Here is a 109,478-nt window from a genome sequence, read left to right as displayed (position 1 = left end):
ATCCCTCAAAGTGCTGAACACTGAATGTTTCACACAGCTACTGGTATCCCTCAAACCAACCTCCCACCTTAAAACTGTATGTGTAGGACGCTAGAGTCTGGATCTGACCTTTAGAAAACAAATTTATTTTCCACCGAGGCTTTGTTTCGGGATGTATTTCCAAGCCATGCATCCCCACAAGAACTGTGAAGCAAAAGTAAATCAGCCAATGTCAATGGAGGAAAAAAATACTGAAGAAAAGCAGATATTTGCAATGATGTATTTCTTAATAAAATGGGCATTAGTTGGCTGGTTCTTGGCCAAACCAAGCCAGCTGTTCTGAGGATTCAGAGAGATGCAGGCAGGTGTCAAGTGGCAGACCTGAGTGAACAGGATGGTGCAGGCACTGCCCGGGCACAGATGGGACACAGCAGTGGGACATGGAGCCAGCCTGTTGCTGGGTGAGCATGCTGCACTCCCTTGTCTGGACCTGGCTCCGCTGCCTGCAGAAGCCCTCTCCTGAGGAATACAGATAATGTTTATTTTCAGAGTTGTGGAAAAGAGCCATTCCTGTGCAAGTGGCAGGGCAGGGATAAACGCCATCCTTTTCCCCGGGTGCCGTGACCAGGTGGGCGCACTCAGGGAGTGAGTCCGGGCTGGGAGCTGCGGCGGAGCCGCCCCGTGTGCGCTCCTCACGGAGCCCCTCAGGGCGCGCCCGCTGGGCACCGAGAGGGGCGCCGAGGCTGCGTACGGAGAGAGCCAGACCCCGGAGACAGCGGAGCGCCGTGCCGTGCCGTACAGGACCGGACCGCGGGGTCCGCTGCCGGCAGGTGACCGAGCCGCGAGGAGCCGGTGCGGGCTGCACGGGACGCGGCCCCAGCGGCAGCCCCGGCGGCGGGTCGCTGTCCCGGGACCCGCCGCCTCTGCGCGTCGCGTCGCCGGCCCCGCCGTGCGGGGGCGTCCCCGGCGCGCTGCGGTTCTCACATAAATCAGGACCGAACTCCTGGGAAAGGGCCATCCTTCACCGGGCGCTGCTGACAGAGAACGAGAACCAGACGGGCCCTGAGATAAACCACGGCGCGCAGCGTTTACACAAGGGCAGGCTCTGTGTAAATAGAGCCGGGCGCGGGGGGCAGCTCCCGGCGGCGCGGGTCCGCTCCGGCTACGGCCCCAGCCCGCGGGCCGCCGGGCTCCCGGGGCGGCGGGCAGGTGGGTGCCGCCCGCCCAGCGCCTCCCGCCGCCGTGCCCCGCTGGCTCCCCGAGCACGGGGCCTGGAGACAGGGCCGGATTAGCGTGTTTGTTTGTTTACGGCCATTAGCGCGGGGCCGGCTCCAGCACTCCGCACCCGCAAGACTAATGGAGCAATTAGCAGCCCCGGTGCTGATAGCATCGCCCCGAGCGAGACCCCCGGCCGCGGCCGCTGCTACCGGGCTGCCTGCGGCCGGGGCCCTCGGGCGGGAGCGGGCTGCTCGCTCCCGCGCCCGCCCGCCGCGATGTGCGCGGCCGCAGCGGGGCTGCTGTTCGCTCCCCGGGCCTGGGAGGGAGGCTCTTGGCTCTCTTGGCTCCGCTGCAGCATCCGCACGGCGAGCTCCATCCATTACAATAATCCCCTGTCTAAACAGAGCGCAGGAGCGGCCGGGACAACAAGGCCCTGCTGTAAACAGAGCTCAGGGGACGCCGCTAATGATATAAATAAAATAACCATTAATAGCCCGGTGACCCCAGCCCAGCCAGCTTGGGAAAGCCCTGCAGCCGCAACCCGGGCTGAGACCCGCCGGCAGGTACTGGGCTGCCCTGCTCCTTCCTCCCCCTGGATTCTGTAACTCCGCACCGCTCGCCCCGGTCCGGCCGTGCTCCTCGGCGCCAGCCGCCTCGGTACGGGCACGGTCGGGCCCGACCATCTCCCAGCTTGCCCGGCTTTTCCAGCCGGGAACTCACCACCGATCCGCCTACACTAAAGGGGGCATGCTGGCATGGGGGGAAAGCGCGGGCCCAGTTACCGCACTGGGAGACTGGCGGAGGGTGAGGCGGCCCAGAGAAGGCCGGGCCGCGGCTTGCTCCCTCCGTCGGGCGTGGGCTCCCCGAGCATTACGCGTGGCCGGCAGCAGCACAAATAAGTGGGTCCCAGCGGGAGAACCACTCGTACCACCGGGGAGAAATCCCAATGTGCCTTTTTCGGTCCGACCCAGGTTCCTAGAGCTCGCAGGCCGCGCCCGGCGATCGGCCCGTCTGGGATCCCTGAGCGCGATGGCGCCATACGAGTCAGACGGTGCCGGGGTGCGGCCCCGGCCCTCGGCACGGCGGCTGCTGCTCCCGCACACGGACGGGCAGGCGGACATCGGCAGTGGCCCGGCAGTTCTTATGCCCGCCACCACCGAGGGCAGCGGCCCTCGACGCTGCTCTCCCCGCCGGGAAGCTCGGCCGCAGGGGAGCTCCCGGGGAGCGCGGCGCTGTGCAGAGCCCGGCCGCTCGCCGCGCTGCCACCGGGCCCCGGGAAGGTCGGGGCCCCGAGGCGGGCGGGAGTGGCCCGGGACGGTGGCGGATGTGTAACACGGATAAGGAGCTAATTGTTACTAATTATTTTCCGAGTCCCGGCAGCCACGCAGTGCCGAGCTTCTCTGCGCACCGGCGGCACGGGGCAGAGTCGGGCCCCGGTAAGGCCTGCTTACTGCCGCTGCCCTTCCCCTGCCACCGTCAGGACCGCAGGAAGGCGTCTCCCACGGGGAGCGGCGAGAAGAGACCGAATCGTCATATTTTTATGGCGAGGGGTTTGAAGCTGCGTGGTGGTAGCGGTCCGGTGCGCCGGGGGAACGGGAACCGGCCCCGCCGCGGGACCGGCAGCACATGAGCTGCGGCGAAGTGCGCGGGACTCGGGCTCCTGTCCCGGGCTGCGCCCTAGTAAATACGTCTCTGGGACGTGCAGAAAGATGTAGATACGAGGGCACCGACAGAGCCGCTAAACGGTGGAGCCGCCGGACGCTAACAACACGAGAGAAACTCCCGGCAAGGCCCCGCCAAGCCCCGGCGCCGGGACACTCACCTGCCCGGCGTACGCGCCCGGCTCCGGTGGCCTCCCCTCGTCGCCGATCCAAGCCCTGCAGGGCAGCAGGATTTTAATCACAACGAAAAATCTCATCAAAGACCCCCTGCCCCTCCCTCGGTGCGCCCGCTCCCCGTGCCGCGGCAGCCCGGAGCCCGTGCAAAAGTCCGGGAGCCGCGGGGAGCGCCGAGGGGCCGCGGCTCCCCCCGCATCACCGCGGCGCTCGGCCGGTGCCCGGCGAAGTCCTGTGCCCGGGGACTTCTCAGTGCGGAAGAGCTCGGCAGGCTCATTCGGTGCGTCACCCTCCGGCACGGCGGAGAGGTGGCTCCGCGGAGCTGCTGGCCGCCCGTTACCAGCGGGAGAAACGAAAGAAAACGAAACGAAACGAAAGAAAACGAAAAACAACGAAAGGAAACACAGACGATCGCGGTATGGCACTCCCCACCTAGCCCCGCGTTACCGCGGTCCCGGGCTGCCCACCCGGCCCGGCCCGGTCCCGCCCCGACTGGGCCCGGCGGTCGCGGGCTGCGGGGCCCGATCCGGCGGGGCGAAGCCCTGTGCGAACGAGTGCCGCACCGGCAGCGGCGAGCTGGGCCGGCCTGCAGACTGGCCGATCGCGGGGGTATTTGCGGGGACACCGGCGAAGGGACCGGAGGTGCAGGGGGTGAGCAGTGGGTCGGCTACGTGTACGTCGCATGGCTACGGCCCGTCCGGGACAGCGGGATCTCCGTCGGCTGCGGGAAGGGTGTGGGGTGGCGGAGGCGCCTGAACCTCCCCTCCGCTACGCGCCCTGGGCCGCGGGAGGCACTTGCGGGGCCGTGCTGGTGGGGCGGGAGGCCGGGCTGGCGGGGCCGCACATGTCGGCCCCTGCCGGGGCCGGACCGAGCCGTGTGCGGGCGGGCAGGGGCCAGCGGGGCGCGCCCGGGCGGGGGTCCCTACCTACCTACACGTGCTTAGCACTGGGGGGCGCGGCGGCGGCCGCCGCGGCTCTCTGCGGGCACCCCGACCCCGGCGCACCGTCCCCGCGCCCGCCGGGCGGGTGCCGGGCCGGCGGGGCGCTCTGCGGGAAAGCAGCCTCCCCGAGTGCAGCCTTAATACATTGCTATTTCTGGCCGGGCGGCCGGAGCCGGGCAGGGGGCCGGCTCTGCCTCCCCCTCTCTCCAATGGCGAGGCCGCCCCCGGCCCCTCCTTGCCGTGACGTGCCGGCCCGGGGCAGAGGAGGCTCCCGAGCCTTTGGCTGTCCCTGCAGAAGCTGTAACAAAACGCAGACCCCCAGCGCCGAGCTAATGGAGGCAACTTAGACAGAAGCAGGCTCGGCCCCTCGTCTCTCGGCGCTGCCTGCTCCCCCCGCACCGGGCGCGGCGCTCCCCGCCGAGCAGCCGCCCGAGCGCCGCCGGGCCTGCGGGACTGCCTGGCCGCTTGCGCTGCCCCGATGATGTTACCGAGCCCCGTCACCTCCACACCCTTCTCTGTCAAAGACATCCTCAACCTGGAGCAGCAGCAGGACCCGCACTATGGGGCTCAGCTCCCGCACCACCTGGAGCACCACTTCCACCCCGCTGCCTGCCTGCTGGCGGCTGCCGACGGCGCCCGCTTCTCCGACGGCGAGGAGGAAGAGGAGGAGGAAAAGCTCTCCTACCTGAGCCCCATGGCAGCGCCCGGCAGCCAGGCGGACGCGCGGATCTCCGCCGACAGCTACGTTCACGCCGTGCTGCGTAGCTCCTGCGAGGCTCCCGGCCCGGGAGAAGAGCTGGACCCGGCGGTCCGAGACCCAAGTGAGTATCAGCTCCGCCGCGCTCCCCGCACTGCACCGCCCCGCCGGGACGGGCCAGGCGCTGGCTTCCCATGGTGCGTTCCCAGCCCTCGGGCATCGCCTCGCGAAGCCCAGGTCCCTGTAGCCTGCCCCACGTCCCTTGGCCATGTCGAGCTGGGACAGGCACGTCGCGGGGCTGCCACCGCCCTCCTCCGCGCCTCGCTCGCCTCCTCCCTGGGTAGTGCCTCCGCATGGCCCCAGTCCGGAGGTGCCGGATCAGGCCCAGGCTCTGCAATTTCGGTAGCGGATGGGAAGGAACGGGTCGGGTTAGGCCCAATCCGCACCCGCTGCGGCGGAGCCCGGCGGCGGAGCAGGTGCCCGGCGCTGTGCGCGGCGCGGCCCGGAGCTCTCCTCGCTGTGCCGCAGCGGTAACGCCGCAGCCGGCCCGCAGGTGCGGAAACATGCCCGGCCCCGCCGCCCGAATAGGGCCCTCGCAAACACAGGCGGTGCCGGAGACGGCCGGTCCCAGCGCTGCCTCCCCGCCCGCACCGCGGTGCCCCGACGGGCGCGTAGCGGCGCGGGGCCGGCCGGGCGCGGAGCCCTCGTCCGCCGGTGGGGCCCGCCGGGAGCAGCGAGCGCCCGGCGTCGGCCAGGCGCACCCGTGACCTGTGTTCCCCCGTACAGAGAGCTGCGTCCTGAAGAAGCCGCTGGACGCAGCGGAGAAGGCGGAGGAGACGGAGAGGCCGAAGCAGCGGAGCCGGAGGAAGCCCCGCGTACTCTTCTCCCAGGCGCAGGTCTTCGAGCTGGAGCGTCGGTTCAAGCAGCAGCGTTACCTGTCGGCGCCCGAGCGGGAGCACCTGGCCAGCAGCCTCAAGCTCACCTCCACGCAGGTGAAGATCTGGTTCCAGAACCGGCGCTACAAGTGCAAGCGGCAGCGGCAGGACAAGTCGCTGGAGCTGGGCGGCCCCGCGGCCCCGCCGCCGCCGCGCAGGGTGGCCGTGCCCGTGCTGGTCCGTGACGGCAAGCCGTGCCTCGGCGGGTCGCAGGGCTACAGCTCGGCGTACAACGGGCCCTACTCCTACAATGGCTTCCCCGCCTACGGCTACGGCAACGCAGCCTCCTACAACCCCGGCTACGGCTGCACCTACCCGGCGGGCACCGGCGGCGCGTCCATGCAAGCCGCCTGCAGCCCAGCGGCGGCCGCCAGCCCCTTCGTGAACGTGGGCGGCCTCGGGGGTTTCAGCGGCGGCGGCCAGCCGCTGCACCAGCCGGCGGCGGGGCCTTCCTGCGGCCAGGGCGCACTGCAGGGCATTCGGGCCTGGTAGCCCGCACGCACTGAGGGTCGGGAGCGGACCGACAGGACGGCCCGGCGGCTCCACGGCCCTTTTAGCACCCGCACCGCAGCCCGGCTGCGCGCCACGCGCCCTGGACCGGAGGCGGCGGCGGCGGCGGGACGGCGCGGCGGGACCCCGGCGCTCCCGCGAGCATCGGTGCGGGGCCGGCGACGGACGGAGCGGAGCGGCGGCAGGACGGGGCCTCGCGAACCCGCAGCGAAGCGCCGCCGCCCCGCGGAGCCGCCGCGACGGCCGGGCGGGCCGGGCGGGCCGGAGCCGATCGCGCCGCGCCAGCGGAGCAGCTTTGCTTGTAAAAAGCCGACGGCGGGGCCCGCTAGTGCCGCGGCCCCTCTATCTACTCTGTATCGGTCACTGCCAGCGCCAGCTCGCCCAGTCAGTCAATAAACCAGGTGCAATACTCGCCGCCCGATCCTCCTTCGTCCAGCGGCCGGTGCCCGGCGGAGGGGCCGGGGCCCGTGCCCGGCGGCGGGGCGGTCGCCGCGTCGTGCCCGCGGGGCAGGGCGGCCCGGCCGGCTTGTGAGCGTGCCAAGGGCGCTGAATGGGGCCGCGTAGCTCAGAGCCGGGCCCATTGTGGCCGACGGGCCGGCGCTGAAAGGAGCCGCCGAGGAAGGTAGCGGGAATAGGCGCTTATTGGATTCGGGAACAAAAGGTGTGGCAGGGAGGCGAGGGACAAAGGGGCCCCGGCGCCGAGATTGACGGGCCGCTTTGCCCCCCACTGAGGCCCAGGCCCGGCGCTTTATGCGCGGGGGCTGCAGAAACGTGCTGGGTTTTGTTCCCCATTCTGGGAGCGCAGGGGAAGAGGAGGGGGGTCCGCGGGCCGCTGATTAGGGCCGGCCGGGCCGGGCAGCCTGAATGCCGGGTCATTATTGCTACATGTTCAGCCATTTCTCTCGATCGCAGGGGGAGGGGGCGGCCGAGGCCCCCGAGCCCCACGGGACCGGCCGCGGCGTCGCCTGCCGCCTGCCCCGTCCCGGGCCGCCCGGTCCCGCTGTCGCCACCGAGGCGCTCTCGGGGCGGTGGCGGCCGCGCTGCCGCTGCCGTGCGGGTCCCGCCGAGCCCCGCCGCCGGGGCCGGAGCCGCGCCGGGGAGGGCCGGACACCCGCGGAGCAGTGCGGCAGCAGCGGCCGTCCGGGGCACCGCGGGCGGCAGGGGGACCAAAGGCGCCGGGAGCTCTCCCGTGCCATCCCGCACATCTGCCCGGCCGCGACCCTGGCTCTCCGATGTTGTTTCCAGCGGAGCCTTCTTGGAGCCGGCGCGACGGACGCAGACCAGGGCCTGGCTGTGCCACCCCCCTGACCCAGCGCTGCCCACCGTGTCCTCCCCATGAGCTCCCCATGTGTGTTGCGTGACAGTCCCTGTGTCCCGAGCAGAGGACCAGGCTCTGCCCTCGCAGAAGCAGCAGGTAACACCGCTGACGTTACTAACCCCGGGTTTAAGCTGCACATTCCCACCATTCAAGCTGAACGTGCACCTTCGGGGTTTGCTGTTTGAAAGGAACCGGAGAAATTCTTTCCACTGCGGAGAGTGGGAACCCGCAAGCCCCGGCTGCCAGCCTGGCTCGGCACGGCACCCCGCTGTCCCGCGAGCCGCCCGAGGCCAGCAGGCTTCACGGGGCCGGCGCTGGGAGAGGATGCGGCACGCCCCGCTGATTGTTTGCTGGATGGCAGTAAGGTGTCGCAGGAGAGGAAGCCCAGGCCCTGCTCTTGGCTTTCAGAGATGAGTGGTTAAGGCCCTGTGGTCTCGTGGGTAGAAACAGGATAGCCAAGAACAAAGGTAATGCGCTTTCTTCACAGCAGCAGTCAGGCTGGAGAGATTTGTCTCTGCCATAGGAAGGAGTTGCATTTTCCTCCATGTTCTGCCAGACTGTTGTCTGCAAAAATAGGGGACTCGTGTGAGTTCATACTTCAGCATGCAAGCCAGAGGAACCGTAACCACAATAGAAGCTCCTCCAAAATCAGGGTGTGTGAGAGGAGTTCCCAGCTTAACACATCCCTTCAAAGTACGTGGCAGTTGATGAGAAATCCACTGCATCTCAGCAGCACCCAGAGCCTCTGGCTTAGGCCAGAGCCCCAGCATGGGACATGCTGCCCAGGTCTATAGTCACAGTCTCTGGAGCACAGACTGTTCTGTAAAGCAAAAGGACACGCAGGGACCTCACAGCTGTGTTGCAAGAGGTGAGGCAGTACCAGCATGATCCAGCACCGACAGTACCCCGCCACAGCACAGCACTCTCTGCTTGTGCCTGGTCACAGCCCTGACCCCTCTGTCCCTGCACGGAGCTGGAACAGCTCCCAGTCGGGGGATTCCGAGAGGCCTGACCGCAGGCTGATGTCTCATGGCGCTGGAAGGTTCTAGATGTCCACCATAGCAAGCCCCATTCCTGGGACAGATCCCAGCTGTCCCACCAGCTCAGCCTGGAGGAAGGGCAAGGGGTTAGTGGGAGGGACCCCTCTTCAGAGCCTCGCCCAAAGCTCCTGAGCTGATGGGGAGGACAGACCAGTACAAAGAGACGGCGGTAATGGAGGGCCCAGGGTGGCGGAAGTGGAACGCTCCAAAGAGGAGGAACAGCCGGCAGAGGCCAGTGGGAGGGAGATGGTGGGAGATTGCAGATTGGACCGGCTGCCCAGGGAGGGGAGACACAATGGAGGGAAGTTGCTGCATGGCTGTGCTGGAGGCAGCACCCGCCCCTGATGCGCCCTGTCCCCCAGAGCCCAGGCTGGAGCAGGGTGCCTCCAGCAGGGTGAGAGGCACAGGGAAATCTCTGGAGGGAATTCCTGTGGCGTGGTCCTGCTGCACCATGGTGGTGCCATGGCCAGAGGGACATCAGGGAGGGAGGGACAAGAATGGCCATGGACAAGGGGCAGAGGGTGTGTGTTTCTTCCTGGTTGATTGAGGGATTTACTGCTATTTGGGAATCAAGCTGTGAAGGTGCTGATTGATTTCAAACAGGAATGAGATGAGATTCTCTAAGTGCACTGATTTAAAGGAAAGGAGGGATTTTTGGGGCAGCTAGATTTTAACCTCCAGGCCTCAGACCCATTCTGTGTGCAGGCTCCAGCTGTGTTTTTTATTCAAGTTTCCTGTTCAAGGAGGAGCTCATCAGCAGAACTTGTCTCATGCAGTGGCTCCTAGGGAGGCTCCATCCAAAGCCCAGTTATTGCTGGTTTTCTGTGGCCTTTCCATTATGCTCAGGATCACACAGAAGCAGTGCTGTTCCTTCTGCAGCACCACAGACATGCTCTGGTTTCCTCTCTTTCCTGACATCTTTTTTCTCTTCCTCTCTCCCCCCCTATTGCTGAGCTCATCCCTCCCCCTCTAATCCCTCATCCTTCTGTCTCCACCATCTACCTGCAGCCATCAGCAAGGAGCTCACCTGAGTGAAGAGGGAGATGCCTGCTCCCAGTGAGGCTGCTCAGGCTGCTGGTGGATCTGGGCAGGCATCACTGAGTCCTGGTCCCAACTACTCCAGCCTGGTCAGAGCCACCTCCTGCTGCGTGCATTGGGAGCATGGGGACCCAGCTGTTTGCTAGTGTGGTGCCCAGCTCTTGCTCCTCTATTTGAGTGCCAGCTCCTGCTCTGCTGAGCTTCCCACCGCAGCCACCCCAGCCCGAGCTGGGAGCTGCCGAGGCTGCTTGGCCACTGGGGCTCTGTGGAGCCCTCAGGTGCTGGAGATGCTGGAAGCTCCTCCTGGCAACGGCAATATGGGGTTGTCACATAAGAACTCTCCAGTGCCAAGAAAACTGTTGCCAGCCATGGATCAGGTAATTAAAACATTGTTAGTTGTGCTCTGGAGCCTCCAGAAAGGGAGGCTTTCTCCCACCACATGACTGCAGCACGAGGGGCAGGGACCCGCCTCCCCTGCGTGCATGAGTCACTGCATCACAAGATGACTACACCTGGCTGAGCAGAGCGACTGGCACCTGCATGTTTCAGCTGATGCCTCTTCCTGCAGTGGTGAGATCAGGCACAGTGCTGCCAACAGGGATCCAGGTGACCCGCGAAGGATTCACTCTGATTCAACCAAGGATCCAGCTGACCTGTCCACAGAGGGGGCTGAATCTTTGTCCCCTCCAGAACAGAGTGCTGCTGGAGGTCAAAGCTGCCCCTGTGTCCTGCCAGAGCCCTTCCCGGTGACATCATGCCACTGTCTCCCGCCTAGGCAATAAATAAAACCCACAGACGCTTCCCCGGGACGAGCTTTCTCCGCGCCCGGCGCTGCTGCAGGCGGGCAGTGCCGGGGCCAGCGGGGTCCCGGGTGCTGCCCGGGATGCTCCGGTCCCCCCGGGCTGCCAGGAGGGCCAGGGACACTTGCTCCCGGGGCCTGTCCCCAAGCGAGATACGCCACCGCCATCTATCGGCCAGCGCCCGGGGACAGGCAGTGACAGACCCCGTCCTGTCCCCGCCGTCCCGCGGAGCTCCCGCAGCGGGGCTGGGCTCGCTTTGGGGTGCCCGGGTCCCCCCTACAAGGCTCGGAGAGCCTCGGGTCGGGGGCAGAGGGACACAGCGGACAAGGGAAGGCTGGGCCGGGTTCGTGGGCTCCGGGCAGGCGGTTCGTGCCCACGGCACGGCCCTGCGGGAGCTGCGGGATCCCGAGCCCCGCGGGAGCCTTGCTGCACCGGGCAGCATCACCGGGGCTGTGCGCGCTGCAAGGGCACCCACCCGTGCCCGCCGCGAGGGGAGCTGGGGACAAGGCCAGTGTCCCTTCCCTTCTCTAGGCACCGTGCGGCTCCCTTGCTAGTGAGCAATGCTTTGCTGTGTTCTTTAGGTAAGCAGGAGCACCCAGTCTCTGTGAGACCCAGCAGATTTTCAGCTCTGATTTTTTTTTTTTTTGCCCCAAAATAATGCAATTCACCTAATTACAGGAGCCCCCCTAAAATTCCTGATGCCCTGACACTGCTTGGTGACTCCTCCCTGCAAGTTCCTGCCCAAGGACGCAGGAGGGCTGGAGGTGTCCAGCGCCCGGTGCCTGTCGCAGCTGCATCCTCACCAGAGGGAGCTGTGTCCCACACTGAGGCACAGCCCAGTTTTGGCCCAGTTCCCCACCTTTTTTATAGCCCTTGGCAATGCTCCAGGTGACACTGCTCAGGTCTACGCACATCCAAAGGTGCTTGGATTTCCATTCCTCCTGGCACCCACCTAGCCGTGCCAGGAGTTTCCTACGTCAGTCCCAAAGCTGTATTGCCCCGGGGTGCATTGCAGGCTTTCTCTGGGGCTGACTCTGGCTACCAGTGCAATATCTGCAGACATGCTGGGCCAGGGAGATTAGGGCTGAAGCCTCCAGCAATCCCCTGGAACAGCCATTGCTTCAGCTGCTTTTGAGGATGATCCCAGACCAAGCTCCAGTGTCACAGCGTGGCTGAGCTGACCTCACCCATGTGAGGATGCTTGCAAGAGTGACTCCTGCTGCCACCCCTGTGCCACTCCCATCCAGCCCAGGAACAGTTCCTTCCCCACTTCTGTCACCTCCCCAGTGCAACAGGCCATCTGCCCACACCCCAGTTCCAGCCAGGATGCCACGTTGCTGTCCTTTGTTGGGGGAATTTGACACAGAAGCCTGCACTAAGTATGGGTGTTCACCCAGAATCTTCCCATCAGAGCAAACATGCCCAGAGCTGTCCCAGCCCAGCCTAGGGGATTGCTTCTTCTCTGTAGACAGCAAAGAAGGTTTCCAGCCTCAGCTCTACCTTTCAGGGTATATTCCCTGCCTAGAAAGGGAGATAGCCTTTCAGGCTATTCCCTGTCCATGCTTGGACAGAGCCAGGCAGGCTGGGACCAACCCAGCCCGGAGATGCCTCTGCCAGGCAGTGATGTGGGTCAGGAGGGGCTTTCCCAGCCCACCAGAGGCAATGTCTGCTCTGTGTCCAGGAGCCCCAGTGCTTGTGTTCAGCACTGCTGCGAGGCCGGGAGGTCATGAGAACTCGTACAGCTTTATTGGGGTCTGACACAGCCCTGAGGAATCCCAGAGCCAGGGTAGGCTGGGGCTGCAGGGAGGCTGGGAGCCCATCTCTGTGCTCCCCATGGGCTCCAGCCACCTCCTCCCACCGGGCAGGGCTGTCAGGCACCCACTGCAGAGGGGCTGTGGGGCAGGAAAGCCCAGGGGCAGCCCAGGGTGCTGGCAGAGCACAGGGATGTGGTTTCCAGGGCAGTGCTCCTGCCCCCCTGCCTGCCCCTGAGCTGGGCTGACAAAACCCTCTGAGCACTGGGACCCCGGTGCCTGTGTGGGGTCACCAAGGCAGGAGCAGCTCTTGCCCACTGACCCCAGCTGAAGGTACAGGACAGACACGGGAGAGATCTCCCCGCTTCTTTCTCTGAGTAAGATGAACCCTCAGCCCCCAGCTTCCCTCACGCCAGCTCTGCCCTTAACCTGCAGGGGTGCAGCCATCTCCAGTTACCCCAGGAAGGCAGCTGGGGGCTCCTGAGCTGCTCCTGGCACAGCAACCTCAAGGCTGCCTGAAATAGTTTGGGCTTGTGCCATAGCACAGCCCCAGACCTGTCACCTGGAGCAGGGCCAGGCCAGTGGTGCTTGGTCTGCCTGGTCAGGGGCTGCAGGGCTCTCCCCACCCAGAACACACCAGGACAGGGCTCAAGGGGCAGCTGGACACAGGAAGGCAAGGCAGCAAACCCCTGCCCGTGCTGGATGTGGCTGGGGATCCTGCACGGAGGGAAAGGAAAAGGGATTGTCTCCAAAACTCTGCTGGGCTGGGCATTGCTTCCTTGCTGGAAAGCCAAAAATAGTCTCTTTACTCAGAAGAGGCTGTAGGAGGAGAGATCTCCCTCGAAGCACAGCCAAATACCTAGGAGGCCATAGGACAGACCCAGAGCAGTGTGGCTGCACTGAGAGGCATTATCAGACTTTGGAAAGACAGCAGCCACAGCTGAACCAGCCAATAACTCCATTGCCTCCAGGCACCTCATCATGCCAAAGGTGCCAGAGGAACCAGTCTGTCTGGCAAGAGAACACCCCCACCCTGGCAGAGCTGGGCAGCAAACTGCCACAGCCAGCCCTTAGCTTGTGTCAGGCATTCAGCTCAGACATGGCAGCAGGAGGACATTTCTCCTGTCCACTGTGGCCTGGCCCAAGGGATATCTGGGAATCCCCACGGCAGCTCTACTGTCCCTGCAGTGCCAAGCCCAGAGCAGGCAGTGCCATTCCCTGCAGGGCTGCTGCTGCCTGCCCTGTGAAACACCCAGCTGCTGCTGGGCAGGCTGGCACAGCGCCCTGTGTGAGAGCAGAAAGGCTGTGCCCTTGCCAGGGGAATGCTTTAGGCCAAGTGCTCACACAGCAGGCATTTCTGGGCTGTACTGACTTATCATCTCCCTGTTCCTGGGGGTCTCACTCCCTCCCCAGCACTTCTGTGGGCTGTTACTCTTGGAAAACATCCTAGAGACACTTTCAATCATGCCTTCATCCACTGACATTTATAGAGCTTCTTCCAGCAGCTGATGGATTTAACAGTGTGAATCTTACCCCAGCCCCAGTCTGTTTATGCCTTTCCCTCCACAGGCTTTGTCATTACCCCAGTGCATGGCTAAGGGCAAAGCTGCAGCTCTGCTGCCAACAGCTTTCAGCTTCTGGGCACAGACCTGTCTTGGCAAAGCCCAGTTGTACCCATCTTCTGCACACTCCTGTCTAATGCCCTGCCCTCCAACCCAATCCTGCTCTGGTCTCTCCCAGCCATCTCTGCTTCTCCCCCTTGGGTGGAGGAGCTGCAGGGCTGCCAAATCTTGCAATACTCAGACTATTTCTTGAAGTCTCAGCTCCTGAAATAGTGGGAAAACTTCAATTTCCTGATCTCCTGCAGCTTTTGTGTCTTTAAGGAGTTTCTCATCCTTCTGCTTGTGCAGAAAAAGCAGGGACCAGGAGCTTGCAGCCCATGCCAGGGAGCAGAGGGCGGGCACAGCACACAACCAGGAGGACCCAGGCTGCAGAGCAGTGGCTGTGGCTGCTCTGTGCCAGGGACACCCAGACCTGCCAGGCAGACATCAAAAATCCGACAGGTGGTCATTCAGCTTCCCTCACCACCTCGAGGAACCAGGGCAAGAGAGATGTGTAAGGGAAAGGTGGATGCAGGGCTGGGCAGGGCCTTGGGCAGGGTGTCAAGCACCCAGCCCTGGAGTGCAGGCGTCCCTTTCATCAAGCTCTGGTGGAGCCCAAAGCCACTGAGGGCAGCATATCCTCCCTGCTCACCCAGCAGCTTTTCCAGCCACAGGAAATCCCCTCTGTCCTCACCACAGCCCACTCCAGCAGTCTTCTGGGCAGGTCAGGCCAGCAGATCCTCTGGAGCAGCTCTGATCTGACCCAGATACCCACTGGCAGCACATACCACAGCAGTGAATGCATTTCCTCCAGGGAATTATTTTTTGGGCATGCTTCCGTGGGACACATGCCACACCTGAAAGCACTGGGAGAGTTCACCCATGAGCACCTTGTTCAAGAAACCCAGAGATCTGCTCTGGGCAGGTCAGCACTATGAGGCAATACTTTAGTGCTCAGCTCACAGCTCCACAGTTGGGTGGGACCCTAAAATAAACTGGTATCAAGACAACTAACATGCTAAAAAAAAATTATTCTACTAATTACCACTAGATTGGAAAAGACATTAGCACTCTGAGCAATTTTGAGACACTCATCAAGCATCAAACCAGTCTAATTACTCAAACTCACAGGGCAAAAGCTCTGCCAAGCCCCAAATCTCCTATACGAGGTGCACAAAGCCTACCAGCTTCACTCAGCACCAAATTCCTGTGCTGTTCCTGACACACAACCCCTCCTGCCAGCATCTCCCATTTGGAGCAATTTGGAAGCATCCTGAGGACCACCAGTCAGACTGAGGGTGTGGGACTACTTTGCCACGGAACATAAATCTCAGTGATGGACCATGAGGCAGAGGGGATGGGGGCACCCTCATCCCTGCAGCTGCCAGGGTGACTGGGCCAGACAGGCCCCCTTCTCCCACCACCACCCCCAGACTGCTCCCCCCTCCCCTGCTCTGGCATCCATCAGAAGAGCTCAGCACCAGGCACAGTCAGAAAGGCACAGTGCTGGCAGCTGGGCCATGCTGGAGGTAAGAATGGGACATGAGGATAGAGCAGAACTGTTTTTATTGGAGGTGTCAAGAGCAGGAACAAGAACAAACCTAGAGGCTCCCTCCTCAAGTGCCATCCTCCCCTCGCCCACCACCACCACCACCACCACCACCACGGGGGCAGCCAGCATCACATGTGCGTGCTACAAGACAACGGCCAGACTTACACTGTGCTTCAGCCAAAAGCCAGGCAAAGCCCCCAGCACCCCGCTGCCACCCCCTCCTCGGTGACTGCGAGCTCAGCTTGGCCCCGCCAGGGGAAGGGCAGCACATTCACCTTCCCTCTGAGCAGGGCTGAGTTTTGCGTGAGATGCTGTGGTTAAGGGAAGTCAGGAGCACAGCTCCACCAAAGTGCCAGGGCAGGTGACCTGGGCTGCAGCTCCCATGGGATCTTGGAGGAGCCCAGCAGAGAGCAAGCTGTGCAGCCTGGGCAGGGCTGCCACAGCCACAGGCAAAAACGGCATCGCTAAACCCCAAAGGGCTTCGCTGCCCCCTCTCTTCAACACAAACCAAACCAAAGGGGAGAGGGGTCAGAAGACACACCAGGAGGGGATGTGAGACGGGTCTGGAACGGCGTTTGGCTCTGCATCACTTGCCAGCCCGACGCTCCTCCTGGCGCTTGGTGAGGATGTATTTGAAGAACTCGTACACGGACCAGGCAATTGCTGTCGAGGGCATCTGAAAGATGACTCTGGCCTGGACCCCTCTGAAGTAGGCGGGCACACCGCCCACCTGGTACACCGTCCTGAAGGCATTAGCCATGCCTGTGATGTGTCCGCTGATGTTGGAGCTCAAGGCCAGGGACTCCTGGGTGTTGAGCAGCGTTTTGCAAACGTCCAAAGGCGTCGTGGCGGCAGCAGCGACGGCCCCCGCGCAGGCTCCAGAGACCACATGGGAGCCCGGGTTGTACTGTCTGTGGGGGTTGAGCTGCTCTTGCAGGAACTCATAGGTCATGAAGTGAATGGCTTGGAAGGGGATGTTCATGGTGAGCTGGGTGGTGTAGCTGCGGTAGAAAGCCCCGGCCCCTTCGTTGCGCCACACAGCCCGCACACAGTCCATCACGTGCTGGTAAGGCGAGTTGTACATCTGCATCCTCTGCTTCACCACTTGGGACAGGCAGCAGCAACCAGCACCCAGGCACGGAGGGGGAGAGGAGAGAGAAGGGTAAACACAAAGCCAGGCTTCCTCCAACTGCTTGGAGTTTGGTGACACTGGCCTAAGAGCTGAAGAGAGACAACTCGAACCACTGGTGCCCACAGGTCTCCAGACAGGACACCAGCTGTTTAAATCTGCTGAGGCATCACTGCCACAGAGACATCACCATTCACATGCCACAGCCTCAGGGAATATCCTGATATCCCATTGCTTACAGTCCAGATCCACCCTTGCTCCTGAGCAACCAGTGTTTCCCCATCCACTGCTGCAGAGCTATCAGTCAGTCAGAAGAACCCCCTGGCATCCAGTCTCTTATTTCCCAGAGAACTCTCGATCTGGATAAGACTGTCCCCCCCCCTGCCACCCCCACTGCAGCCCAGAATAACCACAGCTCATTGCAGAGCCCACTAGCCAGGAACTGTTAGCAGCCACTGCCAAAATGCAGCCACTCTGGGCAAGGTTCAGAGCCAAACCCCCCTAAACCATCCAAGAGTGGGACAGGGAAGTCCAGAGCACAGCCTGCCACTGTTCTACCTCCCCCTATCTCAATGTGACCATAAGGAGCTGAAAACTGCTGAACTACTACAGTCATGACAAGAGGAGCTCCATGACAATGGTCTGGCAGCTGCCTGCTCCTCAGGGTCCCTGTCATGCAGTGGGGAGGCAGGATCTGTGCCCACACCAGCTGGAGCCTGCACTATCACAAGCCCTCCAGTTTAAAAGGGAAAAATACCTTCATGACTGGCCTTTGCTCATTGCTTCTCCTTCTCCCACCACTTCCATGGACTCAGTAAAATTACTAACTCCCTATACCTTTTTCATATATACCAGGCTCATCGAAATCAGCATCTTCCAGACATTTCAGAAGATCTCCCTTCTCCCAACTTGTCTAGCACGTTTTTATACCCCACTCTTTTAATCTTTCTCTTGAACACAGGCCCACAACTGTACCACCTCTTCCCTAGATCTCAATACAGCAGTGCCCAGCTTCCACACACTCAGAATGACTTTGGCAGTGCCCATCACATCTCTCTTCCCTTCTCTCCTGCTCCAGGTTACAGTCCCCAGCCAAACTCCTGGATGAAAAGCCCATGCCCTCCCTCCCAGCTCCTCCTGAACCGTGGTTTGCTGTGGTCCCAAGTTAATCTCTTCTACCCACTCTGCCCACAACAGGCAGCCACCAGGGTCCCTAACTGGAGGCACAGGCCCCCAAAGAACCCCTGCAGTCAGGCAAGAACAAGAGCACTCTCTGTGCTACAGAGGGGACCCAAGAAGCTCGGGCAGACCCTGACTGTCCCTTCCCAGCAGGCCGGGACCATCATTACCTTCAGCAGGGTTCATGGCTGCATCGTGGAGCAACGTTGCTACACACCCGGCTGCACCTGCAAAACAAGAACTGCCACATGTGAGGGGGGGAAAGGTGAGGGACCCTGGGACTCCAGCACAGCCCCAAGTCCCTGGCCAAGGCACAGGAGGAGGCCCATGAAAAAGGTGAGATCTGAAGGCAGCCTCCATGTCCCTTCCAAAAGGCACGCTGGTCCTCAGGGGTTCCCACCCAGAGTGAGATAGAGAGGGGGAAGATTGTGACAGGCTTCCATGTCCCATGGGCTGACCAGGACTCATTTGTGCCCATTCTTTGGGGGACAGGGCAATGCCCCAGCTGGCAGGGAGGCTCATGGTGAGTGTCCCCATGTCCCGCTGGCACTCCACTGCATGCCTGCCAGGGGCGGAACGTGCCCTGCTCTCCCCTCAGCCCCATGCTCCCCCTACTGTGGCGGATCCTGGAGAAGGGTAACGGGCACCATGGCGAGACGGGCTCCGAAACCACATGGCACTCCTGGGGCGAGCTCTGGCACTGCCGACCCACGGGGCCACGGCCAGTCCCAGCTTGTCTGCAGGCAGCTCCCGTCCACCGGCATCCTCCCGAGCCAGGGCCACCGACCTGCTTCAGGCCAGACCTGGCAGCAGCTCTGGCAGGCGCGGCGCGGAGCGTCCCCGTGCCCGGCACCGTGCGGCTGGCTCATGGCTGGAGAGAGCACAGGGCTTTAGGACATCCGCGGCACCCCGAACCCGCGGCGGGACCTCCGTACCGCCACATGGGCCGCTCCCACCCCGCTCCCCCCCGGGCCTGGCGGGGCCGGTACCGTTGGCCACATGGCTATTGCCCCCCGCGTGGATAACGTCGCTCAGCGTCTTTTTTAACTTTTCGTAGCAGGCGAAGTAGAGGGCGTGCGCCGGCCCGGCGCCGGTGGCCGTGATGTTCAGGCCGCGCATGGGCCGCCAGACGCCCTCGGTGCGGGCGATGCGCCACAGGGCCTCCAGCACGTTCCGGTAGCGAGCAGCGGGCTCCGGCTGCAGGCTCTGCATCCGCGTCTGCAAAACAGAGCGGGCCCGGCCGTGCGGCTCGTCAGACCGTGCCCGGGGCTCCCGGTGGGACGCGCCGGCCCCCCCCCCCTCCCCGCGCCCGCGCGCCGCCGGCACCTTGACGCAGTCGATGGGGTACATCACGCAGTGCTCCATGACGCCGGCCACGGCGCCCGCCAGCATGTGCGTGGACACGGCGGCGCCCTGCGGCAGCGCCTCGTAGTCGGGGGCGGGCGGGGAGCGCGGCTCGGGGCCCCCCGGGCCGGGACCGGGACCCGGCGCCACCTCCGTCTCCGCGCCGCCCCGCCGCGCCCGGCCCGCGCCGCCGCCGCCCATCAGCAGCAGCAGGACGCGGCCCGACTCCGCGCCGCCCCGCGCGCCGGGGCCCGCGCCCGCCCCCGCTCCCGCCCCCAGCTCCATCGCGCCGCCGCCGCCGCCGCCGCCCCGGCCCGCGCCCGCCGCGCCCCGCGCCGCCCCGCCCCTCCCCGATGCCCATTGGCCGCCGCCGGCCGCCACCCGCCCCTGAAGCGCGCCCATTGGCTAGGCGGGCCGCGCACCGCCCACACACACCGCGCTAATTGGCCGCCGGCGCCGCGGCTCGGGCGCCGCCACTGGCCGGCCGCTTCCTCTGGCGCGTTCGGGCGCGCTGCCCATTGGCCGCCGAGACTGCTCGCCCTGCCAGCCCTCACAGCCCATTGGCTGTCTCAACTTCGCGCCCCGCCCTACCGCGCAGTGCATTGGCCGGCGCGCCCGCGACCTTTGGCCCTCTCGGCCCGCCTCTCCGGGGGACTGAAGAGCCACAATTGGCGGGCGAGTCCGCCACTCCGGACGTCGGAGCGCGCTGTGTATTTGGGCGCCCGCGATTGGCTGGCAGCCTGCGCGCGCCGCCTCCCGGCGAAGGTCGGACGCGGGAGCAAGGGCGAAGCCGGGCACCGCCCCCGCCCGCGCGAGTGGGGGCGCGTTCCGCTCACTACGATTGGCCGTCGGGCAGCATGGGCGTGGCTCCAGCAGGGCGGGCAGAGCCGATTGGCCGCCGTGGCGCGGGGGGCGGGGCTCCGCCGGCGGGGCGCGGCGGCGGCGGCGGCCGGTGACGTGTCCGCCGGTGCCGGCGGCGGTGCCCGCAGCGGCGATGCGCTGGCGGGCGGCAGCGGGCGCACATGGCCAGGTGAGTGCGGCCGCGCCGGGGTTCGGGGCCGGGGCCGGGGCCGGCGCGGTGCCGGTGCTCAACAGTGGTCTCTTCCCTCAGGGTCGGCGTTTTCTGCCTGTCGTGGCGCTCGGTGGGACCGTGCCCGGGGCCGCGGCAGCGGCCGGCTGTGCTGGGGCTCGCTCTCCTTTTGGGGCTGCTGCTGCTGCTGGCGGCCGCCGTGCCCCGCCGCTGGGCCGCGCCGCCCCGCGCCTCCCGGCGGGACGAGAGGTGAGCGGGGACCGGGCTGCCGGGAGCGGGGTCACGGCCGCCGCCGGTGCTGAGCCGCCGGTGCTGAGCAGCCGTGCCGCCGTGCCGCAGGTACCTGGCGCGGGCGGAGGAGCTGACGGCCACGGACACCGAGGACTCGTCCCTTAATTACGGGGTGGTAGTGGACTGCGGGAGTAGCGGGTCCCGCGTTTTCGTCTACTTCTGGCCCCCGCACAACGGGAACCCCCACGACCTGCTGGACATCCGGCAGATGAGGGACCGCAGCAGCCGCCCCGTCGTCAAGAAAATTAAGCCTGGTGCGTGCTGCCCCTCTCCGGCCCCGAACCCCCCGGCACAGACGGGGCGGGCTGGCTCACGGTGCTTTCCCCGCCAGGCATCTCGGTGACCGCGGCAGCCCCCGAGCAGGCCACGCCGTACCTGCGGCCCCTGCTGCGGTTCGCGGCCGCGCACGTCCCGCCGCGGAAGCACAAGGAGACGCCGCTGTACATCCTGTGCACGGCCGGCATGCGGCTGCTGCCCGAGCGGTGAGTTCGCCGCCCTTGTCAGGAGAGCCGGGGGTGCCCTGGGATCCCTCAGCCCCGGGAGGAGCAGGACAGCTGCCTGCTCTTGGAGCTTGCGGGAGAATCGACAATCCTCTGGAAGGGATTGGAAAAGGAAAGGGCGAGATGTAGGGGCGAGTGGCAAGGGATGCAGAAGGAGGGTTTGAGCGTGCTGGGAAGACATGCTTTTGACTGAGGATCTCAAACAAATAGACCTGTTTTTCATCTCCAAAACATGCTGGCTGCAGCAGCAGGACTTGTGGGGTTGAACAGGGATGTAGTGCGGTGTGATTCCTGGTGTCTCCACCAGCATCAGCATCTGTCCCTCTCCTGCAACCTTGCAGGCAGCAAGCTGCAATCCTGGAAGACTTGGTGACAAATGTGCCCCTGGAGTTTGATTTCCTCTTCTCCAAATCACACGCAGAAGTGATCTCAGGGAAGCAGGAAGGTAGGAGCAGCCACAAAGCACTGCTTGTTCCTCTTTGGTATGTTGTTGTAATGACCTTTTCTGTCTTGCGCAGGTGTCTACGCATGGATTGGCATCAACTTTGTCCTGGGACGGTTTGATCACGAGGATGGTGAGTCTGGCTGCTTGTAGAACAGCTGGAGGGTCTAAGCAGAGCGTACTGGAGTTTGTACCAGTGCTGTAGCTAAGATCAACCTCTGGAGTAGGCAGCAGTGCCCGACTCCTGTCATAAGTGTGAAACTTTCCTGGAGCTGGAAGCTGATCCTTGCAGGTGGCCCTTGGGATCTGCCTGCAGTGGGGGAGGAGCCCTATGAGGCAGCTGTGGGGTGATGGTGGAAGGGAGAAGATGCTGCCCCAGGCCCTGCCTCTTGTTGACATGCTGCTGTGGGTTGCAGAGGAGGATGCAGTGGTCACCGTAGAACTTGGGGACCAGGGGAAGCCCCTGGTTCGGAAACGAACAGTTGGGATCTCGACATGGGAGGCGCCTCCCTGCAGATTGCCTACGAGGTGCCTGACTCTGGAGCCATCTCCTCCCCACAGCAGGTGTGTGTCTGGTCCCCGAGAGCAGCTCCTGCCTTCCCTGGACTGCTGCTGATCATGGACCTATCTGTGTCAGCAGGACGAGGCTGCTAAGAGCTTGCTGGCAGAATTCAACCTGGGCTGTGACGTGCAGCACACTGGCCACATGTACCGTGTCTACGTCAACACTTTCCTGGGCTTCGGGGGCAATTTTGCCCGGCAGCGCTATGAGGAGCACGTGCTGAACCAAACCTATGTGCACAACCGGTATTGCTGCCTCACCTAGTGGTGCCCCCACTAGAGCCTTGTGAAACGGGGTGCTGATTCTCCATGCTGTGCTCTCCCCCTTGGATTTGCCTCACGAGCTGCCTGTGGTGATAACAGCTCCCACAGCCACGCTGGCAGCAGCTGGTGCCTGGGCTGGCACAGAGGGCTTGGCTGCTGCTGTTCTCCAAGCCTGGCAGGCCGTTATCAGTGCCACAGCTCCCTGCCTTCCTCCTTCTCTCCTTGTGACAGGCTACAGGGAGGCCCCTCCTAGTGGCTTTTGGCTTTTCCTGCTCTGACTTCCCCTCCTCCAGCACCGATTCACTCAGCACATCTTTCCATTGCATCCCCACCTTGAGCTCTCCTGTCTCCTGTCTCTCCTTTCCTTCCAAGAGCACTACATGAAGCTGTCGCCAGAGGTGGAGGCTTGGTGCCCAGGTACTCCTGTGCCAGGAGCAGCCCCTGCCTCCAGATCCCCCGGGGCTGTGCAGAGGCACAGATGCCCATGAGCTGGGTGGGGTGGGCCGTGCCTTGTTGCACCCTACAGGTGCTCAGAGTATGTAGCTGCAGGCCAGTGTGACAGATCTGGTGATTTCAGCCTTAGCAGGAGGTGGCAGGGCAGGCACCAGCTCTGCAGGGTACAAGAGGACAAAGCCTGGTCTGGTGCAGAGGGTATCTGGATGAGGGACAGGGCTAGATTAGGCTTTTAGGAGGTGGTATAGGACCCCCTGTGCAATTGCCATTTTTTCCTGGACTGTTTTCCAGCCTGCACAACCAGCAGACAGGGCTGAGCCCCAAGATGCCCTTCTTGGACCCCTGCCTGCCTGTGGGGCTGGAGGACACGGTGGTGAGGGGTGGCCAAACCCTGTACATCAGGGGACGAGGGGACTGGCAGGCCTGTGCAAAGCTGCTGCAGCCCCTCCTAGCAGGGTCCAATGGCAGCCATGTCTCCCTGGTGGAGACCTACAAAGCGCCCATCGACTTCAGCAACAGCGAGTTTTACGGCTTCTCAGAGTTCTTCTACTGCACCGAGGACGTGCTGCGCCTGGGGGGCCAGTACAGTGCCCTCACTTTCACCTCTGCTGCCCAGGTGGGTGCTGCCTCAACCCAGAGCAGCTGGGCTGCTCCTGGGGCTGGGAGTGAGGGCGGTTTCTGTGCTCTGAACCCCAATTTCTCCTTCCCACAGGAGTACTGCAGCCAGCGATGGGAGGTGCTGACTCAGCGTTTCCGTGGTGGCCTCTACTCGGCGCACGCTGACCAGCACCGGCTGAAGTAAATGGGCTGGCTGGGAGGGGCCATGGCTGGCCCTCCTGGGGGCCTTTTGCTGGAGTGGGGCACTGCTGCAGCTGTTAGTGTCCGGCTGATGCTCCTGTGCGCTGTGTCCGCAGGTATCAGTGCTTCAAATCAGCCTGGATGTACAAAGTCCTTCATGAGGGCTTCCAGTTCCCAGTGGACTACCCCAGCCTGCGCACAGCCCAGCTGGTGTACGACCGGGAGGTGCAGTGGACCCTGGGAGCCATCCTCTACAAGACGCGATTTCTGCCGCTCAGGTACCATCGGCTGGTGTCACACAGGGGAGGGTGGCTGGGGAGGAGCAGCACTAACTGGCACTGGGTGAGGGCTCTGCACGGACCCTGGCGGTACCTCACTGCATCTTGTGGCCAGTCGTGATGTTCCTCTCCACAGGGATCTCCGTCAGGAGAGCATCCGGCAAGCACACCCCTCCTGGCTGCGCCTCTCTTTCGTCTACAACCACTATCTGTTCTTTGCCTGCATCCTGGTCGTGGCGCTGGCCATCGTCCTCTACCTCCTGCGGCTGCGCCGCATCCACCGCCGGCAGCTGCGCTCGGCCCAGCACACCCTGCTCTGGCTGGACAAGGTGGTGGTGCCGCTGGGCCAGGGAAGCGTGCCGTGATGCCAGAGGTGCCCAGCATCCAGTTGCACCAGCAGAACTAGGACTGGCTGACAGCCTGGGCTCTGAGAGCTTGGACTCCTCCTTAAGGACCATCTCAAAGTCTGCGCTCCGTCGTCTCTGCGTCAGAACCGGAGTCCGTGGCCTGAGGCAGCTATGGACACGAGAGCTTTCCTCTCCACCTTACTCCAGTCCTAATCTTTGCATTCCTTGGCCTCTGGCCTTTGCCTCACTACAGGGTGTAGAGCAAAGTCCTCAGCTACCAGCAGGCTCAAGGCTGCAGCCCTGGCAGATCCCTCAGATAACAGGACACTATTACTGAGGCAGCCAACCCAGGGCTATGGCCTGAAGTACTGAGCCACCCCGTGACTCAGCTACCAGTTTGTAGAGCAACCTGGTGAGGTGCTGTGGTTCATCACCTGGGGTGGCCTTCTGCAGGCCCTGACAAGCCCAGGGGTGGGAGAGCAGCAGGCACCAGCTGGAGGAACTGCAGGAACAAGGTAAACCATGAGTTCCACCAGGCTGCTCTGCCCAGCCTGGCTCCTCTTTGAGTATTCCTGAAGGGCTGTCCTGCTCTTTGCTATGTCTTCCCTCTGAGGACAATCCTACAGTCCTACCCATCATCCCAGATTGAGCCCTGAGGGCTCACTGATTGATTCTTGAGGCACCACCAAAGTGGGCTGTCTTTCACTCATTCATTCCCTCCTGGGCACAGCTGCCCTGTGCTGTCCCAGGCACCAGTGTCAGGACCTGTGGTTCTTTCCTCCATGAGGGTGGGCTGGGCCTGCCCCTGGGAGAGCCCCCTCAGCCCAGCCCAGCTCAGCTCTCAGCCCCAGGACAGGCCAGGGCTGAGCTGTGCACAGCACAGGCACAAACCTTCCCGGGGCTGGAGCCCCACCGGTGGTCCAATGAAGTTTGTCACTTTACAGAACTCAGCTGTTCCCATTCCTGTAGCAATAAACAAACCCCTTGAGCCATCCAGCACTGTCTCATTTCCTAGTGAGCAGCTCCCAGCAGCAATGGCCCCTGGCTGGTGGCATGGCAGGGTGGCTGCATGGCTGCACAGCTCTGCTGCTGCTTCCTGCTGCCACAGTGGGATGATGGAGCTCCTTTCTTTCCTGCCAGTGTTGTTCTGATTCCAGCAGGACTGAGCTTAACTGAGCTGGTAGCAGCAAGGGGAGCTTGATCCAAACCAAACTGCTGGGATCCTTGGAAACAGCATCCTTTGCTGCCCTCTTCCTAAGAGGAAAATCCTGCCCACTCAGAGGCACTCAGAGCCTCTCCAAGATGTTGGGCTCTGCTTTTTACCTCGTTCCCCACCTGACTCTTAGCTGCCTGGCAAAGAGGCTGCTGAGCTGCTCCAGCACCATGGAAATGCTCCCAGCACAGCTGCAAGAGGCCGGGCAAGTACCCAGTTCTCTCTCTAGCACACACAGTTCCCTCCCTGTGACCCTGGTCTCACAGCATGAGCACACAGGTGCCATCAAGGATAAAACTTTCCATGCATCAGTGTGCTGCTGATCTCCTGCTCAACAGCTGAGGATCCCAGCCTTGTTCTCATGGTGCAGAACAGTGTTGGGGAAAGGAAAGGCATCTGAATAAGGCCAAGACTTGTTCAGCCTCAAAGCAGCAAGTGACTCAGTCTCCAGCATGACTTCCTAGAAAAAGGATTTATTTCCACAACACAAGTTAAACGACACAGACAAATAAATAAATAGATAAATTATCTAATAAATAAGGGGAAACCTGAAACACAGTGCCCTACTTGGCTCTCCTCAGAACCTGGACCCATCTTGTTGTGGTGGAATACCTAAACACTACTGCAGCTGCCTCCCTGCTCAGCTGGGAGACAGCCCTCTCTTCATCCCTGCCAGCAGACCCCAACACCTCCCTTACCACACCCACGGGGGTCTGCATGCTCCTCCAGGGTCAACCCTTTGTTCTTCCACCCACAGCCAGAATCTGCCTTAGCAGGGACCACCCCCACCACAGGGCACTGCTCACTCCACAGGGATGCAATGGCTCCTGTGTTCTCATGCAGACAGGCAGCCAGTGGATGTGATGATCAGGGACAGGGCAACTAGTGGGGCAGCTTGGGCTACGAGCAGGGGTTTCATGTGGGGACTAGGGCTGAACACACCAAGAGGGCAGGACAAGCACTGCTGGAGCAGGATCTGCTTGCACCACACACAGATCCCTCACAGGATGGGGTCCCAGTCACTGCAGCACTGGGCCAGCTGAGGGGATCTCTCCATGGTAGCGTGGCTGCTCCTAGGGCCAGATCAGCAGGCTCTCATCCAGGGATGCTGCCTGCTGGGCTTGGTTCAGGCTGCAGTGCTCCAGGTATGCTTGGGCAGTGGGTCCAGCCTCTGTCCAGCACCTCTGGGAGCTGTTTGGTACAGGAGGGTGGAGGCTGGAACAGCTACAAGAGCTGGGGGAGGGAGAAAAGAAGAGAAGTTAGCACCAAACTGCATTCATGAGGGAGCTCCCACAAATTTGAGAACTACAGTGCTGGATGTGCTCAGGCCCAGCGCACAGCCAGCAGCCCCACACTGGGACCAGCTCAGCACAGCCACAAGGCACTGAAGCCAAAGCATTTCCCCCAGCCCAGCCAGGGCTGGCTGCAGCTCCCTCCCCAGGCAGATACAGGCAGGTGAGCAGGGATATCTGCCATCCCAGCTCCCTGGCCACTCACGGTGATGGATTTGATGGGGGTCTCTGTTGAGGCGCCAACTCCCAGGAACTGCTCACTCCCAGAGGAAGCGCACGTACCAGATGGTCTCGTTCTTCAGCTGCGGCCCGAACAGGGGGTTGGCCTGGGCCAGGATGGCGATGAGCCAGCTGCAAAGGGACGCAATCCGCTGTCAGGCCCCCGGCAGGACCAGAGCGCCAGGAGCGGCCCCTGCCCCGGGAGTGATGGGCCCGGGAGGGAGGCGGGCCGCAGCCCGGGGACCAGCCTCCATCCATGGAGGACGCTGGGCAGCAGCCACCGGTCTCGGTGAAGCCAGGGGAGGTGGGGGAAAGGCTACCGGGCCCGGCCCGCGGTACTCACAACAGGTAGCAGCACACGGCGGTGGTGACCAGCATCGTGATGATCACCCTGCGGAGACACCGGCGTTAGCACGGGAAGGCCCAGCTCCAGAACCCCCGACCGCGGCACCCCCCGAGGAGCCCCGACTCACCCGCGGTTCGGCCCCTTGGGCACGAACCAGGGCGCGGCGATGCCCACGAGGCCCCAGAAGGCGGAGAAGAGGACGAGCGGCAGCGCGAAGCTGTGCGCCGTCATGGCCGCTCCGCACCGGACTGCGCCCGCCCGCCGCCGCCGCGCCCCGCCCGCCGCCGCCGCGCCGCGCCGCCAGCCCGCGCCTCCCATTGGCGGATCCGCTCGGCCCGGCCCCCGCGTCGCTCCGCAGCTCGCTCCGCGCAGGAGCACCCAGCCAGACACAGCCGCTTCACAAAACTCCTTTATGTTACAAAGCTCGCACTCGCCGCCTCCCGCGCCAGCCCGGCTGGGCGCACACCGCCCTGCGCACCCGCGGCTCGGGGCTCGGCCGCCCCTGCGTTCGGCGGAGCGGCTCCAGGAAGGGCTCCCCCGCCGGTGCGCTACTTGGGAACTCTCCGGAGCTCGCTCATGAGCCATAGTGCCATGCTGAGCAGGGCCAGGGAGCCCGACTGGTGCGTAGCAGCCAGAGGCGTAGGGACATACAGCAGCAGGGTGCTGATGCCCAGGCCCACCTGCCAAGAAGGGAGAAGAGGTAAGAGCAGTTGTGGGTGCACCAGGGATCCCATGCGGTGTTAGAAAGGGTCACGGCCACACCATAAGCCACCTCAAATTCAGAGTGTGCATGCAGTATAGTGAGGTCTGGGGTCTAGGCAGCTCCACCTCTCAGCTCTGGACTCTCGGAGCCAGCACAGATCCAAGTGGGGTCAGGTCTGCCTTGTGAATGTGCTACAAAGGAGTAGGAAAAAAATAAGGGCAGTACCTGCATGCAAGCTACAGCCAGTAAGGAAGTCACAGCCATCCTGGTCCTTTGAGGCAGTGGGATCTTCCTCGAGAAGAAGTACAGCGCTGTGACAGCTGTGATGGAGGCAATTCCCTACAGAAGGGAAGGGAAACAACCACCCTTCAATGAAAGTTCAAGGGAAATGGGTGCAGTGCGCCTTCCATGCAGTAAAAGAAATTGTGTGAACAGTATTTAACTAAAGAAATGTATTAATGGCCATGACCAAATCCTAGAGCTTCCACACCATCAGGTTAACAACCCTGAAATTTAAGTGAAGTTACAGAGACTTTTAATTTCCTCCAAATGAATGCTTTACTTTTCAACAGCTTCTCATTAATTCAAGTCATTAGAGATTGTGTCTGCCCCTTCCCCAGCTGCCACCTTGACAACTGAAGGTGGAAGCTGTCATCTGGAAAGCTGATCTCACTTCCACCACTCAGCTGTAGCTCACCAGCATAATCTTGCTGTGCAGGTCACCCAAGGTGATCCAGCTTAATCTTTCTTTTTTTAGTCTTAGCCACAGCTTAGTTCACAGCAGTGCTGCCAGTGGCATTTAATATCCAGATTGCTCTAACTAGCTGAGATATACCCACAGGGCACTCCTGTGCAAAACAAGTTCAGAAATGCTGCAGGAAGCATTCAATATCAGGATTTCCAAGTTTGATTTCACACAGCTTTCCCAGACATTTCAATAGCAAGGGCCACCCCAGATTGTAGCTCATGTTATGGAAAAGGAGAATCAGAGAAACAAAGTGTGTTACTTGCGCAGGAGGAAGAGCTCCTTAAGGAAGAAGGCCACACTGAAAATAAAAAACAATGCTAAACTTCCTCTTCCTGCAGAAGCAAACTGGTAAGACGCTCTCAGGCCCTTTGGACACCCTGGAAATCACTCAAGCTGACAGAACCACAGCCCAAAGAAGACAGCTTGGCTGCAGGAGGCAACCAAGAAGCAGCCCAGACATATCAGGAAGACAGCACTTACCAAGATCCTGTGATCAAACTGGACAGTTGTAGGATTCTCAAAGATATTTCTCAGCACGGGGGAGAAGGCAAGGAGATCATCTGGGATCCAGCGCTCCCCCATTTTGGGGAAGGAATTGTACACAAGGCCAGCATCCAGCCCTGCCACAAAGGCACCTGTAATTCCAGAGCAGAAAATGAGACTACCAGAGTAGACAAAGGTGTCACTCCAGGTTGCACAGCTCTCATTCAAGAGCTCAGCTTGATCCTGAATTTTTTTTAGCAAGATATACAGAGATGACACAGCACAGGAAGGCTGGAAGGTGCCTCTCCACCTGGCCAGGAAAGACCAGTGAGGAGGTTCTTGACTGTAGGATCCCTGACAGCAGCAGTTTTCCCAGAGCATGGATGGGGTTGCTCACAGAACAGAAGAAAAAAACAAACCAGCAGAGAGGAATGAGTCACAAAGTGGACAGCAGAAAGAGCTTTACCTGAAAGAGCAGTAAGAAAAATGAGAGCTGTAGTGCCGTGAGCATATTGTCTCAAGCGAAGGAGCTGTTTGGTTTCTGGCAACTGTAAAATAAAAAGAAAAGAAGAAATAATCAAGGCATTTCCAGTGTTGTTGGCAGCAGCTAAGAAAAGCCTTCACAAAACACACAGGCCAAGGAGTTGGCTTGTATTTTAGAGGGGGATTTTACAGACCACCACACAGCAGCCATGCTTCAGTTAATCAAGTCCAGCTCTGTGCAGAAACTGAAGTGGCCCCTAGACAGTTACTGGCATAAATAATTTACCCCAGCCAGGCACACCCCTGGCTGAGCTTCCACAAATTCTGAGACTCATCAATTTGATCCAAACAGCACGAGCCAAAGCAAGTGTCCCATAACCATAAGTTTACAGAATGGGTGTTTGTAACACTGTAAGTATTAGATCAGAGTCAGGAACAGAGACTACAAGAGAGGCACCATCAGCCTTCACATCCTTTCCTTACGTTCACATCACACCCCAGCCCTGTGAACTGACGCTGCCCTGACACACCACTGCATACCTTGTGTTGTGGAAGCAGCAGAGACAGCCCTGTCCACAGGCTGGCAGAGTACAGGACCAGTGCCGAGCCCAGGTGTGCTGCCAGACGGTACTGACTGACCCGGGGGATGTCGTACGAGTCTGGCTTCTCTTCCAGACCACTCTTCACCATGTACCATCCCAGCAGCCCCTAACAAAACAGGAGAGGGCTCAGGGCCAGACAGGACAGCAGCAACCACTAAAATGGGATAAACATTAGGGGCAAAGCAACTTGTTTCCTCTACTTTCAACTAGCTACCAGCACTGACACACTGTCATGGTGTGTCACTGACACCAAGCCATCATGAATCCCACTGTCTTAGTTATGCTGAATCAGAAGATACCAAACTGACAGAGGGCAGGTTTAGATTAGATTTGGGAAAAAAATTCTGTGCTGTGAGACGTCACCACATTTCTCTTCACAGAGAAAAGCAAGGCACAATTTTTCCCAAGAATATTTCTGGGTTTCACATTCTCTGAACCTCGGAGAAAGGAAAAACAATTCTTATCTCATTTGTTGTGCCTGTGTTTGTGCAAAAGTAGAATGCAATATGGAGATTGTTTACTCAAAGTGATGGTGTTTTGTTTCCTTGGCCTATCAGGGCCGTGTGTGTGTGTGTCAGGACTGTGGGCTGACAGTCACAAGAGTCACAAGTGTGTGCAGTTGGGTGCCTGGCACATTCAGTTTAGATGTAATGTAATAGAGTATAGAATAATATAGTATAATAAAGTAATCAATTAGCCTTCTGATATCAATGGAGTCCTCCTCATCATTCCTCTCCTTCGCTGGGGGCAAAAATATCCACTATAGTGAGGGTGGTGGGCACTGGAACAGGTTTCCCAGAGAAGTTGCGGGTGCCCCATCCCTGGTCAGATTGGACGGAGCTCTGAGCAAACCGGTGCAGTAAAAGATATTTCTGGTTCGGGGGCTAAAACTAGATGATCTGTGGAGTCACTTGGTGATATTCAGAGGAGGGCTAACACTGGATGATCTGTAAGGTCATTCAGAGGGGGCTAAAACTGGATGATCTGTGGGGTCACTTGGTGATATTCAGAGGGGGCTAAAACAGGATGATCTGTGGGGTCACTCAGTGGCCTCAGAGGCTGTCAGGGCTCTCACCTGGAAGCAGACAAGCGCGCAGAGTGCCAGCACACGGCCCTTGAGGGGCGGGCTGAGGCAGCCGCGGTGCCAGAAGTAGGCAGCAGGCAGCAGGTAGGCCAGGCCCACGGCACGGCCCCACATGCGGTGAGAGTACTCCATGTACCAGATGAACTTGAACTCTGGCAGCGTCATGTCGTGGTTCAGGCTGTTAAGGGACAATAAAGCAACTGTTTCACAGCCCCCCGCTGAACTTTGCACGGCATGGGATGGCCTTCCCCAGAGAACAGCAGAGGAGCCACCACCAGGCAGGCTTTGTGCGCCTTCCCAGTGACTTCAGAAAACATTTTCTTCCTTACCATGGGTTGATGAGTGGCTCAGTCGCAGGAGGGATGCTCTCAGCCCACCCTCCTTCCAGTTTTGCACACTCACATTTTAAACTCTGGGAACTGCTGGTACTTCTGGAACTCGGCTTCCCACTCCTGCTGCGTTCGGGGGGGTTTCATCTCCTTCACCAGGTGCCAGTCGACCATAGAAAGGCCTGATTCTGTCAGCCTGGGAGCAGAGACACCCACAGGTACAACTCACTCCTTGGCAGTCAGCAAATCTACGGAACTGAAGTGAGAGCTGTGGGCTGCACAGCAACCCAGGAGCTGGGACTTCGATGTCAGGATACTCTGTGGCTCTATGATAAATCTTAAAACCCTTGTTCAGACAATCCTTAAGCCCTCAACTAGAAACAGGATGGAGATCAGAGAGTCTGTGAGTGACCATCCCTAAAATGACGATAAATGTGTAAGAGCTGCCCCGCAGTGGCACCCACAGACCATGAACGGTCTCCGCGGTACTCCCAGCCCTATCCCACCACGGCCCCTTGCAGCCAAAAAGGGCAGGCATGGGAGGGGCTCTCAGAGGCTCTCGGTGTGCGGACAACCGCAGAGGGTCACCGGCGGCGCGGACCGGAGGGCACACACGGGTGGCTGCCTCCAGGGCCCCGCTGTGCGCCCCTGCCGGCGGGGCTAGGGGTGCCGCGCTCACCTGGTAACGCCGCCCAGCACCACGGCACCGGCCACGGCGCCGCTGCAGACCAGCAGCCATCGCCCCACGGCGGGCGGCGGCGGTGGTGGCGCGGCGGGCTGGGGCGCCTGCTGCAGCAGGCGGCGCGGGAGGCAGAGCGGCGGGGGCAGGCGGCCGTGTGTCGGCGGTGGCGGTGCGGGTCCCCCCCGCAGCAGCCGCCAGGCCCCGCCGCGCGCCGCTCGCAGCATCCCGAGCCACGCCGGAAGTGTCGCCGCCGGAAGCGCGGGACGAGCACTTCCGGGCCCGCCCGGGCGTCGCCATGACGATCGCGCGGCGCGTGACCGGCAGCGCAGAGCAGCGACCCCCGCGCGCCGCCAGCGCAGGTGCTGAGGGCGCGTGCGGGACGGGGGCGGGGCCCGCGCGGCGGCGGGGGCGGGGCCGAGGCGCCCGAGGGGCGGGGCTTGCTCGCGCCGCGCGCCGGCGTGGGCGCGCCCGGCTCGCGTCCCGCGCCTCCGCCCGCCCGCGCGCCTGCCCTCGCGCCAACGGGCGGCGCGGGCCCGGGCCGCGAGGGGGCGGGTCCGGAAGCGCGGGAGGGGGGCGGGGCCTGAGGCGGAAGCGGGGCGGGCCCGCGGCGGGGCCGGCGCGGCCCGGGAGGGCGCCATGGGGCGGTCCGGGGTGACCGCGCTGCTCCCGCCCCGCAGGCATGGACGATGGGTTTCTCATGGAGGTGTGCGTGGACTCGGTGGAGTCCGCCGTCAACGCGGAGCGCGGAGGTAAGGCCCGGGGGCCTCGCGGGAGGGGGCGGTAGCGCGGCGGGGCCGGTTCTGACGCGCCTCTCCGCAGGTGCCGGGCGGATCGAGCTGTGCGCGGGCCTCGTGGAAGGAGGGACCACCCCGAGCATGGGTGAGCCGCGGCCGCCCCCGGGCCGCCTTCCCCGCCGGTCTCCCCGCGCTGGTTCCCGCCGCGGCCGCGCCCGGCCGGTGCTGAGCCGCCCCCGTCCCGCCGGCAGGGCTGCTGCAGGTGGTGAAGCAGTGCGTGCGGGTCCCGGTGTTCGTCATGATCCGGCCCCGCGGCGGGGATTTCCTCTACTCGGACCGGGAGGTGGAGGTGATGAAGGCCGACATCCGCCTGGCCAAGCTGCACGGCGCTGACGGGCTCGTGTTCGGGGCCCTCACCGAGGACGGGCGCATCGACACCGAGCTCTGCACGGCGCTGCTGGGTGAGGGCGAGCTCTGCCAGGCGGAGCTCTGGGCCTGGCGGGGCTGTGGCGCTGCTCCGGCCGGTGCCGTAGAAATGTACAGAGGTCTTGGGTCTGTGCATCCTGTCTGCGGTCTTGCCATCTCTTTCCACCGTTTTCGGTTTCATGTCCTGCCATACCTGTGAGACATTAAGTACTTTAGAAACTTTGCAGGCCGAGGGCCACAGCTCCAAGCCATTCACACAGAGTTTGAGGCCACCTGGGACATAATAGCAAAGTGTAGGAAGGCTTAGGTGAGCTGCTTTAACCTGTTGAATTCTCTCTCGCATTTTTCTTTGTCCTTTGTTCTTTTCCTTATGTCCTTACTGCAGGTGTCTAGGATCTGTATCTCCTGGACTTTGGCCTTGTGTGTAGCTGGCAATTCATCTTCATTTTTCTCTCTTAACAGACAGAAGGAGAAAAGATTATAAGAGAGAGGTGTGAACACATGAAAAGCTGCAGTGGGAGACTGTTAGCCCAGGCACAAACATGCAGAAGGAAATTCTCTTTCTTGCTGCATGTTTTTTGGGAGCTACGGCCAAAGCTGAAGAGGCCTGGGGCTTTCCCTGGTGATGTGGTGCTGAGGCTCTCATACGAAGGGGAATGTGCTGTAAGGAGTGCAGCAAAGGACAAGGGTCTTGCCAGGACTTAGCAGAGAGTAGGTGGATATCTTTCTGTAGAAATAAATAAGCTTTTCTCAGTAAGTAGAGGACCTCGGGTGAAGTTTGCTGTGGTCTGAGAGCAGAAATTGTAGGTAGTGAAAGAAATCACAAAAATCAGCTCCCCTGCTTCCAAAGAGCAATGGTCCTGGCCTTTCCCCAGCTAGATGATACAACTTCCCTGCTTCCTTCCTGCTGAGAAACACATCTGTGGTGGGAATGAGGGTTCTGCATGTCCCAGATAGGATGGGGGATTTTGGTGTTACCCATAAAACCAAAGGTTTGTTGCCTTCTCAAAGGTTAGAAGAACTCTTCCCCACGAAAAAGCTTGGATGAGCAGCATTGTTCCCAGCAAGAATGGGGACTCTCTGAGCTCCCTAGGAATGGTTGAGAAGCCTTTGCCCTCTCAGGTGTGTTTCTGCTTGTAGCACAAGGGACTCTGTTCCAGCCCGGACTGACCACGTGTGTTCTTTTGCAGCCGTGTGCCGTCCCCTGCCCGTCACGTTTCACCGCGGTGAGTCTGCAGGGACAGCAGCCCTGGGCAGGGGCCAGTCTGTGTGTGTCCCACTGCTGGGGGAGGGAGGGGCTGCGAGGGAGCTGAGCTTGATCTTCTTTGGTTGCTCTTTGGAGAGGGAGAGCTCTGCAGGCTGTGCTATTCCCCATAAGAGAAAAGGTCCAGGGGGCTCAGGTTTGGGAGCTGTCTCATTGCCCTGTGAGAGAGAAGGTGTCTGGGTATGCCCTGGCACTCTGCAAGGGGAGTGTTACAGTCAGGAGCTGTGAACCCAGGGTGTGAGCAGGACCCTTCCTATCTCTGCCTTTGGGGAGCTGGCTGAGGGACAGGGCTTGAGCACAATGAACTGAGTGATTTCTGAGCTGCTGTTCTGGTCCCTCAGCCTTTGACATGGTGCATGACCCTCTGGTGGCACTGGAGACCCTGATTTCCCTGGGCTTTGAGAGGGTGCTGACGAGTGGCTGTGACAGCTCAGCACTGGAAGGATTGTCCTTGATTAAGAGGCTTGCAGAACAGGTGAGTGCTTGCTGTGCTCTGCTGGGTTACTGTGGCTGCATCCTGGCACTGCCTGCAGGCAGCTGCTTTATGGTATCCCTCGTTTCTGGAAGGGAATTCTGTCAAGGACTGTTTGCCTTCCCTCTCTTGCTTGGCTTTAATCTGTTTCCCCAAGTCCATGTAGGCTGGGCCCTGAAATCTCCCACAGCAAAACCTGGTTGGGTTCTTGCTTGCAGATTTGGGGTGGGTGATGGGAGAAGGTTTAGACAGCTGGCATGATGATCCCACACAAAGAGCAGAGTGGGGTCACTGCTGAGTGTCTCACAGTTCCTTTCAGGAAAGGGCAACAGGTGAGGCAGGAGGGAATGGTGACAGGTTGTCTTAGCTGTAACTGCAAGTTCTTTTCCACTTTTCATTTTAAAACATGAATGGTACAAAAAAGATGGGTGAGAGCACACAAACTGTAAACCATGGTGACATCCATGAGCTTATGGAAGATGCTGCATGTGAAGTTTCTTTGCTGCCTCACAAACGCACGTGTGGATGTGGTCCTCAATAACATCACTGACATGTATGTTACTTTTCTTTCAGGCAAAGGGCAGAATTGTGGTGGTGCCAGGTAATGTTTTTTGTCATCTGTACCAGGTCCTGCAATCCTTAGCCTTTCCTGGCTAGCCTCCTTGCCCTGGATTCCTTGCCCTGGAATCCACTTTCTGATCTGGCTTTCTGAGCCAGCTGCCCAGGAGGAGCAGCTCCTGTCCTGGTGTGAGTAAAGGCCATGCAGCCTGTTGGGGAGGGCAGAGCCCTGCAGCTATTGCTCCCTGCAGGGTTTGGGGACAGCTCTAGATCTGTGGGAGAGCATGTGCCAAGGCTTCTCCCGTCCCTTTTCACTTGCCCATGTCTCTGTTGCCCCAAGGGCTGTTTTTTCCCTTCGGTGTATGAGGCTCCTGTCCCTTAGTGGTGAGGTCTGGAACAGTGTCATTGCTCGGTGTGTGACATCGGGCTTGTTCCCACCAGGAGGTGGCATCACGGAGCGCAACCTGCAGAGGATTCTGGAAGGCTCCACTGCTTCTGAGTTTCACTGCTCTGCTCGCTCAGCTCGGGACTCAGGGATGAAGTTCAGGTAACTGATTATTTGTGTTTATTTTTTAGCAGAACTCTGTGAGGGAAAGGCTAATGAATGTGAGCATGGGTTTGTAGAACTGGCATTAATTTCAAACGGCTTCCTGAGTGCTAGTTGTGCTTTTCTGTTTGGGATCATGGTGCCTGATATTCTGCAGTGTATGAATCCAGCAGTGCTCCTCACGTGGACATGAGTTCCATGCAGCACCAGATCCTTGGGGCATTTCTCTTGCTACTGGTGCCCTAGGAGTTCTGAGGGCACTTGGGAAGGCGGATTGTGGTGTAGTTGCCTTAAACTTTTAACATAAACATGTAGGATTTGGCAAGCCAGTGGGATGTGCTTCTGAAATACGAGTGAGGAATGGGCTATATTTGTCCCTACGTCTGCACTTCTTTGGATTATTGTTCTTTCTATTACTGTCCCAACTTAGGTTTGGCTGGCACCATCTTTGGCCAGTGCTGAAGCTAGGGGAAATATGGGGGTGTTTTTCTTGGTGGATCTTACTCCTCCGTGTCCCCAGCAGGTCACCACTAATCACTGGTTTTCCTGACAGAAACCCGAACGTTGCCATGGGAGCGTCCTTCTCTGCCCCCGAGTACTCCATAAAGGTGGCAGACGTGGCCAAAGTGAGGACCCTGAACGCCATTGCCAAGAACATTCTGTAGTGGAGGGCCCAGAGCACAGAGACTCCAGGGTGTGCCCTGGCACACGGACTGATGGGCACTGCTTCCGTCCCCAGGCTGCAGAGGATGTGCACTAGGTGATGGAGCCTGACACCTCTTCCCTTGCCTTCCCTCAAGTCCCTGGCCTGGAAACTTATGTTGGCCATTTTAAATAAAAGGACTCATTTCCAGATGTTGCAGCAGCAGCAGCTGTTGGGCAGCATTTGGGAGGAAGGGAGGTGAGCAAGCAGGGGGACTGAATTGTATAGCACTGCATGTGATTGTCAAATAAACACTGCAGCTGCCCCCCTCTTGCTGTGCTTTTCTAGAGTTTGTTTATGTTTTCAGGTAAGACCGTGACCCATGTTGCATAGCCTGAATTGGGACCCTGCTGTGCCAGAGAATACAGAATCACATCCAGAATGCCAGGGTGGGAAACACCATGGCCACAGCTGGGAAACAAGGCCAGCTGTGGTCAGCCAGCAGCATAGGTGGGGATTAGCAATGCAACAGGTGTAAGTGGTGAGAAGCACCTGGCTGATGGGGTGAGGAAGCTGTGAGCCATCCCGGGCTGTGGGTCCTCAATGCACGAGGTGGGGTTGGTGTGTGAGATTTCTTGGGAGGACAAGCTGCTTTTTCTAAGGGAGTTTCCAGGTCCTTGTCCCAACATAAAGCATAAACTGCTTGTTTTCTAGACAGTGTTTGGGGAATGTGCCTGTTGGATCATTGCTGCCTAGTCAGGATTGAAGCCTCAGACTCAGCTACTCTGTAAAATACCCAGTGAAAGATTTAAATGGTATCAGAGGGTGCATTAGAAGTGTAGAGTCCTAGAAGTAAAGCACCTTTATCCATTCTGCCTGCTCTTCTGTAAAAGATCACAAAGCTGAAGAGGATTCCTCTGACAGCCAAGACATTGGACCTCAGGACAGAAATGCTGGGTATAGATTTCCCATCTTGGCAATAGCTTACAGCCTGTGAGGATGTATGGAAAAAATGTGATACCTGACAAGGTGGCAGCACCTTTGTCACCTTAAATACAATCACATTATTGAAAACCCATCATCAAGACTACATATTTTCAGTTTAAAGGGTACATCCACTTTTTCACATGAATCCATCAGAGGTATTGGTGTCTCCAAAAATACCTTGGGAACTTAAGTTCTTAACAGAGGAACTGGGAAGGGAGTGACTGCATGGTGCTGGTGTCAGAGCTTGCTTCAGCACTGACAGATGTGTGGGCTGTAGGGAAGAATCCAAACTTGGAAAGAGTGTTTAAATTTATTATTATGGTCAATAGAGAGTTCATGAGAGTTCATAAGAGTTCATGACTTATGTTGAGATTTTGAGTCATGGTCGTGATTATGATACTGGTAGCTCTGTTAAGATTGGGCTACCAGTATCATAATAATGATAATTAAGGTGAGAATATTCTGCTGACCAGGCTGCCTCATGTTTTTGAACATGGGGTAAGAACACGACGAGGCAGAGAAACTTCAGAGAAGATACGAGCAGTGAGGGCTGGAGCAGTTTGGCTGATTGCCTGGCAGAGACCTCAGGATCAGACCCTGTGTGAGACAGGCACGAATCAATACCTAGTTTTGAAAAGCTATAACATGCTGTATAACAGATGGATAAAGAGAGGGGAGCACAGGGATACGATGGTATTGCTGGCCAAAGAGGTGCTACTTAGATTACCTTGGTCCCAGTGAATGTTTTCTGGGTATTTTAGTGGAGGAAGATTTAGGGAAGGAGCTGAAGGACAGTAAAGCTTTGTGGGTTTTTAAGAGGAGCATGCCCCAGCTGTGAGGGTAGAGAAAGTGGGTTATGCTTGCTTTGAACATCAGAGGGAGCGGAATCCTATGCTGAGGGCAACACTTCAACTCTTGAGTGAGAGACTAAAGCCAGGGTGAGGATGAGATGTGACCTGTACTAAAAACTGAGATAAACAATGGGATGGGGCATTATGTAGGGAGGTGTCATAAACAAGTGTACCCCTTGGCAGCAGTGCTCCAAGTGGTTTTGAGCAAGGCCAGAGGACACCTCTGCCAGTGCCAGAAAGACAAATCACATCAGCAGTCCAGATGGAGAAGGGCTGAGTGAGTGCTCCATTCACTTCTTACTCATTGCATCAGTTTACAGCTCTCATGAGCAGTGTAATGGTTCTGGCCTGGAGGACGTAGCACTATGGATAGTTTTATTTACAAAAACATGTGGATTTAATCAGAGAAATTGCTAATAATTAACCACTGAGTTGGACATTGAGCCTTTCTTAGGTATTGATGGTTCCTGAGGAATTACTCATCGTGTCACCCTTGACTTCTGAGTTATCTTGTAACTCCGTGTACAATGAGACAGCACAATAATTGCAGTCACCCTACTGTCCTCTTTTATCTGCTGTTCCCCAAAACCACACATGATAAAGCAAATCCAGTTCTAGCCTTAGTAGCACTGTCCCCATGTGTTCCTGTCACACTTAGGCCTTCCTAAGCAACAAGGGTTCAGTGGCAGTCAGTCTCCTTGGGAGTCATCCTCTTTCTGTCAGATGTTGGGGGTTACCTTAGCATGAAGATTCAAAGTCTCTTTGGGGTTTTGTGGTCAGCCAACTGCCATAACACACAGACAACATGGAAATGTGGGAAAGAAAGAAGCAAAAGAAGGAATTTGGAAAATCTTCAGGCCCTGCAGACTGGAAATTAGTAAAAAGAATCTGGATCCTGAAGACTTAGAAAGACCAGTACAGCATGTGGTGAGCTCAGCTGCCAGACACTGCAGATTCCCAGGCCAGGGGCACTGCTGGTGTCATGGGCCCCCTTGCCAAGTGGCACCAGCCACTGTGGGACCAGCCTTTGCTGGACTTTTTGTTGGCCTTCAGCATGCTTCTCACCAGAGAGATCTGTTGCATCAAAGTAACGTCTTCAGCAGGTCCAGACGAGTTTGTGTCTGTTGGTGTGCACTGATCAAGGCTATGGTTTCTGAGCAATGGCTGTGGTGTCCTGCAGTGACTCTGTGACTTCCCTGTATCTCCCCTTTGGTCTCTTCCTTGGGTCTTCCTCTGCTCTCTTCTCCTGACTGTGCAGCTTCCCAAGCCCTTTTGGTCACTGCTTTGGTTTGTAGGGTTGTGCAATAGCACTGAGTTAATAAATAACTGTGGGTCATCAGAGTTTTTTGTCCCAAGACCGCTTGAGGGTGTGGGGGGACTTTTATCCCAAGCATCTGCCCAGGTCTCTCAGTTGGGCAGAGCGAGAGGAAGGAGCTGCCGTTTCTCCTTCCCCGAGCTATGTCAGCGGCCCTGGAGAAGTTCTGTGGCTCTGTCTTCTGGGTGAGTGACTGCATCATCCCCTGTGCCTGTTCTCTGGGTAGGACAGCCCCTCTGCGGGGAGGGCAGTGGATTCCAAGGCTCACAGCCTGTCCTGCCAGTGAGACACACGTGCCAGTGGTCAGCAGAGGGTCTGGGGTTTATCCAGGAGTGCCGTGGCACTGAGTGCTGTGCACTGCCTGCACAGTGTTCACCAGACAGTGAGGCAATGGTGCCTCTCTTACTGAGCTCTGTCCTGTTTTAGCCTTCCTGGGAACATAGGACAGCCTGTACGGACATCTGGAGAATGATTTGGCTTCGGCTGCTTCTGCTGGCTTGGCTCCAGCAAGGGGTGGCCATCTCTCTTTCAGGCAGAGATGGGGATGGGGATATCGCCTGGACCTTGGCCGAGTGCTGAAATGCTCAGCCAGGAGGGTGGGTGTGGAAGGGGGATGCAATGGCATGGAGTTGGGTGGGCAGGACCTGTAGTAGTGTTGGCTCTTGTCCTGTGTGCCAAGTGAGAGCCAAGCCATTGCATGTGACCTGGTGTTCTGTCCTTGCTGCCCCCAGAATGATTCCTACCTTGCTCGTCCGGATGCCGACCTGCCGGTGTGCTTCCAGCAGACTGTGCTGGTCTGGATCCCCCTCGGCTTTTTCTGGATTTTGGCCCCATGGCAGCTCCTGCCCATGTGCAAATCCAGAGCCAAGAAATCCTCTGTGACCAAACTCTACATCATCAAACAGGTAGAATGGAGCTGAGGGGTACAGATGACAGGCTGGAGCAGCCTGAGGTGTTGGTGGTATGAGTGGAAGGACTCTGTGCTACAGTCAGGTGTGGGAGGGAAGGAGGAATGGGACAGGGAACCATGCAGGACAGAAACGTAAAGGGGAGTCCAGCAGGAGGCATGTCTGGGACAGAGGGCATAACAGGGAGGGAGGGCAGAGTGTGTACTGGGGCCTCTCATCTTGTGGGCTGCTATCTTCCAAACTGAAAATGATGGCAGTGCTCCTGTGGAGCTGTGGCACATTCACAGGGTTGAAAGCTGCCCCAGGCCAACTCTGGGTTGAAAAGGCTGTAAGGGTGTATTTTATGCTGAACTCTGTTACAGTCTCCCAGTGGTTCCAGTGTCCCCAATGGGCTGGCCCTCTCTCCACAGGTGCTGGCTGCTCTGCTGGTGCTGACGGCGGTGGCGGGGCTGGCGCTGGCATTTGTAGATGCGGAGCAGGGCGCTGTGCCAGCCGTGCAGTACACCAACCCCAGCCTGTACATCGCCACCTGGGTAAGGGCTCAGCCTGAACATGCTGTGACACTGCAGCACCGAGCAGAACGAGGCCTCCCTAGCACAGAGATCAGAGGGAAGCTGTGTCCACGGGGCAGGGGTAGCCTGGAAATCGGGTGGGACTAGCCCCAAACCTGTGTGGGTGGTGCATGAGGATGATATGTTGAGGGCAGGTGCCTGGCTGTACAGCGCTCACTGCTGTTATCCTTAAAACTGGGATGATTCTATGCCTGCAAGTGTAGCTGAGTCCCTGACAGAATTTCACTAGGAGCAGTGTGCTTTTCAAAGGACTGATTTTGCAGTGTGAACATCAGGCCATGGTTTACTGCTCTGATGTCTCACAGCTTCCTTTACATTGCTGCTCAGTTTTGGGCAGAGCGCCAGGAAGTACTGTGGGGTGCCCAGGCAGAGGAGAGAGCTGGCTAAAGAGGATCTAGTGGCTATTAGCTTGATGGAATATGTGCATGGCAGTTACAGACATCTTGCGTGAGACATGGAGTATTCTAACAGTCTTAACAAATGCTCAGGAGCTACACTTCAAAGCGAAATATGACCTTCATTTGCTTTCCTTCTTATTTTGCCATGTCATTTAGTTTCACATGCAGAGTCCATGTGAGATGATAAGGCAAGGGGACTCACCAGAGAGGCTGCACAGCTGGAATGTGATCTGGGTTCAGTTCCAGGTCTGGAGGCAAGGTGCTGGAGACAGGGTGTGACCCCTCATGGCTTGACATGTCTGAGAATCTGGAGAGAGAACAGCTAGAAAGAATAATAGTGCCCTGCTGTAACATCAGGGTGCATTCAAACCTGATCTTATGTCTTCCTGAAGTAAACATTTGCCCTCTATAATTAATTCTGAAGCTTATGAAGGGTTGGTGGTGTGTTCAGGGTTTTCAAGGCAGTGAATCCCAGCAGACCACGTGTGCTGGCATCCCAGGACACACGCTCCAAAGGCACTGTAAGAGCCAGTCCTCGTCCTGCAGCTCTGATTTTCTTTCCCCAGATGATGGTCCTGCTGGTGCAGGATGCACGGCGCTCCTGCTTGCGCAGAGATTCGGGGGTGCTTTTCTGCTTCTGGACACTCTCCCTTCTCTGTGGGATTCTGCCATTCCAGTCACTCGTCCGGAGAGCCCTGCAGGTTGGGTTTCACAGGAAGCTCTGTGCTTCAACGTGGTCTTGCTCTGCTCCCAAACAAGCTTCCTCATACTCTTCTCTTGACAAGCTCTCTGTGGTATCACTGGGGTCCCAGCTGCCCTGGGGACCTTGGGGAACCACAAAAGACCTGGGAAGGAATCCCTGTTTGAATTCATCTTGTCTCTTTGCGGAAGTATAAACTCTCCAGGACTAATTTCTCTACTTAAACACTTATGGGAGGAGGTCGGGGATAAGCAGGGAGAGGTGGCAAAGGGAAGCTGATCCAGGACTCAGAGCGAGTTTTGCACTGCTCTGTTGGGCTCAGCCAGGGGATGGATCTTGTCTCTGAGTACCTGGGGCCTTGAGACAATCCCCAGCAATAACCCTGGGCTTTCCATTTCTGCAGGAACCAATCTCTGACCTGCCACAGTTTATCCTTTTCTTCATCTCCTATGGGCTCCAGCTGCTGCTCTTCCTTGTCTCAGGCTTCTCAGATATTGCCCCAGAAACAAAGGAAATTGGGAAGAAGGTATGAGGACTACAGGGGACTGGGTTTGGGGTGCCACATCCTGAGCATTGTGTGGGGCAGGGCAGGCTCCGTGCAGGCTCAGGCTCCTTGGGAGGACCTGAAGACTTCAGCACAGGGCTCAGCAAGAGCTGGAGCCTGGGGTATCTGCATGTGTGTCCAGCGTGGGCTGTGGCTGGCTCTGAGCTGAGGTTTCCGGGGCTGGAGCTGGCACGGTTTGAAACCTATGAGGCTCCTTAATGGCTGGGGGTGCTAAAGCAGCTTTTGTCAAAACCATCCCCCAGATAAACAATCTCTCAGTACCCCCTTTGCTTTGTACCACAGAACCCACAGGCGACAGCCTCCTTCCTGAGCTCCATCACGTTTGAATGGTACACCAGGTGAGCAGGGCTCTGAGGGAGGTCGGGCTGGCAAAATGCAGAGGTGGCTGAGGGGAACCTGCAGCTCAGGCTGGGAGAGGCACCACGTTGGGTGCAGCCCGTGCAGCCTGAGCCCGGGGCCAGGGTGGTGTGAAGGCTCTGCATTTGCAGCAGGAGTCTCCAACAAATGTCATTGGATTTCTCTGTCCCACAGCATGGTTTTCAAGGGCTATCGCAAGCCTTTGGAGATAGAGGATGTCTGGGAATTGAAAGATAAAGACAAGACAAAGGCTCTTTACACTGCTTTTGAGAAGAACATGAAGACTGCAATGCAGAAGGCCAGAGCAGAACTGGAGAAACGGAAACGCAAGAAGAGGCGCCAGGAGGGTGACCCAGACCATGGGAACAGCATGAGCAAGGCCCAGAGCCAAGACATCCTGGTGCTGGTAAATCCATTCCTACTCTTGGCCTCGTGTGAGACTGAGACATCCAGGTCCAGCCTCAGGGAGTAGGGTCACCTCACCTCCCTGCAGTTCCCTTCTTTGATCCCACGGGACCATGGGCAAGGATAGGGGAAACCATGGCAGGGTCTTCCTGTCATGTCCTTGGCAGATCCCCATATTTTGAGAGACCGAGAAAGTCTCCATCTTTCTGCCTTACATAAAGACAGGAACCACCCTCAAATCTGCAGTACAAGCAGTTCCTTATGTCTATCTACCTCAGTTACTTTCCAGCAATGAGGTCAGAGGGAACATCATTCATGACCACCCCTGGCCTCAGATTCTTCATGATTTTTGCCTGATTTTTGGCCTGAGGTTCAGGCTGGTTTGGGTTTTAACAATTGTCTTTGGTACAAAAGAGAAGGTCTAGTCCTGGCTGTGTATGGCATAAGCAGAGATCAGTGAAAGGGAGTGTGACAGGAGCTAAAGCCAAGGCTTTGTTCAGGATTCCTGATCTGAGGTCAGTGAGGTGCTGCCCTAAAGCATCCTTCCAGATGCAGGATGTGTGTACAACCAGCTCCCTCACTTCTGTGTGGGCTTTCCTCTAGGAGGAGAAGCAGCCAAAGAAGAAGAAGAAGAAGGGAGACAATGAGGACTCAGGCCTTCCCAAGGATTACCCCAGGGGCTGGTTGATGAAAACCTTGGGCAAGACCTTCCAGCAGAATCTCCTGCTAGCAGTGGCATTCAAGGTGGTGCATGATGCCCTTGTGTTTGTCAGCCCCCAGCTGCTGAAGTGAGTCCTTTCTCTCTGTCCTGACTTTGCTCCCAGCCCCACCACCTCCCATTGTGTGCTCTGTATCCAGCCCCACCATCTCCAGGTGTGCCTCTCCCAGCCACAGTATCTGGGGACATTTTGTACCCTCACCAAAAATAGGAGAATGTGTTGGGGTACAGTTTAACAAAGAACTGATCTGAGCTGGCTGCCAGCTCTTATGTGTGTTATCCTGCTGCCTTGCATCCTGTTGTGCAGCCCTGCTCCCTCCCTGGAGACAGTCCTGGCTCTTTTTGGGGCCCTTCCAGAGCCAGTGCAGCTCAGCCCAGCAGGGCCTCCCTGGTTTGTTGTGCAGAGCAGCACAGTCTCTCTGCTGTGGATGCTCTTCCATTAGTGACCCTCTGCCCTGTCTGTGGCAGAACAGGGTTCCCAGCTTGCTGAGCATCGAGCCAGCTCTCTGGGGCAGGGTTTGGCTCACCACTCTTGTGAGGATGCTCCCCCTGCATTCACTGGGAGCATCCTGCTTGGGTGTATCTCAGTAGGCTGTGTGTCTCATGAGCTTCCTTCCCTGCCAGGCTGCTGATTGCCTTTGTGTCAGATGAGGATGCCTTTGCCTGGCAAGGCTATCTGTATGCCATCCTGCTCTTCCTGACAGCAGTGATCCAGTCCCTCTGCCTGCAGCAGCACTTCAGCTTGTGCTTCCAGCTTGGCATCAATGTGCGAGCCAGTCTCATCGCTGCCATCTACAAGAAGGTCTGTATGGTCCTGTCATCATCCCTGTTGGCTTCCTCCAAGCTGGGCTGTGGATAAAATCATGCACCTGCCCCATCAACCTGGGGTGTGTGCACTTTCCTCCTCAGAAGGCAGCGGGAGAGCTTGGGGGACACCTCCTCAGCCCTGAGGACACTGAGAGCCCTAGTTCTGCTTGGGACCTGGGTGCTGCAGCCATGTGTTTGACAGCTACCAGGGGCTGGGGCAGGGTTCTCTTCAGAGCAGTGCAGCACCTGGGGCAGGTGCACAACACCTAGGATTCCTGCACAGGGTGCTTTTCTTTGCACCCAGTGGCTCCAGGTGTGCAGGCAGTGAGGAGAGCACTGGTGCCCAGTACAGAAGCACCAGGAGCAAACCCAGAAGTGGTTTCAGCCTGGTCTGCTGATTCCCTGCTCTGAGCCATGCTGCTGGCAGCAGGGCTGCTCCCCGGCTGGCCTCTGCTGACTGAGGTTTCTCTTTCCAGTCGCTCACCATGTCCGGAGCTACCCGCAAGGAGTCCACGGTGGGAGAGACTGTCAATCTGATGTCAGCTGATGCCCAGAGGTTCATGGACTTGGCCAACTTTATTCACCAGCTGTGGTCATGCCCCCTGCAAATCATCCTTTCCATTGTCTTCCTCTGGGGAGAGCTGGGCCCCTCTGTCTTGGCTGGCATTGCAACCTTGTTGCTGCTGCTCCCCATAAACGCATTCCTGGTTGCCAAGGCCAAAACCATTCAGGTCAGTGGTGGGTGCAGTATCCTCCCTGGTCTCCCACGTCCAACCCCACTGTTGCTGCCCTCCCTCATCTGCCACACTCCCTACCCTTTGCTTTTATGCTCTGGATCTTTCCCAGCCTAGGAAGTTGATCTCACTTGGGCTGGGGGTGCCTCCAGCCTGAGCCAGAGGAGATCAGCTGCCATGAGTAGGAGATAGGTGAGATCTGTTCTACCATCACAGCTGAACTTGAACCAGACTGGGCACAGCCTTGAGGGCTAAAAATGAGATATTGCCACCCATAAGATAAAGCTTTAGCTTCTACCTGACAGCGGGGGGGTGTTTTTCCCCAACTTGTCCAGAGCCACAGGGAGCCAAGGCTCAGCTTCATGGGATGACTCCTCTGGGCTGTGGAGCCCATCCTTCCCTTCCCTGTGGCAGCCCAGATGGATTTCCAAGGGTGAGCTGCTGTCTGCTTCAGGTGATGTCTGGCTCTTCTGTTTGTAGGAGAGTAACATGAAGAACAAGGATGAACGCATGAAAATAATGACTGAAATCCTCAATGGAATCAAGGTGGGCAGTGGAGTGGAGACTCTCTGGGCAGCTACTGCACCCCTCTTCTTGGGGCACTGTCCCTGGAGGCAGCACCTCTATAACCCTACAGCACCAGTGTTAGTCTAGCTTGGGTCTGGGTCTGAGCAATTCCCTCAGCTGCCTCATCTTTTGAAAAGTTGGCTGGGGAGGAGCTCTGGGTACTTGGACTAAGAGTTGGGAGCCAAGAGAGGGTTTTCTGCATGGCTGTGGTAGTGGCATGGTGGCAGAGGAGATGGCAGTGAGGGAGTGGGAGTGCAGTGGGGAAATGCTGTAAGCAGGACAGCAGAGGGGAGATGGAGTGGCCAGTTGGCTTCTGGGCAAGCCAGGTGATGGAGGTGCTGGCCACCAGTGAGCTGAGTGTGGAGGGGGGCATTCCTGTGAGACCAGCACCTGCTCACCCTGCTCACCCTGCAGATCCTGAAGCTTTTTGCCTGGGAGCCCTCCTTTGAGAAGCGAGTTAATGAGATTCGGGCTCGTGAGCTCAAGAACTTGGTGAACTTTGGTTACCTGCAGTCAGTCTCTATCTTTGCCTTCACATGTGCTCCTTTCCTGGTGAGTGAGTGACAACAGCCCTGGGGAGGGTGTCCCTTCCTCTGAGCTGGGGCTGAGCTGTGGCCAAGGGGATGGGAAATATTTGGGACCTCAGCTGGAGTGTTTCTGCAGCGAGGAAGGGGCTGGCTGGGGGATATAGATTATGGTTCTGGTTCCTGGCAGGAGAGCTGTGGTGGAAAGGGAGAGGTCCCATCAGGGTGGTGAAATGGGGCCCAAGGGAGAACAGAAGCAGGAAGGGAACAGGTCCCCAGCATGAAAGCACTGCTGAGGCCTTGGGGTAATTTGAGGGTCTGGGCTGCACACAAACACACTGATGGTGGCTTTCCCTTATATCTGTCCTAGGTCTCCTTGGCAAGCTTTGCTGTCTACGTGCTTGTGGATGAGAACAACATCTTGGATGCACAGAAGGCCTTCACTGCCATCTCCCTTTTCAATGTGCTGCGCTTCCCCATGGCCACGCTGCCCATGGTCATCTCTGCCCTGGTGCAGGTCAGGCCTCACCTGGGGCAGGGGGTGCAGGGGGATCCCATGACCTCTGTCCAGAGCAGCAGATGGGGCTCAGGTGTGTGATGGACCTCCAGGGCTCAGCACCAGGACTCTGCTGGCACTGGGGTGGGACAGCACTCACCTGCATAACACAGGTTTGGGGCCCAGAGGTTAGGTGGGGACTGTGATGTGATGCTCTGCCTAGGGGGCTCTTGCCAGCCCGCCCATGCCCATGTGCCATCCTCATCCTCTTTCCACCATGGCAGGTCAATGTGTCAACTGTGAGGCTGGAGCGCTACCTGAGTGGAGAAGACCTGGACACCTCAGCTATCCACCACAACCCCATTGCAGGCAGGTGAACCTCAGATTGCTCCCTGTGGGCCTCAGGCTGGCCCAGCCCTGGGCTTTCCCCTCTCTGAGGGACATCTCTCTCTGGCAGGCAGTGCTGTGCGTTTCTCAGAGGCCACCTTTGCCTGGGAGCAGGACGGCAACGCTGCCATAAGAGAGTGAGTGCCCCATCAGGGGACAGAGGGCTGGGCAGGGGAGGCTTTCTGTGTTATTAGCTGGGGAGGGCAACCACCTCTCAGTGCTGCTAGGCATGAGTGTCCCAGAGACACTGCCCTGTCCCACTCAGGAACTGATGAGGGGCCTGGCAGTGCTGCTTCCTCAGCCCTCGTGTCTTTGCAGTGTCACCTTGGACATCACACCTGGGAGCCTGGTGGCTGTGGTGGGGGCTGTGGGCTCAGGCAAATCTTCACTGGTGTCAGCCATGCTCGGGGAGATGGAGAATATCAAGGGACACATCAACATCCAGGTGAGAGGAACCAGCTGGTCCACAGGGCTTTGGAGCTGCCTGGGAGCTCAGCAGAGAAGTAGAGCAGGACTGTCCCAGAGTGGTGGTGGCTCTGGGCAAGGACAGGCTGCAGGAGGTGTCAGTGCTCAGGCTGGTCTCTGACAGGTTCTTGTCTCTCCTTCCAGGGCTCCCTAGCCTATGTCCCCCAGCAGGCCTGGATTCAGAATGCCACACTGAAAGACAACATCATTTTTGGGTCGGAAGTGGATGAAGCCAGGTATCAGCAGGTTCTCAAGGCCTGTGCCCTCCTTCCAGACCTGGAATTGCTGCCTGCAGGTGACCAGACAGAGATTGGAGAGAAGGTATCAGCCCTGGGCACCAGGGGTTTCCGATAGCACCTGCAGCAGAGGCCAGAGCAGTTGCCCTGTGCCAGCCCCATGTGCAGGGAGGTCCTTCCCTTCCTCCCAGGGAATCAACCTGAGCGGGGGCCAGAAGCAGCGGGTGAGCCTGGCGCGGGCGGTGTACAGCGACGCAGACATCTACGTCCTGGATGATCCGCTCTCGGCCGTGGATGCCCACGTAGGCAAGTACCTCTTCGAGCACGTGCTGGGGCCAAAAGGGCTGCTGCAAAAGAAGGTGAGCACCCACACCCTCCGACCCACCCCCCCAGCCAGGCAGGAGTGGCACTGGTGTGGTGTTAGCCATCCGAGGAAGTCTGAGATTGCTTGCCTGGGACAGAGGGGAATCCTGCAGCTTTCACAGGGGGCTGCAGCAGGCAGGAGAGGCCTCAGGAGTCCCCAGAGGGGTACCCTGCGTCCTCATAGCCAAGCATTGCTAAGCAGACAAGTCCCCAAGTGGGAGATGGGGAGCCTGCAGAGCCATGGCTGGGGATGAGGGGTGCTCTGATGATCACTACCCTGCACCCCTTTGTTGCAGACACGGATCTTGGTGACGCACAGTATCAGTTTCCTGCCCCAGGTCGATAACATTGTGGTGCTGGCAGCAGGAGCAGTGTCTGAGTATGGCTCCTACAGCACCCTGCTTGCAAACAAGGGGGCCTTTTCCCAGTTCCTGAACTTGTATGGAACTCAGGAGGAGGATGTTTCAGAGGAAAATACTGCAGGTATGGGAACACAGTGGGGCTGTGGCAGTTAGAGTGGCTGTGGGTGTATCTTGGGGATATGAAGGTCTGATGTGTCAGCATGACCTGGCCCTATCCAACCCAGGCACCAATGGTGGCTGCTGTGAATCCTTCTCAGCTTCAGGCAATCAGCAGCACAATAACTTCTGACTAAGACTTGCATTCAAGCGTTATGTTGAACATCCAGCACAGGACCTGTTTAATTTTTTACTCCCTTTTTAGTTCATTTATTATGGGTCCCAAAATCTTATGTGGCAACAGGCTTAATATTTTTGTGATGCTGAGGTCAGAAAGACCCTTTGGTTAGTTCTAAACATCCCATTGGATAATATTTCATCTTTATCATATCCCCCAGTGCTATGGGTAGCAGTGGTGTGAGGTCAGGTGGGTGCTTACCCTGTCAGAGCTCAGCCCAGTTGTCCTGCTGCAGCCTGGCTATTCCCAGTATGTCTTCAGAGGGCCCACCTCCACCTGCTCAAGGAGATGCTTCTGAGCTGGAGTGACATGAACTACCAGATCTTGCACTACTAAACTAGCACAAATCTCTGCCTGAGGTCTGGCCCGTGGTGCTGGGAGGAGTCAGCAGGAGGGATTGCCTCTGAGCAGGCCTTTAGCCCTGTGTCCCCTATCACTTCTCTCTCCAGCACAATGCATTTCTTCCTCCTCCTGCTGTGCTGGTCTTGCAGCAAGGTTGGAGAAGGTGTGATACGTGGTGGTAGGACACAACCACGGCCTGGGGTACGGCACAGAGCAGAGGTGTGGTGTATGGGATCTGCTCTTTCCTCAGTGCCTGACCCTACCTTCCCTCATCCCTGTGCTTGTAGCTGTTGCTCTAGCTGGGGATGAAGAGGAGGCTGATGAAGCTGTGGATCCTTGCATGGAGGAGCGCACTGAAGACGTGGTGACAATGACCCTGAAGCGAGAGGCCAGCATCCATCGGAGAAAATTGAGTCGCAGGTGGGCCATGACTTGAGCTCTCAGCTCTTTCCCCTGCCACAAGCACTGCTCCCTCAGAGACAGGGATCTGGGGGCTTCCCAGGGAGTTCCTGCTGGGAGCCTCCCTGCCTGCTCCTACCACAAGCTGCTCTGGGTCAGGAGCATCTGATTTTGCCTTTACTCACTCTAGTGTGCCACAGCCTTACTCTGCAGTCTTCCCTGAAACTTGTGCTGATGGCTAGTTCTGCTTTGGGAATGAGGCTTTAATTCTATGGCTGCACATGCCTAGTGCTTCCACAAGGCTCACTCAAAGCTGCCCCAGTTAGGACATTATTTTCCAGAGGACTCCACCACTGAAGACCCAGTGCAGCACAGGGATGGACCCCCAGGAGATTAGGACCAATTCAACACCATATGACTAATGGTACTCATCACCTCCCTGCAGCCTTAGTAAAAGGAGCACCAGTTCCCAGAAGAAGGCCCAGGAGGAGCCCCCGAAGAAGCTGAAGGGACAGCAACTGATCGAGAAGGAAGCTGTGGAAACCGGCAGGGTGAGGAGCATGGAGGGATGAAGCACTGTGCTGCTCTGGCCAATTGCTGCCAGACCCTGACTGTGGCTCAGAGAAGCTGGTGTGGGCTTCCACAGCCAAGGAGACAGAGCTGCCTGGGACTGGTGGTGGGGTGGTGGAGGGGAGCACGGTGGGCAGCAAGGTGGAGCCCCAAGGCTGTGCTGGGTGTTACTGCCTGCGGTCTGAGGGCTCAGTTGGTCCACAGGTGAAGTTCTCCATGTACCTGCGGTACCTGCATGCTGTTGGCTTGTGCTTTACCTTCTGGATTGTCATGGGCTACGTTGGACAATACGTGGCCTACGTGGGGAGCAACCTGTGGCTCAGTGACTGGACCGACGACTCTGTGCGCTACCAGAACCAGAGCTACCCCACGCAGCTGCGGGACCTGCGCATCGGTGTCTTTGGGGCACTGGGGCTCTCACAAGGTCAGTGTGGGAGGACAGCAGGTCCCACTCACCTCCTCTGTGTGGTCCAGGAGGGATATGACTTGCAAGGCCTGCAGCCAGCAGTGCGGTAAGGAGCAGGGGACCCAGCATTTTGTTCATTTGCCTGCTGCTGCCTTCCTTCCAGCTCCTGGCTGAATTGTGGACACACACCAGTCTGAAAGCAGCAGAAATTGTCCCAAGTCTGTGTTGCCCCCTCAGTTTAAGATAATTTTCCTTAATCAGATTAGACATAGTGCTAGGGCCCAAGGCTTTCCAATAGGGTTAGTGTTCCTCCCCTGTGCTGGGACACAGTTGCTGGGCCTCCCAAGAAGGAGGGATGCAGGATTATCCCAGCAGCTCGCTGCAGAGCTGCTGGCTTGGCACTGCTTGGTGCGTCCATCAAGCCAAAGGGTACCTGGGGCCAGTGTCACCCATGAGCTGGTGACAGCCCCGTGCTCTCCTTGCAGCTGTCTTCCTGCTCTTTGCAACCATGCTGTCTGCCCAGGGCGCCATGCGAGCCTCCCGTGTCATGCACCAGCAGCTGCTCAGCAACATCCTGCGCGCGCCCATGAGCTTCTTCGACACCACCCCGGTGGGCCGCATCATCAATCGCTTTGCCAAGGTAAGAGAACAGCCCCAACACACAGAAGGTTTGTTCCACCACATCTGCAGAGCGTTGGGTAGTGGCATAACCCTGCTCCTGTTGAGCACTGCAGAGCTGGGCCCAGGTAAAGGCCAGGAAGGGACCAGGAGGACATGGGGATGCAAGGCTGACTGTGAGCCAAACCACATCCTGGGCTTTATTAGAAAGGCAGTGTGGCAAATCACAGGAAGTTGTTACCTGCTCTGCTCGTTGCTGAGGAGCTTACACCTGGATACTGTGTCCTCTTTGGAGTCACCTGGGCAAGAAGGATGTGGAGAAACAGAAGAGGGTCCATAGTAGATGACTAAGAGAAATAAGAGCCTTGAGCTCATGTCCCACAATAAGAAGTCCTTCTGTTTATAGGCTTCCAGCAAAATCTACAATCTTTTCTATCTAAGTGAAGGTCAAAATACCTCAAACAGGTAATTTCAAGTGTGCTGCTTCTCCACTTCTTCCTTTGGTACCATCTCTTGATTTTTGAGAATCAAATTTCTTCTTAAAATTAAGCCTATGGGTCTGGGTTTACTCTGAGTTGAGAGAATATGTGGTGCCTGGCTAGGAGATGGATGAGGACCAGCTGGAGACCTGGGTGTACCTGCATGGACCTGGAGTTTGCCCTGTCCCTCTTTTTGCTTCAATTACTGCTCCTGTATCCTAGGTCCTGATGAAGATGCAGTTCTTAAAGCTGGTCTATGTAACAGAGGAATATTATAGGAAGTTTCTGTCACAGCATATGTCACAGTTGAGGGGGCCATGACATACAAAGTATCACCATACAATTTCAGAAAGCTTTAAGCATTTGCCCAGAGTGACACTATACCACATCAGAAGGCTTCAGGTGTCTGCCCATACAGTACAACTTCACTTCAAAGGGCTGCGTCTGCTCTTCTTGCTTTTCAGCCCAACCTTTTATACCCTTTATCTTACATGTTTTACACCTGTGTGTCCTCTTTACCCTTTTGTGATTGGTCAGTGCACTTTGGCACTCCATGTCTCATTACCTTCAATGCTGTTCACCTGTTTTTCACAGCTGTAGCCCATTGGGGATGAGGCTCAGCTGCAGCTCCACTCCCACTTACCACAAACTGTGTACCTACAAGTTTCTCTGTTAACTCAGCTGTTTACAAGCTAAGGACTGTGGCCCTAAATGAGGTTGTGACCATAATACCAATTCAGGATGGTCTGATATTTTTACAAGTGTCTGGCACTCTATTATCACAGGAGTGTGTAGGAGCCCTGTGTGTATGGGGCCTTTGGGCTTCTCCTTCTCTCTGGGGTCACTGACTGCTTCTCTATACTTTTTTTATATGCTCCAGGACATCTTCACGGTAGATGAGACCATTCCCATGTCCTTCCGCAGCTGGATCTCCTGTTTCATGGCCATCATTAGCACACTGATTGTGATCTGCCTGGCCACTCCCTTCTTCGCTGTTGTTATCATTCCCTTGAGCATCTTCTACTATTTTGTGCTGGTGAGTAAGTGGGCCCTGAGTGAAGCTTCTGCCCTGCTGAGAGCAGTATCTTGGTGGCGTCTGTGCTTTGTGTTGGTAACCAGTCTATGCCGTTCGTTTCAGCGCTTCTACGTGTCCACGTCACGCCAGCTGAGGCGTCTGGACTCTGTCACCAGGTCTCCCATCTACTCCCACTTTGGTGAGACAGTGTCAGGCCTTTCCGTGATCCGGGCCTATGGACACCAAGAACGATTCCTGAAGCAAAATGAGATCACCATGGACATAAATCAGAAAAGTGTTTATTCCTGGATAATATCGAATAGGTGAGTTTTACCACTTATGCCACAGCACAGCTAGCAGCACTTCTGCCTGGGCTTCTGGGTCCTGAGAGAGATCCCTGGGATCCCTCCCTGCAGTCCTTTGGTCTCAGCATTGAGGGTCTGCATAGGTACTGGGGCAGTTTAGGAGGGGCACCATCTGTGGCAATGGGACATGTTAGGGTGATTTTGAAAGCCAAAGTATTCTCCCCTACATAGTGTCCAGAGGCTGGCAGGGTGAGTTGTGCAGTCAAGGGCTGAGATGCTCTTGGTGAGTTCTGGGAAGAGGGTGATCCTCCAGGCCCAGCAGGAGTGCAATGTGAGCACTTTCTGGTTTTGAATCTTATTGGTAAATGATTTGGGTGTTTGAGGGTTGAATGTTTGGGGCTCTTCTGATACATGGCACTACCAGCACAGGAGGTTATGTGTGAGACATGGACTAACATAAATGAACCTGCTTGCAGGATTGGCCACAGATGACCTGCTGTGTACATGCACCAATGTGTGCAGTGTGCAAAGCACTGGGCTCGGGGCTGGCTGTGGGGGATGCTGCTGCAGTGTGCTGTTACTGGCGGGCTGTGTGTTGGGCACAGGCAGATGCCTTCCTGCCCCTCTCAGCTGTCCTCTCCTGGTGCAGGTGGCTGGCCATCCGTCTGGAGTTCGTTGGGAGCCTGGTGGTTTTCTTCTCTGCACTCCTGGCAGTGATTGCAAAGGGCACTTTGGAGGGCGGCATCGTGGGTCTTTCTGTCTCCTCTGCTCTCAATGTGAGTCACTGAAAGCATTTTCTCCTTCTGGGGCAGGGCTGTCTCTGGGAGCTCTGGGCTGCTGGCAGGATGCTGCCCTGCCACCAGCTCTGATCCATGGAAATGGGATTATTTGGGGTGTCCCATCACCTGGAGAGTGGCTATAGAGCCATGGAAGCACATATTCATCCCAGTCTGAGTGGGATACTTGCTGCCATGGGGAAGAAAATGGCCCTGCTGTGGATCAGAGATGCTGCAGCAAAGTTTTTGAAGGGCTGGGGAGAGGGGGGCTGTGTCTCAGCAGTGGAGCATTAGGGGCAAGGCCAGGTGTGCTTGTGCCCAGGATGATTCCCTGGGCTGAGGTGGGAGGTGGTTTTCCCTGGGTGCCACTGAGCTCTGCACCCTCTGATTCTGCCATGCAGGTGACCCAGACACTGAACTGGCTGGTGAGGACATCTTCGGAGCTGGAGACCAACATTGTGGCTGTGGAGCGGGTCCATGAGTATGTGACCGTGAAGAATGAGGTGAGGGATCCAGCATCTGGGAAAACACCTGCTGCACAGCTTGGTGCTAGTCAGCATTGCAGAGTGAACCCCCTTAATGCTCCTGTGCCCTCCTCCAGGCTCCATGGGTGACAAAAAAGCGTCCACCACGTGGCTGGCCCAGCAGAGGCGAGATCCAGTTCATTGACTACAAAGTTCGCTACCGACCTGAACTGGACCTGGTTCTTCAGGGGATCACCTGTAACATTGGGAGCACTGAGAAGGTGCCTCTGCCCTTACTACACTCTTTACTCTGTTAAAGCTGTTTCTTCTTCTTGGCTTCAGTCCGTGCGCTGGGGTGGGATGGTGATGGGATGTGGCTCCTGGGGACTTGAGCTGCAGGAAAGGAACTAAAGCAGACAGTCTGGGTGATGGTAAGGGCAGGAAGGCCCACCAGACCAAGATAGAGAGCATCTGCCCTGTTTTCTACAGTCCTGTCATCTGGTCTAATAAGCTGCTTCCACAGGTTGGGGTTGTGGGCCGGACTGGGGCTGGAAAATCCTCCCTCACCAATTGCCTGTTCCGGTTGCTGGAGGCGGCTGGAGGGAAGATCATCATCGATGACGTGGACATAGCAACAATTGGCCTCCACGACCTGCGCAACAACCTCACCATCATCCCCCAGGTGAGCTGACCCCCACCTTTCCACATCCCACTGCTGCATGGCCCCTGCAGGCACTGCATGGCCTCAGTGTGTCCCTGGGTGCTGTGGACGTGCCAAAGGCCTGTGAGCAGGCTGTCACCACATCCCTTGCCAGCTGCAGGCAGTGGTGTGAGCAGGATGTGGCCACACTTGGAGGCCAGGAGCCATTGCCCCTGCTAAATGGCTATGGTGGGGCTGAACACGGTGCTGTCCCTGGCAGGACCCCGTGCTCTTCACTGGAACCCTGCGGATGAACCTGGACCCCTTTGACCAGTACTCAGACGAGGAGGTCTGGAAGGCCCTGGAGCTGGCTCACCTGAAGACTTATGTGCAAGGCCTTCCCGAGAGGCTGCTGCATCACGTGAGCGAGGCAGGGGAGAACTTGAGGTGAGCAGAGGAGCAGACACAGGCCCAGCTCCCCTCCCTTCTCTAAATCCCAGGGACCAGCCTGGAACAGCAGCCTCCAGCAAAGTGGTTGTCCAGGGCTGATGCACAGAAGCTTCTGGGAAGTGAAAATGGAAGAAAATGGCAGAGGAGTCAGGGCTCTTAGCGAGCTAGTGTGAGCCAACCCTTCTGTGGTGGCTCAGAGAGTAATATGCTGAGGGACGTGGTGCTGAGGGTGGCAGATGGTCAGTGAGGAAAGGCCAGGGACAGTGTTGGGGTCAGAGCAGCGAGATGCAGAAGGTCCACTAGTGTCTGTCTTGTAACTCATGCTCTTCATCTCCTCCCAGTGTTGGACAGAGGCAGCTGGTGTGCCTGGCCCGGGCCCTTCTCCGCAAAGCCAAGATCCTCATCCTGGATGAAGCAACAGCAGCCGTAGATCTGGAAACGGATCATTTAATCCAGACAACAATCCGGAGTGCGTTTGCTGACTGCACTGTCCTTACTATCGCCCATCGCCTCCACACCATCATGGACAGCAACAGGTACCACGGGACCATACTGCAGGGCAAAGGCAGTGGGCATCTGGATTCTTGGGATGGGGCTAGAGGTGGACAGCAGCGGAAGTGAGAATGCAGCCAGCGGGGAAGGGGTGGATGCAGAGCCTGGGACAGTAATACACAGTGGTGAAGAGAACAGAAGGATAGTAGGGATGTCCATGCAGAAATGCTGCCTTTGTGGGAGAAATATTTTTTGAGATCCTTCAGCAACAGACCATAGGAGCATTTGCTCTTGACACCTTATGTGTGTCACCCATAACACAGGGAGGAGGGCTGTGCCCTCTCACTGCTGTGCCCTCAGCACTGCTGCTAGGAGAACCACATAAAGTGGCTCAGGAGGAGTGAGGGTTGGTGGGCTGCAGTGCTGGCACCAGCTGTGCTATCCTCTCAGATCCTGGGAGCTGAGGCCTTGTTCCCTTCTGCCAGGGTGATGGTGCTGCAAGCTGGGCAGATTGTGGAATTCGACAGCCCCAAGGAGCTGCTCATGAAGCAGGGCATCTTCTCTGCGATGGCAAAGGACGCCGGCATCACTGCTGCAGAAACCACGGCTCTGTAGGCAGGGGCCGGCTGTGAGACAGCTCCTCCTGCTGCCACTCACCCACAGCCAAGCTGCCAGGAATTGGCCTCTCTGCAGTGGGGAAGCAAAGAGGGTGGCTTCTCTGGCTGTCCAGAGACTGAGCATCTGGACTTGAGCGAGCTGTTAACCTTACTACCACATCCTGCCTGCTGCGCACACAAGGGTCTGGAGCTGCATAATTTATTCCAGGGTAGAGGAGAAAAGCTGTCTGCCAGGCAGGGAGATCATGACCTCCAGTGGTGGTGGTCTTAGTTTTTGTACTTCACCATGCCAGGTGAATCTACCTTAGAGATGCTTTAGCATTAGGGAATGAAATTTAGTTTAATCAAAGACTGAATGTTATAATGTATTTACTTTTTGTAACTATTTGTAGTCGTCCAACTACAAGGCTGATGTCAAGGCATGTAAGTAAGCCTCAGTTTAGCTTTAAACCTGGCTAGTGCTTGGGTGGGGAGAGCTGCCAACAGTTACACAGAGCTGGGCAGTCCAAATCGAGGGGCACAGCTCTACTTGTGCAGAACACTGCTCTGTAGCAAAACCAGGGCTGCCTGCCTTCCCAGGCTACTGCTCCGTTGACTGTATTGCAAATAAATGAGCCTCTCCCTGAGGCTATCACAACCACTTGTGAGGCAGATTTTGGGGCTGTGGTTCTAGACTGCAAACGTGATGGTGGTGGAGACAAGCTGGAGAGCAGCAGGCACATGTCTGTGTACAGCCATGCACACACCAAGTATGGTGGTTATTGCTGACAAACCCTTGACTCTTTGTTCTTGGGCCAGATCTCCTCAGGCAGAGAGCAGGTGCCCACTTAGAGCGGGGCAAACCCCACTAGCCCCAGAGTCATGTAACATACACCTGGGGAAGAGGGCAGTGCAACAATTTCATCTTAATAAAGAAGGTTCTCTAAGTGTTTCCTCATGCCTGAGCTGCAGCTGGCACAAAGACCAAGGCACTAGAATGCTGGATCCCACCAAAACAGAAATGTTCCTGGCCCTGCAGGCTCTGCATGAAGGCTGCAACACCTGCCAGACACTCCTCCCACGTCTCCCAACACTTGCAAAGGCACCTTCTATACACAAAGGCAAATCTTTATTTGCAGAGCAGCAGTACAGGGAATACAAACACTGCCCTATGAAGGGAACCTCTTCCCTTCAGGACACGGCAGCAGCTGTATCACACACCAATGCAGCAAAAGGCACCACAGCCCTCCCAGGGATGATGCTCCTGCTGCTCCAGAATGTCAGCACCCTCTCCAATGCTGTTCAGGAAAGCACAGGTGAGGCACTTCTGGTCAGACCCCAGAAACAGGCTGGAGGACAGCTTGTGCTTTGCTTTCTCCCCTGCTCCAGCCCAGAGCAGCCAGGTGGGCATGTCAGTGCAAAGATGGGTCCTGGGCACAGCCAACACTGTGCTGACAAGGGTTTCTGGCTCACCTGAAAGATGGGAATCTGATGGTTGCTGGCAGCAGCAGACCTTGGAAAGGCCAAGCCCCTGGGAGACCAAGCACAGGGAGAAGGCACCTGCTGGGGGGTTTATTGTGAGGGTTTCAGAGGCCATATCCAGCCCAGGCCTAGGGCTCAACTACTCCCAGCAAACCTCAGAGCTGCTTCCCCAGGCACTGTGTAAATATCCCACCCCAAGTCCTGCAGAGACAGGCAAGACCAGGCTCCTGCTGCACAGGGAGTGTATTCATAAAGTCTGGGTTGCTTTTAATACTACTTGACTAAAGACAATCTCCAGAAACTCAGCATTAGCCTTCCACAATTTAAATCCACAGCAGCTCCTCAGCCTGAGTCAAGCCTTACCCTTCTGGGCAAGTGACAGCCCCAGGCTTTGTTCCCCTGCTCCTGGCTGGACACAGGAGGCTCAAACACACCTCAGAGGTGAACTCACCCCTGCCCTCACACAAGCTGCCTGCTCCTGCTTACCTGGCCAGCCCACCCTTCTCTGTCCCCTAAAGGGACGATGGCAGCCAGTGTTTGGGGCCCAGGAGCACTGCACAGCTGTGAGGCATAGCCTTAAGGGTGAGCAGTGGGGGCTGCAGGGCTGGCCAGCCTCCCCCAGACCCTAGCAGTCCCAGCAGGAACAAGGCACGGGGTGCAGGCTCTGTCTGCAGATTCACGTGTACTCTGTCTTCCGGATGTAACTTGAGGGCACGTAGCCCTGCTTGCCGTGGGCCTCGGCCAGCCACCACTCTTGATTGCCTGTGATGTCCTCAAACTGCAGGATCCTGAGTCTCTGATTAGCTGACACGCTCAGCTCATTGGTGTTTCGGCCTTTGAAGGTGTAGAGAGCGTAGTAGACCTGCCAGACAAGGGGAGAGCATCAGTTAGATGGTCACACCACACAGCCTTAATCTCACTGCATAGGATGTGTGGGCTTTTGTCCTCCCCAGTGACAGCCCTGGCCCCATCCTGGCTCTGCCCACCCCCATCTGAAGCCTGGTTCTCTGCTGTTGGAAGAAAAGGTCTCATACCCCACCTCCTACATATTCATGGTCACTGCCAGGGAGGAGGATGATTCTGTCCCCAGCCAATCAAAGCAGTTAGCCCTTGGCATCCCCAGCCCCACGTGAGTGGCTGAAGACTCACCTGGTTGCCCTCTGACTCGCTGTTCTCCAGCCCTGAGTCTCTGTCCTCCACGGAGGGTGTGGGCCTGAGATGTGCTTTGGTGGGGTGCCCATTGCGAGAGCTGGGGCTGCAGCCCTGCTCGGGGCGGCTGCAGCGGCGCTGAGATGTCACAGTAGCAGCCAGCGGGGCTGTCCTGTCACCAGAGCCAAGCTGGGACACACAGGGGGAGTCCACCTCCAGTGGGGACTCTGCTGGGGAGACAGAGTCCTGCAGGGGTTTCTGAGTGAAGGTGACGGCCGCCCCACTGGGGCTGAAGGTCAGGGTGGCGTTGCTTTGGGGAGAGGAGCTGCCGTGCTCTGACTCGTTGGAAGAGTGGCTGCCCACAGAGACGTCGGACTGGCTGCGGCGGGGGTTGTAGGGCTTCAGAAAGGAGCTGTACACAAAGCCTTTGGTCACTGCAGAGAGGGAGAGGAAGGGAGCTCAGACTGGGGCACAGGGAGACCAGAAGAGGAGACTCACAGCAAGCAGCAAGGGCAGGGAACAGCCACCTACCCCCATTGTCTATGAGCCAGCGATTCTGGCTGCCCATGGGGTCCTTCTTCTTGATGACGCCCACAATGTCTCCTTCCAACAGGGAGACATCCAGGTCCTGGGCAGCATTGAAATTGCGCTCTGCCTGGAAGAGACTCTGCGGGGGATAGCGGGCCAGGAGGGCAGCGCGGATGTCATCCGACTGCAGGAAGTGGGTCGGCTGCAGAGGAACAAGGCAGGTGTGAGTGGCTGTGCTGGGCTCTGCAGGCCCTGACACGGGCAGAGGGAACTCACCAGGCCAACGAGGGGCTGCCGCCGGGCAGACTGCCGCTCCATGCTTTTCCTTTCAAAAGTCTTCTTGGGAGCCGCCTGGGACTCTGGGAAGAAGGTGAAGGCCTGGAGCTGCTGGAGGACTCGACTGTGCTCATCCTGGAAGATGGCAATGAGGTTCCCTTCCCTGCCAGACACCTTCAGCAACTGGAACAAAGTCAGGATCCTGGTTAGGTGACAGGTACAGGGAGAAGTGGCCAAGAGCTACAGTGTAGACCATGGCAGGGCTCTGAGTCCTGCCTATGACTTGCAGTGCCGTCTGGACTCAGCTCTAAGTGGTCCTCAAACTTGTGACCATTCTCCCAGGCGAATGCTCTCCTGCCACTGCTCCAAGAGCCTTCTACACACAACTGCAACATAACCCTGCAATCCCTGCCCCAACACCATCCCACAGGAGCTCTCCACAAGTCACTAGTGGCCTGAAACTGCAGTAGCAGCTTCCCCCACGATGTGACAGGTCCCAGTGAGGCTCAAAGCCTGCACAGATTCGTGCTGCTCTAAGCCCAGGGCGCTGCCTGCAGTGTGTGAACTCACCGACAGCAGGGGTCTGAGCTCCTCCAGGGCCAGGCGCACGAAGTCGCAGTGTGCCTCGGCATAGCCCCGCACGCAGCTGGCAAAGAGCTCCTTGGCGAAGCGCAGGAACTGGGGCAGCTCGTCCAGCAGCTGCGCATTGAGGGCCTCGTAGTTGTTGCGGGCTGACTGCAGCTCCTCCAGCGTTCGCTTGTCCTTCAGCTTCTCCGCTCGCTCGGTGCAGTTGTGGAAGTCGAGCAGTTTGTCAAAGCGTTTCTGCACCAGCTTATGGGGCCCCGCAAACATGCTCAGCAGCTGGCTCAGGGGCGAGCTCACCAGCCGCTCCGTCCGCTCTTTCTGGTGGGCAGAGGTGCAGGGAGAAGGTGAGACTGGGTGCTCTCTCCCCACTGTGAACACCAGCAGCTCACTCTCCAGCACACAGCCCCCCCAGGACAATACAGTGACTGTCTCCTGGTGGCAGCCACTGGAGCTCCAGGTGTCCCTTCCAACAGCAATTATCCTATAATCTTACATAACTGTGCCAGCATGGGTAACTCTATGCAAAGTACCTGAACCACTCGCATAAAGAGCTGTAGCATTTCAGGTAGGGCTCAAAAAATGTGTATCTAACAGGCACAGTCATAAACTGCCAGGCATCAAAGCTCTCAGGAAGGCACAGCTAAACAGGAATGCTCACAGCTCTCCAAGTTACCCTCCCTGCAGCCTCCCAAGGCCTGCCCATCTGCAGCAGACCCCCAGGGTGGGCCTCAAAGGGGCACAAGCCTCACTCACAAAGCTGGAGAAGAGCTGGTCGCTGATGAGACGATTCACTTTCTGGAACTGGTCCAAGTCCCCACTTCCCTTCTCTGTGCACAGGTCCCACATGCTCCCTGCTGCCAGTGCCTTCATACAAGCTGACTCCTGCACCAGGGAGACACAGCTGAGCCATGCTTGCTGTCCCAGGGCAGCCCAGACCACCCAGCCCCAGCAGAGTTGAGGCAGGAGCTGTGGCCAGAGGCACTGCAGGGACACACCATGCAGACAGGAGGGACAGTGCATGGTGAGCCCCACAGGCCTGGCATCACACCCAGACTGGCTCACCCGGACATGCTGCAGGTACAGGGAAAGGTCCCGGATGAAGGACTTGATCAGACGCTCCTGCATCCGGAAGTTCTTCTCTATCTCTTCAAAAGCTTCATCCTTTAGCTGTGAGAGAAAGCGTTTCAAGGGAGGCAATGCAGGACTCAGCCCCTCCCAGATTACAAGATGTGAGGCTCTCCTGCCCCCAAGCTGGACAGCAGAGATGGGTGGTTCAGACCCTAAGCTCACTCTGCCTCGCTGGCCTGGATCAGAGCTGGACAGGGGGAAGGGGTGTGGAGGGACAGCAGACACTTCTGGAGAAGCACTGCAGGGTGTAAGTGCAGCTGATGCACGGTACCTGGGGTGCAAAGCCTGTGAGATGCTTGAGGTGGCTGCTCACACGGTTGGATTTCTTGATGATAGAGTGGAAGTTGAGCTTGGAGATCTTCTCCATGAGGCTATCCTCATCCCCTTTTCTGTACTTTAACACTAAAGAGATTGATACAGAAATCAAAACCCTTGTAAGCACAAACACCCATGTCTTACACTGCCTCGTCAACAATCACCTTGTTAGTTCTCCTCTTTCCCAAGCTCTGCAGTCCCAAGAACCCCACATTTCATCACAGAATGGCTTGGGTTGAGGTGACCTAAAAATCATCTAGTTCTAACCCCTCTGCCATGGGCAGGGACATCTACTAGACCAAGCTGCTCAAAGCCCCATCCAACCTGGTCTTGAACACTTCCTTGGGTGGGGCATCCGCAACTTCTGCAGGCAGCCTGATCCAGTGCCTTACCACCCTCATTGTAAAGACTTTTTCCTTATATCTAATCTAAATCTTAATCCTCTCAGTTTAAAGCCATTATCCAGCCTTATCATTGCATGCCCTTATAAAATATTGTATCATAACCTCCCATCCCATCCAGCACTGTGTCACCTGTTTGGCTCTTGAGATGCCCTACAGTCTGAAGACAAACCATTCAAGCTCTTCCACAGGATTATGCATAGTGCCAGCATAAGATGAGAGGAGAGTAGTCCCTGGACATGCAGAAGGTGTCTATATTGCTTCTTTAGCAAATACAAGCAATCATTACAGGCAGCCTCTGTCACCTCAGCTTCAGTGGGGCTATGAGGAAAGACTAAAGTGTAAGATTTGCACAAACTGGGGACTTTCAAGGGAAAACAGGGTGGCTAGTAGGCATCAAAGGGCAGTAATTTTCTCCCTTTGTTCAGCCCCAGGGAGGCTACACTTGCATATTGTGTCTAGTTTTGGTGCCTGAAGGCCATGAGTGACATGGGAGAACCACATCTCCTAATCCACAAGGAGAGCCGGGGGAGCCAGGTAGGCTGGACACGAGGAAGCAAAGGGGGATCTGCTCACAACCAGCAGCTACTTGAAGGGCAGTTACAATGGTGATGGGGCCAAACTCCCTTAAGCAGTGAGAGTTCCTCCATGACCATGGTTGTCAGCTGAGGCTCAGTGGCCAGCAGACACCGACCTCAGCACACTCACTCCTGTCTCTCTGTGCCCAGCACTGCCCAGCTCCTCACCCAGGTCCTTGCGGCGCTTGTACTCGTTGATGTTGACGTTGATTTCTTTGACTGCAAGGACAGCAGCTGTGAGTGGTGCCTTATCAGGGTGAGCCTCAGGGGTAGCACTCAGCAGCTCCATCAGCAGCAGCGGGTACCGCATCACCCTCTGCACTGGCTTGATGAGGAAGGAGCCCAGGTTAATGTAGTTTGTGCAACCCCTGGAAAGTCAGGACAAAGGAGATATACCAGGCGTCAGTCCGGCTCTGTCACACACATTCTGCTCCCTCAAACCAGTGCCAACCAGACCCAGAACTCCAATGCCTCTAAATCCACTGTACTCCCTAAATCAAGCCACCCTTATGTACAAATTCACTGCACTCCTGAACTCCTAGTGCTCTCAGACAAACCCCGGGTTTCTGCTCCTCACTCACAGCAGGTGATACTTCCCAGCCAGGATCCTCTTCATTACCAGACCCACCATGAAATCCTACAGAGGCACAGCCTCATACTTGCCAGAGAGCCACTTGTTTCAGATGCTGATCCACCAACCAACTGCCCAGGTCTGTCTCCCAGTGCAGGACAGACTGACTGCAGGATGGCAGTCACTGCAGGGCTTTCCTGGCTTTGGGGCTGACAGCTCCCAAATCCTGTTTCCTGCCCAAGACTTCCCCTTGCTTCATCACTTGTGCTGCCCATCTGTGCAGCCCACCCACTGCCTCTGCTGCAATGATGCCACAGACACCCCTGTCCTCCCAGTGGTGCCTCCACAAGGCACTGTTAGGGCAGCCCAGCATGCACCCAGCCTGTGGCAGAAGGTTAGTTACAAGGGCATGGCCAGACCAACACAGACAGACAAGCAGGGACTAAGAGGAAGTACTCACCATTCACTGTACAGGCTCCTGCCGGCCCACAGAGTGCCAAAAAGCAAAGAAAAGCAAGGGTTAATGGGGTGGCAGGTGTGCAATCCCACAGCCAGTGTCTGTGCCCTGCCCAGCGAGGCTGCCAGGGCAGTGGGCAGCCCTGTCCTCCCAGAGCAGCCATCTGCTGGCTCCCGGGGCAGTTGCCTCCACAACTTGGAGCCTGGCACCCACTGAGCCAGGCAAAGCAGCTCCTTCCTCAGCAGCTGTGGTGGCTCAGGGTTTGGGCAACAGAAGCCCTCAGTCCAGGACATGCCACCTTCTCTATACATTGGTGGCTTCTACGAAGATTTTAAGGGGGTCTACAAGTTTCCCAGCACGTGTGCATTGGGCAGGGGGCCATTTGAACCCAGAGCCTGGTCAACTATGCAGTGCCATCATCAGACCCTCTCCAGTCACCACCTGCACTATCTAAACACTGCTGAAGAGGGGCAGGGATGCTGGAAACTGATCCCCCTATCCCAGCCTGGTGGCTGCCACCTGAGGAGGCTCAAACCTGAGGCTATCCAGCAGGTCCAAAAGTAGTTTCTGCAACTTCTCATCCTTCTCATAGGTTTCCAGCAGTGCGATGGCCTCATCATGGTTCTGGCAATACACTCTGTAGACACTCTCCAGCTCTGCACGATGTGTCAGGAACACTGGTCCTGCAGACAGCAGCAAAGCAGGACTTCAGAGTCTACTGGTCCCCATCTGCCTCCAAAAACACTGGTGTGTCTCTTGATAAGACATCCAGTGTCCCCATTCCACACACACAGCTCAAGAAAATAGCTCTAGTACAGCATGCAGGACCCTTCCTCATCACCCACCAACACAGAGAGCTCAATCAATCCAGGTCTCCCAGGGGGACTAGTGGAGACATTGGTCACAGGAGCCACAGAGCAAAGGCACAGGCAGCCCAAAGCATGAACGGCCCAAGCTGGCAGCACTCTGGGACAAAGGGCCATGGACAGCCACAGGCACTGTGTCTGAGCATAGTGACCCCTGGGGCAACATAGATCTCCTTGGCTTCACTGTTGATGATGAGTGGTAATGGGTACCAGCAGGGAGAAAGCCCAGTCCCACTGATCCTCTCCCATCATTTAAACTGTTATGCCCTGCCACTAGCAATGCCCATCTCAGCCTTCTGAGAAAAGGTAACAGCAGAACTCATACCTATGGCATCTGAAGCCTCCAAGGCGGACAGCAGCTGCTTGGAGAAGTTTATTACCATGTGGATGTTTCCAAAAAGGCCCTCAAAGTCTATGTTCTGCATCTAATGAATGGGAAAAGAGATATCCTGGATGGGGAACACGTCCCAGGTAGACTCAACAGCCCCTCATTGCCCTCCTGCAACCCATCAGTCCTCAGCTTCACAGCAGACACCTGGTGTGACCTCCTCTGATCACAGTGACTCCTGAACACATTCCCTTGTCCTCAGTGCACTGAAACTCTCACACCTTACGTGTCCTTCTCTTTCCCAGCAATTCCACCCCTGCCTCTGCTCACCTGGTTTTCTCTTTTTCCTCCCACTAAGTCTGTCCCCATGCCAAGACCCCATATCTTATTTCTCCTGTCAATGAATTTAACTTATAACCAAACAAAGAGAAACTATTCCTGCACCAAAAAATTCAATGTGCGATACTTGCTGCCAGGTCTCTTGTTCCCAGCAAGGATGAGGGTTCAGCAGGATCTCAAAGCAGATGGGCATATTGCAACAAGTGCAGGGAACTGCAGGAACAACCTTCCTCCCATTGGAATAGCTTTAATTTCCTCTATGGGTTCCCATGCTGCGTAGTCACCTCTGAGAACTGAATGGACTCAGTATTCTCACCCCAATCCACCAGTGCTGCACCAGTTTCCCCTCCTTTCCCAGCTCCTACCTGTGCCTGCTGCAGGGGCACCATGATCCTCTCCACACACATCTCCAGGTCTCTGATATAGTCCCGCTCTGTCTGGAGCAGTTCCTCAATAACCTTGGCCCTCTTCTCCAGCATCCTTTGCTCTGCACTCTCAGTGGTGGCCGAGGACGGCTCCAGGGATGGTGTCTGGGAGGACAGGAGAGTCATCTCTGCAAGACAGATAATCGAGATCAGCCTGCTCCAGCAAGGATACCAGGACAGGAGACAAATAGCACCTGCACTGCTACACATGTAACCCATGAGACCGAGAAACAGCAATATTGAGAGTGGGCCAAGGGCCTTTCCAGAGGGGCCCTTCCCAGGCTGCAGGGAGAGCCGGCTGCTCCCACAGCCCACCCTCGCAGCACCAGGGGCGCCGCAAAGCCCTGGCACCGGCAAGGGGAGCAACAAACCTGCCCCACACGGTCTGCCCTGATGCCGGCCGGGGCCCGGCTCCGTTCCCACCCCGCGGCTCCGGGAAGCTGCAGACACGGAGGGAAGCCCCCGCTAGGCAATGGCGGCCGCCCCTCCCTCAGGCTGGGAACAGGGTCTCCATTCTCCAGGCCCGGGGCATTTCCATCTCAATGGCCGCGGAGGGCCCCGGGCACGGCAGCGCTGCTGCCGCCGGCAAAGCCTGGAGCTGGAGCCCGGCCAGCGCGGCCGGGCAGGGCCGCCCCGCCCGCAGGGCCCGGGGCTGCGGGCCTCCCTCCGCAGCCCCGTCCGGACCCCCGGGCCGCCTCTCCTCCTGGTTTTCTGCGCCACCTGCGGCCCCGGGCCGGCCCAGCCCCCTCCGCTTCCATTGACACATTTCATCCCCCCGCGGACTCCTGGGCCCCGCCGCTCTCCGCCCCACCTGCCTGCGCTCAAAGGCTGCGCCCCCGGACCGAAACCACGGACACAGTGCTCCCCCCGCACCTCCCTGGTCACCCCTCCAGGCCAGGAACACTCGGGGCTCCCCCATTTCAGGGCAGCACGGAGCCCCTTGCAGCGCCAGCCTGCCTCGGGTACCCTACTTCATGTCAATGGCTGATTCCACAAATGCACCGTCTGCTACGGAGCCCCAGCTGCCCTCCATCAGCAGAATTTTTTTCAGAGCTGCAGACATGCCCCAGTTCCAGGAATGTTTTTGCAGGACAGGCACTTCCAGAGGTCCCTGACCTCTCCGGTGACAGCGTCAGACAACAGAGGCTCAGCCCTGCTTAATCTCAGGGACACGCAGCATATCCCTTCTCCCGGTACCACAGTACCGACTGTGCACAGCCCTTCTCCCGGTACCACAGTACCGACTGTGCACAGCCCTAGGAGACCCCCTTGCTCCAGCCGCTTCTGCCCAGGTGCTGGGCAGGCTGCAAGCAGCCCCCAGCCACGCTCCATGGGGTGATGGCAGCGCCCAGCACGGCATCATGAAACATGGGATGGGAAAATTGCTGCCTCAGCCTAAGTCCACTGCTCCTCCAGGCCAGGGTCTTCACACTGAAACAATCCAAGAAAGAAAAGACACCCAAGCTGAGACACTGACTCAGCCCATGATTATCTGAAACCATGCCAGCCCTTTTGGCCCTTCCCATTGCAGAGCAGCCTCGGCAGAAACCAGGAGCATCAGCACCAAACAGCAAGTTCTTAGAGCTATCTGGGCTGAGGATGAACCACTGTGCCTCTCTGCAGAAAGAGCAATTTCAAAATCATTCCCAGTGCCAGCCTGGCAAATGGGAAACCCAGCTGAAACACAGATGCCCTCAATGTGGGAGGGAAGATATTTGTCTCTCTAAGCTGGCATCTCTGCTGCCCTGCCTTGAAATCTAGCCTGGGGAGAGGCAAAACAACCAGCTCCATGAAGGAGGATTCAGTGACACAACCAGCACTTCATTTAGTAGGCAATCGCTGGGAAGAAAAGGCCTCACTAATTCCTACTGGCAAGTATCCTTAAGCCTAACCCCATGAGAGCCTGTCTGGGCTTCCAGCAGCTCCCAGTGATGAACTTTACCAACTCAAATGCAGCAGGAATCCACAAGGAGGGCCTCGGAGCAGATGCTGGGTTTAACTTATTTTGCTCTTTGCATTTCCACAGCATTTGCAAAGTTTCAGGAGCAGACTGGGCCCTGCTGTGCAAGGTCCTTCACAAACACCCACAGGGCTATCCCTAGACAGAGCACTGGGAGGCTGAACAGGATACGAGCAGAAAAACGTACAGGAGGGACACCTAAACACTAAGATTATACAGTCAGCAGGTCTTTGTGGCTCAGGGAGTTAATGAAGTAACAACAAATGAGTTATTTTAACGAAGGTATGGCATTTGTCTTGCAGGAGAGCAAGCTCAAGTGGGAAGGCAGCCTGGAAGAAAGAGGAAGGTGTTAATTTGCAATGCAAACAGGTATGTGAAACCCAGAGGGGGTGGGCGGTGAGATGATACTACTGCATGGGGTGGGCTGGGAAGAATCTTGAAAATTAAGACAAGCCAAAATCACAGCCAGAAATGACCCATGCAGCAGCATTTGGGAAGACAAATGGAAAAGATTACATTTCTTTGGTCGAAGAACAGGATTTTTTATTTAGCCCCAGGAAAAATGCCACCACGTTAAGTTTTGTACAGGACACCTTGGGAGTTTACTGCATCACCAAACAACCCTACTGTGCTCCCAGCCTTAGCCATAGCTAACTGCAGTGGCACCATGTGTTTGGCTCCAGCTCCCCTAAACAGAGCTGGGGATGCCCAGTGCTGCTGGCAAATGCAGCAGCTCCCCACGCTCCACCAAGCAAACCCCAGGCAAGTAAATCTAGGTCAGGCCCTTACAGAAAGTACCCTGTGGCAAGGATTCAACCCACACTTGTGAGATTGCCAGCTCCATGACACCCTTCTTTGGCAAGTCTCAAGTCCCTGCCTATGGAAGGGAAATTAAAACCTTCCCTGCACAGATTTTAAGCCCACAGTAGTTATCAGCTCAGCCTGGATGACCTGGCACAATGCTGGACATCAGTTCTACCCACTTACACTGTATCAGTATTTGCATGATTTTGAAAACTCATACAAATTAATTCTCTAGTCTTCTTGCTCTTTCTGAACATTTTAAGACTCCTTCAAAAACAAGGCTACGTTGCAGTTAAGGCTCCTCGAACTCTTGTTCTTAATCCCTAGTCCAGCATCCTCCTTCAGCAATTAACTCAAAAGTTGTTGAGTTTCCAAACACTTACAGCTCAAAATATTCAAACACAGAACTTATTTGGCTCTTATATCTGTATGTTGTAATATTTGGCTTTTATATCTGACCAATATGTATTACTTAGTGTTTGTTTCTGATGCATTTAAAAACTCTCACTTTTTGTATTTCATACTATCTCTGTTAATTGTCATGAATTTATTTTTTCTTGTTTGTCACACATCCTTGTATGTCTAATAGCAGCTTTCTCTAAATGAGGCTTTTTAAGCAGTTAACTAAACCCACCAATTTCACAGCTGTGGATTTTGGTCACCTAGTAAGTATTTTTAAAATACATCTCCATTTTTCTCCACAGATTTTTTTATTTAGGTGTTACCTTTCAATTTGATTCATCATGCCCATCAACTTTGGAGATGCTAAGACATACCCCACAGCTTGAATGGGCTTTGCTGGCCTGCAGGAATATGACTCGTATTTTTAACGAAGCCAACAAATTCCAATCCAGTGACAAATTCATTTTTACCCATGACACAGTTGCCAAATAGGCATTCAGAAATACATTTCCAAAAACAAAGTTCTCAATCACAATTTTCAGAGATTCTGTTCTCCTGTTTCTCCTCAGTTGATGGTCTGAGACAGCCTCTCAGGAGCACCTGCTTTTGAGCTTTGCTAGTACCCCTGCTGGACCCATGAGAGACCCAGCAGCAGCTCCTAACCCAGCCCTGGCAATGAGGTGTGAAGATGGAGCACACTCCCACCTCTGCCCTTCCTGGGGAGGCTGTGCTTTGCTATTGCAATCGCACTGCTCATCCTGCTCGTCTGAGAAATGCCACTGTCATCAACCTTCTTCCAATTAACGAAAACTTTGACTTGCCATTACGCAGCCTCCTAGTGGGAGCACACATGCAATTAGACACATCCCTGCCCTGCTCTGGGAGCAGAGCTGACCCACACAGAGCAGATCCAAGGGGATGCATGTCCCCCCCGCTGCAGGGCTCACCCCAAGGTCTGCCTCGCCCCCCAGCTGCTGCTCCTCAGGGCTCACCTGGCAGCATCCCGCAGATGCTAGCGCTCCCTGGAGAGGGACGGACGTGCCGCCCATCAGCGCCCAGGACAATCCCAGCAATCTCCGGCAGAGCTGCTCCCAGCCCCAGGCAAGCCCGGCCCCGGGCCCACGGCTCAGCACAGTCAAGCAGTGACTCAGGACAAAACAAACCAGCTGCAAATATTTGAAGTATGTGGAGGCCAGGAGGGGAGGAGCCACTGCCGACCATGAGAGGGGGGGCGATGAAACTAGGGCAGGGAATAATTAATCTGAGCAAAAGGCTAAACTGGCTGCCAGGAGCAGGATCTGGCTGGGGTGAAAACTCTTACTCCAGACATTGGTAATACACCAGGGAGCTCAACAGGGGCAGAACGGGGATGCTTCTCCAGGGCCATTGGAGTGGCTTGGTATCCCAAACATGCCTCATGCAGAGCTTGGTTGGGATGTTTCTATGCCAGGTAAGACCACAACCATGGCCCCAAACAGCCTCTGGTTGCCCAGACAGCCCCGTGGCATTCAGTGTGAGCTGAGGATGATTCCAACCCTTGACACAGAAAAAAGTGAAGTAATATGATGGTGTAAAAGAGCTAAGCTGCTAAAACTGAGGCAGGGCATCAACAAAAGTGTGAGCAAAGCCACTGATGGACAAAAGAATGAAAGCTGAATGAAATCCTTCTTAAAAAGGATGTTTTAAATATACAATCCAAAAAACATTAAGAGAACCGTACTGATGAAAACTCTGTCCTGCCTCTGTGCTTCAATAAAGACAGCAAATGCAAATATATAAATGAATAAAGTAAGCTAGATAATAGATAATAGACACACCACAGAAAAATTAGAGAAGAAAGACACCAAGAAAAATCCATGGATGGTAGAACTCAGTTTTCCTCTTTTAAATGAGGAAATAAAATGCTACTTTATAATGGACCTTTATTTCCATCCAGAACAAAGGAAATCCTACAATGACACAATCCCACAAGTAGGCAGAGAGAGAGTATATTTTTTGGCAAACCTGGCAAAAAGGTAGAATTATACAATAAATTTTCTGCTCATTTCTTTCTAAAAAGCAAAAAGAGGGAAAAAAACCCTCCAAAAAAAAAACAGACCCAAAAAACCCCCCACAAACAAACAAAAACCAAACCAAAACCCCACCTTTAAAATCCACTGCCAGTGGAGTGGAGATTATCCAGAAAAGAAGGCATTTCTAAACAGGTTCTCCAGAGACTGGATTTAGTTAATCCCACATCACAGAGTAAATGGAAAATCACTGCTGTCATGTAGAGAAGTGAGGATCGATTAACAGGACCACAAATAAAGATGAGGCATATGAGTCACTGAGTGATCCAGGGTACCCTGAATAAGATGGAATTATTCAAACCAAGCAGGTTTAATGCAGACAAACACATTAATGGGAACAAGAAATGCAGCCACATACAGGACTGTATTCTGGGCAGTAATTTTTTGGCTTGATCAGACAAAATTCAACAGGAATTCCCTGAATATTGCAGAGGACCACTGGGGTTTTGGACAAGGGCACAGGAGCATAGCAAGGTAAACTAGTGCTGACACCCACCCAGAATGCCTCACCTAGCTCTGAAGTCCACTGTTTTAAAAGAGTCTGAACTGAAAAATGAGTGAGCATCAGGAAGAATAAACACTGAAAGGTCTTCCTGTGAGTCTTTGACAGGGGTATTTTAAGACTCCATTCACTACAAAGAATTGAAGACTGAAAAATGACTTAATTACAGTACCTGCCTGAGAAGAATATCCATCAACTAAAAAGCTCTAATTTAGGAGAAAAAGGTGGGGGTTCAGAGCTGAAATGCAACACATTAGCACGCAAAACCTTTAAGAATGATGGTGACTAAGCAGCAAAACTATGACAGGTGGGTTCTCCTGTGGATATGTCAGGCAGCCAGACATCTGAGTCTTATCCCAGAAGAGGTGCTCTAACCCTGCAGCTGTCACCCACTTACACTGTACAGAAATCTGTAAAAAGTGTGATAACCTTGCAAACAGAAAAGATCACCTCTACTGGCTTGGAAGTATTCAAATCAGGCCAGATGGGGCCCTGGGCAACCTGATCTAGAGTGTGGCATCCCTGCCCATGGCAGGGGCATTGGAACTAGATGTCCCTCTAGTTCTCTTCCAATCCAAACCATTCTATGATCTCTACTGAGGCTTTAAATCCCAAATTCTGTTACTCAGTGGATGGAGGAGGAACCTGGCAGAGAAGTAAACAGCATTAGAAAAAGTGCCTGGAGCACACACTGAGGGAGAACCAGAGCTGACTTTTGCCTGCCCTCTGCACAGGAAGTGTCTGCTGCCAAGCACAATGGGAGCTCTTATGGGGAGGTGCTGGTGGGATCTCCCACTGAGGCAGCTACAGCAGCAAAGCAGTACATGCCAAGGAGAGATGATCCAGCACTGTGCCCCAGCAGGGCAAGGAAAGGAAAGTAACTGACAATTGCAGCCAGAAAAAGGCCACAGGATGGAAAGACAGTGTTTGAAATACCTGGAGCTTACATCCCTCCTGTTCTGCTGTGAGACACTGGTGCAGATGATGAGAGCATCCTGCCCTGCACCTCTCACAGCTCCTCCCATGCCCCTGAGCCTGCCACAGTGGAGAAGAATCCTATAATCCTGAAGAGCATAGGCTTTCACTTGGCATCACAGTCTGTCCCTTCAACTCGAGCAAAAGCTGGAGAAGCAGCACTACTCCAGCCTCCTAAGGCTTTGTGGACCATTTCCCACCCCACTCTGTTCCTGGCCTCCTCCTGGCTCCCCTGCTGCCCTTTGGACATCTTGGCACCACAAAGCCTCTCCCTTTCCTCACCCTGGGGACGCAGCTGAGCAAAGTCCCACCCTTACAGGGTGGCCTGAGAGTGCAGAAATGCAGCCATTGGAGCCTGCTTAATAAAATATCTCCAGAGGACAGATTTCTTGCTAAGGCAGAGGTAGGCACTGCCTCCAGCTTTGCCATCACTTTGGCTGTTGCAGTTTTCCTCTCCATTTCAATCCCACTTCAAGAGAATTCATACACAGCTACATGAGACAGATGCTGGCAGAAAGGGCACAGGAACAAACAAGTTTTCAGACACTTGGAGGCCTGTCCATCAAGAAGGGCTCCTTCTGTCCCTCTGCCCAGACCCCAGCACCCTGCTTCCCCTCACCCCCCACCAATAGTCTTGCACCAACAAACCAAGCTGCACAAATCTGTCTGCAGCTGACTCTGACACAGCCATAGCATCAAGGGAATGATTTCACCCATGCCAAGACAGCCTAAGCCTTCCACTTTGGTAATTCTGCAGCTCCAGGGTGTTATTTGATGGGACTGGAGATCTGGAGATGGCTTGAGGACCCAGGACACAGGGCATGCAACTGTTGTAGCACAGGCAAGGGACCCCTGCAGTACTGAGAGGTGATGGTGCAAGAGGTTCCCATTGGTGACAGCCCCCCAACATGCAGGTGCCTGGGTATCCTGCCCAGGTGAATTATGCAACTCTGAGTACTTGCTCTCTGCATATGTCTGAGTGCTTCAACAGCTTCCTCTATTTGCCTGCTTTGTGCTGCCTGCGAACAGCTGCCATACTCATGCTCAGGGTCAGGAATTGGTTCCTACAGAATCTATTAATGCTGGATTATAAAGAGACAGTGGGAGTAACCCCAGCATCTCTCCCTCTCCCTCATGAGGAACCTCCTCTGAGCCCTGAGAGAGCAGACAAACCAGGGACACAAGTTTTAGGGTGTACCAAAACCAGGAGCAACAGAAAGGACAGCCTTGAGTCTGTGTCACCTGTGCTTCCCTCCCACCTGGGCCTCCACAAAACCCCCTTGCAGAGGCTGCACGGAGGAGTGACAACCATGATGCTGTTTCACTAAGTCCCAGGGAGGAGCCTTCCTGAGAGAGGCTGGCTGTGCTGGCCACCCACGTGTACCAGACTCCCAGCACTGCCCTGCTGCCAGGGCAGGGTGAAGGCACACCCAAGGGAATTGCCCCCCATTTCCCTGTGTACCTGGGTTTTTCTTCCTGGTCTGCACAAACTCTGAGTGCCGCAGGGCACTGGGAGCCGTCCGTCTGTAGAAGCTGTTTCTCTGCAGCACAGAGCCCACCCTGTTTTCTTCCTCGGCCTCCTGCTCCCAGACCTGGCTCCAGTCGGGCCGGCCCGTGCGTACCCTCGAGTGCTCTGCTGCCCTGCTGCTGCTCTTGGCTGGCCTCCCAGGCCCTGGGGCTTCTCCTTCCAGCTCCCCACAGCTGTCGGAGTCAAGGACACATGTCTCGAACTGTGTGTAGCAGGTACCTGACCCTAGGTTCACACTACCATCTCCTGAGGACCTGACTGCAAATGCAGGAACTTCATAACCTCTGTCTGGACTGCTGTGGTCCATGACATGGCCTTTGGGCCTCCTGTGCTGTTCACTGTCTTCTTCATCTACTTGGTCCCTGACACCTACATGTGGCCTTTCCTGCTCTCTATATGCTCTAGGGCCTCCATCATCTCTATACCACTTTTCCCCTTCCCTATATACTTGATTGCCTCCATCCTCTCTATACTGCCTTCTCCTCTCCCTATACTGCCCAGAATCCCTCTCTTTCCTGTGCCTATAATGTCTTCCATGCTCACTGTAGTCCCTAGGATCTCTGTAGTCCTGATACCACCTTCCCCCCTCCCTACAGTCTCCAAGGCCTCTATCCTCTCCATATTGCCGTCCTCTCTCCCTATACTGCCCAGGTACTCTGTCCTCTCTGTTCCACCCTCCTCTTATCTCAGAACTGCAGTTTCTGTACTGAACACCCTCCCTCTCACACACCCTGTAGTTTCTGTCCTCTATATCCTGTCTTTTGCCTTCCAAACATCGTCTGCTCTCCTGCAGTCCATGTACTGCATCTGTCCCTTCCAAAAACCTCTGCAGTCTCCATTCCTGCTCTGTTGGTCCACGGAGATGTCCCCCTGTGTCCTTGAACTGTCCCAGCCACTGTGTGCTCCTCGGCTGTCCGGGTATGGCCTCCTTGTTGCCCTGGGTCTGTCGCTGCAGCCGGCCAGGTCCCGTCTCCGTACAGCACAACAATCCTCATATTCCCAGCTGAGGAGCCGCAGTTCCTGTCTCGGATCCTCCATGCAGCGTCTCCTCTAAGGACAGGTGCACATAGTCCTGTGGGGTGCGGTGCAGGGGCTGGCTCCCCTCACCCTCTGCTCCCTGAGCCCAACCCCAGGCTGACGGTGCTTCTCCACTCTGCTCCAGCACTCCCGTCCCAAGTGAAACGCAGGTGCTGCTTCCTGAAACCAGCCAGCAAAGGCAGGGGCCCAATCGCTGGCAGCCCTGGCCTCCTCCACCTGCTGCCCAAAGTAATCAGTAACCAGCCCCGAGCGAGCGAGGAGGGGAGCCAGGCTGGGCGGGCCTGCACCGCCCAAACCGGCTCCGCGGCTTTGCCAAAACCTCTCCGCAGGCAGCTCTGAGGCAGGGAGGAGGAGGGCACTGGAGCATGCAGAGGCCCTGCCCCAAGACCAATGTCCTCAGGGAAGGGAAACAGAGCATGTGTAACACCACAGGAAGCCACAGAGCAGAGGTGGGATACCAGATCTTCTACTAGATCTTCTTTTTCCTCCCCTGATGGCATGGAGCAAACAACGTGGTCTACAAGAGCTGGGCTCTGCTCCACACTTTGCTGGGGCAAACTGAGGCCTTCAGGCTGCCCCTGGCTCAACCCTGAGCCCATCCTCTTCCCAGCCCTCACCACAGTCACATGAAGCTCAGGAAAGGAGCTGCTCCCTGCAAGACAGACCAGTGCCTCCACAGTGCCATGCAGTCACAACTGCATGGTTCCCTGCTCCAGGGGGAACAGCTGGTCCACCCACTGACAGGAACAGGCTTGAAGGGATTACTTGGGTTATGGAGTCTGGTGCCAACACACCAAATAAGTCTCCAGGAGGCTAGAGAAATACGCACTCCAGTAATGCTTCTCACTGCAGGGCACTACATATTCCCAATTTTCCATGCCAAACACAGAACTCCTATAAGAAACCAAGAGACATCCACAGCAAGCCCTTGACAGAGAGTGCGAGAGTCTGTAGATGTCATCCATGTCTCAGGTTCTTGCAACACTTGTTAGGAACGCAGAGCCCATGCCCTCAGCTGGTAGAAGACAAAAATAAAACCAATGGACTCTCCTACTCCAACTGCAGGAGAGCAAGTGCTAATCCTGCCCCAGCCTGGTGATCAATAAAACCCCAGTGTGCTCAAAAGACACACCAAAAAAGCAACCTGATGATTTTAAACACTTACTGTAGAAAACCATGTATTTTCTACTCTTCCTTTGGCTTCCCAAAAGATACACTGAAGGGCTGGATTCCCCACTATCAATTATTTCTCCTGTAAGACGATGCCTGCCCTGCTTTGGTTGCTGGTCAAATCTTAGTGAGAGCTTTTCTGCCTCCAGTGTCTCCATGTTCCTAACAGTGGTAAGGCAGAGGTCATGCCTCAGGCATGCCACAAACACGTTTTGCTGAGTTGATGCAACACCAAATTACTGTTCTGCCTGCTGCACTAGAGATGGGCTCTCTGGCCACACTCACATGTGTCAGAAGGGACATGGCAGAGCTTCGGTAGAACACATCTTTATCACATGGCTAGAGAGGTCTCTTGAATGGGAGGAAAGTCCCCTAGGACTACTGAAAGGATACTAGCTTGAGGATGCCTCAAGATAGTGCATTAGTTCTTGCCTAAAACTTCTAGTTCCAGGAACCAACAGGTTCCACAGGATCAGTCCTCTACCAGGAAGCACAGGGACAGTAGGAGACACTTCCCAGCAAGATCCATCCCATCAGAAAATTTCCCTTGAGATTCAGCCTAGACTTCCCTCTTCCTACCTTCAAGTTATTTCATCTAGCTTTGAATCCTCTAGGCCTCCTTCCAAGCATCCCTTTTGCACACCACTGACATGAAGGCTGTTTGTCACCCTGTTTTCCTGGTGCAGCCATACCAGCCTTCATTGCCATGTGCTCTGCCTCTGACATGATCGTGCAGCAAATGCCTGGGCTCCCCAATGCTGACTAAGCAGTGGGAGGATGGAGGCAATGAAGTCAGAGTGAGTAACTCCCAGGCAGGAGCTGGCATTTAATTCCACCTCCCGCATGCAGTGCCCACATTTCCTGCACGCCGTGGGTTTCAGTAACAGAACTGCAGTGTCAGAGCTCCTGGGAGAAGCCTGGGAAGGAACTGTGGGAGAAGATGTATGTGATTCCATCTTTCCATTTGTCTACTGTAATATCAAGTGTAGCGTAATTAACAGCACTGATCTTTATGTGGCATGTTCAGGTTTCAGAGACCAAATGTGCTGATATAATCATGGGAAATTCCTCTTTTCTGAGTAATTTTTTTGGGGGTGCAAGAACAAAAGTCACATTTTCAGCTACAGATATACCACAATTGTAAGCTCTTTGCTGCTGTTATCAACAGAATAGTCCTATTTTCTTGTCCTGGACTTCATGGATGGCAGGAGCACAGGGGCAGATTTTACTTTTTGCCCAGTAATTCATCCCACTCCCAGGTCAGGTTCAGTCCCCTTCTGTCCACCCCTTCTCATATGAATAACAAATCCCCACAGGTCTGTATCAGCACCAGAGCACAAAGCACAAGAAACCCAGTGCCCTGACAGGTTGAGAGCAGTCACAGCACTGATGTCAACTCAAATCTCAACTGCAGAACCACCAGCAAAGCCACCCTGAAGTTGCTGCTCACTCCCCTACAGATAAGAGGGGATGAGGCAGTGAGGTTGGAACTGCAGCAGCAGTGGTTTTGCTTTCCATCACGGATATATGGGAGTAGATGAGATGAAAGCTCTGGATGTATGGTGGGGCTAGAAGAGATGGGAGAGTTGGAAGGAAAAGGGGATAGGGAAGATCAGGGCAAAGGGATATCCAGAGAAACACACAGTGATTCTCCAAGGCAAAATCACGATGATATATCCTACAACAGTACTTACAAAATGATCAAAATCAAGAAATAAAGGGTATAAAAGACTGCCTTCAACAGTGTCTGTAAAACAGCAGAGGCACCTGTTCTCCTGAAGTATTCCCCCTCCCACACTGTTGTAGACTCACCTCTCAACTCCTGCAGCTCCATGCTGAGGCTCTCAATGTTGGAGTCACAGAAATCAAGGTTTTCCATGGTCTCTGCTCTCACCAACTCATCCTGCTGCTCCTCCAGCATCAGGCTTAGCTCAGCACGGGTCTTGCTGTACGCCTCCAGATCTCTCTCCACCTCTCCAATTCTAGTCAGCAGGATGGAGCTGGAGGAGGCTGATCCTGCCTGTGTCAAGTCCTCACATCCCTCCTCCACCCGCTGCTCTGGGGTGCTGGGCTGAGGCTGTGCAGGGGCCACGTGTTTCCGCTGGTTGCTGGATGGAGGCCGGGGCGCAGGCCGGGAGGGTCTGACCGAGAAGGACAGAGCCCTGCCTTTGGGCACCCGGCCACCCTGCACCTGCACGGCGGCTGTGGCCAGGCTGCTGGGCCGAGGAGGGGGTGGCCTCAGGGCCCTTCTCCTCTCTGCCTGCCTGGAGTGGGACACAGATTCAGGAGACCCACGGACAATGTCCTTCTCAGAGCTGTAGTCCAAGATGGAGAAGTGACGGGAGACCTTGTCCTGCTCCACACCAGTACCTGACAGGCTCTTCTCAAACTGGGCCAGCTGCTCCGTCAGTTTGGAGTCCAGGTCCGTGCAGCTATCCCCCTGCACTGCAAGAGGGCAGCACTCCCCCCAGCTCCCAGCCCTTGTGTCCAGGCTCACCTGGGCAGTTCCTAAGCTGGGACAGGGCTTGGACTTCTCCAGTTTACTGTCCATCCAATTGTCCAGGTCCTCGGTCCTGCTCTGGCTCTCCTGGGGCTCAGATGCTGCCCAGCTATTAGCGGATGAAATTGCTTGGCTCCTGCAAGGATTCTGGGGGAAGTGGGGCGCCTGCAAGGGCACAGTGGGGCTGTCTCCATCATGCTTAGGGAGGGAGTGAGTTTCTGAGTTTCCTGAGGTGGCTGAAATAGTCCCCACAGGCTCCAGCTCACCTGCTTGGCCAGGCCTGTTGCCCTGTGGGGGAGGCAGCTGAGCAGAGGGGTGAATGCCATTGACTGACTTGGTGTGGTTAGTGGGCACCGAGCCCACTGTGCCTTCAGGATGCAGCTCCTGCTGTCCTGTGCTGGGAAAGGCCTGGTGCTGTCTCAAGTCAGTGCCAAGAGGACCCTCTGACCTCCCTGCCTTCTGAGACAAAATGGTGGCAGGCTCAGGATATGCAGCCAAGCCATCCTCCTTTTCCCTGCTATCTTCCTGGGGCAAAGGAGGAGTTTCAGAGTAAGTGATTTCTGGATCTTGATGGATGTTCAATCCACAACTGCCTACACCTTGCAGATCCCCAGCACTCACCATTTCCATGCAAGCATCAGAGGCTTCCAGCCTCACAAATCTGTGTGGAAAGATGCCACGTTTTCCTCTCAGCTCCCCCTCCAGCCAGCCATCCTCCAGAATGCCTACAATCCGAATCCTGTCACCCACATCAAAATCCAGTTCCTTGGACTCCAGGGCTTGGAATTGATAGAGGGCAACACCATAAGTACTCCCTGGCTCCTTGTCATCTTTGTGGGGCATCTCTACTGTCCCATTGGTGTCACAAGTCCCCGTGGGCTCTGGATCCACTGAGGTTCCTGGTGCTCGCAGAGGAGTAAGCAGTTCCACAAAACCCTCTGGGAAGATGCCCCTGCAGCCTCTGAGCTCACCCTCAAACCAGCCAGGCTCTGGGACACCAATGATGTTGATCACATCCCCTTCCCTGAAGTCCAGTTCCTCCTCCAGCTGAGCAGACAGGTCCATCAGGGCCTGGGCTTGGCCCAAGGAGTAGGCAGGCACCTCCAGGAGAGGGCTCTGGGACAGCTGACGTCTCCGAACTGAAAGGCACAGCTCCCTCACACATGATGAGGGGAAAAAGCCCTTGGAACCCCAGCTGCTTCGGCCCTGGAGCCAGCTGGAGGCCAGGGACCCCCCCAGGATCACCAAGTCTCCTGCAGAGAATGAGACACAACAGTTCAAAACTGCTCTCATTATTGCTTCCCACCTCTTATTCCTGCCTCCCCGTTTCCCTCCTGGCTGTGGGTGAGGACTGGCCCTCTGTTATAGCACAGTGCATGCTGGGGATGCACACAAGCACAGGATGGGATTAAGGCATGAAGTATCAGCAGCCTCTTGGGGATGGGATTAAGACATGAAGTATCAGCAGCCTCTAAGATACACAGCTTGGCTGCAAAGCCGTGCAGGTGCATTGAGGCTTTCATTCTCCCCCAAATGCAAGTCTAAGATTTGGAGATTACAGGTCAGTTAAAAGGCAATTGTAAATTTACTATGATCAGGTGATGCCAATTTTTGGAGTTTCATGAGTAATGACAGAGAAACTTGTATCCAAGTGGCAGAAGCCTAGAGGACCATGGTGGATTTGACATGATCCATGTCATGAGGAATTAGGAGATTCACCTCTTTCTTCTGTCACTCTAGGCAGGATGCTGTGACTAGGCTCATCCATCCGGAAGGACAGGTGAGGCTTTTGAGGTGCAAAGCAAAGGAAGGGAATGGAGATTACCTCTCTGCAATGACAAGCTCCCTGGCTCTTGAGATGTGAAGTCATTGGTACAAACAAACAGTTTTTCTCCCTGCTTCAAAGGGGGAATATCCACAGGTTCAACAAAGCTGCTAGGAAACTGCCCTAAAAGGAGAAAGAGTTGTCAGCAATGAGTCTTTCCTGTGATCCAGCACCATTTCCACCCTCCTTCCAGTTTTTGGGATCTATTCATCTCTGGCTAAAGGAAAATACCCAGTTACCCTGGGTGCTTCAATAGCCTGGTGGAAGAAGAACGAGTTTGGGACCCAGGAATTCCTGGGGTTTTTAGTATTTAAGAGCTAACAGAGAACAAAAAGCTTTGAGCCCTTGGCTCACTCAGGCAACCACAGGCTGTGTGCATTACTGAGACTGTGCCATCAGCATGGAGCTTCCAGGAACAGACATCCTGGGTTTTCTCTGCCCTTGCTGCTTCCTTCCCAACTCAGACCCATGGTGAGGACTAAGGGATCCAGCAGTGCTGGATCATGGGAGCAGTGTCTTTTGACTGGGCAAATCCACTTGGTGCTCCTTCCCCCAGAGGGCTTGGCCCCTGTGCAGCCTCAGCACAGAATTCAGGCTGCCACCCTGAATGGGATGGCCACACCTGTGAGTCACAGGCTTTGTCACAGCTTCAGCACTGCTGGGACTCCAGGGACCTTCCCTACTGTCATTCTGAGGATCTGTTTCACCATGGCACATTTCTTGGCCACCAGATGATACCCATCAGATACTAATTTCAGTCCTGAGAGCACATGACATGGCAGAGTCCACTGCAAAGGCCACTAAAAATGTCTTATATAATTTGAGGCAAGGGGATATGATGAAGTATGGGCTAGTAACACACTCAGCATTGCCTCTGGGTGACCAAGGATTTTCTAATAAAACCTGGAAACACCATATCCTAGACACCCAGAGCTTTACACTGTGATTAGGCAACTTGACACTTGCTATTCTCTGCTGCTTCCTTCACAGTTTTAACCAACTCTCTTTTTCCTTATCTTAGTTTCCTGCTTTGTACATGGAAACAACATAATGCCGTAAGAAAGGAATCACTGTACATGGAGTTATAGTAATTATTCTACAGAGTAATGACTACTAGGCTGCAACATTTCCACAGCTTCTATTCCAAAGTGCTTTTTCAATTCCCTATAACTTTAACTTAGAAAGCTGGGCAGAAAACTACAACAGCTGTTCCAAGGAAAAGCACAAATGCAATTGGGTTTTGAGTTAAAGGTCACTAAAAACATTCCATTTGACTTCAGCATGTTTCTTATCTTTGAGCTATGGCACACATCTGTTTGTTATTCCTTAATAGCTTCATCTTCTATATAACAACCTGACCAGTTATGCTGGGAGACAAAACTCTGTTGAAAACTGCACACGTAATCCTTGCCCAGTGACTTCAGCAGCAGCAACAGGATCAGGCACACGCTCATTCAATGCCCCTTATCAGTCACATGGAGCACAGGAGGGAAGTGCTCCTGTCCACCTTTGTTTCAGACAGTACACAGCTTGTGGCTGTCAGGAGAGACCAGACTGCCGCTACAATAGCAGCCCCGTCTCTACAGCCAGGGATGAAATCAGTCCCACCCTCTGCTGAAGACAGAGGCGGGCTTATGCTTTGAAGTGGCCTGGCTTTCATCTCCCCAAAGCTCACACATCTTCTTAACATCAGGATTAAGATGAGAAAGAGCTGCCTAAACAGAGACTATGAGACTCTTAGTGTTTCACTAAGAGCATTCTGCTGCTTCAGAGGCTTCTCACACCCCCCTAAAAGTTTAAGATACTTGCACACCATTCCAGGCACCTAGATATTGATGGCAATTTGTGCAGGAAGATGCTTTGAAACAGAAAGGAGGAAATGGGGCTGAGTCAGAGGGCTTGGGGGGGACACATGGTCACTGTTGTTCTATCTCCACTGACAAGGTCACTTGGACTGGTTTCCAGAGTGGATGCATTTCCACTCCGAGTGCATCTGTTTCCTTTCTCCCCTTCCACTGCCACAGCAGGTCAGCACATAAGCTAGCCAGGAAATGGGCAGTCTCTCCACAGAGACTGGAACAACCAGTATTGTGAAGCTCCTATCTCCTCAAGAACTGACTCTCCACTGACCTTTCTCAAAAAACAACACACAAGCTTGTCTGAATAGTTGACACAAAGCTGTCAGGAGACCAGCGGCAACTCGCACTCTCAGTCCCAATCAAAGCCCATGAAAGATTTAGTAAATCAAATCAGGTCTTTCCCCACCAAGGGAAGACATGCTCATGGAGTGCACATTTAACTGGCACTTGGACAGACCCAGGTGCAAGCATTTCCAGCTCTTACCTGTGACACCTTCCTTCTTGCCAAGGAGCCAGAACTCGTCCACCACAGCCAACACCTCGATGACATCTCCCACGAAGAGGGGCAGCTCCTCAGAGACGCTGGGACAGAAATCAAAGACTGCCCGCACCACAGAGCCAGCCTCCATTGTGCAGGGTCTGAAGGCAGGTCAGTGCCTAAGGCTGAGACAGTGAGAAATTTGTCAGCACCCAGAAACACCTGAAATTATCAGAGATAAGCCCAGGAAGTAAAGCCCTTCCTGAGCACGGAGGCATATGTGGGGAGATCCTGTCCTGAGGTCCCTGCCAACCCTTGGACACAGGAGCCAAGGGGCTGCAGCAATGCAGCCCCCATGGTCTAACCTGCTTTGTCCCACTCCTGTGGCTACCTCTGTAGGAGCATGTGTTTGTGTTGCAAGAGGGGGGACAAGCAGCAAGAAATTTGGAAGTGAATTCCCGTCAGGAAGGAAGCAGGAGGAGGGGAGGAAGCTCAGCATTTCCCTGACATGTGGGGCACAGCTCAGACTGCAGGGCCTGGTGGGCAGCCAGCACCACCCAGCTCCACGTACCACCACACATTCTCTGGCAGGACGGGCACAGGAATCCCCCTCCCCATGCCACCACTCAGGGCCACAGGAACTGCATGCTGAACCAGCACCACAATTCTGGCCCAGCAAGAGAAGAGGCACAAAGTCCACTCAGGCAAGCTCATACCACCATCACCCTCATTCTCAGACCTGACTGGAAATATCTTTTCTGCCTTCTAGGTACCTGGCTCAGACATTCCCTGGGTGGCCCCACCATGGCTTTAGGCAGAAGTCAGACTGAGATGAGGGTACAGACCCCATTCAAGGTTCTGGGAGCCAAGGCTAAAATTCCTCCTGGCAGGAGATTTGAAAGCAGGCAAAGACCTCCTTGTCAAGGGCTATGTCCTGGATTCCCCCTTACTCTGGAAGTGGCTGTTGAGGACACTCTTCTGTATAATTTCTGCTTTTCAGCCTCACTGTCAAAGAAATACAGCGCACCAAGGCAGGAGCAGTCCTGCAGCTAAAGCTGCTCCTTTGCCTCCTCCCAAATTCCTCAGGATGGGAACAGAAAGGTTCATCCATCCAAAGCAACCAGAATTCCTCACCTTCACCTCAGACCAGTGAGTTTGCTTTCACTTTCAGACCCACTGCAAATCCAGGCACAGGACAGCGCTGCCAACACCTCTCCGTGGTGCTTTCAGAGCCCTGCCCTCTGCGACGCCGGGACATCGGCGTCCTCCCCACCAGCGCCCTTGGCACAGGCTGCCCTCCTCCCACATCACCACCAGCCCCGTTGTGTCCGTTTGGACACACCTGCCCTGCCGTGGGACACGTTCTCCTCCCTCCCCAGAGCGGCTCCAAGCGCACTGGGAGCAGTCCCGCTCCAAGCCGCTGACACCCGTCCCATGTCAGCACAGCTTGTCAACCCCCTGCCCAGCCAAGGGCAGAAAGAGAGCAGTGACAACTCAACAAAACACAAACACACGGCCCCAAGGGCAGCCTTTCCCCGTACAGCCACACACAGCCCACCTGAGCCCCGGAGAGTCAGGAAGAGGGGAAACTAACACAGGCAGGAGAAAAATGTCCCTGCTAATGAGGCGCAGCCAACTTCCATTGAGAGTGCCAGTGGGGGATCCAGGCAGGGAAAGGCTTTCTGCTGACGGGACCGTTCTGTTTATCCAGTCCGACTCACCTCCTGGGAACAAAGCGGGTTTGTACTCAGCAGGAACAGCTTCCTCATCACGTCTCTCCCCGCCCCCAGCCATTCCTCTACTGCAGCCAGCACGCTGCGCCCCTGGCCACCCTCACCTCTGCCATCCTGTCTGCCTGTCACTTCTATTGCTCTCCACTGCCTTCCCCATCGCACGTGGGCTCCTTGGGACACAGGCTGTCCCTTTGTCACCAGCTTTGTGCTGGCTGTACAAACAAAGAGCCCAATATCCAGCAGCAGACAGCACTCTGCCACCAAAAAGAGATGAATGGACTGGAGTGAATCAGGAGCACAAAGAGCTGCAGTTCAGGATAGCAGAAACCCACTGAGGCAGAAGGAGTAACAGTATTAAAAACATGACCATGTGGAGCAAGGAAAAAGATGGAAGAGCTATCAATTAGCTTAAAAATGCCAAAGACAAGTAAGGATCCTTCTGCTGTTTGAGGTGGGATGCCTGGGGCGTGCTGCTGCATGTTCTCATGGGAAGAGGAGCAGCAGCAACAGGCACAGCAGCAGCAGCCCCTTGCAGGCACCCAGGCTGCCCTCCACCCCCAGACAGGCTGCCAGCTGAGCTCAGGCCCCCAGGAATCCTTGCCATACTCTGAATATTCAAATTCACAGCAGCACTGGACAAAGAGGGAAAAACCTATTGCAGGCATAATTGCTGCCTTGGGGTAGTTTCTCCAGGAGCACATGATAGTACAGTGAGATTTCTTGTATGTCTTCTGTCAAAAGGGTAATATAAGAATGGGCAGAGGTATGCAAAGATTACAGTAAGTGTGCTGCAGACCCAAACCTGGCTTTGCAACAGTCACTGGTGCTGAGAATACAGCCCTGCCACTGATCCCACCCATGAGAACAGGAGTGTCACTTCCTTTACCACACCTGCAGCTCTGGAGACTCATCATTAAAATGTGCAAGATTTTCCAATGAGATGAAGATAGAGAGGGACAGGCAGGACTGCAATAGTTCCAGCATGTATATTAATTGCAGTCATAATAAACCACTAACCTATTCACGTCCAAAGCATTCCCTGAGAGGCAACTTGTAAGAAAGCATGAAGCAACTTTCTAAACTGCCAAAAAAAGAATCCCAACAGGCTCATGTTCCCTCAGCAGTACCAAGAAGAGCAAGATCACTCCCTGACTCCACTGGAGTATAGACAGCACGCTCCTGTATTTGCAAGTAGTGAATCAGTCTTGTGGAGCTTGCTTGCCCCATAACATGACTTGAACACAAAATATTACATTTTCCAGGGCCTTGGCCTTGTCTTACTCCCTGTAGTGCTGCCTGCCAAAATTTTCTACAAACCCCCACCTAGAGAAGGAAGCCTCCCAGCATATTCCAGACTGGAAACTTACTGAGTCCAACTCTTCAGGCTTAATAGTAGATCCGACCTTCTTCCAGATCCACCCTAGAAAACAAGCATTCAGCAACAGCTCACGCAGAGGCTCCAGAAGGAAAAGCAGACTGCAGGGAGAGCAGGGCTCTGCCTGTGATCCCCTGTGAGTCACAGCTCCTGACAGCTGGCCAAGCACCTCTCACCTCAAGGATGGGTGATCCTTGCCTGCCAGAGGGAAGGAGGGAGAGCTGTGCCACAACTGAGCAAACTCAGGGATTTCAGGCTGGGGGAGCTCAGCACTGTGGATCTCAGGGCTCCGGCCCCCGCCCAGCAGCAGAGCTGCATCCAAAGAGAGCCTCACTGTGCAAGTATGAAGCTGTGGCGCAGCAGGAACTCGCCCTGCTGAGAACACACAGGCTCTGTCTCGCTGCCTGATCCTGCACAAACCAGGTAACGTGTTCCTGGCGCCTGACCACAGCCTGCCTGCTGCCGAGCTCTGGGCCTGACACAACAGCATTGTGCAGCAAGACAGAGAGTGGATTCCCAGGGCGTTAATCACTCCCCCCAGTCTGCATGCATGCATGCTCAGCACACACTAACATTACCTTCATGGAAGAGTGCTTATCCCATTTTGCTATTAGCTCTGGAGTGTGTCTGGTCCAGCGTGGGCTGATGGAAGCAGGGACCAGAATGAAATGATGGCTATTAACTCTGTTACAATATTGTTTTGAGATCTTCAGCACAGACTGGGTCAGCCAAGAAATGGCATTTGCACACAGACTGACAATTTCTTCTATCCCTGCTCTTGCAGCTGAAATTGTGCAGGGTAAGAAATCCCAAATAACGGACTCACCAGCATCAAATGTAATCGTCAGGCACTTGCTAGAAGTACCATCACTTAGACGGAGGCAGGACTACAAAAGATGCTGAAGCAAGGATTTTAAGAGATAAGGCAGCAATGTGAAGAGGCCATTTAGGCTGATTACAAGAAGTATTAACAGCCCCAGTAAAAAGGGAGACCCAAAGGGTTTGAGGGCAGCTAATCCACTCCTATCCCAAAGCACTGCTCAGACTATGAGATAAAAAACAGTAACGGGGGGATGCCACAAATTAAGCAGCAAGGAAACCAAACTTAACAGGTGCTATTGCCACTTGTTTCTCCACTAAATAATACATTCCAGCTTCTCACTCAAGAAGCAGCACTGTTAGAACTGACTATGCAGAGTATGACTTCATTGTAACTGAAAAACTAACATTTCACCAAGCAGACCAAAATATGCCATGTGGGCATCCACAGGCATGAAGCATTTGCACAACAGGGACAAGTGGATTCTTGTCCAGTGGGTCTCTCAATCTCTGTAAGAACTTTAGAACCTGCATGAGCAGTAGACCAGGAATGGTCATATTCCCAGAAATGTACAAAGACAAGTTTGTCACAAATTATTAGAGAAATTAATATTAAAAACATTAAACAAATGCTGTCGATGATCTTAAAAATTGCAAAACACCTTGCATTTTACCTAGGTCTTTTTGTACCCCCTTCCACTCATTGTAGCTCAGTGTCTGTTCACTGAAAACACAATCCACCCCCAGTGACAGAGACACCCCTCAGTTCAGTGCATCCTTCAGCTGCTGGAGGACTGGCAAGAGATCTGCTGCAGCTCTTGCTGTACTCTAGGCTGCAGGATTAGTACCCAGCACACAGTGGGAGGAACCAGCAGTTATGCTTGGCTTCTCACACCACTGTGTCAAGAACAGAAGCTTACTAACTACATACTAAACATTTCTACCTTTTTTCTCCGTTCCTCCTTGTGTTCTCCAAATCTGGACAGCCCTCCTTCCCTGCTCCATACCCCAGTGCATCTGCACAGCCTGCACTGTCCTCATTCACACTTCTAGGAGAGGACATTACCTGCACAGTAGCATGCCCTGACTACTCCCACCAGCCTTCAGAGCTGAGGCCACCCACACTCCCTCTCCCTGCTCAGAGCAGAACATGTTGCTCTGTAAAGCTCCCTGAGGTCCCTGCTCGCCTGCACATTCCTGGGTGGAATAAACAATACCCCGTTGAGCCAGGCTGCCTGGGCCCCAGCTGGAGATGGTGCCAATGCAGGGACTTTGGCTCCAGCAAATGCTGAGCTGATCCTGTGAATCCCAACAGAATGGATAACGCAGCAAGCAGGGAAAACCCCCAACTGATGGTGCTGAGGAGAGGAGCTTTCTCCCACCAGGGAAGGCTGATCACTGCAGCTTCTTGATAGGACACGCTGCTTGTCTCAGCAGATCCCAGAGTCCCCCAGCTGAGCTTCACAAAGCGGGAAACATGAGAACTCTTCTGCACTCCACCTCCTAACGCCACATAGCTCCCAGGAGGAAGAGGAATCTTCTCACTCTAAAAAGAAATAGCTTCTTTTGCTTTGTCTGTGACCTGATATATCAAAAATCATGGATTACGAATACATTTTTGGTTGGATCACTGACCTCCAAAGAACCAGGACTATCAAGTAAAGGGCTGCTTAAGCAAGCTCCGGCCTCCCACCACACCTGTGTGGCACAGGAGCTCTGCAGTATACCAAACAAGTCATTCAAACCACTACTTCTCTCCAGCTGGGCTCTGGCTGTCAGTGTTCTTACCTGCTCCGTTGCAGGACGTGTCTGAGGACAGGCCGGTGGTATTTGTGTGGGTCAAGAGTGGCGTGGCAAGGAAGCAAGAGGAGCTCGTGCTGAGCCAGATGGCAAGCAAATGACAATTATCTGGAAACTAGAGCACAGCATCAATTTTTAATGCAAAGCAGAACACCTTGCCACAACATATGAGCAAGATGACTGTGATGGATATTTAATCTCTGGCAGTGGGTTGCCAAGCATGCAAAGGCCAGAACACCAGCTTGGGGACCAGAGTTTCCCAAATTCTGTATGCTGCGGCAGCACACACCTTACAGACTGTGTTACAAAGTCCTGTCTTCTCCCACCCCAAGGTACATGGTTGTGTCTTTTCCCAGTTTTGCAGACTGGCTAAAATTATACAACTTAGAATAAGGAACAGACAAAACCCCAAGAGCAGAATCACCATTGATATGCAGTATCTGTGGCTGGGCTACAGGTGGTAAGTAGCATACAATTACAAAATTAGTCATTACACCTTGAGTACATATTCAAAACAAGTTGAACTGGGACTACAAGGACATTCCTTAACCAGTACTGTAGCACTTGATTTTGCACCCTGAACAATATTCTTCAAAATAACTTTTGGACAGAAACCCAGTATGATTCTTTGGCTGCTGGGTGGGGAGTCCAGAAATTTGGAAATTACTTGTAATTTTGACTTGGAAACTCTGTTCTTTGCTCGCCACGATTCCTGTTCTGTACTGTATCTGCAAAGAACCTCAATCCTCAGCAGGTACTCTGCTGCTACCTGGACCTTTTCCTTTCAGAGTCCCTGGGTGCTCCTGAGAAGGAAGCAATAAATTTCATCTCCCCACAGAAAAGTTCTAAAAATAAGACAAAGTAAAAACTGTGTCATTCAGAAGTGGGGTTGAGTAATGTGATTAGAAATATATTTCTGCTAGAGGTTGAAGGGAAATTATCAGTTAAGGCAGTGAAGTGCTGAGGTAAGCACAAGTCAGGCTGTCCCACCTAAGGTTACATCACCACTGTCACAAAGTCCGTCTGAGGTCACCTACTGCAGGGACACCTCATCTGCACTCAGAACCCCAAGAGGTCACACAGCCATGGTTCCCATGACAGCTGGCAGAGGTGGTGCCCTGTAAAGCTCTAAGAATCACTCCTTTCCTCTGCCCCTACTGCTCAGCTCCTCCCATCCCATTATCAACAGTGCTTTAAAACTGTTGTATGTTCAAGCTAGTTTTTAATGTCACTGCTAAATTCTAAGCGGAGCAGCTGGAGAGACAACTGAAACCTTTGGCCCTGAGAGAAGAGAGGATCTCACGAACGGAAAGTGGAGGCCAGCTCAGAGACGTGGGCACTCTCGGCGCTATGGAGGCCTCACACATAAGCAGGACGCATTTAGACACTGCCCAGCACGACTCACAGCCAGAGTGAGTCAAGATGAGGGGGATGAGAGTGACGTCTTGTAGCACGGTACTGAGGCTGTATTTGGCAAAGTATCTGCAAAACTGCAAATTCTGTATCTATGAACTCTTTCAGATGAAGAAATAAAATCTCAGTGGAAGCAGAGGCAAGGGGAAAGAAAGCCTTTCTTCTTTCAGAAGAAACTGAAAGTTGTGGAATCATGAAAAACATCAACGCAGACATTTATGCGTATGACACAACTGCAGGCTTCCTAGGTACTACAGAAAGAATGAAAGGCCAGAAGTAGAGAGAGAATTTCAAACAGCAGGAACAGCAGCAGAGATGTTTGAACCCAAAGGCCAGATTACATCAAGGAGAGGATCGGCTGAGGTACCACTTAAGGTCAGCAAAGGGACAGCGGAGGAGCAGCAGCTGCCTCTCAGACTATTCTGAGGGTGACCCAAGCCTACATCCCTTGACGGCCACTGGAGGAGACACCTCCAGTGTCAAGGCAATGGGGCCAGGCTGCCAGTGTTGCAAGAGGGATTTGTGTTTGCAAGAGTGAAAACAAACAGGGAATTCTTTTAAGTTTCTCTTTTCAGGCTGCCTTGAACCGAATGAATGCCCTTGGAGGAGCAGCCGGGAAAGGCACAGTGCTGCAGCCTTGAGCTTCTGCTCTCTGTGTACAACCACTTGTGCCACCCTCACGGGTGCAAAAACTCCAGACTCCCGCTGCCAAACCACTGTGGGACAGCCACATAATTTCTAAAGGGCCAGGTGCTCTCCTGCAACAAGCTATCCAGGCAACACCAGCCACCACCAGCTGCCTGCCTGCCTGGGGGTGACCACCCGGTTTAGCACTGCCTGAACAGACACGGCTTGAGAGACCACAATCACAAAGTGCAATGTGGGGAGCAGACGGGCGGCTCCCGCGGTATCGCACAGCTGCTCCACGCTGCCCAGGTGCCCGAAGTGCTCCCAGAGCAGGGCGTGCAGTGGGACGGGGCACAGCGAGCACCCAGCTGGGCACGCAGGGCTGGAGGGCCACACGCTGCCCTGGCGCGGCTGGCACGAGGGGAGCGCACCCACCCGAGCTCGCAGCACCCCAGCCCGGGGCAGCCGCCGCCGGCCAGCGCGGCCCAGGGCAGCCCCGGCACAGGCAGCCCCCGTGCCCGCGGCCAGCGGGGCCCGGTGCGGAGGGCGGGAGGCGACGGCGGGCCGGGGGCAGGGCCGCGCCGGGGCCCGGCGGAGGCGCAGGCCAGGGGCGGCCGCGGGATGGGGGGAGGCCGGCGGGGCAGCGGCCAAGCCGGGCAGCGGCAGGCGGGGAACGCCCGACTCCTCTCGGCCGCTCCGGCGGGTCCCTACCTTCTCCCGGCCCGCTCCGGGCGCTGCGGCCGCTCCGGCCCTGGGGGTCCCGCTCCCGCCTCCGCCCTCCCGCCCGCCCGCGGCCGCCCAGCCCCGCCCGGGCCCCGGCCGGCCCGGCCCCCAGCGCCGCCCCGCTGCCTCCGCCCGGCCCGGCCCGGCGTGGTGCCGCTGGGAAGGCGGAGCTGCTCCGCGGGGCCGGCCCGCAGCCTGGGGAGCCCGGGACTGCCGGTGACGTGGGGGCTTCGCCCTGTGCAGCACCGCACGGCCCCGGGCTGCGAGGCATTCCCCCCGGCGGCCTACGGGGCCAGCCCGCCGCGGTGCCCACCATGGGGTGCAGCCCTCGCCGGGCTGGACACGGCACTCGTACGCCATGCACCGAGCCAGGCTGCTGGCAGAGCACCCGGGAGCCCGGCAGGCAGCTGCCTGTGCAAACCCTCTTCTGCTTCCCCACAGAGCGCTGCCGCCTCGCACACACTGCCGGGGCTCCCCTTCCCGCTGCTGCCTTGTGGGAATCTCGCTGCCTGCTTGGCTTTGGCAGCAGCTGACGAGTGGGTCTACACTGTCCATCTGGTGCAGTCTCAGCTTTGCCGCTAGCAGCCTCCTTGGCTGCTTAGATACATTGTAAGATCGTGCCAAAGCATTAAGATGGAGAAAAACAAATAGCTCCCCAGCAGAAATCCATGATGGAGAGGGCCAGTTTGTGCATCACAGAGGATCTGCATACAAAGTATAGAAGGTCCCGCGCTGGATTTCCTGGCAGGCTAAAAAAAGCCTCCATGCCCCAAGGGATACCATCCCTCAGCAACACGTAAAGCCCGGAACCTCTAAATCCCCCTGAGCAGTTACCACTGTTTGGCACTTGTTTGTGCATTTAGCTACAGTTCTCCATAGCAACCACACAGATCTCAGCTTGACTTGCCACCAGCCAGGAGCGGGTGAGCAGAACGCGTGGCATGCCGGCTCTCTGAGTCGTGTTAGTACGTGCACAGGCTGGGTGCTGATTCGCGTCTGTTCTCCTGAGGTGGGGACCCACACTGCTGCCTTGGCATGATGCCGTGGGCAGGGGGCCTGAAGCTGCACAGGTGCTCTATTCCCTGCAGGTGTGGTTGCTTGTAGACGGTTTCTTGGTGCTGAAGAAAGGACACCAGCTCCCGCCACAGGGCTCTAGATGTCCTCTGACCCAAAGTTTCTGTTGTTCTTGCCTGCCAAAGAAGTTTATGAGTGATTTTCATCATCTCAATCCCTCCTGCAGCCTTTCAGGTCACTGCCATGACCAACTCTCTCTTGCTGACATCCCCATCCAAGCTGCTTAATTTTTCTTTGAGTTCACTTATTTGTATTTTCCCAGATAGAGAAATGAGAAGGCATTGCATGCAGAGCTCTAATCTGCCCTCTTGGTTTTCCCAAGATCCTCACGGTTTTGCTTATAAGAATTTTGGTTCACTTTCCTGGGCCTAGCTTCACTTTATTTAAATGTTTTCCAGTGTGTGCATAGTTCTGGTCCTTTCATCTCAGAAAGGGTAATAGAGAGTGGAAGAAGGTTTGAAGGCAAGCAGTAAGGATGCTCAGAGACATGGGAACAGACTGTAGTGAAAGTACAGTAATCACTGTAGTGACTATACAGTGAAAAACTGTAGGCTGGAACTCTTGAGCTTGGTAGAAGGATGTATGGTAGGGAAGAGGTCTACAAAATCATGAGTGGCCCAGAGAAGATGGGGAGGGTTGACTGTTAGCTGTGTCTTTTGACACAATCCTGTCAACTGTTTTTGCCTTGATTGAAGCCTAAGAAATCCCTATCTGGCAGATGTTACATCCAAAGGTTGTGCCCTTTTTAGCCCAACCTTCTTGCAACACTGGGGGCAAAGCTCATGGCACGTGATTGAGGGGTGTCCTAAAAAATCCTGCCTCGGGAACGTTTTGTAACCATGTTTTCACGTGGAGAGCTCAGCCACAGCCAAGTGGAGCTCTACCAAATTGTTCAACACAAAAATATTCAGAGCTGGGAGGAAAATGAACTGGACAAATCCCAGCCCAGAGAGAGAGACATCCAGAGGGTTGTATATTGCAGGAACCCTTTTGTAGGGGAAACACTTGTGACTGAGACTAATTTTTCTGCTGCACTGCCAACCCCACAGCAGCCTGCAAGGGTGACTGATGTGGCCTCTGGAGCTGGTTGTCCTGTTCAAGGGAAGGAGTCTCCCTACTCTGACCCTGCCCTGAAGACTGGAATTGAGACAGTCCCATGTTTTCTAGTCCAAGACTGCTTTTACTGCTAGGGTTAGGGTTCCACCTAGGGTTAGGGTTCTGAAAACCACAAAGCCCAGAACCCTAACCCTAGGTCTGGCAGTAATAGCAGCCTTGGGCTAAAGTTGGTTCCAAGGAAAAAGCTGTGGAGGTAGCCATGTTGTGGCTGTTTTGCACTCCCCTTGGGATGCCTTTTGCAGCTGCAGTGTGCCTGGAGCTCTGGGCTTTGTGGTTTTCAGAACCCTAGGCCTAGCAGTAAAAGCAGCCTTTTCAAGTGTCCTTACCTGAGGGCAAAGCACAATACTTGCACCCCCCAGAGGACTATTGTTCATGTGCTCCTTTTCTGAGCGCAGCCTACACCAAGGACTGGATTCATCATCCTTGGTATACACTCGTGGCATTTCATGTGGGCTGTAGCAACAGTCCAGGAATAAAGGGAGCAGAGCTCTCTGATATGGAGCAAGTGCAGGAGAAAAACTCAGCACCCACAGACACAATGCCCAGGGAAGTGTAGCCCAGGCTCACTTTGTTCTGAATGACTTCACAATTTGCTCAGGGATTAAATACTTCCTTGTTTAATAATTTGGGCTAGTTTCATGCTGAACTGTTGGAAAGTTCACTGGCTGGAGTGATCAGCCAGGCCTCATGTAAACGGCTTCCCCAGCTCTCAGCCAAATGAGCTGTCCTCATCTTTGGGTCCCCCTGCGGGTGGCTCTTGGCACCACCTTCTTCTGAAGGGCTTTGTTGTTCATCCGTGTGCCTGAGGTTTTACGCTCCGCAGGCTTCCTCACTGCTTCTTGTTTGAGCTGGAAATGCACCTGGAGAAAGAATAAAGATAACTGCATTTAACACAGTGTATGTGCTCTGCCTGACCTGCCTCTACCTTCGAAGGGACTCTGGGGCCAAGTCAAACAATAAGGGGTCTCAGCCATCGTTAAAGGAAATCAGTTCTTAAAGCAGCTGCAAATTTTTTTCCTCCTGTGGAAAATGTACTAACAATGAACTACGTTTCTTATGCAGAGTTGCTCCTGTGGCTATGTGATGTCCTAGGATGGTTTGGAAGATGAGCTGTGAATGGCAAGGGACTGAGCTATGTCCTTTATTCTCCTTTTCTCACCAGAGAGTGGACACATAGCATTGCTTTGCATCTCTGAGAGTATTTAATACAGAGGATGGTTTAAGACAAACAGTTCTTTTAAGCATCTTGTTAGCTTAATCAGTCTTTCAGCAACCAGTCCTCCCAGTGGACCCAGGCAAAAAAATTTCAGGAAAAAAACCTCCATCCACTACAGCCACACAAGCAGTACAAGAGGGAGAAGGGGACAGGGAGTGTGCAAAACACAGCATCAGATAAATGGGGAATAGGGAGGCCATACAGAAAGGTGAAACTGGAATGGGACTGCATGGGCTTCTTGGGGGAGGGATGGGGTGAAGAGTGAGTATGGGAGGTGTTGCAGAAATGGGAACTGGAGGCTGGAAAAGGAGGGCTGCTGTGAGAGGAGATATGCAAGAATCAGACCATCAGGGAACAAATCAGTCTTCTACAGTAACACAGTAAAAAGAAAATCTGTTTTAAAAAGGAAACCCAAAGAGCTGGGTGCTTAACCTAGCAAAACAAAGGATTGGGCTTGACAGCTCCCTATAAATATACTAGGGAATAAACACCAGGCAAGAAAATGAGCTATTTAAAGCACAACATTGGCATAAGAACAAATAGGCAAAAACTGACCATAAATAAATTTAGTACGAAAATTAGAAGGTTTCTAATCCTGAGAAGAGGGCAGCTCTGGAAGAACTTCAGAGGCTGGGCAGGGTGGGATGAAGCGATGGAAGGTGGGAGAACAACCACAGTGTATTTACAGCAGAGCCTGACCAGTGTACATAGAGTGAAGCAAATGATGTGCCAGGATGCCACAGATGGGGGGGGGGGTTAGGGCAGTCCTGCTGGTCTCTTGAGGAGCCTGCATCTGTGGTTCCACCATGTTCACAAGGCAGCAACAGGGGCAGGGATCACCACCCACTGTTTTTACAACCAATTTCTAGCTGTCCAGCCAGCTCTCAGAAAGGTGCTGTAGGAGACACACCAGTGACTCAAGAACACTTCATTTCCTGAAGGTGCTTGGCTGCTCTTTGTTTGCACTCAGTTCCCATTTGTCTCTGGTGCTCTCAGCAAAAAGAAAGGCAGACTTCAGCCTCTTGCTATGAGTTTGATAACATGTTTGGTCTCAGGCAGAATGTAGATGATAGCAGCGTGCTGAAACCCACAAAGCTGGAGGAGTAACTGAACCTAGGCTGTCTCTACATCATCTCATCCTGGAGAGTGAAGAGGATGGAGGGAGAGCTGAAGAGCAGCAGTCCCAGCCAGCCAGGAGATCTCCAATGGCCAAGAGGCAGAAGGACACAGAAGCTGGTACGGGAGCCCAGTGCAGCTGCAAGGCCTCAGTAAGGAATTGAGAGGCACATGGCATTGTCTTCACTCTGTTCACTGCTGTGAGCTGTGTGGAGCCTTGTCTGCTGAAACAGATAATCTACAGCCTCTGGAAATGCTCTACATCCTATCTCCTTTCTCTGCTGCTCACTAGACATCCCCCACCACATTTCTTTCTCCCTGGGGTGAAGATATTTTGAGAAACCCTTGTGACTATGCAGCCTGACTCACCAATGAAGGTGCAGCTGGGCCCACTGTTGTTGTGACTGTCAGGGGCTGGTACCCCTCTGCAGAGGCTGTGACAGTGTAAGTGCCAGGCAGCAGCAGCCGGAAATAATCTCCCATATCACCTGGAACACAAGGTAGGAAAAGAAAGCATTCAGGATGTGCAGGGAGCAAAGCATAAGGCATACCAGTAATTCTCACTGAGTTACTTCCTCTAGGGTGTGTAGCCTTCAAAACCCAGATTTTTTTTTCCCAAATCTGCTGGCTATCTCAAGGCTGGATTCACACTGGTATACTGCAAGTGATGTCTCATTAGTGCAATGGAGAGGTCAGTCTGCAAGTAAAAGCCAAATAAAAGGGGACTGTACAGCAGCATTGCCTGTGTAGGGAGGATGCAAAGCTGAGCACTCACCAGTCAGATGACAGCAGACCCAAGGACAATCACAGCTCCAGTCTGACTCCTTATGCATAACACAATCTAATTCCCACCATACACAATTTTGCCACGTTTAGGTTAGCAGGTTTTAGTTGCTCATTAGCTCAGCTGCTCCCTGACTCCCTGCATAAGAAAGCCTCAGAAGCACTTTAACAGACTGTGCTCTGGTGTGCTTAGGGACAGGGTATGATCAACAGTGAAGTAACACCACATTATGGATCACTTTGGAAATCTGAGTATAATCCCATCTATGTAACTGGATAGGTATTGCAAATTGCTTCAGAGTGGAGCTGGGAGTGCAGCTTCACCTGAATGTGGTAGAACCCTGGTACAGGGTTAGTTAGGCTGTGAAATATCCATCCTTGAGGTCAGTGAGAATTGGCTGGAGGGAGCAGTGGCTGATCAGAGCCAGTGCTGGGGAAAATCTTGCTCCAAGCTAGACAGAAGAATTCAGAGGGCCCTTGACAGCCAGTTCTTCTGCTATTTCTTCCACAGTCCCCTTTCCTATGCAGGTTGGCATAATAAGTCCCAAGTATTAGTGTTACTGACTCACAGACTTACAGCCAGAAGGAGCTTTAATGATTTCAAATCTGACCTCTGAAGAGCTATAATATCAGCTATTTTCTGCAGGCAGTCTGTAGTGTTCCATCTGCTTGGAAGAGGGTGTTCATGGAAAGGAGGTTAAAATTGGCCAGCAAGGGAGAAACAACCACAACCTGGGTAACTGTAAAGTGGCACTTAATTCTCAGTCTGGTGTGAACTTTCAGTCTTTCATCTTATTCTTTCTTTTTTCATCTTGTTCTTTGCTATCTTCTGTTTCAACTCTTTGCAGATACTTAAAGGCTTGAGTAGATTATCCCCTCAATTGTCCCTCCCAGATGAAATAGAGCTGAGTTTCTGAAGTCCTTTACAATAAGGTTTCCATTCCAGTTCTCACCTCTGTCCTTCCTAGGTGTTCCTAAGCCCACCGTGGTCAAGGATAAGGATAGGCTTATACTTCTCTAGTGTCTTTGGGAAGCAAACCATGATGGCCTCCCATAGTATAGCCTGCTGCTACTTCACTCACATATTCAGACACATAAGCAGATCGACAACCCACCAGAGGTGATGTCATGGCTGATTCCCTGGACAGAAATCACTGCTCCTGCAATGCCGTTGTTGTTCTCATCTGAGACCATCCCTTTGATGCCCTGGTGAACCTGCAGGGAGGGAGAGAGATGGATGGGTCAAGGCCCCTCCTTTGCTCAAGAGGGTATCGCCGAGAAGGGCAGAGCTTTGGGGACAACCCTACCTTTCCCTGTACCCTTGGTGATCCTGGTTGTCCCCACCACAGCCAGTCTAGGACACAACAGTTTCCCCAAAGACCACCAACAAGAGCACCCCATGATCTCCATAACCAACTCTCTTCCACTCCTGGTGCCTACTGGTCCCCTATCACCAGGGCCGATGGGGATCTGCAGAAGGGTGTAGGTCTCAGGACTGTCCCTTTACCTCTTCAATGAAAGCAACAAGGGCCTCCCGGTTGGCCATCCACTGCCTCTCCAGGTCCTCCTCAGGGGGAAACTTATTGCAGCTTAGCTCCAGGGTGATCTCAAAGCAGTTGGTGTAGAGGTAATTGAAGTCCTGCATACCTGGAAGAGAAGAATACCCTATGGCCAGGGCATGGCTCCCTTCCTATTCCTATGTCCCAGTCATCCTGGCCCATCTTTCTTTGACCAGAACCATCTCACTCTCCTCTCTGCACCACAGGTGCAGCCTCCTCCCTGCATGACAGCACAACTAGAGCCTTCTCCACCCATACAGCTCTCTCCTTGTAGCTGCCAACTCTCTCTTCCAGCTGGATCATTCATTAACCCCCCTTCAGAAGCCCAGGGAGGTTTGGTACCACAGGGGGCCTATATATCTCTTCCAGTTCCTTTTCAATCTTTTGTCTAGTCTTATGTGTTGATTTTTCAGTTTCCTCACTGCACCATTTTTAATGAGATTTTTCAGGAACTAGCAGCTGCCTTCCCTTTGGTCACAGTTTTGGGTTTTGATGGAATTACACCATAGGATTTTCAAATACACTAGCAGATTAATGTTTCCTTTGTCTAGAAGCACATAGGATGAAGGTCTCTGCAGACCTTGGCTTTTTCTGTGGCTCTTTCCCAAGCCACTTCCTGGTCTGAGATACAAACCACCAGAATGGTGTCTAGTAATGGGCACAATCCTATTGCCATAGTCCTTCCCCAACCCATCCTGTCCTGAGGTTTCTTGTCTATCCCTTCACCTCTTTTAGCTGTGGGGGGGTGCTCACTGGCCCAGTCCTTACCTTTGCTGAGTGAGTACCAGGATGCCCCATTTGTGATGCCATCAGCAAAGTAGTCCCCGCAGTTCCAGCCCCGATGCATCCAGCTGTGGGCATATGAGTAGGTCTTGGCCAGCTAGAGGGAGAGCAGCCAGTGGTCACTGCTCCAGCCCCACATGGCTGGAGAACCTGCCTGGCTCTGGACAAAACATGCTCCCTCCTTTGCTGAAGACCATGGGAGGGAAGTCAGACAGGAGAGAGTTCCTGCATTTTACTGCCACAAAATACAACACGAGGTGCCCAGGACCTCTACAAGACTACAAGGCAGAGCAGTAACCTGGCAGGCTGGAAGCTTGTTGATGGCAAAAGGGCTTCTGCCCTGCTCATACTGAAAAGAGAGCGAGCAGAAGGCACTGGACCTATATGGGGACACTTGGCCCCACACAGCAAATGGCACTAATAGAGGAAAAAGCTATATGAAGAAAAGCAACCAGTATCAGTCCTGGCAAATACCAGATACATATCAGGGGAATTTCTATTAGGAAAGAGTTTGTGCAAGTTCTGGTTCTAGCAACGACTTGTTTGTTGCCCTTATTAAGATTACTGTTTATTTTTAGACATGAAGGCAGGGCTAAAACTGGGCTGCTGCATCCAAAGCCAGTCCTTTACGTAAGACACGGTTTAAGAGAGACTGGCATTTGCATTTTCTAAGGCAAACTCTATACCCTTTATTATGGTTCAGATTCCAGTGCAATATCATTCTGTTGGCAGGAAAACAGTTACTTCTCTACATTTCTGAGTCCTGAGGCCATGTGGGTATCATTAGCCTACGCCCCAGACTGCAGCATCTTGACATCTGGGTCTGAGCACAGCCGTGATCCCAGGAGGTCCTGACAAGCCCCTGCAGATTCTGCTTCCAGAAAAGGCTGGACTCCATCTTGGACTTATTTTTCTCATTAACTGTTCTGAGGCAGACTTACTTTTTTCTTATGCTGGGTATTTCCTAATGGAAGCAGTGACTGAAGGCATTGTTTTCTGGGATAATGAAGAAAAACCACAAGCTTCAGCTAGCACTAACAGGATCAACAGCACAGACTCATTCATTCTCTGCTGTCTGCTTATGCTCCTGGAGCTCTTGCTGTTTGTTGTAGTTGCTCTTTGCCATCCATAAGCCCCTGCTGGGCACCCACCTCCTTTATCTTGGTATCAGCAGGCTCCCAGTCAGCTCTCTAGGAATAAAACCCCTATGCATTCTAAGATGGTGTGTCAAAGCTGAGTGCAGCTTCCAGCTTTGGAAGAGCAGGTTGTTATTGAGTATACCAGTGGTATTTGGGTTATGGGAAAACCAAGCCCGTACAAGGAGGGGGCCCCTGAGAGTTAAGCATGGCCTGTCCCTGTGGTGGGACTGTCCTGACCTGGCTCCCGAGCCAGTGGCTGGCAGAAATGCTGTAGTCTACTAATGATTATTTCCAACACGTTTCTTGGCTCAGCTCCTGCATGATGCAGTGACCAGAGCTCCCATCCAGCCCTAGCTCAGCACCCTTTGCCCAGCGTGGCCGTGCTCACCTTCTGAAACAACTTATCGTCAGGGGTAGGCGTGTTGACCGTGCGCCGGTGGCTCCTGAACCGCTGATCCTGGGATTTGTCATAGGGGTAATTTGCCACCACTGCTCCACCGTGCAGATTGGCCGAGAGCACAAAGTTGTAGCTGCTGATCCACTGGATCACAGCCAACGTCTCTGGCTCCACCTGTAAGGAGAAGAGAGAAGGAGACAGGGAAGAGACCACTGTGCCAGCTGCTGCTCCATGCCAGGCTGTGGTGTGATTGACCATATCAGACCCTGTCCTGCAATGTGTCTGCTACAGCTCTTGCAGCTTCCTTTGTTCTCCACCAACTGCCCTGATACACAAAGCAGCTCCCCCAGCTAAGCCCCAAAACCTGAGGCACAGGTGTTAGCCAGCATGTGCCACCTCCTCTGCCCTGTGCATTGCAGCCTGCTCTCCCAAGCTGGTTGCGAGGTCAGCCTCTCCTGGCAGAGGGGCAAGATGTGATATGGGACCAGACTGCATCGTTTCTCTGCGGGCAGAAGGCTCAGAGAAGGAAACAAGCACTATGCAAGCCAAAGGGCAGTGTATTTGCTTGCATGCTGAGACACTCTAAGAGGATGCTGTAGCCCTCACGGTATCCCAGACTGGTACCTGGCTTTTCCAGTTGTCAGGCAGTGGGATGTGGTGATTTGGCCCACTGATTTCCCTGCTGTAGTACATGAGTGTGTTGAGGTCAGGGAAGTTGCGGTTCAAGTCCACTCCATTGGCATTGTTCCTCCCTGTCAAGTACCCGTTGCTGTCTGGGCCCTGTGGGGCAAAGATGCATCACAGGGGTGAGTCCAGGTTGGGTGCAGTCACGTTGGGTATCAGAGAAGCAGAGAACGGCCACTGTAAAAGCACTTCAATGCCTACAAGTTACAACATGTGTTATTGCTGGCAGGGCAATAAAGAGTATTGGCACTGACAGGGAAAATCAATAACAGTATCTTCATTTTTCAGGGTGACAGAATAAGCCACAAGACAAATAAACAATTTACTTTAGCTGAAAGAGCCACAAATATCTCCCTGAAGTCTAGAAGCACAAAGAAATGGGTGATTTTTTTTCAGGAGGACTCAGGGCCTTATTTCCACCCCCCCCATCTCTCATGTCTCTGCATGCTTATGACAGTGGCATTCAGCTGTCACTTTCCCAGTCTAGGGCTGGGGATTTGCAGTGACCCTTCTGTGACAAATAACTTCTAAGGAGAGTAAGACAGGTATAGGAAGTCTTCTCCATCATCTGCCAAGGTCACCTGTAACAGGACACATAGCACAAGCTCTCGATAAGGAGGTGACAAGCAACAACAGCAGTTGACAGGGACAAATTTGGCAAAGCATGAAAATAAAGGATACCCCCTCCTTCTAGCTGCAGTGAAGAGGATCCCAAAGGGATTTGAAGGGCTTTCTGCCCCTACCCTGGAGGAGGTGATCACTGCCTGGTACCTGCTTGGCAGCCACTTCGTACCCGTCGGGGTTCATGGAGGGCATGATGTGGATGCGCGTGTCGTGGATGAGGTGCGTGATCCGCTCGTTGCCCCGGCGGTACTCCTCACACAGGAACTCTGAGAGCTGCAGCAGCAGCTCACGGCCCAGCACCTCGTTCCCATGCATGTTCCCAACATACTTGAACTCTGGCTCCACTGGAGAGAGCAAGAGAGCGACACCATCAGCCAGGGCTGGGACGGGGGAAAGAGCAAATGCCTACCACAGGGAGGCCCAGGCAAGCCCAAGGGACACTCAATAAATGGTCTAAAATGATCCTTCCCCTTGGAAAATGCAAACCTAAGTGAGGGAGAGTTGTCTTCTTATTGCAAAAGTTCCATAACTTCTCAGTGATTTCTCACAGGCAGCTCCTCACAGCACTAACCCCCCCCCCCCCCCCCCTTCACAGCAGCACAGCCTACAAACTCTAACTCTCTTCTCAGGCTCTCCTCCAGGTTGCTTTGGGCCTTTGGAGCACACAGGAAGAGTATTTGCTGGTGGTTTGGTCTTAGGTTGGTGAAAGGCAGCACAAAAGGACCAGGGAGCACTGGCAGGATTGCCCCAGGCTGCCAGGGCCTCAGAGCTCTGGCGTAGGCGGCGGTGGAGGGGACAGACTGTTTCTCCCACCTCTGCTCTTCTACATTTGCTCTCAGTGCCCCTCACCAGCATGGTCCATTCCCAGCTCTGCATCTCTCCTTCCCCTTTACCTGCCTCCAATATCAAGGTTAAGGCCCTCCTCACCCTCAAGGGAAAAGAGCCTGGAGAAACCCTCAGCAGCTGAGCTGAATATGGATCAAACCGTCCCTCAGGCAGCTCCAGTATGACCAAAAAGGTCTCTTGCCACTGGCTTTTCTAAAATAAGGTCTCAAAATACAGACTTGGAGACCACAGGCAGACAGTGCCTGGAACAGGACTTGCTGCTTTGCTGAAGGAGAGGCAGGACATGTGAGGGACAGGTTGTGCTTTCCCAGAGGCCTTTTAAAGCAGTTACTTGTGGGAAAATAAAATGTCACATTGCAGGCTGGAGCCAGCATTGGTAGAATGAAAGACAACAGGGGAATTAAGTTAAAAAGGGAGCCTGGCTGTCACATGAAAGACTCAGGAAAAAAAAAAGTGTTGTTACAAATCCTGGCTTGCCGGATCTTGAGACTCCTATTGCACTGTGAGCTTTCTGGACACCAGCAGGGATCAGACTTGCAGTGGCAGAGTGCAGCCCTGCTGCCAGGTATGATGTCTATCATCAGGATCCTGGGGTAAAAGGCATCACATCCCCAGATTGTGAGCTGCTGCTTGCAAAAGCCCCTGTGCCTTTGCTGCATATAAAAAAAAAAAGGTCTAATTCAAGCTAAAGATTTTGCTTTTCCAAGTTTTTTGATTGCTGTGTCTCAGTGCAAGACACCAGAGGTGAGCAACATATTTTGATCTTGTTAGATTTCAGGGACATAAGAAGTGATTTAGTTAGATAATCCAGCTATAGAAAATACAGAAAAATCTTGGGCATATGTGCAGCCTTTAAAAAAAAAAAGGTTTCAGCAAGGATTCTCTGCTTTGTTGAGTCTGCAGCAGGATTTGTCAGCCTTTTTCAGTATGCAAACACCTAAACTTTATGTATATGGGCACACAAACTCTAATTACTGCATGTAAGCCCACTGACTCTGACCCATTGCTTTTCAGAGTTACTTTTCATGTCCTTCAAGGAAATCCACAGTTTTCCAAATTCCACATGCTACTCAAGCTGAAAGTACCAGCCTGACAGTGGCCCATGCTACAAGCAGGGCCACATGTCCATGCTGCCTGCCTGAGGCAGGGGGGATCTGAGTCATCTCCTACGGCCTTTCCATCTGCTTTCATGTGGTTCTGCAAGTCTAAAATCCAGTGGTGCACTGCCAGTGCCCTTTGCTCACTCTGTGCTTTGAATCAGCCCTTGATACACTGTGGAGGAACTCCAGATGCCCTCAGTGCTACGCAGGCTTCCCAGTGCTGAACAGGGCTGTCACAGAGGTAGTCAAGGTGGGAAGCCTCCCATCCTACCTCCTGGCACGCCTGAAAATGATACTATGGGCACAGGATGGGAGTAGTATGCCCCCAGAGCAGTGCTGCCAGACATGGGGTGCTGTGGGGTTTGTGGGGGCTGCTCCTCGGAGGGGGGCACAGGTTCTGCACACCCCTGCAGCCCTGCTGGCAGTTTTCCACGTGACTAGGCTGCCTGCACTTATCAGCCCCTGCGTTTAATCACATCAGCCAGGACCTGAAAAGGCAAAGATCCTGCAGAAAGCTCTGTCCTTACCTGCAGCCCAGGGACACAAGGCAGGGATGCGAGGGAGCCCTGTGTACAGCCCCCCAGCCTGGAGAGGCAGCTGCTCTCCTCACCCCCCCCAGGACACCTGGCTGCCAGCAAGGTCTGGCTCGGCAGCATCTCCAAGCTGCTCAGGCAGCAGCTCACGGGGCCATCGCTGCCAAGGTTCCACAGGGCCACGTGGCAGCAGGTGGCGATTCCCGAGACCAGCCTGACACTGGGGCTGCACTGCCCACGGGGCTGCACTGCCCACGGGGCTGCGAGCGCTGTAGTGGCCGGGCGCCCTCTCTGCTGGGGTCCCCGCTCGCTGTCCTCCTGGTTTTGCCGTCTGCAGGAGGAAGGGCCGAACACTTTCTGTCCTGTCACTACCCAGCAGCACAGGGCAGAGGGTGGATGCTGCTCTCCTCGCCTGGACAACACTGTTTTGGGAGGGAGAGCGTGGTAAGGCAGGCGGGGTGCTGGGATGGACTCGCCTGCGTTCTCGCATTAGCTTGAGCTGAAAACTCAGAGCTCCGTCCAAAGTACGCGCCTGGGCCACGCTGCAGCTCACGCAGGCACAGTGCACGGCACGGTGCATGTGTGCGGGCCGGGCGGCCGCGCCCCTGGGCCGGCTGCGGGGTCCCTGCCGGAGACCGCGCCGCCTGGCACCTGGGCACTGCCAGGAGTCCTGCCTAGAAAGGGAGATACCCTCCACCCAGCAGTGCCGCGTGGCAGGGAGCGTGCCAACTCCTCTCGGGGCCGCTGACCCCTTCCCCCCGTACTCACGGGGCTCGTGGATGCCCGGGTAGTCGCTGAACTCCAGCACGTAGAGGTGCCGGCCCTCGACGCTGCGGCCGATGCTGTAGATGCGGGTGACGTAGGGGCACTGGCTCTGCACGCGGAACAGGGCCTGCACCAGCTCCTCGTAGCGATGGTGGAGGAAGCTGAGGGCGGCCGCCCCCTCGAGCAGGAGCAGGGCTCCCACGAGGGGCCGCAGCCACCGCGCCATCCTCCCGCGGCGCCGGGCGCCCGGACCAGCTCCCAGCCTCGGCTCCCTCCCCGCCGGGAGCTTAAAGTGCAAACTCCAACCAGCTCTTTCCAGCTGCCGAGTGCCAGCCCCCTGCACCTGCGAGCGGGGGGCGGCGGGAGCGGGGCGCGCCGGGGCCCCGCGGCGCAGGAATGCTCCCCCCGCCCGCCCGGCCGGCCCCCGGCGAGCCCGCTCTCCTCCAGCGGAGAAGTTTCCCCCCGCTCCAGCTCACTTATTAACTGGACAGCAAACAGGGCCCCGCAGCCACTGGCTGTCACCGCAGAAGAAGCGCAGGGCTGGAAAACTGGCTGCGGAGGGCGTCGGGGCTGCCAAGCGCTCGGGGAGCGGCGGGCGGGGGAAAGGAGAGGAGAGGGGGCCGGCGGGCGGGGGGCTCTGCTGTGCCCGTCACTCTCCCGTGGGGCAGGAGCCCAGGGGGATGGGGATAGCGCCGGGGCGGCCGCGCTGCTCGCACGATCCCCGCAGCCCTGCCCGGCGCCGGCAGCTCCCACCGCTCCTCCCCGCAGTCCGGACCCGGCTCCGCGCCGCGCCTCCTCTCCTGCCCCATCTCCTGGGGAAACGGAGGCACCGCCGCGGGTCAGTCGGCCCCTCTGCCCGGCCCTGCTCACCCGGCGGTCCCATTGCTCCCGGGATAAACAGAGGCAGGGACTGCATGGCCCTTGCCACAGCTGGCTGCCCGAACTGCCGAGCTGGGACGGTGCAGGGGGAGGGAAGAGCAGCGTGGGATGTAATGCAGGAGTTGTCTGCTGATCAGGAATCATCACGGAGAGCTCCGCTCGAACAGTCTGCTATCACCCCGCCCTGCTCTGGGTGGGGGCATGAGAAAGAGCTCTGACAGGCGCTGGGCAGGAGGACATTGCTTAACTGCATATAGACAAATGAAAATGTCCTGCTGTCTGCTAACAAAGGATTACAAACTGTTTCTGGATATAGGGGAAGCCGGTTCCTCTCCACCCCTCTGCCATGCTTATCCCAGTGGGCAGCAGCAGACACCTCATGGTCCCTGCTCTCTGCCCACTGCCAGAGGCAGCCTTGCTTTGCAGTCTTGCCCCACAAGGCTAAAACTCCAGCAGCCTAGTGGCTCTGACAGAGGTATTTACTAGAACAACCCCGACACAGAGACCAAACATGAACACAAACATCTGAAAAATTTACTATCATGGCTGGACAGGCCAAGAGAAAGGCCCCCTTGGGTAAAATGAGGATGCTATTCTGCTATATCCAGGCCATACTAGAGAGGAGCTCCTCGGGCCGCCAGTAATGGGCTGCCCGGGATACTCAGTGCCATGCCAAACATTTGCTTTCCCTTCAGCCTTGAGGTGGATCTGTGCTGCCTTGCTCTAATTTCTGTCAAGGCTTGCTTCACCCAGCAAAGCATTCTTTCCCAGTGCTTTCGTACCTGTTCTCCACATCTGCTTGGGCTGCTGTCTTTCTACCTCAGTTTTCCAGGAAGAGCATTGGTAAAACTAAGGAGTCCCTGTTCATAGCCTCTTGCTGCTGTTGATAGCCTGTGGTGCAGACAGTACAGGCTGGTGGTCAAGGCACATGGATTGCCTGCTTATGACTTGGCTTACTCAGACTTTCCCATATTCAACATTTTTCTGCCCCACCACCATCATAGTGATAATTTCTCTTCTTGATCCTCTGCCTTCCTGGTCTTCTGCCCCACCTGCACAGTTCCCTCTTAACCCCTGTTTTTGAAAAAATACCCTTTTGAAGACATGAAGAGAAAAAGAAAAATATTACACATGCATAGAGATAGCAGTAACCATATTAATACTTTCTCCCAGGTAAGCCCCATCCCCCCCATCCCTGCTTGTCAGCCAGTCTGAAAGCACCACACGTTCAGGAGCAGGAATGGCATTGCACCCATCTGTGGCTAGCTAACAAGAGTCAGTGCTGGAGGTGATAGCTTCTCCCAGCACATGCCAGAAACCAAGGTAAAGTAGCTGAAGCTGTGGCATGGAGAGCATGGGTATGGTAGGACAGTTCTTGTCTCTGCAGCAAGACATGTCTGGTGGTATTTTGCAAAGCTGGAAGCCCACAACAGCAGTGGGAAATGCCTTCACCTCCTTCACATCCCTGCTCCCAGGGCTGCTGGGTTCCCGTGGAGCTGCTCTTTCCCCAGGCTTCAGCAATGAAGGCCATGTGAAAGAGTCATGGGCAGGCTTCCAGCACTACCCAGTGTTACTTGGCAGCCAGAGAGTGCTAGGCAGGGCTATAGTAAAACAGTGCAAGCCCCATGTTTGGCCAGTTTCACCCTCCCCTTTCCCTTCCTAGGCTGCTTTCAGTAGCCTGGGACAGTAGTGGCAGAGTTGGAACTGCAGTTCTGCCAAGGGACACATGAGGAAAACTCTCACTTTCCTATGGAGGCAAGCAGCACTGATATGAGAAACAACAGTAAAAAAAGAAATGCCAGAGCATTAGAGCCTAAAAAGGAGCCTTGGGCAAAATCTCATGTGAGCGGAGAACACATCTCACACACTACTAGGTTTGGAGAGTTGGTTAGCGTTATCCATAGCACAAGGATGGAGGCAGCCTGTCATCAGGCAGCAGGTTTAAAGCATACAAAAGGAAAGAGTTTTGCACAAAAGACACCCTGAAATTACATCATCAAAGCTGAAAGTTAAATGAGTGCAAAAGAGCATAAGATGAATTCAGAGAGAAGAGAGTCAGAGTTATCAGATCTTGAGGTAATCATTTGATCACAAATTTCCTAAGCCCCTGATGTGTAGAAGAAAAGGATTGTGCTGTTTCCCTAACTATCCCTCTAAATCCTTGCTCACCACACAGCTGGAGACGAGTGCCAATGCCCTGCCTATTTGATCTGACCTAGCATGGCTTTACACACTCTAGGAAAATGACAATAATAAATTTTGACATATTTGAAAACACCGATGAAAGCAGAAGCAAACAACAGATGACATTAGGACTTAGAAACAGTGAAGGAAGTAAATAAAAACTTCATTTGGAAAATATGGCTGATACATCTGGGATGGATCATACACTCCCCCACCCCCCACCCAGATGTTCAAAAATGGAGAGACCTTGAGGCAGTGGGAGAAAGAAGGGGAGAAGGAATGCTCTGTGCCACTGAGGTGAGAGTGAGAGGAATGTGAATGCAAGGCCTGTCTCCCCACCCTTGCATTGCTGGTGGGCACAGGCAGCAAGGAGCTGATTCTGCTGGAACT

At 55.4% G+C, this 109,478-nt stretch overlaps 9 protein-coding genes across 17 annotated transcripts; 4 read left to right on the top strand and 5 right to left on the bottom strand.

The window, feature by feature from the left end:
- Positions 1-4,347: 4,347 nt before the first annotated feature.
- Positions 4,348-6,097, top strand: NKX2-3 (NK2 homeobox 3). Of its 2 annotated transcripts, none has more exons than XM_036385871.2 (2): positions 4,348-4,794; positions 5,457-6,097. In XM_036385871.2, exons 1-2 carry the CDS (start codon positions 4,452-4,454, stop codon positions 6,095-6,097), a joined length of 984 nt encoding a protein of 327 aa, XP_036241764.1. In that variant the 5' UTR covers positions 4,348-4,451. The 2 variants fall into 2 exon arrangements, with proteins under 2 accessions (XP_036241764.1, XP_036241766.1); XM_036385873.1 differs by having other exon boundaries at positions 4,348-4,804; positions 5,461-6,097.
- Positions 6,098-15,212: 9,115 nt separating this feature from the next.
- SLC25A28 (solute carrier family 25 member 28) lies at positions 15,213-19,167 on the bottom strand. Of its 2 annotated transcripts, XM_036385948.2 has the most exons (4): positions 18,850-19,167; positions 18,513-18,741; positions 17,694-17,750; positions 15,213-16,319 (listed from the first exon to the last, which is right to left on the bottom strand). In XM_036385948.2, exons 1-4 carry the CDS (start codon positions 19,150-19,152, stop codon positions 15,802-15,804), a joined length of 1,107 nt encoding a protein of 368 aa, XP_036241841.1. In that variant the 5' UTR covers positions 19,153-19,167; the 3' UTR covers positions 15,213-15,801. The 2 variants fall into 2 exon arrangements, with proteins under 2 accessions (XP_036241841.1, XP_036241842.1); XM_036385949.2 differs by lacking the exons at positions 18,513-18,741; positions 18,850-19,167 and adding an exon at positions 18,171-18,295.
- A 675-nt stretch (positions 19,168-19,842) lies between these two features.
- ENTPD7 (ectonucleoside triphosphate diphosphohydrolase 7) lies at positions 19,843-24,827 on the top strand. The gene is given in 13 exon segments (XM_036385769.1): positions 19,843-19,897; positions 19,979-20,146; positions 20,237-20,442; positions 20,520-20,670; positions 21,030-21,133; positions 21,207-21,263; positions 21,547-21,615; positions 21,618-21,694; positions 21,771-21,937; positions 22,700-23,024; positions 23,121-23,206; positions 23,323-23,484; positions 23,621-24,827. Coding segments are annotated over 13 exon segments (1,809 nt in total). The 5' UTR covers positions 19,843-19,889; the 3' UTR covers positions 23,850-24,827.
- Positions 24,828-25,497: 670 nt separating this feature from the next.
- Positions 25,498-27,168, bottom strand: LOC118688297 (V-type proton ATPase subunit e 2). The gene is made up of 4 exons (XM_036385770.1): positions 27,029-27,168; positions 26,899-26,946; positions 26,542-26,687; positions 25,498-26,277 (listed from the first exon to the last, which is right to left on the bottom strand). Exons 1-3 carry the CDS (start codon positions 27,130-27,132, stop codon positions 26,594-26,596), a joined length of 246 nt encoding a protein of 81 aa, XP_036241663.1. The 5' UTR covers positions 27,133-27,168; the 3' UTR covers positions 25,498-26,277; positions 26,542-26,593.
- Positions 27,169-27,297: 129 nt separating this feature from the next.
- LOC118688547 (cytochrome c oxidase assembly protein COX15 homolog) lies at positions 27,298-32,249 on the bottom strand. Its single transcript, XM_036386199.1, has 8 exons — positions 32,013-32,249; positions 31,407-31,529; positions 30,996-31,182; positions 29,859-30,026; positions 29,302-29,383; positions 28,833-28,987; positions 27,830-27,943; positions 27,298-27,581 (listed from the first exon to the last, which is right to left on the bottom strand). Exons 1-8 carry the CDS (start codon positions 32,237-32,239, stop codon positions 27,450-27,452), a joined length of 1,188 nt encoding a protein of 395 aa, XP_036242092.1. The 5' UTR covers positions 32,240-32,249; the 3' UTR covers positions 27,298-27,449.
- Positions 32,250-32,295: 46 nt separating this feature from the next.
- Positions 32,296-36,990, top strand: CUTC (cutC copper transporter). Of its 2 annotated transcripts, XM_036385548.2 has the most exons (9): positions 32,296-32,374; positions 32,693-32,764; positions 32,835-32,894; positions 33,001-33,210; positions 34,366-34,401; positions 34,781-34,914; positions 35,485-35,512; positions 35,911-36,016; positions 36,570-36,990. In XM_036385548.2, the coding sequence occupies exons 1-9, from the start codon at positions 32,311-32,313 to the stop codon at positions 36,679-36,681; spliced, it is 822 nt and encodes a 273-aa protein (XP_036241441.1). In that variant the 5' UTR covers positions 32,296-32,310; the 3' UTR covers positions 36,682-36,990. The 2 variants fall into 2 exon arrangements, with proteins under 2 accessions (XP_036241441.1, XP_054371555.1); XM_054515580.1 differs by lacking the exon at positions 32,835-32,894.
- Positions 36,991-39,955: 2,965 nt separating this feature from the next.
- ABCC2 (ATP binding cassette subfamily C member 2) lies at positions 39,956-57,923 on the top strand. Its single transcript, XM_036386229.2, has 32 exons — positions 39,956-39,997; positions 40,466-40,717; positions 41,131-41,253; positions 42,257-42,391; positions 42,794-42,916; positions 43,238-43,293; positions 43,487-43,718; positions 44,321-44,505; positions 45,060-45,237; positions 45,719-45,973; positions 46,457-46,522; positions 46,958-47,095; positions 47,438-47,584; positions 47,848-47,936; positions 48,025-48,087; positions 48,269-48,395; positions 48,560-48,736; positions 48,843-49,010; positions 49,311-49,497; positions 50,340-50,472; positions 50,897-51,002; positions 51,226-51,445; positions 51,913-52,067; positions 53,405-53,560; positions 53,663-53,862; positions 54,494-54,620; positions 55,022-55,123; positions 55,222-55,365; positions 55,608-55,766; positions 56,005-56,171; positions 56,516-56,710; positions 57,152-57,923. The coding sequence occupies exons 1-32, from the start codon at positions 39,956-39,958 to the stop codon at positions 57,279-57,281; spliced, it is 4,737 nt and encodes a 1,578-aa protein (XP_036242122.1). The 3' UTR covers positions 57,282-57,923.
- A 446-nt stretch (positions 57,924-58,369) lies between these two features.
- Positions 58,370-92,294, bottom strand: DNMBP (dynamin binding protein). Of its 6 annotated transcripts, XM_054515619.1 has the most exons (18): positions 92,279-92,294; positions 89,516-89,642; positions 83,807-83,985; positions 81,464-81,586; positions 78,951-80,891; positions 66,631-66,818; positions 65,924-66,023; positions 65,268-65,415; positions 64,736-64,753; positions 63,873-64,072; positions 62,682-62,812; positions 62,345-62,449; positions 62,036-62,164; positions 61,268-61,600; positions 60,698-60,880; positions 60,425-60,623; positions 59,894-60,327; positions 58,370-59,606 (listed from the first exon to the last, which is right to left on the bottom strand). In XM_054515619.1, exons 3-18 carry the CDS (start codon positions 83,949-83,951, stop codon positions 59,421-59,423), a joined length of 4,563 nt encoding a protein of 1,520 aa, XP_054371594.1. In that variant the 5' UTR covers positions 83,952-83,985; positions 89,516-89,642; positions 92,279-92,294; the 3' UTR covers positions 58,370-59,420. The 6 variants fall into 6 exon arrangements, with proteins under 6 accessions (XP_054371594.1, XP_036241741.1, XP_036241740.1 ...); XM_036385848.1 differs by lacking the exon at positions 92,279-92,294 and having other exon boundaries at positions 89,516-91,177; XM_036385847.1 differs by lacking the exons at positions 89,516-89,642; positions 92,279-92,294 and adding an exon at positions 85,359-86,199.
- Positions 92,295-95,081: 2,787 nt separating this feature from the next.
- On the bottom strand, positions 95,082-106,647 carry CPN1 (carboxypeptidase N subunit 1). Its single transcript, XM_036386251.2, has 9 exons — positions 106,029-106,647; positions 102,929-103,125; positions 102,098-102,253; positions 101,465-101,647; positions 99,923-100,034; positions 99,103-99,242; positions 98,711-98,810; positions 97,182-97,300; positions 95,082-95,340 (listed from the first exon to the last, which is right to left on the bottom strand). Exons 1-9 carry the CDS (start codon positions 106,249-106,251, stop codon positions 95,209-95,211), a joined length of 1,362 nt encoding a protein of 453 aa, XP_036242144.1. The 5' UTR covers positions 106,252-106,647; the 3' UTR covers positions 95,082-95,208.
- Positions 106,648-109,478: the final 2,831 nt, after the last annotated feature.

The sequence above is a fragment of the Molothrus ater genome, chromosome 8 (genome assembly GCF_012460135.2).
Source record: "Molothrus ater isolate BHLD 08-10-18 breed brown headed cowbird chromosome 8, BPBGC_Mater_1.1, whole genome shotgun sequence".
Lineage (NCBI taxonomy): Eukaryota > Metazoa > Chordata > Aves > Passeriformes > Icteridae > Molothrus > Molothrus ater.
The sequence above is the reverse complement of the archived record's forward strand: the minus strand, read 5'-3'. Positions and strand labels throughout refer to the sequence as shown.

Coding starts and splice junctions, on each gene's coding strand:
- LOC118688297 (XM_036385770.1), bottom strand. CDS start 27,132: ATGACGGCGCACAGCTTCGCGCTGCCGCTCGTCCTCTTCTCCGCCTTC. Junction 26,947..27,028: donor CCCAAGGGGCCGAACCGCGG/GTGAGTCGGGGC, acceptor GTGTCTCCGCAG/GGTGATCATCACGATGCTGG. Junction 26,688..26,898: donor GCCGTGTGCTGCTACCTGTT/GTGAGTACCGCG, acceptor GTCCCTTTGCAG/CTGGCTCATCGCCATCCTGG.
- LOC118688547 (XM_036386199.1), bottom strand. CDS start 32,239: ATGCTGCGAGCGGCGCGCGGCGGGGCCTGGCGGCTGCTGCGGGGGGGA. Junction 31,530..32,012: donor GTGCTGGGCGGCGTTACCAG/GTGAGCGCGGCA, acceptor CTCTGCTCCCAG/GCTGACAGAATCAGGCCTTT. Junction 28,988..29,301: donor TTTTCTTACTGCTCTTTCAG/GTAAAGCTCTTT, acceptor CTGGAATTACAG/GTGCCTTTGTGGCAGGGCTG.
- CPN1 (XM_036386251.2), bottom strand. CDS start 106,251: ATGGCGCGGTGGCTGCGGCCCCTCGTGGGAGCCCTGCTCCTGCTCGAG. Junction 98,811..99,102: donor TTGTTGCTTTCATTGAAGAG/GTAAAGGGACAG, acceptor CCCTCCCTGCAG/GTTCACCAGGGCATCAAAGG. Junction 95,341..97,181: donor GCCCAGCTGCACCTTCATTG/GTGAGTCAGGCT, acceptor TTCTTTCTCCAG/GTGCATTTCCAGCTCAAACA.
- DNMBP (XM_054515619.1), bottom strand. CDS start 83,951: ATGGAGGCTGGCTCTGTGGTGCGGGCAGTCTTTGATTTCTGTCCCAGC. Junction 62,165..62,344: donor TGTACCTGCAGCATGTCCGG/GTGAGCCAGTCT, acceptor TCCCTGGTGCAG/GAGTCAGCTTGTATGAAGGC. Junction 60,881..61,267: donor AGCTCAGACCCCTGCTGTCG/GTGAGTTCACAC, acceptor ACTTTGTTCCAG/TTGCTGAAGGTGTCTGGCAG.
- CUTC (XM_036385548.2), top strand. CDS start 32,311: ATGACGATCGCGCGGCGCGTGACCGGCAGCGCAGAGCAGCGACCCCCG. Junction 32,375..32,692: donor CCCGCGCGCCGCCAGCGCAG/GTGCTGAGGGCG, acceptor CCCGCCCCGCAG/GCATGGACGATGGGTTTCTC. Junction 36,017..36,569: donor GACTCAGGGATGAAGTTCAG/GTAACTGATTAT, acceptor TTTTCCTGACAG/AAACCCGAACGTTGCCATGG.
- SLC25A28 (XM_036385948.2), bottom strand. CDS start 19,152: ATGGAGCTGGGGGCGGGAGCGGGGGCGGGCGCGGGCCCCGGCGCGCGG. Junction 18,742..18,849: donor ACCCCATCGACTGCGTCAAG/GTGCCGGCGGCG, acceptor TCTGTTTTGCAG/ACGCGGATGCAGAGCCTGCA. Junction 17,751..18,512: donor CAATAGCCATGTGGCCAACG/GTACCGGCCCCG, acceptor CTTGTTTTGCAG/GTGCAGCCGGGTGTGTAGCA.
- NKX2-3 (XM_036385873.1), top strand. CDS start 4,452: ATGATGTTACCGAGCCCCGTCACCTCCACACCCTTCTCTGTCAAAGAC. Junction 4,805..5,460: donor CGAGACCCAAGTGAGTATCA/GCTCCGCCGCGC, acceptor CCGTACAGAGAG/CTGCGTCCTGAAGAAGCCGC.
- ABCC2 (XM_036386229.2), top strand. CDS start 39,956: ATGTCAGCGGCCCTGGAGAAGTTCTGTGGCTCTGTCTTCTGG. Junction 41,254..42,256: donor GCCTGTACATCGCCACCTGG/GTAAGGGCTCAG, acceptor TTCTTTCCCCAG/ATGATGGTCCTGCTGGTGCA. Junction 43,294..43,486: donor ACGTTTGAATGGTACACCAG/GTGAGCAGGGCT, acceptor TCTGTCCCACAG/CATGGTTTTCAAGGGCTATC.